This window comes from Canis lupus, chromosome 18, assembly GCF_011100685.1.
Source record: "Canis lupus familiaris isolate Mischka breed German Shepherd chromosome 18, alternate assembly UU_Cfam_GSD_1.0, whole genome shotgun sequence".
NCBI lineage: Eukaryota > Metazoa > Chordata > Mammalia > Carnivora > Canidae > Canis > Canis lupus.
Genome location: NC_049239.1, coordinates 49,360,257 through 49,498,733, shown reverse-complemented (window position 1 = coordinate 49,498,733; position 138,477 = coordinate 49,360,257). Strand labels below are relative to the sequence as shown.

At 56.6% G+C, this 138,477-nt stretch overlaps 3 protein-coding genes and 3 long non-coding RNA genes across 12 annotated transcripts in view; 3 read left to right on the top strand and 3 right to left on the bottom strand.

Moving 5' to 3' along the window:
• The window catches only part of LOC111090988, a 14,038-nt gene extending 2,521 nt beyond the window's left edge, over positions 1-11,517 (top strand). Inside the window, exons 2-5 of one of the 2 annotated variants that reach the window (XR_005373569.1) lie at positions 1,234-1,673; positions 3,002-3,080; positions 4,563-6,128; positions 7,245-11,517. This is a non-coding gene — a long non-coding RNA (uncharacterized LOC111090988). Of the gene's footprint in view, positions 1,674-3,001; positions 3,081-4,562; positions 6,129-7,244 lie in introns of both variants that reach the window. The other variant, XR_005373568.1, reaches the window with a different exon arrangement.
• A 4,388-nt stretch (positions 11,518-15,905) lies between these two features.
• Positions 15,906-16,955, bottom strand: MRGPRD (MAS related GPR family member D). Its single transcript, XM_038564493.1, has one exon. The coding sequence runs from the start codon at positions 16,953-16,955 to the stop codon at positions 15,906-15,908; it is 1,050 nt and encodes a 349-aa protein (XP_038420421.1).
• Positions 16,956-30,023: 13,068 nt separating this feature from the next.
• On the bottom strand, positions 30,024-38,214 carry MRGPRF (MAS related GPR family member F). The gene is made up of 3 exons (NM_001313829.1): positions 38,051-38,214; positions 34,867-34,979; positions 30,024-31,879 (listed from the first exon to the last, which is right to left on the bottom strand). The coding sequence occupies exons 2-3, from the start codon at positions 34,912-34,914 to the stop codon at positions 30,896-30,898; spliced, it is 1,032 nt and encodes a 343-aa protein (NP_001300758.1). The 5' UTR covers positions 34,915-34,979; positions 38,051-38,214; the 3' UTR covers positions 30,024-30,895.
• Positions 38,215-60,645: 22,431 nt separating this feature from the next.
• Positions 60,646-126,935, top strand: TPCN2 (two pore segment channel 2). Of its 6 annotated transcripts, XM_038563659.1 has the most exons (27): positions 60,646-60,775; positions 64,510-64,574; positions 65,320-65,396; positions 65,987-66,164; positions 67,539-67,655; positions 71,345-71,451; positions 72,006-72,078; positions 73,280-73,382; positions 74,377-74,442; positions 75,368-75,432; positions 75,873-75,970; positions 76,569-76,650; positions 76,869-76,955; positions 77,737-77,856; positions 78,005-78,064; positions 79,894-80,022; positions 80,732-80,781; positions 82,178-82,277; positions 84,221-84,292; positions 85,394-85,470; positions 85,914-85,995; positions 86,085-86,167; positions 86,570-86,651; positions 87,085-87,179; positions 125,628-125,646; positions 125,791-125,885; positions 126,578-126,935. In XM_038563659.1, the coding sequence occupies exons 1-27, from the start codon at positions 60,664-60,666 to the stop codon at positions 126,918-126,920; spliced, it is 2,637 nt and encodes an 878-aa protein (XP_038419587.1). In that variant the 5' UTR covers positions 60,646-60,663; the 3' UTR covers positions 126,921-126,935. The 6 variants fall into 6 exon arrangements, 4 of the variants coding, with proteins under 4 accessions (XP_038419587.1, XP_038419586.1, XP_038419585.1 ...); XM_038563658.1 differs by having other exon boundaries at positions 73,283-73,382; positions 125,628-125,885; XM_038563657.1 differs by having other exon boundaries at positions 125,628-125,885.
• On the bottom strand, positions 99,434-110,722 carry LOC102151204. Its single transcript, XR_005373567.1, has 4 exons — positions 110,309-110,722; positions 105,702-105,801; positions 102,955-103,148; positions 99,434-102,626 (listed from the first exon to the last, which is right to left on the bottom strand). It is a non-coding gene; the product is annotated as an uncharacterized LOC102151204 (long non-coding RNA).
• A 9,898-nt stretch (positions 126,936-136,833) lies between the features above and the next one.
• LOC119864250 lies at positions 136,834-138,063 on the top strand. The gene is made up of 3 exons (XR_005373563.1): positions 136,834-136,994; positions 137,083-137,223; positions 137,679-138,063. It is a non-coding gene; the product is annotated as an uncharacterized LOC119864250 (long non-coding RNA).
• The last annotated feature ends 414 nt before the right edge of the window (positions 138,064-138,477 follow it).

Genomic DNA, 138,477 nt, shown 5'->3' with positions numbered 1-138,477 from the left:
TGATATTTGAACAGTGACCTGTGCAAAGTAAGGGAGAGAGCTCTGTGCACAGCTAGGGAAGGGCATTCCGGGCAGAGGGCACAGCAACTGCAAAGGCCCTGAGGTGGATACTCAGTGGCCTGGAGTAAGTGGGTGAAGGTGGGGCAGGGACACCCTGCAGACTTCTGGCATGACTGCCAGGAATCTGTGCAGAAGGAGGTGGGAAAGGGCCCTCAGGAGAGTGTGAAGGGAGTCAGGATGCATGTGCATCCTGCAAGCAGGCAGTGTTACTCTCACTGGGCAGGCACGTGTTATATGCCTGCTACATGTGTGGTCTGTGGAGGGTTGGATTGCATCTCCTGGGGGGGCACTGACCCAGCAGGGTGGCAGTCACTTGGGGGGCTATGCCCACTCCAGCTCCCTGGTCTGGTATGTGGGCCTCTGTGTGAACAGGGTTGGTGCAGAGACTCATGGTCCTGAGGTGTCATGTGGCCCTGAAAGCTCCCTCCCCGCCAGTACCCTGGAACCCTGGCCAGGTGTCCTAGAAATGCTGCTCTGATCAGGTCTGTCTCCCTGGCTGCCTTCTGCCACCTGCCCGCCCTGCACCACTTAGCTGGTGACTCTGCCCCCACCCCCTCTCTTGCCCGCTGCCCACAGCCCCACACAGGCCTCTGCCGGCACCGTCTGTGCTGTTCACATGGCTGGGCACAGGCTGCCCACTCCAGCTCATCACCATGCTGGCATTCAGCAGCTGCACGTGGGTAAGGCACCGAGTCCCTGAGTACTGAACATCTCCTTACCAGTTGATAACTTGCTCCCGCCTTGCCCCCACTAGTTCACCCCCCACCATTTCCCTGGTTGCTCGTCTTCTTGCCCAGGACCTGCAGGACCTGTCTTTCAATGATTCAGCATCTGAAGGGTTGGCACCTGACAGCCGAAGTTCCAACACCTGCCCAAGGCTGTAGAATGTCTGTCTAATGGCTGAACACCCACACCTGACTGGTGCCAAGAGTTTTTATATGACCGTGCCTGGGTAGCTTGTCCCCCCTCTTCTGCGTCCCGCCCTCACTCTCGGGACTTGGCTCACACTAGCTCTTTGCCAGTTAAGTGGCCACTGGATGCTCAGAGTCCGGAAAGGGCAGTAGCTGAGCAGGGAGCTGTGGGGAAGAGCTGGGAAGGGTTGGTGACAATGGGCGGCCCCGGGGCAGAGGCGTCAGGAGGCCCTGCTCTCAGACTCGGACCTGGTTCCCGCAGGTGGAGGATGTCTTCCTCCCCTCCAGCATAGGCTCCTCCCGCAGCACCTGGTGGAGCACAGCCCCCAGGGGCACATGCAGGCTTGGGCTGCCCTGACTGCCCATCATGAGGCAGATGATGGGCTTGGCACCGCTGCTCACAGCCAAGGAGAGGCACGCCAATTGGTGAACAGAGCCTTTGTCTCCCCGGGCTGATGGAGGAACCAGTAGATGCTGAGGGGCAGGGTGCAGACGAACACCAGGATGGCCAGGATGACCATGTATAGTTGCATGGGCTGCCACTGTCAGGAGCTTCTTTGAGGCTGGATGAAGAAGACCACCCAGGACAGGACCACGAAAGTCATGAAGCTGCCCAGTGTGAAGATGTGGAAGACGGTGTCCACCGTGGAGCCCTGCCACAGGTGGGGGCTTCTGAGCCAGCAGAAGTACAGGGCCAGCATGGTGAGTGGGGGGGGACTGCAGCCAGAGCCTGGCCCACATCGGGGCCAACAGGTGTGGGAACGGGTGCCCATGCTTGGTACCAGGTTGGGACAAGGACTGAGAGGCTGGGCTGATTGCGGATGGCCACCAGTAGGCTCAGGTTTGTGACACATGCTGGTATCTGACATGCTTCACTGCCAGGCAGCCCAGATGGTTCCGAGGGGGGTCCGAGGAACAAACGTGTGTGGGCTGGTTTACGACCTGCCAAAGCAGGGCATCCCTCCTGGGAGTTTGCACCTTCTCGCCTCAGGCAATGACAAACAGCATTCTGTGCTCTTAGCAGCTCCTACACTGAAGATCCTTCTGGAATGTTGCTGGATTTCTGACCACTGCCCTCCTGTCCTAGGCTGGGAGGTAGGGTGTCCTCCTTGTGAGGGAGCCCACACCCAAAAAGAAGCCCCCACTCAGTAACAGACTCCCCTCTGCCTTCTGTCTCGATGGAGCCCCATGCTCAGGACATGGGCGTGGAGTCATGCAGCCGGTGCAGCAGAGCTACCAGCTGCTCGGCCACTGAGTCAGGACGCCATCCATCGGCTGAGGCTCACTGATAAAGTCAGGCATCCAGGCAGTCATGTATCCATGCTCAGAGGCTGCTGGCATCTTGCAGTGAGGCATGGAGAATGGCCCTTGGGCAGCCAGGGTGGCGGGGAGCCTGGCCCTGCTGGCTATCCCCCAGGCGGTGGGAGCAGGCCGGGGAGCAGGGTGCTGGGTGCTTAGAGGGAATGAGTGTTCATTCTGTTGGGTTGGGGGGATGATGGGGTAGTGCCTACAAAAAGAAGTCTTCAAATTAGGAGTGAAATGATCCTGGGATTTGCTTTAGAACATTCTAGAAGAAAGGAAAAGGAGCATGTGGGAGAGATGAGATGAGAACAGCAGAGTGGTGACAGCTGTGGCACCAGACAGGATAAGAAGGCTCGGCACACTCCTCTCTCTGCTAGTGTGTGTGGTTTTTAACGTCTGTCATAAAAATGTGACAGAGAGAGGGACAGAGCGGTGGAGTTCCAGAGGGCGGCCGGGGTGGGCAAGGTGTCCCCATCGCCTTGTGGGTCTGTGCAGGGAAGCCGGTAGAAATGCCTGTTCTCTCCTTTCAGTTTTCAGGGGGATCGGTGGGGGACCCCGTGGTCGGGCTTTCATCTCGGATTTACAAATTTCCCCGGCTCATGTGTTTCATTTGGCACTTGAATTGGTCAATGGGACCCCCTCAGACATTCCTGTCGCTCTCATGTGTGGCATAAACTTTATGTGCTGAATTAAGGGAACTTTTTTTTTTATATATATATACAAAATAGCCCCATCCTGCGAATCAAAAGCCTTGGTCTTTAAAAAATCACCTTTGCTGGAGAGCCGACTTCAAAACTCATCGAAGAAGTGAGTGCTGTTTTTGTGTTTTGGGCCCCTCCCTCAGGGACAGGGCTCCAAGCCAGGGTGCCCAGGGGAGCTCAGGGGGACATTTCCGGCCATCAGCTGGCACGGTGGCCTGACTGTCATCTTCCTGGGCCTGGGGGTGCCCTGTGACAGTGACAAGCCCTTGGAGGGCCCTGGCCCTGGTGGTCACAGATGAGAATGGGCCCTGCAGAGCCCCAGAATGACAGGCCCCGTGGGCCAGTGAACCTGGAAGGCCGGTGAGCACAATGAGGGTGGGCTTCCTGGTGCCCTCACGAACCACTGTGTCACCTGGCACTAAACATCGTTGCTTCCAGAGGGTGGGAGCGCAGGGTGGTGGGGACAAAGGCACCACAGGGCCAGGCCTCCTGGGTTTGCACCCTGGCCCTGCTCCTTAACCTCGTGTCCCTGCAGGAAGTCATACAACCCCTCCCACCTCAGTTCCCTCATCTGTGACTCAGGGCAGTAAGAGTCCCGAATTGGGGGCTGACAGAAGGATTGGGCTTGTTGGCCAGGCTCGAGTGTGGTGCTCGGCACACGGTATCAGGTGTTACTGTCACTGGATCTGTGGGGCAGACTACGTAAAGAGGATTACGTGGAGAACAGAGCCAAAGGCCCCGTGGCAGGTGGTGGGAGGGCAGGGGGAGACAGGACCCCTGGAGCTGCCGCCCCGAGTCCCCGGCGCCTGTCATGCTGTCCAATTGGACTTCACTTACAAACACAAATTCAGAGACGATATTGTTTCAAGAAGGCAGCTGCAGGCATGAGACCCCATGCCCAGGCCTGGCTGAGCGCAGGCCCGGATCCACCAGCCTGGTCGCATGCCTGTGATCCCCTCCCCCAGCCGGCGTCCAGGGCCCTGGGGGGCCCCCCTGCATCTCGGCTGCTGCTGCGATGTCACTGAGTTTCAGGCTGCGGCCCCTCAAGGCTCCATGCCCTCTGATCCTCAGGGAGATGAGTCACTAGGGGATGGGGGAGGACTGGGGGAGGAAGTTAGGGAAGGAATTTCCTTGGAAGAAGTGGCTCCTGCTGGTGCATTCCTGCCCCTTTGGGGCCAATGGGGGTGGGCAGGGAGGGGCAGGCTTTAGTGCTAAGCTGGTGAGGGGCTGGGGAGAACCATTGGAAGAGCTTTGGAATGTGATCCCAGAGGAGGCCTTAGTGTGACTCAAGCCAGGGGACCCATAGGGTGAGGAAAAGGCGGCCTGAGGCTTTGGCAGTGAGCCAGGGGTGGCATGTGTCTCCGTGGCCCAGATGTAGACCTCTGGGGGGCATCCCTTTCTCCTCTTCCCATTTCTGGGGGCTCCAGGCGTGCCTTGGTTTGTGGCCGCATCTCGGCAGCCTCTGCCCCTCCTCCCTGCGTCTCTCTCCTTATGTCTCTCATAAGGACACCTGTCTGGACTCAGGACAGTCTCATCTGAGATCCTTCACTTGACTCCATTGGCAAAGATCCTTGTTCTGTGTTCGCAGGGACCAGGGCTTAGGACTTGGACAGGCCTTTTGGGGGCACCATCCGATCCAGGTATCCCACCGCACTGAGCATCACCCCTGATAAAGGAGGGGCTGCTTTACCCTCTGATCCGTGAGATGCGCCAGTGAGCTACACTGAGGCCGGATCCCGCTGCCCTAGCCGACGGAGTCACAGTCCAGGCCTGGACCAGCCGGGCCAGGAGCACAGCCCTCACCCTGCACTTGTCACAGGGATGGTCCCGTATTTAAGCGGGAAATGCCTCATGTGGCAGCCGTGGCCCCCCGAGAGCACCGTCAGTGGTGCAGAGCCTCACACACGGGCTCACGGAGGGGGTTCAGTGGCGGAGTTAAGAGGGACACAGATTGTAGGTCACCTGCTGGGAGACCCCCCCCCTCCTGGCCCTGAGGCTGGCTGTGAAGGAATGTTCTGGGCCTCCCATCCATGCTGGGCCGGGAAGCTGGCTTCACGCCTCCCCACCCGCTTTCCAATGTAAACAGCCGCCTTGGGAGAGCCTGTGGGCTGGAAGGAGCTTGATCTCCTTGTCTGTTGTTTGCACTAGTGAAGCAGCAGAGGCGACAAGAACAAAAATGGCCTGAAATCAGCTTTTTTTTTTTCATTAATCAGTTTTTCCCACCTACTTTTTTTTCCCACTGAAGTAGATGAAGAAAAAGATTCACTCTCCATTTGCCTTCTTCCTTTGAACAAAGAGAAGCTTATCTCAAGCTGTGTCCTTGAGATAGAAATATTAGCCTGAGGACGGGCCACGCATGACAGTGGTCCACAATCTGCTTGGGTCCCTCCTGCATGCAGGCGGTGTAGGCTGGTGGGTCCACAGGGGTGCTGTGAGTGTTGTCCCCGTGGGCAGAAGGGAAGGGGACACTAGGGAGGGGCACCCGGGGATGAGCGAGTGGCTGAGTGCTGAGTTGAAGCTAGGCCTGCGGTGTGTTCTGAACCCTCGTGTGCCCCTGCCTCCTGCTCCGTGTCCTCTCCCTGTGCTGGCCGCAGTGTCCTGCCCTGGGGCGACAGTGCCCAGCCGCCCACGACCTGGAAGCTGGGGCCTCAGCTGCTGCCCATTGCTGCTCCCTGTGCAGGGCTGGCCTGGGGAGTGGTCTCCTGATGCTCCTGGAAGTCCTCTCCCTGGGATCAGGGTCCTTGTCCTCCCAGAAGCAGGAATTGGGGTGCAAGGTACAAATGTGCGTGTAGTTGGGAGGCCCAGGGAGGCGGGTCTGCCCCGAGCAGCAGCCCCATCAGCTCCGGTCAGTGGACAGTCCTTGGGGTGGGGTGGCGTAGGCACGATCATGGCCCCCAACAATGTCCAGGCCTGTTAGGGGCTGAATCCTGTCCCCCACAAAGAATATATGATGGAGTCCTAATGCTCAGAACCTCCGAATGTGACCCTATTTGGAAATAAAGTCTTTGCAGATGTGACCAAGTGAAGATGAGATCATGACGGGGGTCCCTGATAAGTGTGGCCGGTGTCCTTATACAAACGAGAGATTTGGACTCACACTCGCAGCAAAGGAAGACGACGGGCTGCGTCTACAAGCCGAGGAACATGGGAGCTTGTACGCAGACCCTGGAAGCTGGGGGGGAGGGGGGGGGGTCTGGGACGGCTCCCTTCTTGGTGCCGCGTGGGGAGCGTGGTCCTGCCGACACCCGCACTTCAGACTTCTGGCCTCCAGAACCGTGAGGCAGTACGTTTCAGCTTTTTAAGCCACAGTTTATTGTACTTTGTTATGCAGCCCTAGGAAGCTGACGTGGTGTCCTATGTCTCAGGACCCATGAACATCTTCCCTTACATGACAGAAGGGACTTTGCGGGGGTGAATAAATGAAGACCCATGGGAGGGGCGATGGTCCGGGTGGACCCTGACTGTAATCACAGGGATCCTTAGGAGAGGGAAGCAGGAGGGTCAGAGTCCGGGAGATGTGGGGACAGAGCAGAGGTTGGAGTGACGCAGGGCCACCAGCCAGGGAATGCAGGCACCTCTAGAAGCTGGAAAAGACAAGGCAGTGGATTCTCCTCTAGAGCCTCCCAAGGAACACAGCCTTTGGTGTCAGCCCTGAAGACCCATTTCTCACTTCTAAGAACCGTAAAATAATAGATTTGCATAGTTTTAAGCCACTGAATGTGTGGTCCTGTGTTACAGTAGCCACAGGAAACTAATAGTGTTCAAAATCCTGATATCACTGGCCCTGTCAATGATCGAGAACCTTGAAGGCTGTGGGTATGAATTCTCCTGATCTGGTCTGCAGCTGGAGAAGGGGCGGGAGCAGGGAGGGTGGGAAGCATGCCGACACCAGGAGGCGGTAAAGGCGGGGTGGCCAGCATCGAGGGGGACACAGTTGGAGAAGGAAGAGCTGGAACTTTAGGTAGTGCTCCAGGTAACCCCAGTCACTGTAGGGAAATCTGTTTCTTTTTCCTGCTCAGAACCAATTCCCTCTTCCTCTGAGAAGACCACCTGGCTTTCCCCTTATCTCTGTGTTTCAGGTGGGTTCGTGATTTCGCATTTGCCCCAGACAAGCCATAGTGTAGTCCACCTCCTAACCAAGTCACTGTTTCAGAAATGGGCATGTGGTGCAAATCAGTCCAGTCCAATCTTCCGTCTGGGGCACGGGGACAGGGTTTGGTTTTCTGCAGACTAGGAGGCTGGAGGTACTGGTGGCATTTTATCCTCGCAGGCATGAAGCCGGCCTGAAAAGGAGTTGACAAAGGAAGTCAAAGATGAGAGATGAGAACAGATTCCAGACCACCGCAAGATCCCGCTATGCCGGAAGTGAGACCTTGCCCTGCACGTCTTCATTGGGTGCTACTTAACCTCTGGAAAGCAGTGTGCCTCATCTCATGGACACGGTTTCTGTCACTTGCAAATGACAGAGTCCCAGCCACACCTGCCCCCTGAATATATGCGGTGGGTGCTACATGTGGCAAACCCAGCGTATGGGCTGAGCAGGCTCTGCGTCACCCCACTGCCCGGCCAGACATTGCAATCCTTGCTGCGAGGTGGCCTGTCATTGTGCAAACTCTGTTCTGTGTAAACTCTGAATATTATGCTCACATGATGTTTAACTGAGTTTGCTCAAGCCGCCATAACTAATGCTATAGGTGGGGCTCACATAACAGGACTCACGGTCCCCCCGTCCTGGAGGCTGGAAGCCTGAGGTCCAGGCGTGGGCAGGCAGGTCCTCCTGGGGCCTCTCTGCGTGTATGTGGACAGCCGTGCTCTCCCTAGGGCTTCACAGGGTCGTCCCTCTATGTGTGTCTGTGTTCTGATCCCCTCTCCTTACAAGGACCCCAGTCACATGGGATCAGGGCCTCCCTGGTGACCTCGTGTTATCTTGATCACCTCTTTGAAGGCCCTAGCTCAAAATACAGCCCCTTTACGAAGTACTGGGGTTAGGACTTCAACATAGGAATTTGGGGGACACAATGCAGCCCATATCAGAGCCTTGGAAAAATGGGTAGGAAAGGTCAGAATTTCAGAGGCTTCTGGGCATTCCCAGTAATGTCCTCTAAGACTCAAACCTGAATCCCAGAAGCTGAACTCTCTAAAAGTAGTAGGAATAATAAAGCCGTGTGGAGAGAGAGGTCCTTTTGCCTCTTTGGGGTCAGCAGTTCAAAGGGGCTGAGAGTCAGGTGACCTGAGCCTGCAGGGGGCAGTGAACCCCTGCTTCAAGTCCCCGCAGGGGCAGGGGTCCTACCATCCGATCCGATCTGGGGAGGCCCCCCAGTGCACAATTCCTGCCTGAGGAGCTGGACGTTATCTCAGCTGTAAGGGCCATGCGTGTCCTCAGCTGTGACCTGGGCTCCCCCCAACACTGCGCCCCAACCCAAAATAGCGAATGGGGAGCCTGATGCAGGCCGGGGAGCTGGGGAGCCGGGGAGGGGAGAGGAGGGGCTTCACTCTGCAGTGTCAGTCCCAGGGCCGAGACTTGGCTTTGCTTTGAATCCAAGGAGTTGATGGAATGTGCATCCTCCACGAGGCAACCCCACTTTTAAGGGAGTTGGCAGCACATCACATCCCAGGCCTGGGTGGCCAGGAGCGGCGTGCTGTCACCAAGACGAGAGCTGCAGGTGTTTCTTAGTGGGGAATTCCATTCCGGCCGCGCAGCTGGTGTAGCTCTCTCCGGACTGAGACAGTCAGCATATCCCATCTCTTCGGCTACGGGATTGGTTTGGGAGGAGGCGCATGACTCTATTTCAGGAAGGCCAGAATCTAATTTATCCAATGAGAGGCAGCCCTGGTAGTTTGATGGAAACACTTTCCATTGGGGGGAGGGCCTCTCCTCCTGGTACGAAACAGGCAGAATGGAAGTCTGAGAAGTGAGACCTGTTAGGCCAGCAGCGGGGAGAGCGGGAGGAGAGTCAGGTTCACAGTCGCTGTCAAGGTCCCGAGGACACCTGGATCCACCCGTGCCTGAAGCCATGTTTTTTTTCAAGTTTTTCCAAAAGCCACTAAATTCCTTTTCCCTTTATCTAGTTCAGCTTCGGTTTTGTTCACGCAGCCTTAAGTATCTTTACTTACACAGTTTCTTGGAAGACAAGTGGAAGAGCCTGTTGAGGTTCTGGGGTTGAGATAGTTCTAATCAACCCCATCTGACTTATGGAGAAAGAAAGAAACAGAAAGACACTGTTTAAAAGCCTGTCAGGGAACCGCTGAGTTACTGGCGCCTGGAGAGCAGGCTGGGAGAGCAGATGGAGGGTGGGGCTCTAGATTCCTTTTTTATGGGGTCTTCTGGGCCCTTCCACCTACATCAAGCTGAGGGCCGTCTGTCATCTGGGCCCCTGGCCTGGGTGAGTGTCAGGGTGGTGTTAGGAGGCGCCCCAGCCTCAGGACCACAGGCAGCCTCGGGTGCAGATGTGGGGGGCGGGGGTGTCCACTTCCTATAGACACAGGCCTAGGGACACATTCCACTGGGTCTTAAGTAACTTTGCACCCTCCTTTGTTAAGCGCTCCCCAAAACCCATCCCCATACAAATCATCCCGATGTTGACAAATAGAACTGAATTCCTGCTTTTCTCTCCACCCACCCTGGCTCAGGTGGGGAGCTGATTGATCCCAGGCAGAGGTGACTGTGTAGGTGGAGCAGGGGGATTACAGTTTCCTGTAACAGAGCTTCCTCGGAGCAGGGGCAGCTCGCCACAGCGTTGGCAGGAGAAGCCCGTGGGCACTGGTTTCACAAAGTTTGGCTTTTCAGGGTCAGGACCAGCCCTTTGGCTTTTGGAACCCTCTTGATACCTCGTTTCCTACGGTCAAATGAGCAGCCTCTTGTGAGCAATGCGTGGCTCATAGTAAGCGCCTGTTGGTGCTTGTTGAACGAGCAACAGACCTGTGAAGTTGTGAATTCAACAGATGTTCAATTTCTTTTTAAGGATTTTATTTACTTATTTGGCAGAAAGAGAGAGACAGAGAGTGCGAGCGAGCCCTAGCAGGGGGAGCGGCAGGAAGAGGGAGAGGGAGAAGCAGGCTCCCCGCTCAGCAGGGAGCCCCACATGGGACTCAGTCCCAGCACCCTGAGATCATGACCTGAGCTGAAGGCAGATGCATAACCGACTGAGCCACCCAGGCACCCCTCAACAGATGTTCTAATTCAGCAAATTGCAGAATGTACTGTGAGGTTCTCCCCCACCCCGCCCCCTGAAATCACTCTCAGCCTCCAGGCTACCAAAAAAAAAAAAAAAAAAAAAAAGGTTTCTTCCCACACTGCCATAGAGTCCTTGAATTTCAGTCCTTATCTCAGGACAAGAGATTAGGGATTTGAATTGTCATTCTGTTCATGGGAGGTATCCTGGGCTGTCCACAGCAGCCCCCTGCCCTCTGGTCCTCGTGGATGTCTGTGGCAGTAGCTCTGTGGTCACTCACATGAGTCATGAGTCCTGCTGACCATCCTGGAGTTTGGAAATTCTTCTGTCTTCCATCCAAGGACAAATTCTGTGGAGACCAAAGCTTATTAACAAGAGGGGGATGGATGCTTCTTAAGAAAAAGAATACAAAATCATACAAAGTTAGATACCATGATGAATATTTATCTAGAACGGGACCAGAAATTGCAGCAAATTGTAGATTTTTTTTTTAAAGTGACAATGCAAGCAATGCAAAATACAGGAAAATACCTGCAATATTTTTCTTCCATTTTCTACCATTTTTGCTGCACACTCTTTGATAGCTTTTTCATATGTCAACAGTTTTGAATATTTTCCATAAAGAGAACCAAGAAATAATTCAATCTTTTTAAAAGCATGGTTGGTCAAAAATTGTCTTGTATTGTTAATAAAGATATTTCTTAGCTTCACAACACATTCTTGGTAACGTCCTAGACATTTTTAGGATGGTTATCAACTCTGGGAAGATCTTTATCCTGTTTTTCATGCCTGGATAGTAAGGTTTCAGGGCAGGTCCAGTTTTCTTGTATATCGATTTATCTGAAATAGTCTTCAAATGGATGACGTTCGTTAACGATTTTGTCACTGTCCTTGCTGCAGTGGTGACTTATGATCTAAGCTGCCTTCACTGATGTCAAATCAGCACAAGATGTAAATATTTCCCAGTGTTATGGGATGCATCCCTCATTAACTGGATTATCAGAAACCCACAGGCTCTTGGTTTCTTCTCTTCCACAAAGACCTCTTCCTCTTGATGAATTTCTATTCCACAATGATCTCTTCCTCTTTTTTTTTCTTAAAGATTTTATTTATTAGAGAGAGAGAGGGGGAGCACCAGAAGGGGGAAGGGCAGATGGAGAGGGAGAAGCGGGCTCCCCAGCTGAGCAGGGAGCCCAATGTGGCTCCATCCCAGGACCCCAGGATCCTGATCTGAGCTGAAGGCAGGTGCTTCACCGACTGAGCCACCCAGTCGTCCCCACAATGATCTCTTCTTCTTGAATTACTTTCGGTTAAATTCAGTTCTCATTTTCGAACCAATGGCTGTTGACTTCAATATTTATCTTTATCCCTTCTGTCTCATAGTCCACTGATTTCAATCTGAACTTTCTCTTACTTGTTCACAAATAAACAAAATTAAAGATAAGCAAACGAGATCCCCTTCATTTAAGTCAGAAGTTTATAATTTCTCACTATTTGGGAGGAAATCTTCCAAAATACGTCTCCAAATTTGAAAAACCTTTCCTTTTTCATTTGCAATCCATGTTTTTCTTCCAATTCCAAAATGTATTTTGGAGTATTGGGAATGTCACCACTCCCAAAGTGCAGGACTTGAAAGGCTTTGTGAGGACAGCCTGCTGCCTTCTGCTCAGCTCTTTATTTTTATTTTTTAAAGATTTTATTTATTTATGAGAGACTCACAGAAAGAGGCAGAGACATAGGCAGAGGGAGAAGCACGCTTCCTGCGAGGAGCCTGATGGGGGACTCGATCCCAGGATCCCAGGATCATGCCCTGAACCCAAAGCAGATGCTCAACCACTGAGCCACCCAAGTGCCCCCCTGCTCAGATCTTTAAAAGGAGAAGCCGAGCTGGTGTGTGCCTTAAAATATTCCACTTACAGGATAAGCTCAAAGAGGGAACCCATATCCACTGAGAACCTTGAAGTCACTGGCGACCTTGCAGGCAGCTTCTGCTCTGATGACATCTATCTAGTTGGTTGCTGCGTGTGCACACCCCTGAGAAGGAGTTCCTCCACTTAACAGTGAATCCGTATCTGTTTGGAAGGATCTCCCACAGACTGGCTTCTGGCCAGTACATTTCTCCTCCACACCCATCTCCTTCGTGTCCTGGGTGCCACGGGGGCACCATCCTAGCTCCAGACAACCACGTGAACACATTGGGAGACCTCCTTCCTTGAGGGACAAAGGAAGAGCTGGGCGGCAGGGAGTTTTGGGACTTAAGTTTTATGAGCCTCACACTCTCGGCTGAGTTTCTGTTCTCAGTCCCATGTGTTTACTAACCTGAGGCTCCGCCACCAGCAATGCTCCTTCTGAGGGTTTCTGTGTAAGGTAACATCCATGACTGCAGGCCTCGCTGTGGCCAAGCTAAGTGAAAACAGAGCAGTAGCTGGAAAGACAGTGGAGAGCCTCCACAATCAACACACTGATCGGGGAACCTGGCATCAAAACAGAACAGGCGTCAGAACAAGATCTCCAGGAAACGTCAGGTTGCCCCGGTGGGAATGGGTGGCTTCCAAATACTTCTCCAGTCTTGTTGCACTCCTCAAGATTCAGAGTCCTGGGACAGAGAGAACGCCTGGTCCGTTGGGTTCTGGGCCAGCCCCTCATATGTTCTGGGGTGGTGAGGACCTGGGAGAAAGACTCCGAGAACCCCTTTGGTCTCTGGAAGTGAGGACTCCTTGATTAACATTTTCCTGCATAATAAAAACAAAACAAAACAAAAAAACATTTTCCTGCAATGAGGAGCAGGCGGGCCTCCAAGAGCAAGTTTGTGGGCTCCCTGGAAAGGCGGTTGGAGGCCTCCCCAATCCTCCAAAAGGTCCATGCACAAACATCGTAACCACTACTGGGTCCTTGCTTGGGCCAGACAGAGCCAAATACAACACGATCATCTCCTTGACTCCTTGAGATGGGCATGAATATTGTCCCTTCCAAGGTGCAAAAATGAAGACTTAGAGAGATTTAGTGAATTGACCAGATGGTACAGCTAGCGTGCGATGGAGGCAAGATTCACCTCCCTTACCCCAGCCTGGGGCCTAGAGTTCTTGTTCTTGCACATTCTGTAATCTCTATAGAGAAAATAGATAACTTGGTCTTTCCTCACTGATCAGATTTATTTAAAAGCACCCATAGCCAGGATGCATGAAACATGCAACTTTGCACGTTGACATTTTTGTAGCTTATGCTGCAGCTCTGAGATCCCGTAATTTGAATTTTGCACATTACCCATCAAAAAGAAGGTGTGGCATGTTTTATGATTACACACGCTGCATGACTAAGCATATTCTTAAGGGGTGAGAACTATTCAGTTTTCTGCGTCTGATGATCGGAGGGCTTTCTTGCAAATGAGCTTCTGGTTCTGCACATTCCCAATCTTGTTTATTCTCTGCTAGCTGCTACCCGCAAATGGCTGGTGATGCTCGTACCTCCGCACATGCCTGGCCCTGCATTTTCCCCATTATGCCAGCTGGGTTGGCACAGCAGGCAGTGGGAATGCTCCTGGAAGCCATTCCTACACTGGGATAGATAATGATGGCCTAATGATGCACTACGAACCACATAAATGTGCCCCAAGAGACCTAAGCTGCAGGTGTCACTAACTCAACTTTTCCTTAGCTGGACCCCCCAATACCTGTGGCCTTACCAGTGTCGCCTGGCCTGAGGCAGAGGGATGGAGGAAAAGTTGGGGTAGAAGGTGAGAATGTGGCCCTCATGGATGTACAATATTAGCAGTTGTATCAAAACATGACTGTCTGAGCAATTTCTCAGGTTCTTTCCCCTGCCATGTGAGGGAGGGTCTTATGAGGGGCACTTACCCTGAGAGACGAGGTTACCCTCATCATCGACCATCTGCTTCACGCCAGCCACTCTGTCACTGCCCAGGGCAGAGAAGGGCCATGGAGCATGGGGTCCTGTGCTCTAGCTGTGTGACGCTGGGCAGAGCTTGGCTTCTCTGAGCTCCACTGCTGTAAAGCACTGTAAAGATGTTGGTTATTCCTTTTTTAAATTAAATTTTATTTATTTATTCAAGAGAGACACAAACACACACAGAAAGAGGGAGAGAGAGAGAGAGAGAGAGGCAGAGACATAGGCAGAGGGAGAAGCAGGCTCCATGCAGGGAGCCCAACGTGGGACTCGATCCGGGACTCCAGGACCACACCCTGGGCTGAGGCAGGTGCTAAGCCACTGAGCCACCCAGGGATCCCCAATGTTGGTTATTCTTATTAGCCAAATGAGCACTTACTGGTTTTTAAAGATTGTATGTATGTATGTATGTATTTATTTATTTATTTATTTATTTGACAGAGAGAGCAAGTACACAGGAGGAGCAGCAGACAGAGAGAGAGGGAGAAGCAGGCTCTCTGCTGAGCAGGGAGCCCAATGTGGAACCATGACCCTAGCTGAAGACACTTAGCTGACTGAGCCACCCAGGCACCCCCAAATGAGCACTTATTAAGTGCTTATGGCATGCAAGACCAGTGCAGGTAGTGGGTGCTCATTAGATGCCTGGAGTGACTGATGAAGGACCCCCACCCCACAGGCCTCCTTGGGGCACATCAATCTGGGGTGCTGGCTCTAGGTGGGAAGGCAGGTGACGCAGGAAACAAAGAGTGCTCCACGCTCACCTGCGTGAGCACCTGCTCCTTCTGTCTCGGGTCGGTGAATGCCAAGGGGGAGCCAGGCCAGAGGGTCCTAGGCCTAGACACACAAGTACCTCACTCCGGGGATTCTGTTGCCTCCCGCAGCACAGATGCAGGAGATTTGCTGCCACAGGATAACCACAGGGCTGGATACTGCACGGCAGGAAAAGGAAAAGAAGCGTCCACTCCTTGTTCTGGGCCCAGGAGACTGTGGCAAGAAAAGAGGTGCGGGGAGCAAGGTGTGCTGACAAGTGTCCCAAATCTTCCCTTGTAAAGCATTGGCCCTAGCGGGGAGAAGTGTTTCCACCAGGTCTAGGAAGACCTCGACTTGTGCAGCCACACAGGCCTCTGGGACAGAGCTGCCTCCAGGCTGCCCCCGCCTCGAGGGCGCAGCTCCATCAAGGCCGGTTGTGCATCTCCAGTGAGGCCAGGCAGAGGCTTCTCCTGTCTCAGCGCGGCCTCCCGGAGGAAAGCAAGCAGACCGACTCTGGTCGCCAGGCGTGGTGGTGCAAGGCGACCCGAAGGCAAAGACCAGGGTGGAGTGATGGCCTGGGCCACGTGGAGGACGAGGCAGTCTCCGGGCTCATGGCCGGTGATGGACACAGTTGGCTAGCCAAAGACTGCAGTCACGAGGGGATCGGCAGGACACCTGGGGGAAGGCTGATGCCACCAGCACATGCCCAAGGACCAGCATCAGGCCATGAGGTCACAGGAACCATACCCCGCCTCCTGTACAAAGATGTTGTTGTAGGGAGAGAGAGAGGCTGGGAGAAGGTGCTGTCTCGGTCAGGTGGGTGCTGCTACCCACCTGCAGGGACTCTGAAGAGAATCAGCTTTCAGCAGGCCAGGCCTCAAAGCGAATGTGTGCCCTCTGTCCGTACGTGCGAACGGACAAACTGAATGTCATCTTCCCAGCTGAGTCCCATTCTGAGAACCAGGACACACCGTGCCGTGGGGGCTTTGGCATAGAGGAAGGGGGCCCCGGCAGGCAGGGCAAGAAGCAAGTCTTTGGGGCTGTCAACAGCAGGCCAGACAGGCCCTGAGCGGGGCAGGCATGCAGATGCACGGGCCCAGCGGCTCTCAGGCCCCCTCCTCGGTGCCGGTGCCGGTGCCGGTGCCAGTGCCCGTGGAGAGCGTCTCCCTCTCCTCCAGCTCCGGCTCCTCCCTCAGCGCCCTTTGCAGCACGGTCCCCAGGGGCTCCTGCAGGCCCCGGCGGCCCCGGCTGCCCACCACGAAGTAGATGATGGGGTTGGCACTGCTGCTCACGGCTGAGGAGAAGGTCGCCATGTGATGGAACAGAGACTTCAGCTCCAGGGGCAGGAGCAGCCAGTAGAAGAGGAACCAGCTGATGCCGAGGGGCAGGGCGCAGATGAGGAACACCAGGACGGAGGCCAGGGTGACCACGTACAGTCGCGTGGGCTGGCGCTGCCGCTGCCACTGCCGTGAGCTCCTCCGCACCAGCACGAAGAGGGTCACGCTGGATGCGGTCATCACTGGGGTGAAGACCCCCATAATGAGGGTGCTGAAGGTGGAGTCCACTATGAAGCACTGCTCATTCTTGAAATGCCAGAACTTGCTGCAGAAGAACGAGGCCAGCATGTTCATCAGCAGGAACACGGCCCAGAGCACGGCACACACCACGGCTGACAGGTGCTGGGGCTGGTGACACTTGTACCAGATGGGGAAGAGGACAGACAGGCAGCGCTGCGTGCTGATGGCCGTCAGCAGACCCAGGCTCACTGTGTAGGCAAAGTACTTCATTCTCTGCATCACCTCATAGGCCAGCAGGCTGTCTTCTAGACAGATGGTGATGGCCGTGCAGAGGAGGAAGAGGAGGTCAGCCACGGCCAGGTGGAGGATGTACGTGCAGAAGGGGGTCCTCTGCATCCGGCAGGTCAGCAGCCAGATCACCAGGCTGTTCCCCATAATGCCACACACGCAGGTGAACATGGCCAGGATGCTCAGCACCACTTGAGCCTTGGGGCTGTCTGAGGAGTCCAAAGTGGGGTGGTATTCTCTGCCCACCACAATGCCATGTAGGACTTCCCTCGTGGGGCTGTATGGGGCATCCAGCATGGGGCTATATGGGGTGGGCTTCAGGATCTGGCTGCCGTTCAGAGTCTGGCTCATCCTGTGGAAGGTAGATGGACCAGTGTGAGATTCTGTGTTGCTTGGGCCTCAGGGGACTTCTGGAAGCCGTGCACCCCAACTTTCCTGCTTCAGGGCTCTCACCAGGGTTCTGTTTGCAAGAAACCACAACCAGGAGGCTTGACCTGTTGCCCACTCCCCTGACTCCCACTGGCTCCCACTGGTTCCCTGCTGACTCTACCACCCCCACCACGACATACCCGAAATTGTTTTAGATGTGCTCTGTCAAGTTAAGGGGTTCTCTTGTGTTTTGAGTTTATTTGTTTTAATCATGAAGAAGTGTTGACTTTTAGCAAAGGCTTTCTGTACATCTATTCATTTCATCAACTTCCCCTATACAGCTCAAATCCTATGAAATTGGCACCGTGGGGGCAATTATGTTTGATTACACTCCTCACTTTGCAGCACACAATGAACATCAGGTCATTTAAAACCACATTAAACTGTTGTGTGTGTGTTTCCATCTTCATCCCCATCCCAACCCTGCGGCCCTCTTGTCCTAACCTGTCTAACATATGTCCTTGGACCTCCAGCCATCTTTCCAAAAAAGGTGGGTGCCCATAAGTTTTTTAATTTACAGAAATATCATTGTGATTTAGAATTTATGCTACTTTTCTTCACTCAACACTATGTTGTTGTTGTTGTTTTAAGGATATTTATAGGTGGCTGTATGGACAAGTTGTGTTTCATCTTACCTATCCGCTTCTTCAGTCCCAGGATGGTAGAAATGCTGTGTCCAACATCCTCATGCCTGTCCCCATTGGATTCAGCTCAGGATTTTTCTGGGATGTTCCGGGAGTGGATTGCTGGGCCAGAGGACACGTGCATGCTTAGCTTCACTATTGTCTGCTTCCCTCCCTGGATGGCTGCATCAGGGCTCACTTCCACCGTGGGACAGGAAGGGTCCTGTTTCCTCTTTCCCTCACCAATAATTGCTGCCACGTGCTATCCTAATTTTTGCTAACCTGATGGCCACAGAGTGGATTTTGCTGATGTGTGAACTTGCATTTCACTGATGACAGCGAGCTTGAGAATCAGTTCATTTACCTGCCATGTAACCTGAACCACGAGCTCAACAGCGGTTGCCCGTTTTTCAGTTGGGATACCTTTCCTTTCCCTCTTGATTTGCAGGCTTCTGAATCCTTGCTGGGTTTAGACCCTGCAGGTGTCATTCTCTGAGAGCTCTCTTCAGTATGGTAGCTTACTTTGTTGTGAGCTTGAGTGTGCTGACGTGCTTGATTTTGATATAATCAACTCCCATACGTGTTCACCCCAAAGTGTTGCAGCTTTTGGGTCATAAGTCATTTCATGTTCCTGGGTGAAAAGGAAATCCCCTTGTATTTTCCTCTGTTATTTTTATACTTTTTTCCTTCCAGAATTTGGTCTTGAATCCAGCTGGAACTATTTTTGTGTGGGATAAAGACAGCTTAATTTTTCCTCCATATTATGAGCTAGTTTTCCCAAAACTGTCTCCCAGACAGCCTGTCTTTTCCCTGTTGACTTATCAAGTTCCTGTTTACACACACAGGACTCTTTTATGACTTTCTGATCTGGGTTTCTCCATTCTTACACACTTTTTATGCGTGTGTGTTTAAAATATATATATGGGGGCAGCCCTGGTGGCCCAGCAGTTTAGCACCGCCTTCAGCCCGGGGTGTGATCCTGGAGACCCTGGATCGAGTCCCGCTTCGGGCTCCCTGCATGGAGCCTGCTTCTCCTCTGCCTGTATCTCTGCCTCTCTCTCTCTCTCTCTGTCATGAATAAATAAATAAACTCTTAAAAACAAAAAATATATATTATGGTTTTGTGTGAGCTCTGGGCATTGTGTGGCTGACAGCCACTCAGTACCTGTCCCTTGCCCTTTTCATGAAGTTTCATCCTTTAGGGAGACCACCGAGTTCCGCCTGGCTTTCCCCATTTTGGTGCCACTGTTCAGAGAGCACCTCCAGGCAGAAAGCCGGGGTGATCACAGGGCTCACCTCTTACATTTCTCCTCAGAGTTCACAGTCCCGGGGGCCTCTTGTCCGATATCTGAACACAGTTGTGTCTTATATTTTCTCCAGTGTTCTGGTTATTTACAACGGGAGGGCTGGTCCAGCACCAGTTCCTTCCTTGTGGCTAGAGACAGAAAAGCCTCTATTACATTTTCCTCTTCATCATTGCTGGTGTGGAGGAACACTGTTGATTTTTGTCACTTTTATTAATCAGGCGAGTGTCCTGATTTGTTGTACCATACCTATCAGTTTTTCTGTTGATTCTCTTGATTTCCTGTGCGGCTATGCTCATGCCTCTAATTTCTTTTTCATGTCTTATAGCATAGCCCAGAACATCTAGTACTCAGCTGAGCAATAGTCAGAATCAGGCATACTTATCTCCTCCCTAATCTTGAAGTTTCTCTATCAGATGTGTTCGTTACTCAGAGTTTGTGGTATTTTCTGGTATCAAGGTGAGAAAAGTTCCCTTCCTCATTGTCTGAGAGTGTTTATCATAAATGATAGAATTTGTCACAATTTTTTTTATGCACCCACCTAATCACTTTCTTTTTTTCCTCCCTTTGTCTATTTATGTGGTGGATATATAATGGTAAGTTTTCTGGTGTTTATCCGTCCTTACATTTTTAGGTTAGACTGTTTCTAGTTTGCTCTGGACACCCTTGGGTGTCCTGATTTTGTTCAGAAAATTTTCACCCATGTTCATAAGTGAAATTGGCCCATAATTTTCCTCTCTGTTACTCTCCTTGTCTGTTTTTTATTTCAAAGCTGTAAGGTTATATACTTGTTTCATAAAATGACTTGGAGAGCTTGCCTTTTTTCTCTACCCTCTAGAACAATTTGTATCATGTAAGGATTATCTTTCTTTGAAGATTTGGCAGAAGGTAAAGCCATCTGGTCTGGTAATTTTTATGTGAGCATTAGTGGACATGCATAGCTTTGTAAAAAGCAATTACAACTGTGATTTATTTACTGGTTTAGGTTTATTTAGATTTTGAATCTCTTCTTGAGTTAGAGTAGGGAATATTATTTTTTCTGGAAAATTATTCATGCTTTCTGGTTTTACATTTATTGATATAATACTCTAAATACACAGTATTTTCTTATTATTTTTAACCCCAATTTCATCTGTCATTTAAAATTTGTGCAGTCATTTTTAAAAAAATCAGTTTGCCAAAGGTTTGCTTTTTCAAGAACTGCTTTTTTTTTTTTTTTTAATCGTCTCTATTACCTCTTTGCTTCTGATTTTCTTAATTGATGCTTTTACTTCTTCCACTTTTTTGGATTTACTTTGTGATTGTGTTTTCAGCTTCTTGTGTTGAATGCTTAGGTAATTTTCAAATGTTCTTTCTCTAACGGGTATTTAGGACTATAGGTGTACTCCTAATTATTTCTTTAGATGTTTCATGAGCTTTGGTATGTAGTATCTTCATTGTTGTTCACCCCTAAATATTTAAAAATTGAAAGCCACTTAAATTTTTAAAATTTAAATTTTCATAACACTACATAACACTACAAATTCATACATTCATAACACTACATATTCATAACACTACAAATATTTTTATCTGCTACAAATAAGTTTTGTCATTTTTCTCTTCATCCTTTTTGAAACTTTGTTAAGTAGGTACAAACCCAAGATGATCCTATTATCCCGGTCAAATGTATCTTTTATGTTATGGCCCTCTTCTTTTTTAATACTTAGATTCACTATCAGACATTTGGCACTGGCTTCTGTCGGGGATTCACAGGATTTCACTGGTCCAGGAAAAGGTTTGTGATGGGGCTCATGGCTTGGAGATTTGGCATCATGAGAGTACTTGTAAATTCAGACTCTATACCTGTGAGTGCTGCAAATTTGGGGCTTTCGCTACTCAAGTCAATGCTGACTCTGCTCACACACTTCCCACAGTCTCAGGCAGAGGGGTTATGTTTTCTCCTGCATTTCTTTGTATCCACAATGGGAGCGTGGGTGGTACCATGACACACAGTTACCAACCTCCACAGGTGCCTTGTCATTATAGTCAGGGGTCCCTCCCTCAGGTTCCACAGAAATTTAAGTAATATCTATCAAATGTATACGTGTATAGTGCTATACGTATGTAACACATATGGATATAGAATAGCACATGTACATCTATATGCACACACATGTACATAATATGTATACACACAGCACAGATACATGTATAGATAGTACAGATACATACATAAACACAGCACATATGCACATACACACATGGCCCAGGTGCATACATACACAATATGCACATACATGTATATACGTGTACATGCACACAATACATGTACGGCAATGGCCACGACAGACAAAGCTGATTCTCACAGAACTCACAGTCCAGGGGAGGAAATATAACAATACATACAATTATCCTTTACCCCCCAGAGGGGTATATAGCAATGTGGGGACCCAAAGGGCAGGTGGGGCTTGAAGAGGCCCTGGTAGAGGCCAGGTGGAGGGGTTGCTGTGAGGGACCCACTGAGGTCCCTGCAGGGGGACCCCTGGCCCCTCCCCAGCAGCAGAATGCAAGCGATCCGTCCCTGCCCACTGCTGGGCTCAGCGAGGGAGAGGCCACACAACCCCATGCTAAGTAAGGAGTGTCCGGGCCGCACTCTCAGGGAGGGAAGACGTGGGCCTGTACCTGCTGCACATTGCCACCCCTGTCCCATGCCCGACCCTACCTCTGGGTGCATGCAGAGCTCCCCTCCCACCCCCTGCTCTGGTCAGGGATCCAGGGACCTGGACAGGGGCCCTCAGAGCACCTGGGCTTCTTCCCAGTGGTCTCTAGATAGCCCACCCACAGGGACGGAGGGCCGACCAGGCCAGTGCTGTTCTGGGGCCTGGGCTGCCAGGCATGGCTTGCCACTCCCCCCAAGGGATGCTGCTCTGAGGGGAGACCATCGACAAGCAAGAGTATGAAGCTTCAGGTGTGGCTAACTCACAGAGGTCGGTGTGCAGTGTGGGAGGGGATGGTGGTGTTGATGGGGCGGCTCCAGCTGCAGGGACCCCAGACACGTTGAGGAGGCGGCTGTGGACTCGGGGAGTGTGGGTGACCTTTTGAAGGGGTTTGTTGTAATGGGCAGGTGGGTGGGGAAGGCAGAGAAGTGGGACCAGGAGGCTGAGGTTTGAGCAGTAGTGTTGGGAAAGCTCTCACTGCCCCTGGCATGTGGTCTGGAGCCACTAAGCAGAGGGAGAACTGAGGGCGCAGGCGAGGCCATGGCTGCAGGGGGGTCCTGGGGACAGCGGCGGTAGGATGGGCAGGTGGCTGGGAGCTGGGCATCGCCCAGGGGAGAATTAGGGAACCCGCTGGGTGTGACCCCAGGCAGGAAGGCTCCTCCTTTCCTGCAAAGAAAGAAAGGGTCAGATATTGGGATTGAGGAAAGAGAGGAGGGATTTGGGGGGTCAAAGTGAGAGAGGACCTCATGCTGGCTTCTATTGACTAAATTGTGTCTCCCTCAAACCATCCGTTGAAGCCCCAAGCCCCGATGTCAGAGATAATTAAGGCTAAATGAAATCCAGAGGGTGGGGCTTGATCCAATAAGATTAGTGTCCTCCAGAGACCAGACACTGGAGCTCCAGGTCACTCTTCCTCCGCACTGCTGCCTTCCCTCTGATGGGCTTGTCCCCAAGCTCTTGGGTATGTCACTGGGCCTGTGAGCACCGGGGACAGCCCTGCATCTGGCTTATGCCTCTCTGTGTCCTCCCGGCTGCTGACCCGATCTCTGCACGTAGCAAAGCCTCAGTGACGACCTGCCGTTGGTGATAGTTTAAGATATAGTATCTGTTGAGTTAGCTTTAGTATTCCTGTCCTCTGAAGCTTTTTTGAATTTTTATCTACCCCACTGAAGACTTAGAGGAAGGGATCATTTCCCGCTAATAGTGTTTCTCCTTGTACTTTTTATTTTATTTTCTTTTTTTAAGATTTACGTATTTACTTATTCATTCATGAGAGAGAGAGAGAGAGAGAGAGAGAGACATAGGTAGAGAGAGAAGCAGGCTTTTTGCAGGGAGCCTGATGTGGGACTTGATCCCCAGACCTGGGATCACGCCCTGAGCCAAAGGCAGATGCTCAACCGCTGAGCCACCCAGGCGTCCCTCTCCTTGTACTTTAAACATGAACAAAGTTATCTGGACGAGGTGGTAAAATGGTCTTTTTTTTTTTTTAAGATTTATTTATTCATGATAGACACAGAGAAGGAGAGAGAGGCAGAGACACAGGCAGAGGGAGAAGCAGGCTCCATGCCGGGAGCCCGACGCGGTACTTGATCCCGGGCCTCCAGGATCGTGCCCTGGGCCAAAGGCAGGCGCTAATCCGCTGAGCCACCCAAGGATCCCAAAACGGTCTTATTTTAAAAGACCTGCACAGTGAAGAGGAACTAGGTTTTGCCTTCACCCTGCGTCTCACTGCGTGTGATTACACCCTTGAGGGTTCCTTTCCTGAACATTTCCATATAATGTTTTTATATTAATGAAAGTCTATTACCTCGTGGTCCTCATGAGCTGCTTTTCCCAAAATGACCTATGTGTCTTCTTAAATTGTGCTCACTTGACACTTGCCTGCCCCCCTCTGTCCTGGCCCTGGCTCTCACCACTGATGGGGGCTCTCCGTGGGGCTGGTTCCCTGGGAGTGATATGAACTTGTCCCACTTTAAATGGTGAGCTAGGCTTCATTAGTCCATTGTATTTGGAAGACGCCAGTTTGGAGAGGTCGATGCACTTGTTCCAGCCATCCAGGTGCCCCTGACAGAACCAGGACTCTTGTCCCTGGTTATTTGCAAGGCATTGCCCATTGCCACCATGTTCTCCACCCACAGAGTAAAAAGTTGAGGCTCTCACCTGCTCCCGATGTGGTGCTCAGTCCTTCAGGAAAGGGTGGCCAGCTTCCGGTGCTTGGTTCTGGCTCCCGGGAGCACCTGCACTTGGCCCAGGCCCTTGACCTGTTCCTGCCCCGGCCCTGCTTCTGGATCTGCGGGGCCGCTCAGAGTTATCCTTGGCTGCTCCCCAACCCCAGCCGAGTAGGAGTCCTGTTCCAGGGATGCCCCAAGAACCCTCACTCTGCTTTCTTTGAGATGCTGGAAGGGGAGCTTCAGACATAAGTGCAGGAAGGCGCCTGCCCCACCCACTGGAAGGCCTCCAGACCAGCTGGCTGGGGGCTAATGGGTCTGGGCAGGCGTGGACTCCCTGACTCCCAGTCCAGGGTGGGACATGCCTTCAGGGAAATGAGCACAAGGCTGGGGGGCCATGAGGAGCCGTGGGGGTGGGGTCCACCCCTCTCCTGTGCCATCCTGGCAATGCCTCCCTTCCTGAAGGCCACCTGGGAACAGCCAAGGAGACCTCAGAGCATTAGCAGGCCCCATCATCTCAGAGTTAATGCTGGGCCATGCAGGGAAGAGGGGCTCTTGTGGGCTGAGAGAGAGGCCATTATGTCTACCCACTCATCTGCATGGAGAGCCACTCTTGGCTAATGGACCTGCCCAAGCAGGAAGGAACATAGGCCTGGGGTCCAGGACCACATTTCAAGTCTGAGTTTTGTTGCTTATTAGCTGGGGAACTGTGTGGTTTAAATGACCCCTCTGAGTGTCCAAGTCCTCACTGAAATTCACAGAATCTCTTCGGGCCTCTCTTAACTCCTTGTATACACCACAGAAGACAAGAGGGAGGAGATCATTTCAGCCCTGAATGGGGATCTTTTCCCCACATTGGCTGAACCCAATTTCCTGCCTGATAAGTGAAGAATCCCCATAAAGCTGAGCCCTCTCTTGGGGCAGGATAGAGGCTGACCTCCCAGCTATGTAGCTTGGCATGCCAGGCAACCCCCGGGGACCTGACAGCTGCTTGGGGTCCTGCACACATTGGGTGACTGGTGGTTGAGGCCTGGAGCTGTCGTGCTAATACTCCCTGCCTGACCCTGGAGGCAAAGAAGAGGTAGGTGTGGGAGACCCTGGGCCTCAGCTTTGGAAAGAAATATGAGTGAAGAGAGGAGAGATGGGGAGCTCAGCTGCTGAAACTATCACCAATGCCCTATGTCAATAACAGGTGACTCAGGACAGAGAGGCTCCATTGTGCTCACAGATGTTCCCAGGGACATAGCCATCCCGATTTTAGAGGAATGGCTCAGACTATCCCAGGCTCTTATTCTGCGCTTGCTGAGCCAGGGCCATGGTGGACGTCTTACCTCCAGGAGGTAACACATAGCCTGAGAATGGGCTGGAAACACGAGGCCTCAGGCCCAGAGACAGACTAGCCACCCAAGAAGGCACGAGCTTCCAGAAGGCAGGAATTCTCATGTTCTTATACCTTCCGTGCCTAGAACAGTGCATGGCAGATGCAGATGCTCATACTTCTTGACTAGTCACAGTCTGACCAACAGAGTTCCTGGATCCGCATGTCCAGATCCAGCTGTTCTTGGACCCCTTCCACACCTGGACTTTCCAGTGGCACAAGCCAATCATGGTACTGTGAGCCTGAGTTCATCCGCGTGTATGCACCTCAGTGGAGATTTTGTCACTTGCAGCCAAGAATCCTAACCAGTGGGGAAACTCATACCTGGAAGAGGCATGTAGCAAACCCTGCCCTCATATGTGCACTTGACTGGGTCCTGGTGGGTGACAGGACTGTCAGGCCCCACCTGCCACCTTAGGCCGCGTGTGTCAGGAGGCAGATCAGCTCTGCTTCCGTTCCCCAGGCTCACGTGGGTGTTGACAGGATTAAGCTCCTCACAGTTCCTTGCTGGCTCTTGGCCAGAAGCTGCCCTCAGCTCCTCACCCTGGAGCATCTCTGGTTTGGCATCTCACAACATGCCAGCTGATTTCATTAAAGCCAGCGAGGGGGACAGTCTGCTAGCAAGGTGGAAGTCACAATCTCACGTAGCCTAATTATTTTTGTCCCATTCTATTGGTTAGAAGCAAGTGTCCTGGTCTGGCCCAACCTCACGATATGAGATCACATGTGAGGCTGTGAGGGCCGGGAGGTGGGTGACGGGGCACCATCTTGGATTCTGGCCACCATGCTGCACCTTGCACTGGTTCCTGCCCAGTATGGAATATGCAATGGGCTAAGCATGCATGGTTTCTGTTCTTTCCTTTCCTAAATGCAATTTTTAAAGAATCACGGTTATTCCACTGTGAATTGTGCGTCTTGACAGTGGCAATCCTTTCCTGTATTGGTCCTGGAGAACGTCTCTCTGGATCCCATGGACAGAGATGCTAAGAGCCCACAGGTCCTGGGCTCAGTGCTGGGGAGGCAGTCCCCGGAATTGACTTTGGATCCTCTCTCTTCCTGGGGGGAAGGAGAGTGCATAATACAACTATGCATTTGGGGTAGGAGCATTTAGAATCCTCTGTGGGAAAGAAGTGAGTGTGGCAGAAATCACTCATGGAGTTTCCCTGGTAGGTGAATCAGTAAACTTCCTAAAACACCCACATGCTCCCCACCCCAACCCCAAGCTAGATCAAACTCAGTTTCTGTTACTTATCCCCAAGAGTCCTGGCCGACAAGCTGTTAAAATCTGCCCAGGAAGCAGATCCGTCATCTCTAACCTATATATGGTGCAAAGCAGAGGCAGGTGGTCACCCCAGGCTGCAGGCAGGGTCGGGGTGGGGGGCTGGGTGCTCTGGGGCACTGGGACATTTTTGTTCTTTGGGCAAAGATGGGAACATTCCACAGACTGGTTTGGTGAGGACACGGGCCTATGTACATGTCAAAGGACATCGAGCTATATATTAAATGGGTTCATTTTATTGTACGTAAATTAGACCACTATTAAATCAATCACAAAGATTTTTTTTTCTTTTTATACAAAATCTGCCTAAGTAGGGGAGCCTTCTCCCGAATTGCCAGGAAACTTTGCGCTGGCATTCTGACTCATGGGAGCAGACTTTTCCATGAGTCTTCGTTCTGTGAACTGTGGCGTGTTGTTGTTCTCTCGAGCCCCCACTGGCTTCCGACGTGAGCTCACTGTGCTAGCATTCTGAGTTGCTCCGATTAGGGAAGATCTCTACAATGTGTTTTTGTAGCTTCCTGGTCTTGTGGCCAACATGTTTCAGGGTGCATTTCCTTGGGCTGGGCTTCTTTCTGTCTGTGGAGAGGCTGGACCGTATGTGGACCCATTCCTTGGTCCCACCTTCTAGAAGGACCCCGTGGCTGGCTCCTGGGAAAGACAGAGTATCTCGGCGGAGGATTCTGGACCAAGATGTGCATGCGCATAAAGATCTCGGGCTTCAACGTTCTGGCCCCACATACAAAACTCAATTATCTCAAAACCACAGCTGGCAGGGGACGGGAAACAGTGAGGTGGATGCCAGAGAGGCATTCCATTTCATCTTACAAAGACAGGACAGGAAGACGGGAAGAGGCCTCAGCTTTCAGGCCATGTGCCGTGCTGTCTGCTGAACACATGTCCCTTGCCAGTCCCTTGCCTGCTCCGGCCACCAGCAGCCTGAGCCTGAGCTGTCCCCTCCTTTGGTCTCCAGTGATGGATGGTGGCCTCTGATAGGGCCAATCTGGGTTCTCCTTGGGCTGTGATGGGCCTGTCCTGTCTACTCCACGCGGTGTTGCTGGGGACCCAGCTGCCGATGCTTTGCTGGTGGGAACACCAAAGCCAGAGGCCTGGATTCCAGGGCAAGCAGACAGCCACCAGGGCATTTGGACGGTGCCTGGGGCTCCACGCTGGGTGCTTGCAGGCTGTAGGTCGAAGCCCATCTGTGCAGATTAGATGAGCTCTGCAGCTGGAGCTCTGAAATGGGGGCCCACTGCACACAGTAGGTCCTCCGCAAACGGCAGTCCGTGCCTGAGTCATCGGGGCTCGGGATTAGCTCTTTCCCCTAATGTCCCTCCTTCTTGGCCACCCTGCTCCCTCCAGGCCAGCTAGCTCCCGCCCCCCGCCTGACCAGGCATTTAGGACAGCTCCCCCGGACTGTGCCTGGAATGTGAGAAAAGCCAGGCCCGCGGCTCGTGGGTGGCAGCCCCGTCTCCTTGGACTTTCCACATTTGGCACCTGTTTATCCCTTTCATCATCCGGGAGTGTGCTGGTGCACTCACTTGGTGCTGTGTGGACAGCTGTGGCTGGAAGGAGGGCCCCTTCACCCTCTGGCCCACGTATCCGGGGGTGGCAGCAAGTCCCACTAAGTAACAGCTGGAGCAGCGGGCTAGGGAGACAAGTGCTCCTTCCCTGTGCGCCACCTCTAGGCCCCTTGGCGGGTGGGTGGCGACACCTGCTCCCTGAATTCCGCTGACCCGGAGGTGTCAGAGGGCAGATGGCCAGAGCCCTTGCTGCAGACAGTTCCGGGTGGATATCTGTGATGCCCGGGGCCCTCTGCTTCCTGCCTTTACCAGATACCCAGAGAGAAGGATGCTGGGGTTGGGCCTGGCTGAGCTGCTGTTGGTGGGGTCAGCGGAGGCACATCTGCCCCATCCCTGCAGCCAGCTCCCTGGCCCCTTTGTTGATTCAGCACCAAAGTGGCCTCCCTTCCATTAACACAGATGAGAGGTAGCCCAGGGTGTGGGCGGGATGTGCAGGCAATCCTCCGGGGGGTTGGCAGGAGAGGTCTTGCTCCCTGGAGAAACTGTAGGGTCCGCACCTGAGAAAGGTTCAGAGGCTGGGAGGGGCCGATCCCTGGGGTTCACCCCCTACCCTCCCAGGCCAGCACCCACTAAGCATGGGCAAATAGGTGTTCCCTGGGGGGGCCAGCCCTTCCCTGACCTCCAAGCCCTGTGGCGAGTGAGGGCTGCCAGCCTGACCCTTGGGCCTGGGCTCTGAGCGGCTGCAGCTGGACCCAGGGAGGGTGCTCCCTTCAAGCTCTTTGGGGAAGGATGGGGGTAGCTCCCCCCTTGGCCCCTTTCAGGACTGGAAAGCATTTCCACCCCATGGAGGGAGGCCTGCTGGTAGAAGCTTTCCCTGTGAACGGGTCCTGCCCCTTGAATGTGTCCTCGGGACCCCACTTGGCTTCTTTGAGTCCCCAGAAGTGTCAGATATGAGGCCTCCAAGTCTGCTTTTCCGGGATTCCTGGACTGGCTTGTGGGGAGGCACGGGGAGTGTGGGAGGCTGGGGAGCATGCACACCAGGCTGGGGGGCGGGAGAGGCAGGCACACTGACTTCCACTTGCCTCCAGACACACAGGATCCTCTCTCTGCAGAACAGTGACCTCGACTGGAGGAGCAGCTGGGATTGTTGGGAAGGAGAGCAGTGGTCTGGAGAGGTTGGCAGGGATGAGGGCAGCCACCTGGGGGGCTGGTCACCAAGAAATGCTCTGGGATGACTAGGGTAATGCAGAACACATCCAAGGTCTTCAGCGGAATGCCAGCCCCCAGACAGGCCTGCAGGAGCCTGGTGGCACTGCTGCTCCCCAGGTGGGCAGGCAGTTGGTTCCGTTAGCCACCTGCCCTCTCCCTGCCCTCGCCCTACCCTCAGCAGACAGGGGCCTGCTCCCAACCTGGGCCACTGGTGCCTCTGCCCTGGTCTTTCCTTGGGCCCATGAGCAGGTTCCTCTCAGAGCTTCCCTGCAATGGGGCTGGGATCCTAGGCTGGACACCTGGAGCCCAAGATGGGCCTCTTTGGGGGCTGGCTGGAGGCAAGGGGGCAGTCGGGGAGCCTCTGGCCTGGCCCAGCCCCTGCCTCAGAGAGTATGGGATGCGGAGCAGCATTCTGGACAAGTAGCAGTAGGAGAAGCGGCAGCAGCCCAACCCAGGGAGCCTCTGTGTGGACACGCTCTGCTCCTTATAGGCAGGGACTGTATTAGCCAGCACAAGGCCTGGCACTGAGTAGACCCATGATGAAAACTTTGCAAGGGGAGCAGGGGCTGCTGAACGGGTGAGAAAGGACATAGGCTTCAGCCGACAGGACAGTGTGGCTGACCAAGGCTCCATCAGAGGGCTGGATACCCTGCCAGGAGAGAGAACACTCCAGAGGTGTCGACAGGTCAGCCCGGAGGCAGAGCACCGGAGCTGGGGTCCAGAGTGGGGGGGGGGGCAGAGCACAGAAAGGCGCCCAAGGGCCCTCACTGTGGGGCAAGAGCATAAACAGGAGACAGCAGGAAGCCTTGCTCAGTGCATGATATAAAACGTTTATTAATATGCATTTATTGTTTTTCGTAAGACTTGCGTTGGCTACGCAGGGCCACTGTGCTTGGAGGTGGGCTGGGTGGCCAGGTGGACCAGTGCCCACTTTCGGGGGGCGGGGTGGGGCTGGAGCCTAGAGGCCCCGGACAGTCGGCCGAGTCTCGAGGACCGACACACCGTGCCCTCCGGGAGGCTGCCCAGGGGCTGGCCCGCGGGGAGTCAGAGAGCAGTGGCCTGCCCGAGCTGGCCAGAGCTCCTTCCTGCCCAGCTGCTGGCCATGACCCGAGACTCCTCCACTGAAGTCAGCAAAGGATTCATCGAGACATCGTGTGCAGAAGGACGGAGCTGCAGGGCGGGTGAGCCAGAGCCCTCTCCCACATAGCACCATTTCGTTCCGGTCGGCTCGCCAGCACTGCTCGGAGGGCACAACGGAGAGACCGGTGCCCTGATGGGGCGAAGCTGCCGCCCTAAGGGGCGGTGGGGGCGGCTGTGTCATCTTCAAGGAGGGCTGATTTAAAGGGGCAGGAGGTGGATGGGGCCGGGTGACCCCCGCGTCTCCTTTCCTGACCAGCCTGGGGGGAGGAGGAGCCCCACCCTCCGGGGGCAACTTCCCAACCATGGGCCTCTGACCATAGAGAATTGCTGCGGGAGCCTGTCCGGGTCCCAGGGCCTGTTGGCAGGGGGCTGCTCAGTCCACCAGCCACCCCCAGAGCCTCTGGCCCACGGAGAAGGAGGCATGAGGGGCGGGAAGCAGACTCTCCTCCTTGTGCCTGGGCACCGGGGCACTTGCCAAGCTCCTGTCCTGTGGCAAAGGGTCTCTGGGGGCCACGGCCCCTGCCCCCTCTGGGTCCTGGCTCTCAGGAGGCGTTCCCGGAGGGGCACTGCATCTCCATGGTGACCGTGTTGGGGGTGCCACCCCCCGCCTCCCCCAGCTCGGCGCCGTCCCGCAGGGCCCGCTGGAAGACCACCCTGAGCGGCTCCCACAGCCGCTGAGACTTGTCCCTCCCGGCCAGGAAGTAGATGACCGGCTTGGCACTGCTGTTGATGCAGATGCATAGGTCGGTGACATACTCGGGGAAGGGGGCCGGGATCTGGAAGACCCAAAAGAGGAACCAGTCGATCCCCAAGTAGATGGAGGACACGAGGAAAACCGAGACCATGGCCAGGATGACGTGGTTGAGCTTCGCGGAGCGCTGGCGCCGCCGGGCCCGGCACTCGACGCGCAGGATGAGCAGCAGGCAGGGCAGCACCATCAGTGGGCAGAAGACCAGGAAAAGCAGGATTCCCAGAAAGATGTCCACGTGCCTGCAGGCCGCGCCCGAGCCCTGCCGGCCCAGGAACACGCACAAGTAGTTGTGGATGCTGGTGACCAGGAGCGACAGGGTCCAGAGCAGGGTGCACACCACGGCCGACAGGCGCTTGGGCCGCCGGCGCCAGTACCAGACCGGGAAGAGGACGGACAGGCAGCGCTCCGAGCTGATGGCCGGCAGGAGGCTTACACCGGCGACAAAGGTGCAGAGCCCCAGGACCCGGGACACGGCGCGGATGTAGTCGGCGAACGTGCCCAGGAAGCCCCCCGTGTTCAGGATGGAGAACACGGCCTTGCTGAAGAGGTAGCCGACGTCGGCGCCGGCCAGGTGCAGGAAGTAGACGGAGAAGGGGGTCCTCTTGATGGAGAAGCCGAAAAACCAGAGGACCAGCCCGTTGCCCACCAGGCCGCAGAGACAAAGGAGCAGGAAGATGTAGTTCATGACGGCCGGCGGTGGCAGCAAGGCGATCTGCTCGATGGTCAGGAAGCCGCGGCTGTAGAGCTCCGGGGCCTCACTCCCGCCGGGACACATCTGTGCAGGTGCAGAGGGGAGACACCTGTGATGCCGGCCGGGCCCCACTCCCCAGCCTGCACCTGCGTCCGGGTGCGCTGGTCCTGAGTCTGGGCTTGTAGGGTCCCTGGTCTCTGTAACCAGAGCCAAAGACAACCCTGCTCCCACGTAGTGCCACCACCCTGTGCCCCAGAGGCTGCTGCCAGCGGCCTAGAGGAGTGACAGTGAGAACCGTCAGTCCCCAGTAGAGGCACAGGACTGACCCCCAGTCAGAATAAACTCTGGTCAAAAAGTGTCCGTGTCAGGAAAGTTAAAGAACAGCTGAGGGACCTTTCTAGATTGAAGGAGAATGGAGAGCCATGACCAAGAAATGTGATGCTGTGTCCTAGATTTTAGAAGGGCCCTGGTGGTTGTTGTAAAGTATGTTAGCGGGGTGACGGGGAAATGTGGGTAGGGTCTGTATGTGTGTATCCTGGTCCTGCCCCAACGTTAGATGTTCTGAGCAGGAACATGCCCTGTGGCTCTGCACTGGAGGGTCCTTGTTCTCACAGGGCTACTTGGGCCCCAAGGGGCTTGGTGGCTGCAACTAATTTTCCAGCAGTTCTGGAAGAGTCTACCATGAGGTGCATAGAGGGGAAGCACAGGTGGCAAAGGCTAACGCTTGGTGAGGGGCATATGGGTCAGCCCGGGGCTGTCCTGGCACGTTTTCTGTACATTTGCCATGTTCCACACTAACACATGAAAATATTTATTCAAAAAAAAATTAAATAGGTGCACCTGGGTGGCTCAGTGGTTGAGCATCTGCCTTCCACTCAGGTCATGATCCCTGGAGTCCCGGGATCAAGTCCTGCATTGGGCTCCCTGCAGGGAGCCTGCTTCTCCCTGTGTCTCTGCCTCTCTCTTTCTGTCTCTCATGAATAAATAAATAAAATCTTTTAAAGAAAGTAAAACAATTAAGTAAAATAATTGACTAAAAAAATGGACGTTGGCCCTGACTGGAGCAGGAACCTAGGTGTCCCATAGCGGGATCAGAGAGACCTGGGGATGAAGAGGTGGTCCCTGCAGGGCCAGGGTGAATCTGGGTTTCTGGATCAAGAGGGATCTGGATGCACCTCGGGGCCTCCCTGGGGAGGTGGAGACCCCAGGCTCTGGGGAAGCACTTTGATACTTGAGCTGAGTATCCTGCCTGCAGGGTGTGGGCTGGGGACAAATGCGTGAAGGTGGGCCCTGTGCAAAGGACCATGGGGGGGCAGGCGGTGTTGCAAAGTGGAGAACACCCGTCCTGAGCACAGTGAGCAACTGCTCTGCTCCAGCCGGTGGGTGCTGGGGGGCAGGGGGGCAGCTTGGAACGGACCACAGGCTGAGCAGCCCGTCATCCTTCCTTCCCTCCCCAGAGAAGCCAGAACTCTAGATGGTACTATGAACTACCCTGATCTTTAAAGGGTCACATTTAGAAAAACATCGTGTAGGCCAAATATAACCCATCTACAAGCTGGATTCATTCTCGGGCTATCATTTTGACCTCCTGTTCCAAGCGACAGGGCTGCCCAAGCACTGTCACTCCCTCCCCTCAGCCTGGCGGGCGTCACTGGTCCCCCCAGCCCTCCTTCCCACAGAGCCTGAACCTGACGCCCCCACCCCCTCCGATACCCCCCGCCCCAGTCTAAGGCTAGGTATCATTCCCATCGCTCATGACTCTCCCCAGAAGAAAACAAATGGAAAGGTTCTTGAGGCTGGGACAGTCTGTCACCTTCCAGAAGTCTGCCAGCTTTGCCAGATACCCCATAACACGGGTGTGTGTGTGTGTGTGTGTGTGTGTGTGTGTGTGTGTGTGTGCTTCTATCAGGGGAGTCTGCGAGCAGAGAGTGGGGGTGTTGGCCAAACTTCTGTGAGGTCAGGGCAAGCACGCTAAGGGGGTCCTGTTAGCCCCCCATCTCCCTCTAGGCACACTTATTGGCTCGGCATCTCTGTCTGTCTATCTGTCTGTCAACCCCCCACTGGCTGAGGCTGCTTTTTACTCAGGCTTTCCTGTTGGTGGCTTTGACGACTCCGGCCACAGCCACGGAGCACCAGACAAGCCCACGCCGAGGGATCGCTCAGAGCTTCTCGCAGGCTGGAAAAAGTCTGCAATCCCCTCCTGGGAGTCGGAGCGGGAGGGCCGGGTGAGTCACTGGGCGTGTAGCTGCCATCCCCGGCCACATACTGCCTTGTAAAATGCGGGCTCTGGAGCCTGGCCCCCCTCCCGGGGCTCTGTCTTTCCTCCGGGGATTTCTGGAGACTTCTCCCCAGCCAGTCCCATCTCTGCCTCTTGTGGCTGCTGTTCCACAGTGGTCTCTGGGGAAGGAGGCCAAGGGCCACAGGCCCCGGGCAGGAGTCCAGGCTCTGTCCCCACCTCTGGGCTCATCCCAGTCAGGTTCCTATGCTGGCATGGGCCTCAGTTTCCTCAGATGTGAATAAGGCTGCACTAGACAGACTCCAAGGGTCCTTCCAACTGGGAGAGTGTTCTGCCCAGGATTTCGAAGGGAATCCCAGAATTTTCAAGGACCTCAGGGAAGGAGGGGGCTGGGAAGTCCAGAAGGGGCAGCGTGGCCTGATGTGATGTCAGGGTCTTGGCCACAGCTGGTGCCCGGATATATGCCCTGATCCAGACCCTGGCCTTGGGCGGGTGGTGCTCCGGAGGGCACATGACATCAGGGCCACTTTGGTGCCAGCTTCTCAGGCCTCCTGGCAAGGCCTGGCCATGGGACGTAGCTGACCACCCCACCTCTGCAGGGGGGAGACAGAACACGGGCCCTCGAGGTTGTAACAGCTCACAGGGTGGGCTCGGGAAGGGATCCGGTTGGGGGACCACATAGCCCTGAGGGTTGCTGCCCACCTCTTAGTCCTGAGACAGGGGATGGGCCCCGGTGGCAGAGTGCAGGGCGAGCAGATGCTGGGCTGAGCCTGCCCCTCCTGCCACACCCGGCCCCGCAGGGCTCCGAGCCCCCTCCGCTGCCTGGAGCACTTGCCTTGCCCCTGGCTCCAGGATGGGCCTCCCAGGAACAGTTCCCCACCATCTCCAGGCCTGGCCCGTCCAGACTCCTCACGGCTCTGCTCACCGTGCGCCGCCCGCACACCTGCCCTGGCAAAGGCAGAAAGGGTCTTGTCAGGGCAACAGGGTTCTCCACCTGCCCCAAAGCCCCCTCCACCTTCCAGACCCCTGTGCCCTCCGGCCCCCCAAGGGCTCTCACTTTGGAGGAAAAGCAGGCAAACCAGCACCCAGCTCACTCAGAGCCTCCGAGGCTGTGTGGAAGGCACGGGGACTGTCCTGTGGAGTCCAGGGCGGTAACATCTGCTGCACCACCCTTTCCTGCCTGGACTCCTTATGCACCCCTTCATCACACCCTAGATGCTCACTGATGCTTCCTTGGGCAGAAACCCCACTCCTCACCCCTTCTTGCTTGATCTGTGAGACTTCTGAAGCCACATGGCTTCTGGGGACATGCATTTATATACACACAGATTTGCCGTGTGCCTCCTTTGTGCCAGCCCTTGGTGGGATGGGGTTCCTGGCAGCCAGGCCCAGCAACCTGGTCGGGCCCTGTGTTTGTAACTCCTGAAGGTGTCTGGTCCTTCCACAACACGTGACTGCAAGGCAGGATAACCTGGTCATCCTCAGTATCACTGTCACCACCATTGACCCCTCAGATAGTGACTCCCCGCCAGGAGTGGAATGCCATGCCAGCCAGTCCATGGCCATCATCCCACTTGGTCTTCATTACCAGCCATGATGGGGGCGGGGGGGTTCCAAGGCCCAGGAAGGTGCAGTCACCTGCCCAGAGCTCACGTGGTAACAGTTGTACCCACCGTAGTTTGGGAGATTTGTGTATCATTGAGCCCAGAGAGGCTGTGGAGGAGGAGCAGCTGGAGGGAGCAGGCCAGGAGGGCACTGCAATGGCCCCGGCTCCAGGCGGGAGGAAGGGCAGCTGTACGCAGCTAGGACTGCAAGTCAGAAGGCCTGGGAGTGGTGACAGCCCCCAGGAGGGGCATCCCTGCCTGATGGAGACTGCTCCACCCTGGCCAGGCAGAGGTCACTGGCCCACGTGCTCCAGGTCCCCTTTGAATTGAGTCTGGTCCCTCAGTCTGAGCCCTGTCCCAGCAGGCAAGCCCCTAGTCCTCCCACTGTGCAGGTGGGGAAACTGAGGCTGAACCACAGTGTGCTGGGACTGCCCTCCACCCAGAGGGAATGCTGGGCTGCTCAGCCAGCCTCCCCTGGAGTTCCTTCCCAGACCACAGCGGCCCTGCGCTTCCCTCCACACCCCGGCTCAGGTGAGACCCAGGCAGGCATGCCTGTCATCAGCAGGGAAGGGTGGCCAATTGCACGCAGCTGGCACCCTCTTTAATGCTTGACCTTCTGGAGCCGAGGCAGGGGGTGTGCAGAGACCTGCACTTGCACCTGGACCTGCACCTGGACCCAGGCCCCCCACCCCCTGCAGCCTGGCTCCCCTCCTGGCCTTCCCCCCAGAGTGCTCTTTGCCCCTACTCTTGCACAGTGTGGCCATGAGCCTTGTGGGTGTGTGGCTTGTGGGTGTGGTGAGCGCACATGTATGCCCAGTGTGCGGGTCACAGCACCGCCTGCGGTGACAGTGTGGGCAGCACCAGTGGCCTAGGTGGCTGTCCACGGGGTGGGAGCCCTGGTGCCCCAGAGGAAGTGGGTGAGTCTGGTGCATGTGTAGTGTGTGCAGACAGATAGCATAGGCTACCAAATGTGTGTCTAGAGCCCCACGCCTCCTCCAAACATAATCTTGATTCCAGCCAGGCCACGGTCCCCACTGCCTGGGACAGGCCTTATGCTCACCTGCACACTGGGCTGCAAGCTACTGGCCTCCACCATCCCTCCTGGTCCCCGATGGATTCCCACTGTACTTGGTGGCCCTTCTGGTTGCCCACCACCCCTAGGCCTGGGCCCTCAGGGATGTCCTGACTGCCGGCCTTGCCCTCTCACCTCAGCCAAGCTAGACACCCTCCCGCCCACCCCCCCACCCCCCGGTACAGAGACGCCTCCCGGGGCAGCCAGCTTAGGGTCGGCCTGTGATGACCAGCTGAGCCCAGGCATGAAGTAAGGGCTCCTACCTCACCCCGCCGATTGCTTCCATGTGTGGATGCCCCTAGTGTGTCCCCGAACTCTCCTGCCACCTTGCCACGGGTAGTCTGGAGGGCGATTGCCCTCATACAGGGATCTAGAAGCCAAGTGGACCCTAGATGGGCCACAAAAAGACCCGTGTGTGATGCGTGTGACGTGTGTGAGCAGCGTGTGTGAGCACGGGGGAGTGTGTGTACTCCCTGGGTTGGGATCTGGCCTATGACAGAAGTAGCTCCTACTAAAGCAAACAGAAAAAGCAGTCAGCTCTGCGCACTCCTGACCCCCCCTGCAAAGCACAAGGCCTCAAAGGGTCCGGCCACCTATCCACCTTCTCTCCTTTCACCCCACCGTACCACAGCCCAGTGCCAGATCTACCGGGGACCCTGATGGTGACAGTGAACCTGACGGTGACGGCGGTGAGGCTGTCCTGCAGGAGGCCTAGGTGGGCACACTCAGGCTGCAATCCCCCAACCCGGCTTCCCGGCCCCTCCCTCCCAGGTGTCACAGCCGCCCTCCACCCCAGGGATGCTGCGGTTCCCATTCCAGGGCCAGGGTCCCCAGCTCAGCTCACAGCTCCGATGGAAGAGACTAATCTGGGGACTCAAGAGCCAACAGCGCACCAGGCGCCTGGGACAAGGTGGGATTGCAGCCGCTCCGCCTCCTGTAGACGCGGCCGGCCAGCGAGCTGCCTGCGCACAGTGGGAGCAGTCTCTCTGCACTTGGGATGCTGCCGGCTGGGTGTTCCCTTCCCGCCCTTCCAGAAAGCGGACTTGGATGGCGGGCGAGGGTGGGGGTAGGGACAGAGGGCGAGCCCCCACCCCTCCCACTGGGAGGACAGAGCAGGAGTGGGAGGTGGAGGCCAGGGTGGGGGACAGGCAATGCCAGGACGCCAGGGCCGGTCACCGGTCACCGAGGCTGGGGCTGTCAGAGCCTCAGAGCGTGCTGGAGTCTTCTCTGGGGCCTCAGGCTTCCTGCTCGGAGCCACGTGATTCCTGGGGGCTGAGCGCCCCGACAGCACCCACCTCCTTCTCCCTCCCTGCAGCCTTCCCTGGGCCCGGCCGTGCAGCTACCTGCGCTGTCCTGAGCGTCCCAGGTCTCCCCTTCACGGAGCGCGCACCCGCCTCTGGCCGGGGAGCTGCGGGGCGGCAGGGCAGCCCCGGAGCCTCAGAAAATGGGAGCTCGGGGCGGAGGACAGCCTTTGCCTGCCTGTCCGCCTGCCTGCCCGCCTGCGGAGGAGATGGCTTGGGGAGCAGAACCCGCCCCAAACCCAATTCCAGGCCAGGAGGGAGGGGGAAGGAGAGGAGGACAGGAGGAGGGGCTGAGCCAGGGCTGGGATGAAGCTTCGGGAAGGAATGCCGGGCTCGGGCTCGGGAGCAACCCCTCTTCCCCCAGCCTCACTGGGAACTCAACTCCCCGCCTGGTGACGTCATGTTGGCCCGAGCACTGCTGCCAGAGTCCAGCTGTTAATTTCAGTTGCATCCTGCAGCTCAGCTCCGCAGGGCTGCCCCCCAGAAAGCTCGGGGCTGTGCACTTGCTTGGTTCCTTCCTTCTGCTCCCACTGGGTCTTTCGGGGGCGTGCAGGCCACGAGGGACAGACCCCCACCCGCTTGTTTAAACGTCTTCAGGAGCTGTTACAGAGAAGCTGGGAGGTAGCAAGGTGAGGGCTCCATGGAGAGGGAGGTGTAGGCACTTTTGAGACGTAGACTGGCAGCAGGACAGCAGTGCCACCCAGGGGTCAGCCCATTCCCCTTCCCACCTGGAATCTGCCTAGGGCCCCCTGTCGGCTCATGGAACCAGGAACCCCCTTTCCCTAGCCCTAATAGCAATCAGATGGCGCAAGTGGAAAATCACAGCACTTTCCTTGGGGAGGGGGGGTGCGGTTGGCGGGCTGTGTGTGCCTGCTCCGCGGGAGGATGAGTCAGGCCTCCCCCCTACCCTGCGAGCCTTCTCAGGGTCCTGGGAGCAGCAAGCCAAAGTCTGAAAGGGGATTCAGGAGCCTCCAGGTGGAGGACGGAGGTGGTGAGGACTGGTGAGGACGGAGGTGGTGAGGACTGGCTTCCCATGATGCTACCTGGGAAGGACCCCCCCCCCCCCCAGCCCGGCACCAACTTTCTCATGGCCCCGGGGAGCGCAAGGGAATTCCCCTCTGCGCCATCCCTGTGGGAGCAAATAGTGCCCAGACTGGGGGTGGGGTGGGCATCTGGAAGAGAACCCAGAAACAGAGCTTCCCTTGCACCTGCCCGGGGAAATACAGCCTCCTGCCCCTGGAGGAACCTGGTGTCCCTGTCCAAGTGCAAACCTCAGAGTCGAGGGGGCAGTCTGGGACTGTTCTCTGCATGGTCCAGCTGGCCTTCTGGGGCCTTTGTTTTTAAGGAGAGCATGAGGGGAGGGCTCCAGGATGCTGAAGCTCTTGGCCCCGCCCAGGGCTGAGAGAGGGGCTGGGCCTGGAGCAGGCCGCGTGGTGACCCTCCCGCCTCTCCCCTCCTCTGGGGCAGGCCAGCTGGGGCCCAGCTGGATTGCTTGTTTACGTGGGGAGGCCAGGGCAGTGCGGGGGGGGGGGGGGGGGGGGGGCGGGGGAGGCCGGGGGAGGCCGAATCCAGGCAAGTTCCAAGCGTAATTGCATTTGGACACTTAAAAGGAATCGTGTGAAGTGGGCAACGGCTCCCAAGTCCGCGCCTTATTTGGTCTGGAAATGTGTTTCTTTCAAAACTAATGAGAGGTGCTTGTACATGGGAGTGCCATCCTCTGCCTGGTTGGCTGGGTCCCATTGCCACGCAGCGTCCCCAGCCGGTGTCCCCGCGTGGAACAGTATGTCGGGGCCGTGGGGGACAGGTCTGCAGGCCCGGCTCCTGCAGGGACAGAGGGCCCCGGCTGGGCTGGCCCGCGAAGCCACCACCTTGGGCTCCGTGTGTGGGCCTCGCGTCATTCACTCATTCGTGCCTGTCTTTCCTCTGCGAGCTTTGGGCCTCCGTGCTGAGGTGACATGGCCACAATCCCCACTCCCTCACATCCTGTCCTCCTGCTGGAGCCGCCACCTCCCTGCCACCCTCCCAGGGGAGAGGAATTACAATTCCTTTGTAATCATCCTGGCCTCCAGCCTCACCATGCCACACCACACCCCACCCCACGCGCCCTCCCCGGGGGGCAGGCGGGGACCCTCCTCTGCTTGGGTCCCCAGGGGCAGGAGGCAGATTGTGACAGGACTAGCTCCTGACCCGGCCCTTCTGTGCTGCACCCTTGGCCTCCTGCTCCTGGATGGGGGGCCAGGTGTGGAACAGACCTCCTGTGGCCCCTCCTGTGGCCCCTCCAGCTCCTCAGGTGTATTGCCCTGCAGGTGTTCCCTGACCATATGCTAAGTGCTGGGCACCAGCCCCAGGCTGATGAACAGGACAGTCTCTCCCCTCAGGGAGCAGTAGTCAAGCAGGTGCAGATCCAGATCAGATGACCCAAACACGCATAAAACCTCACCTGGACAGGAGATCAGGTAGACCAGGAGCCCATGGGAAGGCTGGGCAGGAGTGACTCTGGTGGGAAGGGGAAAGGGAAGGGAGGCAAGCCCAGCAGAGGAAATGGCACGAGCAAAGGCCCTGGGGCAGGGAGATGAGTTGGGGTGGATGAGATCCCAGCCACCAGGCAGCTCCAAATGGCCCCTGTGGGCTCAGGACCTCGCCCTCCTTGTGCTGTCTTCATGTTTCTTCGGCCATTTGTGCTGTGTGCTCAGAAGACAGGTACAGGGCTGACAGTGACAACTACAGCTGCCCACCCCCCTCGTGTCCTGTGAGCCAGGGCCTGCCTCAGTTCCATCATTCAGTCCTCACAACATCCCTTGTTCTATGGATTCATCCCACACATCCGTAGGGCACTGACCAGGCACTGATCTCGGCTCTGGGAACCCACTGACGAATGAGACAGATAGTGATCCCTGTCTGCAATGGGCCCAGGTCCTGGCATCAGAGGCCCAAGGAGCCACTCCGTGTTTCCCTAGGACACCCGCGCCCTCACCGCAGGACCTGAGCTGGGGGCAGGGTCCGAGTCACCTCTGCATCCCCAGCACTGGACATGGAGGCGTCGGGGTGTGAGGAGAGGTCCAGAGCCCTGGGGTCTCATCCTGGAGTTGTCTCTGATGAACCGAGGGAAACCAAGCCTCGGTTTCCCCAGTTGTAGCATTGAGGGGTGGCGGGGGGACCTCTGCTCCCTGCCCCATGCTCACCCTTCACTCAGCTCTGGTAGGGCTGGTTCTTTTTCCTCAGCAGGGCTGCTGAGACATATTCCCCGTACCTGACAATTCCCTTCTTTACAGTGTACCGTGGTTTTAGCTTTTTCTCAGGGCTGTGGGGCCATCACCATGATCCCATCAGGGAACATTCTGTTGCCACCGCCCCCCCCCAAAGAAACCCGGTACCTGTGAATAGTCACTCCACATCCTTCCCTGCCCTCAGCCCCTGGCGACTGCGAATCTACTGTCTCCATGGATTTGCCTGTTCTGGACATTTCAGTGAAGTGGAATCACACACCGAGTGGCCTTTTGTATCTTGTGTATTCCACTCGGTATAAAGTCTTCAAGGTTCATCCATGTGTGGCATATGCCAGTGTCCCTTTTTATGGTGAGAGGCTGGTTCCTGGGGCCCATGTGGTCTAGGACCTGTTTTCTTCCAATTGGCTAAGATCCTCCAGGAGACAAGGCAGGTGTAGGCTTGGTCTGGGTCTCCCAGTCTAGCCCCATCACCCTTTTGGTTTCAGCTCTGGAGATTAAAAAAAAGGTCTCCAGGTCTCGTTGGCTTTCCTGATGGGCAGAGGTGAGTGGGGCCCGCTCTCCTTCCATTCTCCCCCTTCTCCAGCCAGGCTGGACCATCAGTGATGGAAGTGCATCTCAGGAATCTATGTGGAAGCCTACATCTTCCTCTGTTCTACATGTGGGAGATTATTCTTTTGTTTGTTCATTCATTCATCCATCTACTCATCCATCCACCCACCCATCTATCCATCCACCCATCTATCTACCTACCCATCCGTCTATTCACTCATCCATCCATCCATCCATCCATCCATCCATCCGTCCATATTCATCCATCCATCCACCCATCCATCCATCCACCTACCCATCCATCATCCACACACCACCCATCATCCATCCATCATTCATCACCCATCCACCTATCGTCATCCAGCCAGCCAGTCTTATCTACATTTAGCACATATTTATTGAACAACAACAGTGGTGCTAGGAAGGAATAGTGGATAAACCAGAACAAGAGGAGGGGATTTGTTTCCTTGATAAAGGCCATTTTTCCTTGATAAAGGAAACAAATGAACACAAGAATTCCAACTGGGATCCAGGCAGTGAGGAGAATGAACAAGGGTGGTGATAGAGAATGATGTGGTGAGAGGGTGGAAAGGTGTGATGCAAGCCTAAAATGTTACACCCTAATACCTGGGTCTGACAATATGTGACCTTACAAAGCAAAAGAGAATTTGCAGAAATGATAAATCTAAGGATCTTGAGATGGGAGGAAATCCTAGATCATCCGCATGAACCTGCGTATTTACAAGGTCCTTATAAGTGGGAGGCAGGAGGCTCAGAGTGATGTGTGATCACCGGGGTCAGGGAGGACGAGGCAGGAGGTGTGATCACTGGGCAGGGTGGGGAGAGGCGGGAGGTCTGATGACTGGGGTCGGTGGGGAGACAAGGAGGGATCTTGAGCTAAGGTATGCTGGTGGCTCCTAGAGGTTGTAAAAATAAGGAAATGGGGTCTCCCTGAGGTGCTCCAGAAGGGACTGGCCCTGTCTCCTCCTTGGTGTTAAGACTTTCTGATCTCTAGGACAAGAGAATAAAGGTTTGTTGTTTAAAGCCCCAGAGTCTGGGGCCCTTTGTTGCAGCAGCCATTGGAAAGGAATACAGGTGGTATGTAGGTTCCAGGATGAGAACAGCAGATGCAAAGGCCCTGAGGTGGTAAGGATTTGGTGTGTTAGCAGAACAGAAAGGGTGGCTGGAGGGCAGGAGTGGGAAGGTGTGTGTGATGAGGCTGGGGAGGTGGGTGGCATCTCCAGCCCCCTGCAAGTCCAGGTGAAGAGCTGCCTCTTGGAGCCTGAGGTCACGATGCTTCCAGGCAGAGCATTTTGGCCAGCTTCCCATCTTTCTAGTTGGGTACTGTCTGCCCAATTTCCAAATCCTCACTTCTCCAGTGCCCAGAAATTTCCCACCTGTGTCCACTTCTCTCCCTCCTCATGGCCTGGACTTGGCACAGGCTTCTGGCAACTCTGGCCCAGGTTCCCTGCCGGTGGCCCAGCCTCCCCTGGGACCTCCCCTCCACTTTAACCATACTTAACATTTTGGGGCAGTGCAAGTAGTTGACTTGGGTGATGGTTCCAGGAGATACTGTGAGGAAGTGAGCTGGGAGGAAAGGGGTCATGAGAAGACCCCACCTAGTTGTCACTCACCATTGGCCTCAGCCTCTGTCATTGGGTTATTGTGACAATCGACACCTGCAAACACAGGCAGGAGCCCAGGACCAGTGGCTGGAGGGTGAAGAGAGAGGCTGAGACTAGCAAAGTGGCCGTCAGACCCTGGTCTGGGTAAACTGACCCCTGACTCGGAGGAATGGGAGGCAGGGAGGCTAGAGATGACGTCACCCTAAGTACCGAGGTCAGGGTCTGCGTTCCTGTCTGGGCGTGCCGTGGGTGCGTGTGTACAAACACAGTGACAGCACGTCCCGGTGTCCACATCAGACTGGCTACAGTTTCCCGGGGACTAGTGCAGAATCGCAGACTTGTTCTCAGGTCTGGGTGATCTGCTGTCTTCTGTGCATGGGAGGCCATGGTTCCTAAATTTTCTGGCACAAGTAGCTATTTTCCAGAGAAAACTCAAGATTGTTTTGCTCCTGGTACATCTGTTTGATTTGGAATTTCCCCTGAAGCCAGGTTCCATCTGCCAGCTGAACAGATCACACTGATAGGGGCGGGGGGGGGGGGGGGGGGGGGGGGGGAGGTTTGAGTCATTCTTTCTTTTTTTTTTAAAGGATTTATTTATTTATTTTAGAGAGAGAGAGAGAGCAGGAGAGAGAGAGAGCAGGAGGAGGGGCAGAGGGAGAGGGAGAGAGAAACCCAAGTGCACTCCAGGCTGAGCATGGAGCCCAATGAGGGGCTCGATCTCCCGACCCTGAGATCATGACCTGCGCCAAAACCCAGAGTGGGACCCCTAACCCTGGGCATCACCCAGGAGCCCCTCAAGTCATTTTTTAAAAAGATTTATTTATTTATGATAGAGAGAGAGAGAGAGAGAGAGAGGCAGAGACAGAGGGACACAGGAGGAGGGAGAAGCGGGCTCCATGCCGGGAGCCTGATGCGGGACTCGATCCCGGGACTCCAGGATCCCGCCCTGGGCCAAAGGCAGGTGCCGAACCGCTGAGCCACCTAGGGATCCCCCATTTTTTTTTTTCTTTTTAAGAAGTTTTCAATTCCAGGATATTCAAAACATTGTGGTGAAATGCACCTAATATAAAATTTGCCAGGGGCACCTGGGTGCCTCAGTGGGTGAAACTTCTGCCATCGGCTCAGATCATGATCCCAGGGTCCTGAGACCGAACCCCATGTTGGGCTCCCTGCTGAGTGGGGAGTCTGCTTCTCTCTCTCCCTCTGCCTCCCCCCCCCGCCTCTCCCCCCACACTCGTGACCGAGTGCTCTCTCTCAAATAAGTAAATAAAATCTCTTTAAAAATTTGCCATTTTAATTATTTTTAAGCGCACAATTCTGTGGCGTTAAGTACATCCACACTGTCGTGCCACCACCACCGTCCATCTCCAGAACTTTTTATCTTGCAAAACAGAAGCCCTGTCTCCATTAAACATTCATCCCCCAGTCCCACACCACCCTCCCGCTGGCACCTGTCATCCTACTTGCTGTGAACGTCACGACCCTAGGGACCTCCTAGAAGTGGAATCACACAGTATTTGGCCTTTCGTGACTGGCTGGTTTCACTCGGCCCAGCGTCCTCCAGGTCCATCGTGGGGTAGTAGGTGTCAGGATGTCCTGCCTTTTCAAGGCTGGATGATGTTCCAGGGCAGGGGTGGACCTCATCTTGCTCGTCCATTCATTCACAGGTGGACACTTTGTCTGCTTGCACGTTTTGGCTGTTGCCAATCGTGCTGCTGTGAACACACCAAGTATCTCTTTGCAAATGTCTCTTTGAGACTCTGCTCTCAATTCCTTTGGGGGTGGGGGGCACCAGAAGCAGAATTGCTGCGTCCTATGGTAATTCTAGTTTTACACCTCTGAGGACTCACTATGCTGTTTTCCATGGCAATTGCATCATTTTACAGTCCCCCCCAAGTCCCCTAAACAGTGCACGGTGGCTCCGGTTTCTGCACATCCTCACCAACACATGTTATTGCCTCCTTTTCCCTAGCGGCCTCCTGACGGGGGCGAGGGGGTATCTCACTGTGGTGACCTACACTTAACTTTTGAACAAAGAAACCAGTACTACCCTTCTACCTAATAGAACCCGACAGTCCCTTGACAACCAAGGACACTCCGAGCCTCCCTCCAGAAGAGGAGATGCAAAATCCTCTTGGCTCCTTACCCGTCTCTGGGTGGCGTCCATTCCTTCTAGCTGAGCCACACTCCCTTCTGGGCCCGGGACCTTGAATCCTAGACACTGGGCAGCCACTATGAACACATTTCCTATTAGCTAGAGCAGGAAGGGGAGGGGGGAGGAGCATACCCACACCTGCTCCAGCTCCTTCCTCCAGCTCTAACGAGGCGAGGCGGGGGGAGACTTCCTTCTCCTCTGCCCGTCCCAGACCACTCCCTTAGCTCTGTGCGCTCATCTCAGCTTGCCTTGGTTCTTTGCCTGGTGGGGTGAGGCAAACCTTCATCCCTGAATGTCCTGTGCCATCAGGGGGTCCACCTCTTTTGGGTTGCTGGAGTTTCCCCCACAGGCATACCAGGATATGAGAGTTCAGAGGGGAGCTGCAGGGGCTCTCCTGGGGTCCAGGTGCGGCTCCCTATGGCCTGGTAGGTTTCTGGTTTCTGCTTGGGACCAGGGCCAGTCATCCCAGACAGCAGAGTAAACCCCTTCTTTGCCTCTTGGTTCAGAGCCTAGGCTGCATGCTAGGGTCCTGCGAAGTATTGTCACTCAGCCATTAAAAGGCTGTCCCTTCACTCAGAAATACTTAGGATGATAGGCAACATGGATGAAGTTCAGTGGTACACATCACGGGATGCATGTTGCCTCCCAAATCTAAAGGGGCCCCTTAGGCATCGTGCTGCTTGCTCAGTAGAAGAAGCTGTATGGTCTAGCAACTGGTATGTCATCCTGGAGGGGACATAGCAATGTGCTCCAAACAACTGTAGTGCTAGAAATTTCACTGAGACCATAGGCCCCTGCGTTTTGTGGGGTTCGCCTCCCACCCTTTTTTTTTTCCCCACCCTTTGATATGTATGTATCTCACCAAGATTTCTAGAATATTTAGGCTTCTTGCTCATCAGCTCTGATCCACACAGAGTCATCAGTACAGGGAATAAGTGTGCTGTCCCATGGAATGGTGAGGTACCCAGGTCCCAGAGCACTAGATCCTGAGGCCGGGCTGGAGAGTTGACGGGCCTAAGGGAAGATGGTGCAGGTGTACTGCTGTCACTGCTGGGTGAGAACAAACTTCTCATTTGCATTTGTTTAATAAATAATGAATATGGGGAAGGAAGCATTTGACGGGTGTTGGGAGTGGTGTTGATTTGCTTTGGTAGATACCCGCACATCTGGAAGAACATGTGAACCTGGGCTCACCACCGGTTGAGTTTATGATATTCCTTTTGTTTCTTTAAAAAAAAAACATTTTGGACTTTATTTTTTAAAAGATTTTTATTTATTTATTTGAGAGAGAGAGAGTGAGAGCATGAGCAGGGTGAGGGGCAAGCAGACTCCCCACTGAGCAGGGAGCCCGATGTGGGACTCGACCCTGTCACTCCAGGATCATGACCTGAACCAAAGGCAGACGCTCAACCAACTGACCCACCCAGGTTCCCTCCTTTTGGTTTTCTATTTTGGGAGAGAGAGAGATTAGCAGTTCTGGGGCTCTACTCAGCTATCTCTGCCACAACAGCACACCTCTGCCAGCCAGGGAACTGCCACCTGCTGAGATTGTCTATTCCCCCCACCCCGGGTCTTCCAGAATAAGGGGGATGACTACAGGGTGGCTTGGGGGACCCACTGAGCTTGGTATGAGCTGGATCTGTATTGAAATCCTGTTAATTGCCTGACCTCCATAAGGAGGACCATGGGGGTGATGTAAACCTCCCAGAATTCACATCAGCTCAGACCCAGGGTCCCCCACATCTGGATCCTTCCTTTTCTCCACTACCCAGCCCAAGTAAATGGCCTCTTTTCGGGGAAGGCAAAGAGGAGATCTGTACATTATAAATTTTTGGTAGACTAGCAGGATCCTTCCTCAAGGGGTTCTGGATGAAATCTGGGGACTGGGAGATGAACCAGGTCTCTCTACTGTGGTAGTTCGGGCCACATCTGTCGATCAGATCTAGAGCATCTTTGCTTATTCCAGTCAAGGAAGTTCTTGGTAGGCTGCTCATCTGTTTGAGAACCGTGTTAAATTGTAGTTGTTCAGATAAAAAATGGTCGAATATCAGCAATTTTATGTGATTAAACCAAACATTTTGGTCTTGGGTACTTCACAATCAAGTAGCCAGTGCCAAAGATCGCCATGGGTCAAGCTATTCTGGTTATTCCTGTTTCTGTTAGGGTAACTACGCCCTCCTTGGCTCCCTGGCTCCAGCCACGTAGGGGCCATATCACCCCATTTGATTTCAGGAAGTCCAGGTTGACCACCATCTCCCGCTGTCATTCCCAGCAAGCCCCAACATCGCATTTCTCCCACCTTGGTCCAACATTCATGGGGTAGGGGCCATTGTTGTGCATATTCCCAAAGCTTCTGCCAATGGGGACTGAAAATACCTGTCACTTCCTCTGGATAGTACATCTTCCTGGGTCAGATTTTGTTCGCATGCTCCCGGAGCATGCTGGGATTTGCGTTTAGGTGCAGGTCTAGAAGCAGGAGGTCAAGGTGGGCTCCTGAGGACGTGTCTAGCTTGGGAGTGACCTTCATATAGTTCCTCCAAGCTAATGCCCTTTGAGAGGGGACAGGGGCTGCTTCGGCCAGCAGAGAGGTTCTATGTAATTTGGAGGTTCAACATCCTCAGCTGCCTTGGAGTCTTTTCAAATGGAATTCATTCCAGGGTTCAGGGTCCCCCCACTTCCCAACTGATGCCCTAATTTAATGGAGGACGGCGTGGCCATGAGTGGAAATGGTTGTGTTGCATGGTTCAGCTACCCCACAGGGTCAGCGTTTGGGTTCAGACTTTCAGAAATCTCAAATCTGTGCCTATAAGAGATGTGGGCTTTTTTTTTTTTTTTAATTTTTTTTAAGGGCAGCTATGGAAGTTTTCTGATACTTTAACTTGGCTGTGAGCTGAATATTTAAAGGTTTCAACTCATTTTCCCCCCTCCTAAATTTTCTATGCAAATGAAGAGGCCCACCAACTCCATAGCATGTACACTCTGCTGGGCGTCCTTGTCACTGTCAATAAAAAGCATGTGTCACCTGACCCTTTGTGGTACATGCTCGAAGGCCGGTTGGTTTAGGCAAGCACATCCTGAACGCCCCCGTTAATCCCTGTCTTGAGAAATCCCACCCTCCCTCTAAATTTCCATCAAGCAGGATGTGTAGGAGAATGTATTGTTCAGCCTTCAAGGTCAGGGACTCTGTGGGTGGCCAATCCGGAGCATCTCCCTTGTAACGAAGCATGTCCAGTGGCAGGCCTCGATCTCCTCGGAGCACTGGCCCTGGAAGGAGGAGCAGCCACAGAGAGTCACTCTGATATCAAAGCTTGGGTTTGCAGATCCCCGCAGAGGATCTCTCAGTGGATGCCGTCCCTGGACCCTTTATCCATAAGCTCCCCCAATAAACCTATGTCTCAATAGGTGTCTGCGGGTCTTATCTCAGTCTCACCGGATAATCACCCACCCTCGGCTGGGCCCCTGCTGGGTGAGGCTACACAGCCTTCAGGGGACTAATGGTGATTTTTCAGGTTAACTGTTTTGGCCCCATGCATTGCATAAACACCAGTGTCCCAGTGACTACTGGCAATAAGGTGCCTTCACATATAATCAGGCCAGAGACCACATTTCAGATGATCATCTCCAGACCTCACTTCTGTTACAGAAAACGGTATCCATCTGAGTTTGATCAAGAAAACAGAGCCTCGGGCACCTGGGTGGCTCAGCAGTTGAGCATCTGCCTTCAGCTCAGGGCGTGATCCTGGAGACCTGGGATCGAGTCCCACATCAGGTTCCCTGCATGGAGCCTGTTTCTCCCTCTGCCTGTGTCTCTGCCTCCTTCTCTCTCTGTGTCTCTCATGAATAAATAAATAAAATCTTTAAAAAAACAAAACAAAACAACACAGAGCCTCTCCATGTATTCCAGAAATAAACGTCTTAATATAGAAACCGGGGCTTCTCTGAATGTAAGAGAGGAGCATTGGGTAAAGGTCTGGAAATCCCAGAGGATTAGGGGAACCGCTATGGGCTGGAGCGCTGGAGCAGAGGGGAGGCACGGGCCAGGGGGACGTCCTGAGAGAACCACTTTGGCCACCACGGGCTGAGCTAGGAGCCAGGGAGGGGTGCGCAGAGCCACCGTTTCCCTCCTTCCCAGGGCCAAATGGAAGCTCCTGGACACATCCGTGAAGCTGCTGTATCTGGTTGCCACGACATCTAGAGAATTCTGCTTTACTTATACCTTACAAATCTTTGGAGAATTTGTCTCATTGGTAAACTTACCAGGCGCCGTTTGGAGAAGAGGATTCTGGGACACGTCATTCTCAGCCTTAGAGGGAGTGGCGGTGGCACACGGGGGTGTCAGACAACCCGCGGGCCAGCCTGGGCTGCGGGGACCCAAACCCCAGGCCGGGCAGCTCAAACACACAGCTCCGGAGGCTGGCGGGTCCAAGAGCCGGGTGCACAGTGCTTGGTTTCTGCTGAGAGCTTGTTTCCTGGCTTGTGGACGCTGCCTACCCCCTGCGCCCCACGCGGCCCACAGGGGGCCACCTCGGGTGCTGATCTCTCTTAGAAGGGCACCGATTCCTTCTGAGGGGTCCCATCCTCCTGACCTCAAGTAACCCTCACCCCCCCCAAAGGCCTGTCTCCAAATACTATCTGGCAGGGGGTTACGACTTCAACACAGGAATCTGGGACAGGTGCATAAACTTTCAGTCCACCACGCTAGCACACCCTCTGTGTTTCTTTTTTGTTTTTAGTGCATATTTTGGCATTTAGGACCATCGTTTTTGTGGTTGCCTCATAACCTTATGTAATATCTGCCGTCCCTCATATTTTTGGCCTTTGTCAATTGGTTTCCTAGCCTGGGTGGGGTGGTCTTTTATAATGTCCTCAAATTTTCTTTTTTAAATTTCTTGAACTATAATTTTTTAAAAGGTTTTATTTATTCATGAGAGACACACAGAGAGAGGCAGAGACACAGGCAGAGGGAGAAACAGGCTCCCTGCGGGGAGCCCGATGTGGGACTCGATCCCAGGACCCCGGGATCACAACCTGAGCTAAAGGCAGACGCTCAACCACTGAGCCACCCGGGGACCCCATGCTGCTCAGGTATCTCCCAGGGAGAGGAGTTCTTGTGACTATGCAGAAGGAGAGGTAGGCTGTAAACTGTCTGTCTTTTATCTGGACCTGCTTTTCTCTCCCTCTGTCCCTGCCCTGTCCCTGAGGGGCTTCCCCTAGCAGTTCCTTCTCAGTACGGGGCTTTGTCCTGGAAGGAGGTTTCGCTTTGTTGGCTCCAGAGTTCCCAGGGCCCGGGCTGCTCCAGCATGAGGACCTTGCTGCTCCCTGGGAAGGGAAGGCTGTGTGTCCCCTTCTAGATACTGACTCCTGCTCTCCTGCAATCCGATAGGGCCACTGAGCTCACCAGTGAGTACCCGTCAGGGTCTGGGAGGTCCTCTACTTCTCAGGCCCGGCAGGCCCAGCTGACTTCCCTCCCTGTCCTCTCCTGCCGTGGCTGATGACATGTGGGGTTGCGGCCCCTGGTGATCCACCCCCACCCACTTGCTCGCTCTGGGTGCCTAGCCGCCTAGTTTCACTGTGACTATTATCTGTGAGTTTTGGGTTTTGCCCTCCTAGGTGCTCTGTCCATTTTTAATGGGGAATTTTGGGAGATTAAAAAATTATGGCATCGCCATTCCTTCTTCCCCAAACTGCTTGTAAGCCCTACTTACTAAATAGCATCAGAAACATCTGCTCTGAAATCAAAGCGTTGATAACAGCCTGCAGCCCACCGTTTTTCAGCAGAAACAAGCAGTGCCAAAGACTGGAGCATGAAATGTTGGGGATCTGGGTCTTTCTAGGTCCCCGTTGCCAGACTGCAGAGGCTCTGTGAAGGGAGCTATAAGCAGGGCCACCATGTATTGTTGCTGGGTTGTGCACTGCTCAAGTACACCTGGGTGATAGGGTGGGGGTGAATTCCAGCTCATGCTGTTTGCTGAGCCCTGGTTTCCATCCTGGAGCTGCACCCCTCGCACCCTGAGAATGCACCATATGTGCTGGTGGCTTTGCCAACTGTGGGTGAGGGTGTGACTACATGTCTTCGAGGCCTCGTTCTATAGGGGATTCCCTGCAGGGGGGTCTGCAAAGCATTGGCTGTCACCCAGGTGAACGCACATCCTCCTGGCTGACGGGCACCAAAATCCCTTCCAGCAAAAATGTGGACTTCCTTCACTTCTGTCCTTACCTGTGGCGTCTGCAGCCTCATCTGGGAAGAGGCTTCACGAATTGGAAGCAGGTGGACTCAGCCAAGCCAGAAGCTGGGAGTCAAAGGAGTCCAGCTAGTTAGGGAGTGGCTGGACCAACCCAGCTTGGCTCAGCCTGAGGAGCAACTGGCAGAGGGACCCTAGAGCCACACACCTCCTGGAAGAGTCCCTCCACCTTCCATCCCCCTCTCCCCTCCCCCCCCCAGACAAGGACTGCTCAGTTCCCTGGTTGGTGCAGGCTCTTTCCAGCCTCTACGTCTGTGCTCATGTGGCTCTCTCTACCTGCTAGTCCTAGGAAAACTCCTATGCACCCTTCAGGCTCCAGCTCAAATGTCACCTCCTCCAGGAAGCCTTCCCATGAAGCCTTATTCCCCAGCCTCACTCAGTTTGTTATACTGCCACTGTGGCACTGCTCCCATTCAACGTGGATAGCTTCTGTCAGTCGTTCAACAAATGTTTGTTGAGCACCTACTGTGTGTTCCACCTCTGACATGAGCCCCCGGGGGCGAATGAGACAGTCCTGGCTCTTGGCCCTCAGGAGCATGCAGTCCTCTTGCAAGTGTTCGTGCTAGGCTGCCTCTTCCCTGGGGCGGCACCATGGCTGATCCTTGGCTGACCCCAATACCCTGTGAGGAGCCCGTTTGATGCAGGATGAGGGTCTCCGGTGTGGCATGCCCAGCCGCTCTGAGCACCTGCCCGGGTCCAGCTGCCAGGATGTTGTGGCTCTCTGAGGGGCTCCTATGGTAGCCACCTGAGATGGGCAGGGACTTCTCCTCCGCCCCACAGAGCAGATCTTGACCATGAACCTACAGGTCCCCTAACCCAGCTTAGACTCTTACAGGTCGAGGCAGGACCAGCTCTCCCCAGCCTGGATGACCACAAGTGCCCCTTTGGCCTTGAGTCCGGGAGGGGGGTTCTCCTTCCAGACCTCAGGCATTGGGTTTCCTGGTTCTGGTGTCTGCCCCTTAGGCCTGGGACTGGCCGAGGAGCCCTGGCCAGCTGGCCTGGCAGCAAGCTCAAAGGCCAGGCTGTTTCCTGGGTGGTTGTGGGGTCTGCCTCCCTCCCTGCCCCACTCCCTTGCTCATCCACTCTGGCCTTCCCTGCCGCCAAGACAGGCCTCCTGCAGAGCTCCCTTTCTGTGCTGTGGTGCCCCCAGACCTTTCTCTCTCTGCCTGGGATTCATCATCTGAGGGCAGGGGTGCTGCTAATACACTGCAAGATGCAAATGGCCACCACACCAGAGCAAGGTGTCCCACCCACAGCCCTCTAAGGCACAGGAGTGAGAACAGGTTTGTGCCAGGTAGCCCCCAGCACTAGTCCCCTGTGACTCCCTGGAACATCTGTCTCCTGGTGGCCGGGGTGGGGGTGGTGTCTGCCTCCTGCCCCCTCTAATCCACCACCCCAACCCCAGCCCATCGTGTCTCTCTCCCCTGCCTAGATCCTCCAGCAGCCTGCCCTGCTTTCAGAATGAGATCTGTACCCCTCAGTATGGATGCCAGGCCATGCGGGTCTGCTGCTACCCCCTCACTTTGCCTCGTTCTTCTCCCCTCAAGGTCACCGTCCTCAGCCTGTTGTCACTCCCCCTACATGCTACGCCTCCTCTTTCCCCCCTCTCTGGCCAACTCCTCCTTAACCCTCAGACCTCAACTAAAATGTCACCTCCTCCCAGAGGCCCTCCCTGACCATCTTATCTAAAGATGGCCCCACTAGGGGTGCCTGGGTGGCTCAGCTGGTGAAGCATCTGCATTTGGCTCAGGTCATGATCCCGGGGTCCTGGATTGAGTCCACATCGGGCTCTCCGCTCAGTGGGGAATCAGCTTCTCCCTCTGCCTCTGTGCGCTCTTACACACTCTCTCAAGTAAATAAAATCTTAAAAAAAAAAAAAATGAAGATGGCCCCACTACATGTGTGCTTTGTGGAATGGAGATATCATTCACCTACCATAAAATTTACCCTTTTATTTATGTATTTAATTTTTTTTGAGCAGGGGTGGGGCAGAGGGAGAGAGACAATCTCAAGCAGATTCCATGCCCAGTGAGGAGCCAGACGTGGAGCTTGATCTCATGACCCCGAGACCATGACCTGAGCCGAAACCAAGAGATCAACCACGTCAAGCCCCCCTTGGGACTGAGCCTGCTGCTACCAACTGGTGACATGCTTCTGTGGCTTCTTCCCTTTTCCTGATCTGCTTCTCAGCTCACCATCCAAAAAACTACTGCAACCCCATGTCCCGGTCTGTGCCTGGGACGCCCAGCCTCGGCAGATGCGCTGGTGCTTGGGCCTGATCCACCAGGGCCCCAGGTCCCAGCCCCCACCCGCGGCCTGCCTCTCCCAGGCCTTCTCTCCAGGCCGTCTCCCCAGGGCTTCACCCCAACCCTGCAGGCCTCGGCTCCGCCTTCAGCCCCCGCCCTGCTGACCCTCCTTGCCCTCAGCCTCTCCCTTGGCTGCCGCCCCAGGCATTTCGGTTCCCAACACGACAAAGGATCTGGGTCTCCCCGGATTCCTGTTGCTCGCGTCACGTGTGAGAGAAGTGGAAATAGCGAGAGCAGCCTGGCCTGGGAAGTATTTGGTATTTCCAGGGGGCTTGTCCCCAGGGCACAGGCAGTGGCGTTAGCTCGCCAGCGCCCCCGCAGGTGGCCCTGGACTTGGCGTCTGCCGTGTCCCCCACCCACTGTGTGACCCCCCCCATAAGGCACGTGGCCTCATGAGCCTCACTTTCCCCAAGCACAACGGGGAGATGATTGCTGCTCTGTTCTCAGCAGTAGTTTCAAGACTGAAGAGTGACACGGGATTTGGGAATTCACTTTGTTACCTTCAGTTGTTTGCTGCAGACGGGTGGCGTGAGGCAGTGGGGGAAAAGCCGGCGTGGGGACTGAGGCCCCCTCGTGTGTCCCTTCCCCCTGCACACCTGGGAGTCCGCATTGTCATTAACTCCACGTTTTGGGTGCAGAAGCTGAGGCCCAACGAGGTGTGGGGGTGGCCTGAGCTCATGAGGTTGGTGCTGCCCAGGGATGGGAATTCAGACTGGACCAAGCCAGAGAGCATCGCTGGATTACTGGGTAGCACCCAAGGCCGTCCTGCCTGCAGTAGGTGCTCCGTAGGAGGGATGAGCGAACGGATGGATGAAGCTACCTTTAGAAGGACCGACGGGGGGGCGCATGCTCACTGCTTGAGCAGTGAAGGAGGAATGGCCCAAGGTCCCCAGGAAAGCAAGGAGTATGACCCAGAAGCATCGAGAGCAGGCACAGGGTGCCTGACCTGTGGCGGTGGGGGGTCTGCAGGTGGCAGGGATGTTAGAGGTCCCCTTGGGATCTCCAATACACCCCTGCAGCCTCATGGGGAAGTTCCCATTATTCCCCCTGTAAAATTGGAACCGAACACAGAGGCGGTTGGCACCTGGCCCAAAGTCACATAGCTCTGGCCCGCATTTGGGAGCTGAGGGGGGCATTTGTGACATTCAAACCAGGTTTCAAGCAACCCCCCGGGGTGGATATCTTGGGAGAAAAGGCTCTCTGTTGAGGCGTGCCAGCCTCCGCAGTGGCCCTGGTGTCACATGCAGCGATCCTCAGGCTGAGCTTGAGTCAGTGTCCCCACCAAGAGGACACCTCTGTCCACTGCAGCCTCCGGGGGACACTGGCCACCAAGCAACATTGGAAACACAGCTGCACAGTGGTGGGTGGGCCCCTGGTTGCTGTGTGTGGAGGGGGAGGCCGGAGAGAGGAGGCAGCTGTGTCCTGGTGAATCTCAGGTTTGTTTTCTAGCCTGGGGGCAGGGCCGCGAGTGGGGCCAAGCACTCCCTTTCTCACCCACTCTGCACACTACCGGCTCTGACTTCGCTCCGTGCCTTCTCTGGGTTGGCCAAGTTTTGCAATCCAAGTCGTGCCAGGACCCAGCCCTGCCCTTCCCTGGGGCCTGATGTGCTAGGACCTGCCTGCCCGGGGCGCCTTCCTCTCCTGCCTGTGGGTCCCACGCCTGGGGACTGAGCGAATGGTGGGCCGGGGCTGTGTTCAGCCCACTGGGCGATGCAACCCCGAGTTGGCCGAGTGACAGCTGGTTGGGCTTCCAGGACGGATGTGAGGACAGACCATTGTGGTGTGGGAGATGACCTTATAGGCACAGGAATTAACATTAAACAAAGCCTTGTCACCTATTGTGGCAGGTATCCCTTTTTTTTTTTTTTTTTAAGATTTATTTATTTTTGGAGAGAGAGTGCGAGCGAGGGAAGGGGCAGAGGGAGAGGGAGAGGGTCCCAGAGCAGACTCCCTGCTGAGTGGAGCCCAATGCAGGGCCTGGTCCCAGCACCCCAAGATCACGACTGGAGCTGAAATCAGGAGTCCGTGGCTTAACCAAGTGAGCCACCCAGGCACCCTGGCCTGTCGTCTAAGATGACCCCCACAGAGCCCCTCCCTTGACAGGAGGCTGAGGCCAGTGACTTGTCTCTCTCTGATAGGACACAGCAAGAGTGACAGGACTGGGTGAGATAGGACCGTGACCTCTACCTTGTTAGTCTTCTCTCTCTGGCTGTTCTTTCTTAACCACTCTGCCGAAGTTGGCTGCCCTGTTGTGGGCTGCCCTAGGGAGACGCCAATGTGGCAGGAAACTGAAGTCCAAAGCTGCTGAGTGAGCCTTGAGCCTCGAGAAGGCTGCAGCCCTGATGGACCCCCCTGATGGCAGCCTGGGAGAGACTCAGAGCCAGAGGTGTCCAGCCAAGCTGCATTCAGATTCCAGTCTAAGAAAAACTGGGAGATAATTGATGTTTTTTTACCCCATGACGTTTTGGGGTTGTTATACAGCCGTTGATAACCAATACACATATTTATCTTAATGTGTCTAAGGAAGAAAACACAAGTGGCACAATGTTTGGGTTTGCAGGCATTTGTTGATGGATCACAATGAAACTAGGGAAAATGAGTCCATTTAAGTCAACTGGAAGAGAATCATAGGATGAATAAATAAAAGATAAAAATAAAAGAATGAATGGAGGGGAATGGATATGACCAAAGTTTGATAAGAATCAAGATATTGATGGGACAGTAATTTTGATGCCACAGCAGGTGTATTCAATATTAGAAGTAACTAGAGTCATGTCAGGGCAGCCGTTCACAAGGTGTGGTGCAGGCTTCTGGTTCCCTGGCTCCTCCTGGAACCACAGCCTAAATGTGTGCAGTGTCCCCATTGAGGGAGTGACAGATTTGTGGCCTGGTTACCGCAGCCCCGTGCCCAGTGAGGATCTGGGAGCCCTGGTTCTAGGGCAGCACCTGACTGTGGCGGTTACCTTCCTTCTCAGGGCAGGGGGCCAGCGGAAGTTGAGGTACAAGAGGAAGGGGAGGGGAAGACAGTGGGTGTCAGATGAGGTCAAGTCATGCCTCGGCTCTCCTGCAGAATTGCCTCCCAGTCTGGAGCACCAGAAAGACCCATGGACTGGGCAGGCAGGTAGACTGGTGACCTCATCTAACCTCAGCTGTAGACAGGGGGGAGCTCAACAGAGTCCTTCTTCCCTCTGGCTGGAGAAATGCTGTCACTGTGTCATCTTTCCCAGTCCTGTCTCCTCCACTGGACCAGATGGACAAGGAGCTCGCAGAATGGGCTGGTGGGGGTGGGGCGGGGCTGAGCACTCAGAGCTCAGACCATTTCTGCTAGAAGGGCACCCCACTCACCGAGCACCTCCTATCTGCCTTGCCCTTGACCGGTGTCACCTTGCTTAAACCCTCTCAATATCTGTGTGGGGCTGGTGTGATTTTCTTCCCACTTTACAGATGGAGAAATAAGGGCAGTGGGGGGTGATGTGCCCAGGGTCTCAGAGTTGGGTCAGTCTGAGAGCAGAAGCAGCAGGAATGCACATGTCCGGAAGTGACTGTTCCCCCCCCCCCCCCCCTTGTAGCCGCAGCACTTAGTGTCTGGCATGCAGGAAATGCTCAGGGAATACTGGCTGGGCTGGGCTGGCAGGGAGGTAGCTCCTGGGCAAACCCACAGAAGGCAACCGAGGCACAGAGAGGGGCTGTGACTGCCTGAGGTTGCACAGGAGCCTGGTTGGCATCTTTCTGGCTTTGCTTCCAGGCCAGCACTGCTCCCTTGGCCCTGTGCCCTTCAGCCAGGGTCCCCAGGAGACCCACACAGGGGACCACAAGGCTGGTTTGAGGACCCACTGCCCAGAGGACCTGCCAGCTGGTTCTCTCCCCGTTGGCGCCTCTAAGCACTTACTGAATGCTAGTGATGGACTCAGCCCAGATGCTGCCAGTGGGCACCCCAGGGACAGCTTGGCCCTACCAGGATGGTATAGCACACTGGCATCTGGGAAAGCTTATTTCTGTCTTCTCTTTCAAGAAACACGTTCTATTAGCCCCACCTGCATCCAAGCCAGCCTAGACACCACAGATTCCCTGTAAATTGTTAATCTTAAAAATAAAACTGTCACTTATTTTACCAGCGAAAGTAGGGTTTACCCGGAAGTGGCAGAGAATTGCAAACTGGACCAACACAGCCACAGCAAAGCCACAGGCATGTTCCCAGAGCAAAGGAGAGGACCCCTCTTTTATGGGGGTGGGGGAGGCAGGTTACTCTAAACAGAAAGTCCACTGGATCAGTTTCCAGGTATCCTGGTTTCTCATTGGTCGAGCTGTGACTGTCTCTCATTGGCCGGCCTATTGCTGGGTGAGGAGAAAATCTTCCTTTTTCCAGCAGGGGAGTAAGGTGGGCTCTTCCAGCAGGAAATGTAAGGTACCTGCTCTTCCCGTTTGGGTCTATAGTTGAATACCCTGAGTGGTGGTGCATGAGAGCCCCACCCCACCCCATACTGGCCTTCCCACTCCATTTTATTTTATTTTATTTTTTAAAATAATTTATTTTTAAGTAATCTTCTACATCAAGGTGGAGCTTGAACTTGCAACCCAAGAACAAGAGTTGCATGCTCTACCAACCGAGTCAGCTGGGTGCCCTTCCTCCCTCCATTTTACATGAGGTTTCCTATAATTAATTTTCACAAAAGGCTTTTACTGCCTTGCATTGCACTTGGGCCTCCTGGAGTTTGTGCCCAAACATAAATGGAATTCTTTAATTGCAATAAAAAGAGATCCTTGGGGGATGGGCTGTTTTTACAAAGTTCTGCATGTATCTATTATTTTCTTTTTCCGGAATAAAAGCATCATACTTCTTTCAGGTAGTAAAATGCATGCTTCTTGTTTTCTTTTCTTTTCTTTTCTTTTCTTCTCTTTTCTTTTCTTTTCTTTTTGTTGTTGTTGGTTTTGTCTTTTAAAATCAAACCCATAAACAAATTCTATGATTTCTCTCTACCCTCCTGGGATAGCCACGCTCTTGAGCTCCAGCACTTTTAAATATTTGCCAACTGATTCACTCAATGATTTTTATTGTTATTTTAGGTTGCATCTCTCTGTATTCTAATGAGGTGAAGCTTTGTTTTAAGCACTCTATATCAATATTTCCTCTCTTGAGAACTTCTGGTTCAAGTCTTTTGTTTCTTTCCCACCTGAGGAGAATTTGATCTTTTTCTTATTGACTTTTAAGAGCTCTCTGGGAGGCAGAATTTTGGTTCCTGGTACCTTCACCTCCCAGCACCGCTCCAGTGGTTAAAGTAGGATAGCTGGCAAAAGGGATGTGCACATATACTTAAAGTTACTAACATCAGCTGATCTTAAAATAAGGATATTATCCTGGGTTATCTGATGCACCCAATGTAATCACAGGAGTCCTTAAAAGGAAAGAGATGTGGCAGAGGGAGGAAGTCGGAGAGGTTGGAAGCATCTGGAGGCGTTTTGAAGCACCTCATTCCAAGCATAAGAGAGATTCAGTGCACTCTTGCGGCTTTGATGATGGAAGGGGCCGTGAGGGAAGATGTGGTGGTCTCTAGGAGCTGAGAAGGACCCCTGGTGACATCCAGCAAGAAACAAGGACCACAGTCCTGGTCCCACGGCAGTGAACCTGCCAGCCCTGGATGAGTGTGACCCAGGCCGGCCAACACCTTAACTTTGGCCTCGTGAGGCCCCGACATGAGAACCTAGTCCGGCCGCCGGACTTCTGATCTCCGGGACTGACCGATGATAAATGGCAGGTGTTTTCGGTAAATTTGCGGTAAGGCATCACCGCAGCAATGGAAAACAAGCTATTTATGTGTTACTTCATGTATGTTGTAAATATTTTTTCCAAGTGTGTCACTTGTCTTTTTAAGCCTTACTCTTTTTTTTTAAATTTTTTATTTATTTATGATAGTCACAGAGAGAGAGAGAGAGAGAGAGAGAGGCAGAGACACAGGCAGAGGGAGAAGCAGGCTCCAAGCACCGGGAGCCCGACGTGGGATTCGATCCCGGGTCTCCAGGATCGCGCCCTGGGCCAAAGGCAGGCGCCAAACCGCTGCGCCACCCAGGGATCCTTAAGCCTTACTCTTAATTATACTTAATCTTACTAGTTTTAAGTTCCATTCTGGGGCGATGTCCTTCAGTCCTCGCTCCTAGGTACCCACCACTCACAAGCAAAGCAGATGCCTGGGCCCTGCCGCGAGTTTCTGCCTCAGCAGGTCCGGGAGGGCCCAGGAATCTGCCTCCTGACCAGCGCCCCGGAGCTGCCCACCCCGCCCACCCGGCTCTTTAACAAGGCATCCTCCCAGCCGCGGAGGGTCCTTAGCGCCCTTCCCTGGAGCGTAGGGCGCCGAGTCCCGCCCCGGGGGCGGGGCCCGGTAAGCTCCGCCCCCACGCGAACCCTCCGTTCTTATTGGCTGGTAGCGAAGGGGATCCCTGACGTCACGGCGCTGTCCTCTCCTCCCCCCGACCTCCGGAGGCGGGGCCGCCGCGCCTGCGCAGTGGGGTCGCGCGCGGGGAGCTGCTCTCCGGGGAGGGTCCGGCGGCCGCTGCCCATGGCGGACCCGCGGGCCGAGTCGGAGCCCCTCCTGGGCCGGGCCCGGGGCGGCAGCGGCCACGACTGGCCGGCGGGCTCAGCGGCTTGCGGCAGCGTTCGCGGCGACCCTGGTGAGCGGCGGGGGCGGGGGCGGGGGCGGGGGCGGCGCACGGGGTCCTGCCGGCCTCGCGCCCTCCGCTCTGGCCGCGGCGGGGGCTGCAGCCTGCGGAGTCGCGGGCGCCCGGGTCCTGCCTCCCCCGGGCGTCCCAGAGGCGGCCACAGCCCCGCAGCCCCCTGCAGCCCCCTCGGTGGGCCTCGGGTGGATCGCCTCGGTGGCTCTTAGAAGGCAGAGCTTTCGTTTCCCTCCTGGTTATGATAGGGGAAACTGAGTCACAGAGAGGGGCATTCCCCACCCAAGGTCACACAGCGGAGAAGTGGCTGGGGGGGCGGTTAAGCTGTTTCAAGCCCAACTGGGAGTAGACGAAGGGGTCCTTTCAGTGTGCCCTCTCCTTCCAGGTGCTCAAGGCTCCCTGGAGGCTGGTCCCCCAGGCGTGGCGTGGGGGCAGGCGACCCCAGACCAGGGCAGCTTCCTCCCTTTGCCCTCTGCAGCTCCCGCCTGCCCTTCCTGTTTACCAGCAGAGAAATTGCTGAATCCCGAGGAGGGCAGGAGGGTGGAGTCCATCTGTCTCTGGCAGACACCAGGGTGGTTGGGTGCCGGGTTAGGCGTGGAAGGGCCTCAGCCTCATCTCACCGGGGAGAAAACCGGGGCCCAGAAAGTGTCTGGGACCTGTCCAGGCTCAGCCCTGGGATCTGCTGCGGCTGCTGCTAGTGCCACACTGGGTGTTCTCTCCAGGAGCACTTTCCCTTTCTGGGCTTGCTTTTATCCTCTGTCCGGGAGGGGCCCATAGTGTGTGCCCATCTGTGACTATGGGGGTGACGGTTTCCTTTTAGGAGACGGAAAACTAGAGGCCGAGGCAGCCACCTGCCTGCGCATCTCAGAGGCTGTCCTGAGAGAGTTCTCCATCCAGCCTGCGACAGGGCCCCACGCATCCCTGGGCAAGGGGCACAGAGCTTGCAGACTTTGTTTGCATCTGGAGGTCAGAGTGCCTTTCTCGTGCCCCCACTTCTGGCTGTGTGACCTTGGCTGGTTGCCTGACCTTTCTGAGTTTTACTAAAAGGGAAGTAGTCTGAGGGGCTGACTTGAGTGTTGTGAGCATTTGGAGAGAATGCTGAGGATGCCCTCAGTGTGGGGCCCAGCCAGGTGGCAGAGCTGGTACAGTCGGTGCTGAGGGCCACTCTGGGTGGAGCACCCTGATGGTCATAGGTCCCAGTCCTGGCAGAGCGGACAGCCAGCGGATGAGACCTGCATTGTAAGCTAGGAGCCAGGGCCAGACAGTGTAGACCATCAGAGAGGGCTCTTTGTCCTGGCGCCATGGCCTCCGTGAGGGCTCCCAAGAACGTGATGGGACGGTCTGTGTTCTGAGTCTCCCTGGCTAGGCTGCTTGGCCCTGGGGGCGGTGGGGACTGAGGATGGCTGGTCTGTGCTCCACTCCTGTGGAGGCTCCTAGGCAGGGCTCTGCACAGGTCTTGCATGTCCCACAGCCTGATCCTTCTGCCGACGGGTCGGGGAACTGTGCTGCTGGGTGCCCCGTGGACCCTGCAGCAGGTCCTTTTGACCCAGCCTCACCTCGCGGGCTGCAGGGCCAGGGTTGTACTTTCCTTTTCTTGTTCCTGGTCAGGGAGATCACCTTCTTTCTCGCTATGGAAGAGTCAGAGGGAGCGCTATGCTATGGAAGGGGCTTCTAGAATAAAAGCAGCAAATAGTTACAGCACCCCATTCTGTCTGCACATGTCCCATTGTGTGTGACCTGTGATGGGGAACTGAGGCACAGAGGTGGAAGGGCCTGTCCAGGGTCATCAGGGAGCTGGTTGGGGCCCCAGGCAGGTAGGGTAGGGTGGAGCCTGAAATAGGAAGGAGGGGGGCTTGGGGTGGAGAGACTGGTCCTGGGCTGATGTGGGACCCGGTGATGTCCTCTGCTTCCTATGGCAGATGCTGTACCCTGACACTCCGACCTGAGTGCCCACTTATTGCCACATGGGGTGGTGGTCCCTAGACCACCGTGTTGGGAAGCAGTGATCCTGGTAGGGCCGACAGCCTGGGCAACGGCTTGGAGTCTTGGGGAGAACTTGGCCTTGGCAGAGCCAAGTTCAGGATGAGTGGCGTAGAGGGCAGAGGATGGGGGAAGCAGCAGGATGGCTGGTGATGGGTAAGGTGGGTGCCCGTAGTGCCAGGTAGGGGCAATGTGGACCTTTTCCAGAAGCACTGGGCACACGTGGGAAGCTGTGACATGTTCATGACTGAGGGTTTGTGAGAAGATACCTCTGGCTGTTGGTGTCAGGGGCTGCAGAGCAGGTGGGGTGGCCTTGATGAGGTTTGGTGCCCTGAGACCCAGGCCAGAGGTCTGATGTGTGCTGGGCAATTCTCAGGGTGCCTGACACCCCTGGCCTGTGGTGGCTTGCCTGGGCGTGAGCCCCTTCAGCTGCACCCTGCATCTGGGCCTAGAGTGAGCCTAGAGGCTCTTGTCTGAGAAGCTTGTATCCTTAGATCTCTCTAGGCCGAGATCTGGTCTCTTACCTGAGGTTTGGGTAACCTGGGGCCCCTTGTGGGTCCTCAGACCACCCTGCCCTGCAGCCTCCCCTCAGGCTGATCGCTCCACAAAGAAGCTTTGAGGATACTATGTGCCGAGCCCTGTGCTATCCTAGGCTCTGTGGGTATAGCAGGGAGTAGAACAGAGTGCTGTCATCACAGTTCCCAGGACACCGTCAGGGGAAGTTGGCAGTCACCATCCTCACAGCCTCCTTGGGAGAACTTCAAGGCTCCTCAGGGTGAGCATGGAGGTTGTACATGGGGGGAAATAGGCCCACACAGAGGAGGGCACTTGCTTTGGGTGACAGCAATGTGGTGGCAGAGCCAGGCTGGAGCCTAGGCTCCTGCCTCTGTCGGGAGTCCCCCGTGTCCCCAGTTGACCCCCCGGGCCCTGCAGTGGGAGTCCTGAGGACAGGGATAGTCGCTTCCCTGGGGGTGATGGGCAGAGCAGACAGTGGCGCACCCCCCGCTCTGCCTCTGGCTTTGGGACCTCTGCTCTAGAGGCACGCACAAAGCTGCATTCTCTCCGTGCCAGGTACGGGCAGTTTAGGAGCTGCTGGCACAAAGGGGCCAGATGTGAAAGCAGAATCTTCCACAGAAGCAGCTGTCCTCTTCATTTCCAAGCCCCAATCTGGGAAGTGCTGGAGGCTGCATGCCGGCTCTGCGCTGCCTCCCCATGGCGCCCCCCCCCCCTCCCCCGCAGCCTGGGCTGCTCCCTCCCTCACGGACCTCAGGGGTGGGGTGAGCCATGGCTCCTCACACCTTTCTTCTCCTTTGAGTCAAGCAGTGGTTTCTGCAATGAAGCCACAGAGGTGGCACTTGGCCCTGAGCAGTGGACGGAACCCAAGGCGGCAGGGACTGACCTAGTGTGTAGCTTAGGGCTGCTCCCTGGGCAGGCGGCAGGGGTGCTGGGCTGACGCTTCAAGCCGCCTGACTTGTCTTGAAGGCTGCTCAGAGTCGGAGCCTGCTGGGGTCCACGGAGGCCCCGTCCAGCCTCCTGTGCTCTGCCTCCCAAGTTGCTGGCTGCTGAAGGTGGCAGAAGGGTAGTGCCGGGCCTGGGGCTGCCTCGTGTGCAGACCTGCTGCAGGGAGAAAGGCATCTCATTCCAGAGCCTTGGAAAAGAATGCCTCCAGATTCTTTCCTTGATCTCGATTGTCCTGTAGCAGGCGAGCGTCACGTCATCTGCCTTGTCGCCTGATGTGTTTTCTCTGCCTGCAGGTGCTGCGTCCCGGTGGGATCTCTGCTTTGACCAGGCTACTGTGTTCATCGAAGATGCAATCCAGGTGGGCGGCACCTGCTCCTAGTGGCTGGGCCTGGGCTCGTCTCCAGGTTTTGTGGGGCCTGGGTGATGGCTGCCCTGCTGGTCCCCTCCTTGCTGTCCTGGGGCCAGGCCTGGGTGGCTGATCCATGTCATCATATAACTGTGATGATGGGGCCTTTGGGCCCGACTTGCCTGGAGTCCTCCCTGAGGCAGGGGGTTGCTGGGGTGCTGGGTGTTCTTCTTTTGAGTCCTAGCATCAATTGCTTGTTTTGTTGAGTTACCTCCTGAGGGCCTGTCATGCACCTGCATTGTCCCAGGTCCTGTGAAAGATGCCCAGAGATGGTCAGACCATCCCCGGCTGGAAAACAGCACTCAGGCTCAATGAGAGAAATAGCGATGGAAGGAAGCAACGTGCCATGTGGGGAGTTAGGCTAGGGTGTCCTGGAGAGTGACAGGGTTGTAGGGGCCTAGCACAGCAGAGGGGAGAGCCTCACAGGCAGGCAGTGGATACAGCTATACATTTAGAAGCATGTGTCCATGCAGGACAGGTTCCTAGGGTGCTCTGCCTCTCTCAGCAAACATGCCCCTGCAGGGTCCCAAGAGAGCCTTTTGTCCAGGTATGTAGTGAAAGTGGACTCTGGTCCACAGCCCGTCTGCCTGCCGAGGGCCTGTCCTGGGGTCAGTGGGTGCCCTGCATGTGGCTGGCTGTGCTGTGCAGCTCTGAGGGGACCCTCACTCACGCTCCCCTGTGTGATGTTCACTTTCAGTATCGTTCCATTAACCACCGCATGGATGCCAGGTCGATGTGGCTTTACCGGTTGTATTACTCGAACACGTGCCAATGGTGAGAAGGCACATGCATGCAGCGTGGGGTTCCTGCGGTCTGGGTGGACGGGGGGAGGCTGGTCTCAGTGTCCTGGCGGGCTGTCCCCTCCCCATAGTGGAGAAGGAGCTGCTTTTCCCTCCTCCGGAAAGGAGCCCAGCCCAAGGAAAGAGGGGCTTTTCTGGTGATGAGGTTTAGCCTTGGAGATGGAGTGTTGGCTTGAGTTGCGCTGTCTGACCCCTTGAGAGTGGGCACACACCAGGAAGCATGGCCTTGCCTTTTTTTTCTTTTAAAGATTTTATTTATTTATTCATGAGAGACATACAAAGAGAGAGAGAGAGAGAGGGAGGGAGGCAGAGACACAGGCAGAGGGAGAAGCAGGCTCCATGCAGGGAGCCCGACGTGGGACTCCATCCCGGGTCTCCACGATCAGGCCCTGGGCCGAGGGCGGCACTAAACTGCTGAGCCACTGGGGCTGCCCCATGGCCTTGCCTTTTGAAACCGTGGAGTCTGTCCCGCTGTCCTCCCAGGGACCCTGCCTGCTGATCTAGTGTTTGGCCCAGAGCACGGCTGGTTCGTGAGTTTTAATTAGTTTTTGTTCCTTTTTTCAGGATATTGAGCTTCACCATTTTCTTGATCCTGTTTTTGGCTTTTATCGAAACCCCTTCCTCGCTCACGAGCACCGCGGATGTCCGCTACCGCTCGCCCCCCTGGGATCCACCATGTGGCCTGACTGAGAGCATCGAGGGGCTCTGCCTTCTGGTCTTTGTGGCCGACGTCTCTGTGAAGGTGAGGTGGGTGCCGTCAGGTGCCAGAGCGCAGGGACCAGGGCCCTCCCAGCCTGGTGCTGCTTTCCTGATTAGTTTTCATACTCCTGGAGTTAGCTGCCTTTGGCTCTGACTGTGCACTTTGACCATCTGAGCAGAGGCCTGGGTTGGTGGAGGGTTCTGGGCTTTGTCAGCTCTCGGCCCTCTCCAGATGAAACTGAGTCTTGGGTTCAGCCCTGCCAGGTGCATGGCCTCGCGAGGCCTCTGGGAGTGGCTGAAGGTCTGAGGCCCCCTTCCCCTGTAGGACGAGGGTAGACCAGTGGTCTTGGCCCAGCCTCCCACCCCCAGCAGAAAAGGAACACAGGAGGAGGTGGGCGTGGGGCCTGTAGCCACATGGTGTGCGTCTGACTCTAGATTCTCTCTGACTTGAGGCCTTCTGGAAGCTGGAGGTGTGCCCTGCCTTGCTCATTTGAGCTGAGCCGTGTCAGAGGCTCAGAGCCTTAATGGCTTCCCAGTGAGATGCAGGGGGGCTGAGAGGCCGGGTCCTACTGTGGGTCACACGTTGTTACTTTTGTCAGACGGTAGCAATTCCAGCGCTCCAGTGCTGGGCCCTCCGGACACAGCGGGCCGGGTGGCGCGGCAGGCTGTCCCCAGAGTCACTGGGCAGGGCCTTTGCCCAGCACCTGCTGGGCTGTCCTGCGGGGGGTGTGGCTTCAGGCCTCTGCTGCTGACTTTGAGGCCCGTGGGTGAGGGCCCTGGGTAGCTTCGAGGTGGTTCTTTTTTAGCTCTTGTGTTTAGGGGCTTTGGGGGTTTTTAAACTGGAACTGAAACTAGCGAGAAGGTCTCATTAGTATTTTTGAATGGTTGATACGTTTGGGGAGTCTCAAAAGTCAGAGTGAGTACACATTTTTATCTGCACGCTGTGACCTCTGGATGTCCCTGCCGCCCATGGGCCTCATGATGACTGGCCCCTGGCCGTAGAGGCAGACCTCAGGCCTGGTTTATGGATGGTTCTGGGTGTGGGCTAGCCCTAACCAGAAGTGGACCATGTTGGGTGGTACAGCCTCAATTGGCAAAGCCCCGTTTCTAGAATGGCTCTTTTCCAGTGGTTCCTGGGCATGAGCTAAACTAACGGGTGGGATGGGCAGGACGGCTCAGATCCTGTTGCCCCTGAGGAAGCAGGACAGAGTGGTTAAGTGCTGAGCACAAGGTCACTGGCTGCCCGAGGTCACCAGCAGGCTGGCCAGGGAGTTCAGCTTCATGTTCCCCAAGTCACGTGAGAGCACACTGCTGGCCGAAGCTCCCGGCTCTGGCTGCCCCTGCCTCACTTGGGGGCATTGACGGCCGCAGGCTGGTGACTACTGGGCTGCCCGCTCACTCACCGCCTCTCTTGCAGAGCTACCTGGTTGGCTGGGCCCAGTTCCAGAAGAACCTCTGGCTGCTGGCCTACATGGTGGTGCTGGTCGTGTCTCTCATGGACTGGATCGTGTCACTGGGTCTGGTTTGCCAGGAGGTAGGTGGTGCTGTGCTCTGAGATGGGAGCTAGAAGCTCTGGTGGCCTGCGCCCTGCCCAGCTCTGCCCACCCTCCTTCAGCCAGCCGTCGGCCACGGAGCCTCGTCCCAGCTTGTAGAAGAAGACACTGAGGCCTGGGGAGGGTGCGAGGACTCCCAATTCCTGCCTCGCCACCTTTCAGCTGAGCATCTCGACTGGTCAGGTCCCCCCGCATCCTGGGGCCTCACCGTGGCCATGTGGCCCACGCTCTGGGAGGGCTGCCATGGGAGAGCCCATGTGAACTGCAGCGTCCCCTTCACCCCCCTCCCGGATGCACTGCCCAGTGCCTGGAAAGAACAGAAGCAGGGAAGTAGGTGTGGGGACATCCGTGTCCATCAGGGCCAGGCAGGGACACAAGCCTATTGAGTGCTTTAGCTAAGAGAACTCACGTTGAGGTTTAAGCAGGTGTTGAGTAACTGATAAGGCAGAAGGACAGGGTGGGGGCGGGCCCAGCAGGCTCCAGAACTGCAGGAAACTCAGGGGAGGGGCCCCCAGAGCTGGCACCCTGCCCTCCAGGCCCTGGAGGGCTGCAGATCACCAGGACCCCACCGGAGACTGCTTGGTCTGGCAGGGCTGAAGGAAGGGGAGACTGGGAGCTCCTGGTGTGGGTACTGCCCAAGGGACAGCAAGGGGACAGGTGCGTGTCCCCCCACCCCCGCCCCACAGTGTCCTCACTGGCAAGAGTAAGGCTTGCTGAAGGGGAACCGATGACGGCTGGGGCCCACGGCCCGCCTCCTGCTTCCTTGCAGGAAAGAGCTTAGTTAACATATACGAACCCACATCTGCGCACTGAGCAAGGGAGGCTGCTCGGAGTGTCTCACGTCACGCTTTGCTGTTGGCTGCGGCCCTGACTCACCCTGAGAGCTTCCTCCTGCCCAGTGTCCCGGCGCCCTGTGGCTCCCCTGCTCCCCAGTTCCCCTGGGTCTTCGCCCTGAGCGGAGACCCAGATCTTTGTTCCTGGCAGTCCGTGTCCTTGGTGGTGCTGCCTTTTTTGATTCCCGGAGTTTCCTGATAATCTTTCTGCTGGCTGTGCCTCAGTGTCCCTGACTGAGGCCTCCCTGACCCTCTGGGCAGCAGCACCCCCTGCCTGTCCCCCACTCTTGCCTTCATAAGACTTACAGCGTGTCCCCGAGGGAACACCTGCCCCCCGGAGTGGACGTTCCCAGAGTAGCAGGGCACCGAATTGTGGGCTGTTTTATCCTGTGCTCAGAGCCTCTGGTGCCTCTTCTGGTCCCATAGAGGGCTGTCCTCCAGCACGGGTGTCACCCAGCCTGCCCAGGGCCACCGAGCCCCTGCCATGGGTTGACTGCTTCTGAGGCCTGGGTCGCGGTCCTGGGTGGTCCCAGGCAGAGCCCTAACCCGCGTGACTGTTCAGTGAGGACAGCCAGCGTCCTGCCTGGGGAAGGGGCCCAATGCAGTCACCCACCCATCAGGGGGCCACATCAGGGGGTGGGCTGAGTGCAGATGGGCTCTGCTTCTGGAGGGCAGGCCATCCGTGGTGGCCTTGGGGGAAAGTCTCTGATGTCACAGGACATGTCATCTGTCTCTCGAGTGTTCACTCTGCCCACCCACATGCATGCTTCTCAGACCTTGTCCCCAGTTGTGTGCTGTGTTCTTTCTGTGCCCTGCCCCCTGCAAAGCTTTCCCTTTGGCTCCGCCACTGGAGGGTTTTCCTGATGGAGGCTGTAATGCCACACGTGGTCCACTTGTGAGTAGGGTCAGCCTATCACCTAGAACCATCTACAGACCAGGCCTGAGATTCTTTCCTGTCCAGTTGGCCAATCACAAAGACCTCACATGGGTGCCGGGGAGGGAGGGCGAGGAGGACCAGGGGCCCCCACCTGCTCCAGCCCAGTCTCTCTGTCTGTTGTCCTCGTGGGCCAGAGGGTCAGGTCCCACGTGGTCTGCCGCTGGATAGACCATGGTCACAACTGTGCTGTGGCTCTCTCTGCTGGGAGGCGGGGTGTCTGCAGGTTAGTTGGTGGGCTGTGATTCTGTGCGGGCCTCACCAGGGGCTTCACTGGCACCGGGCCGGCTTCTCCTTGGCGTTGAGGCTTGTGTCTGCCTCCTTATCCTTCATAAAGGCCACACATCTCTGTGTCCATGACCCTGATGGGCCCCAGCGTTGGGAGGGCTCTTGGCAGGTTGAGTTACTACAGCTGGGAGAAGCTGCATGCTGGTCCGTGTCTGATGACAGGTGGGGGTCCCAGTCCCGGGGTGCGGGTGCCAGTAGGACCTTCAGGCCCTGCTTGACCTGGAGGGATGGCTAAGAGACTCGGGTTACAGGCACTGAGACGGGTTCCATCCAGGGCAGTGGAGATCGTGGGTGAGCTGGGGACGCTGGCCCCTCAGCCCACAGGGACGGGGTGGGGGCAGGGCCCTGAGCATACATTTATTGCTGTTTCCTTTGGCTTTCTTGGTCCTGTGTCGGGACCCGGGCCCCCTTTTGAGAACGTGTGCAGCCCAGGGAGGTTGAGTTAGGCCTGGGGATCACATGTCCTGTGGACCATCCAGAGGGACCAGCGCTGGTAGGACCTTGTTCTGTTGTAAGAGAGACCCACAGTATGAGGAAAGCCCAGATGCACCGTGGCGTTCCAGAATGCCATGGGTGTTGTGCTAGAGGAGGTTGGATGAGAGGGACAGGGACAGCCTGCCAGCTGAGCAGAGGGGTGGGCAGGAGGGCGAGCAGTGGCCCCTGGATGGGCCAGAGAGGGCCTCCAGGCAGTCCTTAGGACTTGGACAGGGAGGGGATGTGGTCCTTTTGGTTTCTAAGACAGTGGGACGGGAGTCGAGTTAGGAGCTGGGATGGGCTGCGGCATGTGAGAGTACAGAGCATAAGCATGGTGCTTAAAACTGCATGGGAGGCCTGACAAGTGCGCCAAGGCATGAGGTCGCAGAGGTGAGGAAGGGGATCTGGGTGTCAGCACTTGGGGGTCAGGTATGGGGGAGATAGCCTGAGGCGCTGGGCAGACTCAGGCCTGGTCGTCCCTGAGGCTGGGTCCAGCAGCCCAGACGGGAGGACTGGCTGGGTCAGGAGCAGGGACACATGGAGCAGGTGAAGGGCATTAGAACGTGTGTGGTATTGCTATGGAGGAGGGAGGAGGGGCTCCTGAGGGAAGCCCTTGAGACAAGCCCTTGAGACGGCTGGGTGGTCCTGAGGACGGGGTTGGGGGGTGAAGGTGGGGGGGGCCTCTCCTTGGTTCTGACAGGAAGGAAGAGGGGAAGGAGGAAATGGGGGCCTGTGTGTGGACCCATGTATGTATGCTTGTGTGTAGAGGGCGTGCATGTGTCGGGTAGGCGCACAGAGGCTGTGTGTGCAGGTGGACACACGTGTGTGAGGGATGGGGCCGCAGCTGGGAGGGATGGGGACAGGGGAGGAGCCAGGAGCTTGGAGTAGCCCCCTGGGTGTGTTTGTAGAGAGGAGTGGAGTCCCCATGGTGCTGAGGCCGCAGGGCTGATGGGAGTGGGGTGACCCGTTGGCAGGGGTTGGGGGAGGATGCGGAGCCTGCGTGAGACCGGGTAGGGAGGCCAAGGCTGTGAGCAGATGGCCGGGGCAGGGTGGGGGGTTCTGAGTGGGGCTCCAGGGCTCTTCTGCACCTCTGGTCTCGGGCCTGGGCGGAAGTGGAGGGCCCCTTTCTGCTGTCTTTCAGCCCCTGCGGATTCGTAGGCTCTTGCGCCCCTTCTTCTTGATGCAGAACTCGTCCATGATGAAGAAGACGCTCAAGTGTATCAGGTCATCACTGCCGGAAATGGCCAGGTGGGCTCTCGGTGCGGGGACTTGCAGGGCAGGTGGGGTTTCCTGCCATTGGGGGTGCCAGGACTGCACCTTGGGGTGTGGCCAGTGCCCACCTGGGGGGAGGCCAGTGTGGGGGTGTTTGGGGGCCTCTTAGCAGCCCCTTGGTGGTCTTGTGCCCTCTGATCAATAGCTGCGGAGCCCTGCAGATGCTCCCCTTCGGTCCCTCTGTGGCCGTGACCACCACCCCCCTCGTTTCTCTATCCCCTGGCCTCTCTCTGCCTCGCATCCCCTCCCCTCGTGGCTCACATAGTTGAGCCCTCAGTGTCCAGCCCAGATGGAGGGATGTGGCCTTACCCCTCAGAGAGTCCAGGGGCATCCTTAGGGTATGCCCCTGGGGTCCCGACTGTCCCTGCCAAGGAAAGAGCTCCCTCAGGACAGGACCAGTAGCTGAGTGCATGGCAGGTTCTGGGGCAGAGGGTTCCCCTGAGCAGTTGGGCCGGTTGCCCCTCAACCCCCATCCCCTTTGGCTCGTGGGGCATGTGCCCTGTGCTGAGCACCTGCATCCGTCCCTCCAGTGTCATGCTGCTGCTGGCGCTCCACCTGTGTGTCTTCACCATGTTTGGGATGCTGCTGTTCACAGGCGAGAAGGTACCACACTCCTTTCTGTCCCCAGCCTGGATCCCTTGGGGTGGATGGACAGCTTGGCCCTCCGGGTCACTCTTGGGCTGCAGAGGTGGAGGAGAGGTCAGGCTGCCGCCCTGACCTCGTGACCAGGGTCAGCGATGGCCTGCCTAGACTGCAGTGTCTCTTCAGATGACCCGTCGTCCCAGTGCCCCTGCCAAGCCACCCCTCGTCGGCCTGGCTCCTCCCCACGCCTCCCTCCATCCCTCCCTCCTCTCCCCTCCCTGCCCTGTCGCTGACCCAGCTCTCCTTGCACCTCATTAGGTAGAGGCCCCCTCAGACGGGCACTGGAGGCCGTCGGGGTGGACTGCACTGCTGTTCGCTCCCCTCACAGCACCTGCCTGTCTCCGCTTCCTCTTCTCCAGCTGGGCCTTCTGCCCTCCTCCTGGGTCCCCTTCTCTTCCAGCTCTTGTTGCTGCTTGGCCCCCGATGGCTTGTTGCTGTGTGGAGGTGTCTGGCACCTCTCACCCTGGTCTCCTCCCCATGCATCTGTGGTCCAGTGTGTCTGTCCTCACATCCTGACCTGGGTCCCTGTCCTCCTCAGGGCAGGAGCTGTCCTGCATCTCTGTCCTGGGAACATGGGGTAGTCAGTGAGGCCAGTGTCCCTTGAGTTTGTGGCAATACTGGGTTCAGGCTGTACTGTCCGTGAGGGAGGACTGGACTGTCCCTTCTGACTCTGGAAGACCTGGAGCTCCCTTTGTGTGTGTGTGTGTGTGTGCACTTCCCTGTGAAAGGAACCCATGTCTGTATCTCTTGAGTGTGTGTTTGTGTCATTGTGTGTGCTGGATGTGTGTCTCTGTACCTGGGTGTGTGCTCTGTGTGTGTCTTTGTACATCCGTGTATTTGTCCATGTGGTTGTGTGACTAATGGTGTATGCTGTGTCTGTGTCAGCCAGTGTGGCTGAGAGCTTTTCACCACAGTTCTGAGCAGACCTGCTTCGGGGTCCGGTGTCTCGGGGGCTGTACAGCTTTCCTGGCACTGGCTCTTGGGCTCAGAGGCCCCGAGTTAGGTCTTGTCTGGCCGTGAGGGCAGAGTCTGGTGGGAAATGATGGGGGGGGTGCAGGGCAGGGGATGCTGGCCCCGCAGTGGACGGAGCTCCAGTCGGCCTTGGGCCTCAGCTGGTGGAGCAGAGGCCTGGTGACCCCAGAGCTGCCACATTTGCTCTCAGCAGGACCATGGGCAGGACCGGGAAAGGCTGATCTACTTTCGCAACCTGCCGGAGGCTCTGACCTCCCTGCTGGTGCTGCTGACCACTGCCAATAACCCCGACGGTGTGTGAGGAGGGGGCACGGGGCCTGGGGGTGGGTGTGCTTCGTGCGGAGCCTCAGCGCTGGGCTCTGGGAGGCAGCAGTGTGGAGGGCTTTTTTTATCGCTGGGTGGAGGATGAAAAGGAGGACGTTGGGTTCTCTCCCTCGCTCCTTCCTTGTTTTTCTTTCTCTATTTGTCTCTTCTCTTTTCCTTCCTGTTTCCTCTTTTTTTGCATTATTTCTCATCTCCTTTGCTCCCTCCCCTCCTTCTTTTTTTCCTCTATTCCCTTCACCTTGTCTTTCCCGTCTCCTGACTCTACTGAGAAGCTAAGAATGAACAAGGTGACAAATGGTGGTGTGTTTGGCGTGTTCCCTGGTGGGTTCATCTTTGAGGCCCAGCCACTTTCCCTGTCGCCACCTGGGCCCAGCTGTGGGGTGTGGCTCGGCCCTGAAGGTGACCAGCCCTGGGTCTTAGGTGGCTGTGGTGCTCATGTTTGGGGTTGTGCTGGGGCCTCTCTGCTTGGGCCAGGCTGTGGCCAGGATGAGGTGCTGTGGGCCTTTAGGGCCTGGCTGTGGCCTCGCCACCCTGGCTCGAGACTTTGGTCTTGGGCTCAGGGATGATCCCCCCATCAGAGAGACCTTCCCGGGAGGGCAGGCCCAGCTTCCACACCCAGAGAGAGCTGTGCAGTGGGACACCCTGAGCACTGTCCTCACGTGTCCCGTGAGTCTAGCAAATCCCCCAAGGGAGAGCTGAGCTTTTGGGGTGCGGGGGGTTCACAGGGAAGCAGGTTTCAGCTTAGTGTAAGGAGGAGCAGCCTGGAAAAGCAGTGAGTTCCCACTCCAAGGGTGTGTGAGCAGAGGCGTGAGGGTCAGCATTGGGGCAAGAAGGCCTCCTAGGTCTCCCAGTCAGAGCCCTTCTTTTTGTTGAGAGGGCAGACTGTGTGGGGCCGTGTTGGGAATTAGATTGGAGGCTGAGGTTGTGAGCACGTTTTAATTTCTCCTAATTTCTTTCTCTCAGTTATGACTCCTGCGTATTCCAGGAACCGGGCCTATGCCATCTTTTTCATAGTCTTCACCCTGATAGGTAAGTTCCGGTGGATCTGTAGGCGTCACTTGGGACAAGATCCTGCCCCCAGTGGCAAGATCCTGAATGCTCAGGTGTGAGTGTGGCGTCCCGACCCCATGACTTCACCTCGGTGTGCCCTCCTTGCTGAATTCACCTCAGTGTGTCCTCCCTGACCCTGCGTCTTCACCTCAGTGCATCCTCCCTGACCCCACATCTTCACCTCAGTGCGTCCTTCCTGACCCCATGTCTTCACCTCAGTGCATCCTCCCCAACCCCGTGTCTTCACCTCAGTACATCCTCCCTGACCCCACGTCTTCACCTTAGCGCGTCCTCCCCAACCCCGCGTCTTCACCTCAGTTCGTCCTCCCCGACCCCGCGTCTTCACCTCATTGCGTCCTCCCCGACCCCGCATCTTCACCTCGTTGCATCCTCCCTGACTCCACATCTTCACCTAATTGCGTCCTCCCCAACCCCGTGTCTTCACCTCAGTGCGTCCTCCCTGACCCCATGATTTCACCTCAGCGTGCCCTCCCTGCTGACTTTGCGTCAGTGTGCCCTCTTGACCCTGTGACCTCATCTCAGTGTACCCTCTGACCTCGTGACTTCGCCTCACTGTGGCCCGCCTCGTGGTTTTCAGTCTGTGGCCACCGATAGCCTCTGTCGTCAGTGGCCGTGGCTGGGCAGGCCCGGTGGCACGCGTATTCAGTAGATGAGGACAGGGAGGCCTGCATGTGGACCAGGCCCCTGGCGGGACTGATGGGCTCCCCCTGCTCTGAGGTCGTCCAGGCCCTGCTCACCAGCCCCTGTGGGTCTGCTGTGCCTGTGTTGGCCCTCTGGCACCCCTGGGTGCTGCCCCTAGCCCTGGGCCCCTGATGCTGCTGCTCCTTGTGGACTCTGCCGTCTGCCTGTTGCTCCCCACTGACTGTGGCTTTTTCACGTGAAGGAAGCTTGTTTCTGATGAACCTGCTGACGGCCATCATCTACAATCAGTTCCGGGGCTACCTGATGGTGAGCCGGGCTGCCGTTTCTGCTCCTCTGTGAGGAGCCGCCCCTGGAGGCCCAGCGGGGCACGGCTACCGGGTGGGCCCAGGGGGGTGGTGGTCCCGGGGGTCTCTGCACTGCCCTCTGGCTCCCTCCTGCCACATCCTCCCCCGAGGGGCCATTCCCTGCTCCCTCTTCTCTAGAGGGAGGCCGTGAGGTCGCAGCTCCACCGTGAGTGGCCCCGAGCCCGCCACGCAGGAGAACTGGGCACCCCAGATAGGCACCTTAGTGAATCCATGGGCCATGAAGAGTCTGGCTGTTCCTCTGGTGACCGAGGGGGTGAGAGCTGCTCCCCAGCTGCAGGCAGACAGGGTGCCCCTGGAGGCCGCTGGGCACGAGCCAGGGGCGGGGGGGATGTGTGGCAGGGGGAGGCCCAACACCACCACTCAGAGCCATTTTCCTTGTAGAAGTCTTTCCAGACCTCCTTGTTCCGGAGGCGGCTGGGAGCCCGGGCTGCCTATGAGGTCCTCTCCAAGACCGCGGAGGGGGAAGCCCATCCTCAACGGTGAGTGCAGGGCTCCCGGGGCCCTTCTCCCTGGGGAGATGGGGGCCGCTGTGGGGAGGGAATCCTTAGGTGCTCCATGGAGCGTTTCCTAGCTCTCTGGGGTCTGTGCCTGATTTTAGCGCTGCCTCGGAATCACGAAACACCACATCCTTGGCACTGCAGGGCTGTCATTCTCTGGGTTGACTCATTTGTCCTCATGACCCCTGGAGCCCGTGGGTTGATGAGGGCTGGCTGGCTTTGGCCCTCCCCTCTGGCTCACGCCCTTCCTGCACCACTGTGCTTGGCTGCTGGAACCTGCGGGGCCTGGGACGTATGTCTTTGCCTCCGCCTGGTCTGGAGGTGGTGTCTGGAAGGTGATGATCCCGATGGCTCATGAGCTGCCCTGTCGTATCTCTTTTGTGCTGCGGACCACTTCTGAGCCCCGTGTGCTCCTCTTGAAGGCAGGACAGTAGTGTCTTTGGGGGTTTTTAGATGACGGAGGCCCTTGTCATTGCCCAGGGCCACTCAGTCACATGTGGCACAGCTCAGGTCAGAGGTGCGGGTGCCCTGGTGGGCTGTACCAGCTGGGCTCACTGGGACGTGGGTGTCTTCTTCGCAGAGTTGGGGTGAAGCCCCAGGACTTCCTGCAGGTGCTTCAGAAGGTCCAGCTGGACAGCGCCCACAAACAGGCCATTGTGGAGGTACCAGAGCCCCCTTGTCCTCTTGCCCTCCCCAGCCTGGGCTTTGGGCCCCTCCTGATGGTCACCTCAGCCAGCTGCCCCCTTTCAGCACAGGGCTGTCATTTCAGATCACCTGGGGCTGGCCCAGGCCGGGTGGGGCCGGGGATAGTGCACCTTCCTGTGGCGGCCCTTCCTCCCCTCCCAGCTGAGCCCGGCTGACTTGCTTCCCTCTTTTGCAGAAGGTGTGTTCCTATGGTGATGACCTGCTGTCAGCTGACGAGTTTCAGAAACTCTTCAATGAGTTTGACAAAAGAGTGATCAAAGAGGTAACTGGTGCCAGGCCACCTGGGGGGAGCTGGGAAGGTTACAGCACCTATTGGTATTGATCATCTGGGTGACCGTTAATGGTCAGTGCCAGGATCTGCCCTCCTGGGAATTTTGGCCCCTAGGATGACAGATGGGAACAGAGAGCACTTGGCTCTTAGAAGCTGGGATGGTTTTGTCAATCATGAAATTCACGGACCACAGAGAGTGGCCTGGGTCACGTCTGACCTAGAGGAACCTTCTAGAGGATTTTCCCTGTCTCCATGACAGACTTATACTACTTCCATGTGTCCTTCCCCAGGAGAGTCCTGAGTTTGTCCAAAGCCCTCATTTTTTTGTTGTTGACACCAATTTGTGAAGTCACCAGATGAGCCTCGGCCTCAGCTCAGCACTGCATCCGCAAGAGCCCTGTTCCGTGTTAAGCTTTCAGTTATTAGTGTGTAATTGTCATATTTTTTCCCAGAATAGTTTTTGTCGTGTAGCACTTGGTGTCCATTTAGATGGCTGCCTTATATTGTGGTTTCCCTGAGCTGTCTGTGGCCATTTAGGTTCTCTCTAGCTTTCTTTGGTGTTAAGAGACGACTGCGATGAACATTTTAGTGTGTGCAACTGTTTCCATTGTTTGAGATTATTTTATTAGGCTGGACACACTTGGATAAGACAGGAGGTAGGAAAAAAGTCGAATTCCAGAATAAGGTGGTATGGGCAGTGGCGGGCTCCCTGCAGCCACAGCCTCCTGCAGACTCGTGTTTCTGAGCCTGGGTGTGTTCCCTCCCTCCGTAGCACCCTCCGCGGCCCGAGTACGGGTCTCCCTTCCTGCAGAGTGCCCAGTTCCTCTTCAGCCACCGCTACTTTGACTACCTGGGGAACTTCATCGCCCTTGGGAACCTTGTGTCTGTTTCTGTGAGTGCGGGCTTGCCCTCGTGTGGACGTGGGAGGCGCCTCGCTGCCCACCCCCTTGGCCCCTGCCCCTCCTCCCAGCTCCCTGACTGGCCGTGGCACCCCGGCACCGGCCTGGGCTGGTGAGCTGCCTGCCGCTCTGGCTCTGCAGGTGTTCCTGGTGATGGATGCAGATGTGCTGCCCGAGGACCGTGACGACTTCGTCCTAGGGGTGAGCTCTGGGGCCGCGCTGCTCTCAGGCGTTCGCCAGGGTGATGGAAGAGTCAGCGGGAGCAGAGGGCACAGCCTCCCCCTCCCTGGGGCCCTTCTGGTGCAGAGCCACTCCTTCCATCATGGGGTGCTGCAACAGGAGTGGGTGCTGGGCCTGGGAGAGGCTGGTGCGGTGCAGGCCGCAAGTGTGCCAAGGCGTCTTCCGGGCCTCTCTGGCCCTGGGATTGGAGCCTCCCCCTCGGGGCTGCTTCTCAGCCAGTGCTCAGCCCTTTCTGGAATTGTGAGCTCTTTTCTTAACATTACTAGGTCTTGTCAATCTCCTTAGGAATTTGAAAACCATTTTTTTGTTTTGGATTTTTAAGCAAAATAGCAACACCCCTATGTTATTTAATGCCAGAACCCTAACAAAGCAGGTATTTTAAAGTTATTTTAATGAAAGATCTTGTGAACAGTGTTAAAATTGATTGAAGTGAGTGAATGGTCTTTAATTAGTTATGTAGGAAACAGCTTGATTTGTCTGATGTAAAACTGTCACAGAATGTCACGTGTATTAAACAGAGAGTAGACTTTATCTAGCATCAAAATGGAAAAAATGGTTTTCCTGACCTGATGCTTGAAATTCCTTTGTTTTATACTTTAAGAAAGTCTTATTTCCGTTGTACTTTATTTCTGGATGACACTGGAATGCTTCAGTCTCCTAGTGAGTAACTCACCGTTGGTTTTTACTCTTGACAAAATCAAGTTGGATGCAGTTGACCTATATTTTATCTTTTTTTTTCAAAGATTTTATTTGAGAGAGAGAGAGAGAGAGAGAGTGAGAGAGCGTATGAGCAGTGAGGAGAGGGAGAGGGAGAAGCAGGCCCCCCCGACTGAGCAGGGAGCCCTGTGTGGGGCTCAATCCCAGGACCCGGGATCATGACCTGAGCCGAAGGTAGTCGTTTTCACCGGTGGAACCCCCCCAGGCGCCCCTAGAGTCTGTCTTCTTTAGCAGTAGTTGTTAAGCATCATGGTCAGCATGACTGTCTGTGAGGGGCTTCTGGTCTCGGGAGTGCCGCAGGGGGTTCTGGGGTGCCTGCAGAGTTCCATCCTGCTCTGCCCTATGGTAATGGCTCAGGACGCAGGGTCAGAAATGTTCTTCCTGCCTTAACAGCGACCTCTTCATGGGTGTGGATGGGGCAGCACTAACAATGGGAAATTTAGGCTGGACCCCTATGCGAGGTGACCGCAGTGCTCATCTGACCCCTTGTGCCCCCACCCGATCCCCCCCCCCCCCACTGTGGCTCTGTGCACCCCGGGGGCGGTGCCGTGAGGCCTCCATCAAGGGAAGAGGTCCTCTGTATTTTACTCACTGGCTTCAAATAAGACAAGAGACCCAGTGGCCTGTGGTCACCTTAGATGCTAGACCTCCTCTGACACTCCCTTCCCCCGAGGGAGGCCCCTGCCCATGTGCGTTGTTAGAGGTCGCCCTGATGTTCCCGTGGAGATGGGGACTGGAGGAGTGAGGGCAGAGCACCGGGGGCGTGGGCTTGGGTGGCAGCCACGGGGAGGGAGCCACTGCCAGAACAGGAGCTGGTGGGGTGGGTTGGGGGTGACCCAGGCCTGCAGGCACAGAAAGGATGTGGGGTGGGAGATGTGGGGCCAGGTGAGCATGCGCTGGGGGTGCAGCTGTGTGGGTTACCACTGAGGCCAGTCCCCTGACGAGGGCATGGATCAGGAAGGGGGGCACTGGAGACGCCCCATGTGTGTGGGGGTGGGGACGCGGGCGGAGCAGCCCTGAGAGGCCCATGGTGCAGGTCGGGACTGAGCACTGGGTAGCTGTCCTCCTTTCAGATCCTCAACTGTGTCTTCATCCTGTACTACGTGCTGGAGCTGCTTCTGAAGGTGTTCGCCCTGGGCCTGCCGGGGTACCTGTCATACTCCAGCAACCTGTTTGATGGCCTCCTCACCGTCGTCCTGCTGGTAAAGTCTAGGATAGGCCAGTCTAGGATAGGCCTCTCCGGGTGGGCGGCGTGCTCTCTGCGTGCTCTGTGCTGTGTCCATCTCAGGCTGGCCCTCGGGAGCTGAGGGCCCCAGGACCTTGGGCTCCTGCCTCCAGTGGCAGAGGGCTGGCATTCCTGTGAGCGGCTGTAGGAACCGGGTTTCCACCGTGTCTGAACGTCGGGAGGCAGGCTGCCTCTCCCGCCCCTGAGAGGGGCCTCGCTGGCTCACCAGCCCCGGCCACAGAGCTCAGGACCGTGGGACCTTGTTGTGGGTGGCAGGAGAGGCAGGGGTCCAGGCACCCTTTCCCCAGAAGCTGTGGGAGTAGAGGGTCACGCGTGGTGTGTGTGTGTGTCAGCAGCCATGCTGGTGCTGCATTCATTCGTGTTTCTAGGAACTGCGGGCCCCTTGGGACGGGGGCCTTTGGTCTGTCCTCGACCTGGGCCCCCGCCAGCCTTTCCGGTATCCCGCCCTCCGTATGTGCGGGCTGCTGCTTCCTGATACCTGAGAGTCTCTCAGCTGCAGGAAGTCCCACGTTTGGAACCAACCCATGGGGTCGAGGATAGAGCTCTGACTTCTCCCCAAATCCCCCTTTGCGGGGAACATGTTACACACGAGCTTTATAATTCATTGGAAAGCCACCTAGATTAACGTTGCTGTAGCGATGCCTTCTCTTCTTTTGTAATTAAAGGTTTTGGAGATCTCAACTCTGGCTGTGTACCGATTCCCACACCCAGGCTGGTATGTGACTGCAGAGAACCGAGGGAGGCTACAGCAACCAGCGCCCTGCTAGGCCCCAAGGGGGGGTGCGCTCTCTGTGGGCCTGCCTGCTCGGGCCGCTTGACTCCCGGGCCAAGCGCCCTAGTGTTAGGAGAGCTGGCGGCTCAGAGCCTGGCCGCTGAGGACTGTGGGTGCAGACCCCTCTCGTCGCTCTTGGGGAACGTGTCCTAACTCGCTGTCAGAATGATAGCGTTCCTAGAGCCTTGACAAGTCTCTAGGGGACAGTGGCCTCGGCACCAGCACCGGGGTGGGGCGTGCGGCCCCCAGTGCCCTGGGGAGTGGAGATGCCCAGCTTAGGGCTGGCGGGATCCCTGAGCCCTGGAGTCGGGCTGGGAGCTGTGTCACCTTGGCCTGTCACCCCCCACTCTGGTCGTCGGGTTAGCCCCCTGTAAGATGATGGAGGCCGGGGCTGCTGTGAGTCCCACCACCCCTGTTATGGCCACATAGCAGTCTAGATGTCTGGGTGCCTTGAAGTGTGGTGGCTGTGAGGTCGCGGTGCCCAGGACATAGCTGCCCCTGCAGTGTGTGTGTGCTGGCCTCACTGGCCTTGGGCCTCTTGGCCGCTCTGGTATCTTGGTATCTCTTTGGGATAGAGATGTTTTAGTGGGGCAGCTAGAAGGTGCTGGAGATGGGGAGTGGGGCTGAAAGACTGGCTGTTTAGGGTCAGCTGCTGCAGAGCCAGCCAGGAAGGTTTTATGTCAGGCAGACAGTTGGGCTGGTGCTGTCCTTGGCGGGTCCCTCGTGGCCTGGCGGGAGCCCCGGCCTCAGGAGCAGTGGTCCCCTGTGCCGGGCAGCTAGCTGTAGGGCTGGCTTGTCGGTAAAGCTCACTGAAAGCCCACCGTGTACTTTTGTCTGAGAATCACAAGGGGAGTGTCCTTTGTGAGAGTGAGTTTCAATTTAAATAGGAATGAGAGCCCAGTAAGCCCCTGAGAAATACCAAGAGGGGCCGGGACATAGAATGGGACCACAGGACAGGGGATGGGGTCAGGAGCCAGGGTCAGCCAACAGGGATCTCAGATGAGGTCAGAAAAAGGGGTGAAATAGGGCTGGGGTCAGGGGACTGGCTTGGGGAGCAGGTCTCTTCTACTTCTGTTGGGACCTGAGCTGGGTGTTCCGGGATCTGGAACCTGAGTGGCCTCCTTTGTAAGGTGGGGGGTGTGATAGCCGAGGTGCCACCATGAGGGGTTGTGCCCTGGCCAGTGCTGTCCTGGGCTGCCAGGGATGTACCATCCAGACTTTGTCCTGTACCTGAGATGGAGCACCCCCCCCACCCGCCGCCTCGCTCTCTGCATCTCTGTGTCTTCCTGTTGCTGGCATGTTGAGGCTCTCCCAACCAGTCTCTTGTGTGTCTCTCCAGGAAGCCAGAGATGCTGGGCCTGCTGTCGCTGTGGGACATGGCCCGGCTGGTGAACATGCTCATCGTGTTCCGGTTCCTGCGCATCATCCCCAGCATGAAGGTCCGTGGACGTCTGACCCCTGCCTCACCTTCCCACTGTCCTGCTCCCACTGTGACATTGCTCTAGAGAGTGGCTGAGCCTGACCAGGGAGGAACTGAGACCAGGACTGTCCCTCTGGCTACCTTGGTCCCCTGGGGATGTGTCCCCTGCCCTGCTGCTGGGTGATCCAGCCCTACATTTATGGACGAGGAGAGAGAGGGCTGGGGCTGGAGCTCTTGGAACCACCTTGTTCCCAGGTGTCCTGAGGTTCCCAGAAGGCCATTGGCATAAGCTCTTCATAGCTTCTAGTAATGAGGGGCAGAGGTGGGCTTGGCCAGGGCCCTCTACCCCAGGCCCCCCAGTGGGAGTGGGGCATATGGTTGGCTGGGGTGTGCATCTTCAGGACACCCAGTGCAGGAACCCAGTGGCTTGTGACCATCTGCGAGCCTCAGTTTCTCTCCCTATACACGCAGGGAGTGACACTTGAGGAGAGGGCTTGAGGAGAGGGAGGCCAGGTGAGCAGGGTATTTAGGCCAAGTGCCCACTCAGCACAGAGGTAGAGTTATCTCCTCCTGTTTGTTTGCTTAAGAATTTTCCAGAAGAAAAGAAACCCAAGGACATGAGACCCCTTCCTATTTGTCCAAGTCCCTCCCCTGTGCTTATCTGTTCTTTCGTGTGCCTGTGCTGCCCGGGGCTACCTGTCACCTAGCAGAATTTCCCATGTGAAGGTGGCCTGGGGACCCTGGGTGCAGATGGGATGCTGCACCAGGGACTTTGTGCATGCCACATACATGCATGTGATCACACACATGCACACATATACCCACATGCATGCATATGCCCTTACATAGCCACACACACACGTGATCATGCATATGCACACACCCACACATATACATGTGATCATACATGTGCACACATATGTGATCAGTGTATAAGTCACATATATGTATATGATCACAATGTACTCTTACACACATGTGGTAAACACACATGAGCACATAAGCTACACACGTTCACATGCATGTGGTCACACATGCATACACATGGACACATATGCATGTGATCACACGTGTGATCATAACCGCACATAAACACACATGGTCATAAGTACATGTAACCCCAACACAGCCATGCATATCACACAGCCATGCGTGTAACCACACAATATAATCACCCACTGGTAACACATGTACACACTTAATCACATGCGTACATATGACAAACGTACATGATCCAGAAGTACAATCTCACATATACACACAGCACGTAACTATACTATATACGTGCTGTACCATGCGTGCACATGTGCTATATCCACACATAACTGTACCCACACACAGTTACATGTACACATGCAAGCGCGCCTGTATGCTTGCACATAGTAACGTGCATACACACGTGCATCGTGGTGTCTCTCTGTCGGCATCTAGCATTATGATCTAACATCGGGTGCGGTAAACAGGCTAATTAGAAAGCTCAGGTTTACGTGTCAGGGGAGCAGCCCTCTGGAGCTGGGGTGCCTGGGTGGGTCTCTCAGGTTCCCTTTCTCAGACCTGATCACTAGGGCTGACCTGGATACCTCAGGCCTGTGCTGCTTTGGAGCCTCCAGACCAGAGAGGAGCTAACGCAGCCTTAGTGGGTCACTGGGCAGTGTGATCTGAGCTCCTGCAAACTGTGGCTTCACCAAAGGGCCTTAGAATTGAGACACATCTAGTGTGTGGGGTGTGCATGAGTGTGTATGGGTATGTGTCTCTGCATGTGACTGGGTGGGTGGATGGGGATGTATGAATGTGTGCGTTCCATGTGCATATGATCATGTGTGGGTATTTATGGGTGGCTGTGGGGTGTGTGGGTTGGTAGTTCGCTGGTCCTGCCCTGGTCAGGGTCAGGGCAGTGGGCAGGGTTGGTGTCTCCTCGGTGGGACCAGGAAGAGTAGGGCCATGCTTTCCTTCTGTCCTCAGCTAATGGCTGTGGTGGCCAGTACCATCCTGGACCTGATCAAAAACATGCGGGCTTTTGGCGGGATCCTGGTGGTGAGTCTGGGTGGCAGGCTCTGGCTGTCGGGGTGGGGCGTGGAGCTGGCTTTCGATTCCGGGGAGTCTGGGCTCTGTGGGAGGCTGCAGCTCCCAATGGGTGATTATATAGTGAGCTCGCGGCTGGCGGGTTGCTCTGGAGGAAGGAGGGCACTGTGTTGGGGTGGCTCTCATGTTGTGTAGGCCCGGGAGGCCGGAGTGCCCCCTGCCGTTCCCGAGAGCCGACCTCTGGGCTGGTCTGTAGGAAGCACTGCCCAACCACGCTCCCTTTCTTTGCCAGACATCCTGTTGGTCACTTTTGAGTCCCTCCATTTTTTGGATCATGGGTCATAATGAGACACTGACTTTAAAAAGTGTGAGGGGTACTAGGGGGCCCTGAAGCCCACACAGACCCAGATGGGGCTTTGGTCAACCCGCCTTGCCCTGAGCCATTGCAAGACCTCCTGCCGTGTAGGCTGAGAGAGAGCCATGACGTCCCCTGTCTCCAGAGCCAGGCTTGACCTGAGGTGCTGTTGGCTCTGCTTATAGCCCAGCCCGGGTGAGCCCCTGGTGCTGCTCTAGGCTCGAAGCCCAGCAGAAGAAACAGATGCCCAGAAGGGACTGGCTTTGCCAGGACATGTGCCCCTTCCTCTTCCCCTGGCATGTTGGGGATAGGTGGGGACAGGTCGGAGGCCATTGGTAGCCTCTTCTCTCTGTGACGTGAGGCTGTTGGGTGGTGCTCCTTGGGCATCACCTCCTGAGGAAGCCTACCTGCCCCTCCCCTGGGACCTCTTACCCTAAGACTGCACAGGGGTCCTTCTCCCCCCTCTTCCTGCCACACCTGTCCTGGAGAAGGACAGATAGCCTCGCTTCCTTGGCTGCCTTGGTCTTTCCCCTTGGGTTCCAGTTTACCTCTGTGGCTCCCCTGGTGGTGGCAGCTCCTCCCTCCCTTCCCTCTGGGGGAGGTTGGTGGCCAAGAGGGGGTACTTGGGAGAAGCCCCAGTGTTCCCTGCGGGAGGCCAGCAGTGCCTGTAACTGGGAATAGTGTTGAGGGCTGGGAACCTGCTGGCTCTGTGGGTCCGTCTACCATGGCGCTGAGCAGCCCCGGTGCTGCCTCCCTAGGTAGTGTACTATGTCTTCGCCATCATGGGCATCAACCTGTTCCGTGGTGTTGTCGTGGCTCCTCCTGGAAATGGCAGGTGAGGTTGGGCCCGAACATGCCAACGGAGTGTCTCTAGGGGTGCAGAGGAGCATGAACCTAGGTGGGGCTCCTGGATGGGGCTCCTAGTCCCTCCTCTGCCTCCCCTCCCCACCCTGCCAGGTGCCTTCACCTAGAGTCTGTACCGAGAGTTTCTGAAGCCTACTTGGCACTGCAGCCCCCACCCCTCTGCCCCTTGGGGACCCTCAGGCCAGGCCCACACAGCCAGACCTGGATGGAGGCTCTATTTCCCAGGCGTGTCTGTGCCCCTGGCCCCTAGCATCCTTCACAGCACCCCCAGAGATTGGGGGCCCTGGCTTCTCCCTCTGACTTCTCAGGGCCCACACACAAGGGTTCTGGCTGTGCAGGGGCTGAGGCAGTGCTGGGGCGCCCGGGTGTATGTGTCCTGGTCCCTACCTCGACCCGGCTTGTCCTGTCCCACAGTCTGGCCCCTGACAACAGCTCAGCGCCCTGCGGAAGCTTCGAGCAGCTGGAGTATTGGGCCAACAACTTTGATGACTTTGCGGTGAGCCTGGTGCCCCCTGCTCCTTGAGACCCTTGCCTTCCCGTCGCCCTCCCCCTGCCCCCCTGGACCCTGCATCTGCCGCCCTTCAGGCCGCCTTGATCACCCTGTGGAACGTGATGGTGGTGAACAACTGGCAGGTGTTCCTGGATGCCTATCGGCGCTACTCGGGCCCGTGAGTGACCCCGGCTGGGAGGTCCTCCACCATCGCGGTGCAGGTTGCACGTCCTGTGTCCCCGCCGGTGACCTGGGGTTTGCCTCTTTTGGGGACTGCTGGGAGGTGGGTTCTAGAGAATTCCACTGCACTGGGAGCCCTGGAGGCAGGCTGGGGGAAGGAGAGCCTGGAGCTTGGGGAGCTCAGCCCCGGCCCAGCAGATGGTCCTGGGTTCAAATCCCAGCAGCACCTCTCAATGGCCATGCTACCTTGGCTACTCATTGACCACTTCTAAAAGCCTCTGTCTGGGCATCTTGAAAACGGGAGTGGGAGCATCACAGAGTTCCCGGCTGGACTTGCAGTCCATGGTGCTCCAGCTCACACTGCTCCCCGAAACCACAGGTGGCCTTCTTGCCTCCACAGGTGGTCGAAGCTCTACTTTGTGTTGTGGTGGCTGGTGTCATCTGTCATCTGGGTCAACCTGTTTTTGGCTCTGATTCTGGAGGTATCCCAGATCCCTGCCCAGGTGGCCTGAGGGGTGGTTTCTGAAGGGCTGATGGTGGCATGAGGCTGCTGGCTGGGCCCACCTGGACTGGGGTGGGATGGGCTGTGCTGGGTTCCATCAGGTGCTCAGTTTAGGCTGGGTCCTGCCCTGGGGCTTGGCGAGGCTCACCCTGGCTGCTGGGAGCCTCTTTGAATGCTTGTGACATTGGACCTGGGGGGGCGGTGGTTCTCAGCCTCTGGGGAGGGATTGGGGCAGGGCTGTGGGTGCTGGGGCAGGGCTATCAGGCATCTGGTTCCTGCAGGAGTGGGCCCTGGATCCCAGTGTCCGGGTTGGGCTCAGCTCTCCCTATGGTGGATGCCTGGCCGACCCTGGAGGGGAAAAGGCTGGTTCCTGTGGGATTCACACACTGGCCCCCTTTTCTCCTGTTTGCCAGCATTTTCTTCATAAGTGGGACCGCCGTACTCACCTGCAGTCTCTTGCCGGGGACCAGGAGACCAGCTATCAGATGAGCGTGGAGCTCCTATTTAGGTGCATGATTGAGGAGGGGGCTTCTGCTTGGCCTCTGCAGGGAGGGAGGGTGAGGCAGGGAGGGGTGGGTGGGCGAGCATCCTCTGTGACCCTGATGCTCTCTACGAGCTGCAGGCATCTTGCCGCCCTTCTGCAGCCCTGAGCTGGGGTCAGGGTCTGGGCTTCCTGTGCCCTGCTGCTGGGGGTGTGCACTCCGTCCTGCTCTCTGATGAGCACCTTGAAGGCAGTGTTCTCACGTGCCGTTAGTCTCCAAGGGATTCTGCTGGTGGGTGTAGGCGGGGGGCCCTCGCTTCCCCACGGTGACCTTGAAGTCCGATCTTTGCTAGTGAGGAAAGTGCTCCCTCTGCAAGCATGCACTGTGTTGTAGCGGCCCCTCTGCACTGCCCCACGGGCCAGCGTGCAGGGGCATCTTCCCGGGCTTTTAGGGAGGCCGTGCACACATTGCGGAGATGCTTCTAAGCCCCCGTGTTCACTAGTGCACATGCCTGGTGATTGCTTTGTGGGAAGCAAGACTGCATGCCATCCCAGAGGTCCCCAAGTGCCCCCCTGTCTGGAGCTCCCTGGACATCTCCCCAATCCCGCAGGGACGTCCTGGAGGAGCCAACGGAGGAGGAGCTGGTGGAGAAGCTGAGCCACCATCCGCACCTGCAGCTGTGCAGGTGACACCCAGGTGCGCCGTCCTGGCAAGGGCGGCAGATGGCGATGTGGCCTCAGGATGATGCCAGTTGTGGGAGGTGGCTGGCTATAGCCCAGGAGAGACTTACCCTCAAACAGACGGACAACGATGGGAGCTACTCCACCCGCCTGAGGCTGGGGTAGACGTGCAGGCCCTGGTTTGCTGCCACTGAGCAGAACCACTACTCACCACCAGTTTTTCTTTGCAGCCCCTCGGAATGGGGCGCCTGTGCTTTGGGTGGCCTCTGCGCCATGCTGCTCTCTTATAAGCTGCTTTGGTGGGACTTTGACTTTTCTAAATGCAGAAGAGAGTGACTCCGCAGGGACCTTTCAGACCGTCTGGGAAGCCGGAAGCAGCGGCCTTCCTTTCGGGCCCTGCCATTTCTGTGGTGCCTTCACTGTTGGTGGCCTTCAGGGACCAAAGCCGCCTGCCCCCCCCCCCCCCCCCCCCAGGGACCTACATAGGCCAACTGGCAGCTTTCCAGGGCATTAAGTTGGGGATCCTGGTGGTTTTACGTAAGGAGAATCTTAACTATTTTATTATTTTATGGCTCATATGAGTGTGATTGGGTGTATGTCTTCATGGGTCAGAATGCCAATAATTTTTATCCTGAAGTCTTGGAAAGAATGAGGTCGTTGTTCTTATTGGGACACAACTCCAATCCTGCTTCTTTCTGGAACAGGGTGGCCAGGTAAGGTTGTTTAGGTTGTGCACTGCAAACCTGGTTGCAAGGGTGTGTCCAGCCTTTGGGACATCTCCAGGGTGAAGGATACTTTTTTCTAATTTGCACAAAAGCACGTGTGAGTCAGTGGTGGCTCTCCCTATAGGTCCATAGGGTGTGTGGCAGAGGAGGCTAGTAGGTCAGGGAGGAGGGAAAGTGAATACTGTGTGAGAGGCCACATTGGTGCTCGAGCTACCATGGGTCCAGGTTAACAACAAATGGTTGTCTCTTTATAAGGGCTGACTTGAGTGATGGGTGGGAGCTCCTGGAGGTCCCTGTTGAGGATTGGGATCCTCATGGGAGTAACTCTGGGATTGATTAGTGATGTCTGCTCTGGGCCCTCGCTGGGGTGGGGGATGGTGGTCATGAAAGCACAGGCACTGACTCCAGTCGGGGGAGAAGTCATCTCTGTCTTCCAGCTTCTCAGGGAGTGGGATTGGAGGAAAGTGACTAGAAAAAGGCACCCCGGGGCTCGGTTGTGTCACGTACCTGCGTACATTGCACTTTCGGACTCTGGAGTTTGGATCCTGGGTGTTGATGTGCTACCCCTCGGGTTTGGGGGATCCTTGGGCGTAGTGAGGCCACTCTCAGACCTGTCCCCTCTGCAGGCTGCCTTCCGGGAAGGCTGGTTGGGTGGGGACGTAGCAGCCTGCAAGCCCTGGGGACAAGGGTGAGGGCCTGGCAGCTGTGTGCACTCTACTGCCAGCCCCTCATCCCCTACCCCCAAGGTCTGAGCGCCATCTGGTGGCAGGATCAGATTCACTTTTAGTGCAGGCTGGACCCCCTGACCCCCAGGGCTGGCTCATTGCTTTTCCCAGGCCAACTGGGGCCATGGAGCGTGGCCTCTCGGCCTGGGCTGCAGGCTTGTCCACCTGGAGCAAGCAGTTGCAGTGGGCGCTTGCCAGGTAGGATGTCACGCTCCCTGCCCTGCCTTGTGCAGGGCCCAGCTCTGACTGAAGGTTTTCTGCCTTCTGTTTCATGGCTTGTGTGCAGAGGAGCCCCCTCTGGTGATTACTGTCACGTGGCACAGAGTTCTGGAGGACCCACATTGCACTCTGGGAGACTGTGCTGTTCAGAGGCTGGCTCTGCCCTTGGGATGGGGTAACTGAAGCTGGTGGTGTTGCACTGGTGTCTTCTGACCACAAGCTGGTGTCTCTTGGATACTCGGGGTGGGGAGGGGGCACTGACTGTCCCCTTCCATCAGTTTCAAATGGTATCAGCTTCCAAGCCTTTGTCCCCTTGAGAACCAGGGCTGAATTCATGGTTGAGCTGGAGCTGAGCTTTTGGTTAAGGAGAGCGGGTCGGGTGGGGGGCGTCTGGCCTGCAGCTCCCAGCTGGGTGCTGCACTGAGAGAGAACATGCACTCACCTCTCAGACAAACCCTTGCAGCTCTGGTCGGGGCTCGTGTTTTCTGTGGCTGCGGTGGCTCCCTCAGCATTCTGGCTGGCTTGAGGTGCAGGGGGCTTAGCCCTGCTGGACTCTAGAGTCACCCAGGGCCAGGCAGGAGTCTGGGACACCTGGAGTGGCATCACTGCCCCAGGGGAGTGGGGAGGAGGTGGGAGCAGGAGGCTGCTGTGCCCGGAGGAGCCCTGTGGTTTGGGGCAGGCTCCAAGGAGGGGCCTGTTCGTCCACAGGCTGGGGAGCCCTGGCTTGCTGTCAGCAAGAAGCTGAATGGAGGCAGGTGGCCTGGTGGAGGGGGGAGGCCCAGGGAGTGAAGGGAAGGGGCTGGAGTGCCCATTGGGGCAGGCTCGGAGGAGGGCAGGGTGGTGTGGGTGCCTGTGGGTGCCGGTGGGCTCAGAGCTGCACACACCCAACAGCAGGGCCTTGGGTCCTAGTCATCGATGGCCCTGGGGTCGGGTTTGGGGGCAAGGCAGGTGCGTGGGTGGGCAGCAAAGCCCCAGCCTGCCTGGGAGGCCTGAATGCTGCCCAGCTGGCACTTGCAGCCTCCACATTGAAGGGTTCTCACCTCCCCTCCTGCCCAGCTCAGAGCCACCAGCTGCCCTGGGCCTCTGCAAGTGAGCTCCTCAGGGGTCTTGGTGCCACCTGCCTGCCTCCACTGACCAGGAAGGGCTGCAAAGAGGCCACTTCCTCTCCCCTTGAGGATCCCCATGGAGGCTTTTGCCCCCACCCCCTGCCCCTGGGGAGCCCCTGGAAGATGCAGTTGCCATTTCTGAGGCTGAGGAGCACAGGGGTCACGAGTTTGCTCATGTTTAACATGGAAGCAGCCTCAGACTTAGAGAAAAGTTGCAAGTAGAACTTTCTTCTGGAATCACTGGGGGGGGGGGGGGGTTGTGGTTCCAATCCCCTTCACACTCCGTGCTTAGGAAGGGCCTCCAGCAGACAGGCACACGGGAGAGGGGTCACCCCAGTTCCTGCTGGCTGGCACTCCCTCCACTCATGACCATTCTGAGCTTCCAGTTAGGTCCCTCAGGCCCCAGGGTTGCCTGTAATCTTCCCGGACAGGTGACCCCGGCACTTGAAGGTCAGCCAGTGATTGTGTAGGAAGGTCCCCAGGTTGGGTTCATGCGAGGTGTCCTTGTGAGCTTGTTTCTGTTGTTTCTGTAGGAATATCACAGAAGTGCCTCCTGGCAGGTGGCATGAGATTTCAGTTTGCTCCATGGCTGGTGCCCACCCTGTCACTTGGTGTCAGCAGTGGTGGCTGGGCTGCCTGGCATAAAGTTACTCCTCCTCCCTTTGTAATGAACAGGGTGCCCCGAAGCTATGTGAGCATCCACCTCACCAAATTTCCTTTAGTTTCTCCTCCCTCCTGTGCTCATCTGTGCACACTGTGCTTTCTTCCATTCAGTGGGCTCCATGCAGTCTGTTGCTGTATTTTATTTCACGCTCAAATTCTCCTTTGGCCAGTGGGAACTGCTTCATCTAGCTTTTGCGTCCATTTGCTAGGTACCTGTCATCTTTTGAATGCTTCTTTGCTTTCTGGCAGGAAAAGATGTTCTGGGCTCATGTTGTGCCTTCTCTGCCCCAGCCCTGGACGCTGTTCCTTTAAGCAAGAATAGCATCTAGGAACCAAGATGTAGGTGTGAGGTGTGCCTACTGCATGGGTTTTGCTGTGCCCAGGTTCTCTTGGTAGAACTAGGGTATATATACATGCATCTGCCTATGTGACTGTCCATCTGTCCATCCATTGGTCCTTCATCCGTCTATCCATTGATCTGTCATCCATCCGTCTGTCTGTTCATCCATCCATCCATCCATCCATCCATCCATCCATCCATCTGCTGGTCCATCTGTCCGTCCATCCATCTGTTGGTCCATCCATCCATCCGTCTGTCTCTCTCTGTTGGTCCATCTCTCCATATGTCCATCTATCCATCCATCTCTCCATTCATCCATCTGTCCATCTGCTGGTCCCTCCATCCAAATGTCCATCTGTCCATTGGTCATCCATCCATCCATTAGTCCGTCTGCCCATCTATCCATTCATTCACCCATCTGTTGGCCCATCCATCCATCTGTCCATTGGTCCATCCATCCATCCATCCATCCATCCCTCCATCCATCCAATCTATTGACAACTATGAGATCATGCTGATACTCCATTTTCAGACCAACGCCACAGGGCACATCTGGTTTTCTCTCTCTGTGGTTGCTAACCCTTTTTTTTCCTGAATGGTTTGCATTTTCCTTCATCTGTGAACTCACTTGCTTATTTCTCTTGTAAATTCTCGTCTGCCACTGCCACTGCCACCTCCTCCCCACAGAGATGCCCTCCTCACCCCATGTGGGCTCCCTTTGGATGCCCTCCAACCACAAACCTCCAGAAAAGAGCTTTCCAGATGGAGAGATGGTATTGTCAGGCCCTTTAAAATTAGGAGTAACAAAATTAGAACCTGGCCAGCTCATTAAAATCAAATAAATATGTAAAAAGTGTAAACATTAAAAGAAATATCTCTTTATTCATAAATAACATGATTGTCCATATAGAAAGGCTACAATCATTGAACAGTAAGAATTTGGCAAAATGGTTTGCTGTAAGATTGATACACTGAAATAAATTGTTTTTATAGAACATTAGCAACAAACTCTCATAAATCTCTTTTAAAAGATACTGAAAAAAGTATTATTTATGTGAGAGTAAAACCTTCAGGGTCCTTAAAGGTAACATTGAACAAGTGATGTTCAAGGTCTTTATACAGAAAACTATAAAATGTCATTAAAATCCAGGACTGTGGGCTTGAGGGGAGAATGCTGAATACCCAGTTACCACATGGCAGTCCCAGACACTCGGCGCTTACCTGCTCTTGGCTCTGCAGGCCGCACTTCGCTGGGTCCTCTTCACGGCTGGGCTCTGGCTGGGCTCCTGGGTTCTCCGGGAAGAGCCCATGCCTGCACTCATTCTGGTTGTCAGCCGAATTCGGTTTCCAAGGTGAAAAGGCTGGGGCTGTAGGTGATAGCACTTGACCTGATCCCATTTCCTTGTTGGCTGTCCGCAAAGGGCTGCTCGTAGGACCTGGAAGCTGCTGGAAGCTGCTACGTTCCCTGCCACACGGCCCCCAGCCCTCAGAGTTAGCGACAGAGAACCTGCTGTGAATCTAATCCCTCACCCTTTGTGCCTCTGCTGCAGGAAGAGCCCTGACCCTTTATGGGTTCACCTGATTAGGTCAGGCCCACCAGGATACCCTCCCTTTCTTGAAGTCAGCTGTGTCATAGTTCAGCACCCAACCCCAGGAGTGACTGTGGCATCATAGTCACGGGTCTGCCCAAGCCTGGTGGGAGGGCCATATACAATGGTGAGGGTCACTGGGGGGCAGCTCAGAATTCTACCACAGTTGTCCTGTTCGTGGCCAGAAAGTTGATATTATCAATAGGTCCATTGTCCCCTGACTAATCCATAGATTTGTTAAAGTTCTAAACATAATCCTATTTTTTTCATTAAGGTTTGATAAGCTGATTGAAAAATTTACATGAAACTTACGTGCAAAAATAGAGAAGCGTATGGTTGAGGATCTCGGTTTGCCAGTGTTCCGGACTCACTGTGAGGCTCTGGTGACCAGGACAGTCTGGTGCAGGGGCGAATGGAGGGATGGAGTGAAGAGCCCAGAACTGCCGGTGGAGAGGGGCTGGGGCAGCTGGGAGGCCCTGTGCACCACGGGGGGCCAGAGTGGCCTCGGTGTGCGTCTGTGTGGGCTCTCCCCCCGGACCAGCAGGTGCACAGCGCGGTGGCTGTGGCAGAGCCGGCAGGATGGGGCCCTGGACCTGGACCTAGGCCTGATCTGTTGCCGGGACCTGAGAGTGGGGTCTCAGCAAGCGGTTTGGGGCCTTTCATGTGGTCTCCTCCGCTCAGCACAGCAGGGAGGAATCTTGTCTTTCACCAAAACAGCCAGGTTTCGGTTTTCTGCCCTAGAGATAATTGGTGGTTCTTATTAAAAGGTTAGCACAATGCATTGGTTTTTTTTTTTTTTTTAAAGTGGAAGGTAGGCACACCGCACTGCTCTTAAAAATTTAAGAAGGGGGCGTGTGGCTCGACAATGGCCTTCACATCAAAGTGGCCAGCAGACGCCATGGGCAGTGTGCGGGCAGCCCACCCCAGCCCACTGATCGCACTGGGGGCCCTGGCCATTCTGGTAAGACAATCAGAGCCGCCCCAGGGTGGTGAGCCCACACCTGCAGGGACCTGGGCGGCCTGGCTGCTGCCCCGGGTTTGACAGCAGTTGGCTAATCCGCGTCTGGGCCCCGGCAACACCTGTCGCCAGGTGAGCCAGACCTGCCTGTCCCGCCTCCCTGGCCTCCACTTTTTCTTCTCAGCTAATGGGCAGGGCAGGTGGATGGGGGCCACTAACACGAGACTGTGGTAGAGGAGAGCATCCCGTGGCCGGAGGCGGTGGGCCAGCAGCTCTCAGAATCCCCGGAGGAGGCTTCCTCAGACAGATCCCTGGGCCGCCCCATGCCAGGCGGTCTGGTTGGGGTGACCTGGGGGTTGGGGGAAGCTAGGCACCTGCGTTTGTAATCCATTCCGAGGGGATGCAGCTGTGGATCCAGAGACCAGGGTTGGAGAACAGCTGGCTCAGTCAGTTATCTTTCCTCCCTCCTTGTTTGCTTTCTTCCCAATCGTCGTTGCTGTGGATGGATTGTAAAACAGTCCTTCGAGGGAGCAGTCACAGGTGGGACCCCTTTCTGAGTGGTCCCCTCTGGGCAGAGGAGTCAGGAAAGGTGCTGGCTTCTCAGCACTGCAGCTGCCACCCTGGTCTCTCCAGGCAGATGGAGTCTGAGCCTCTCGTCCTCCCGGCTGTCCCAATCCCTTTTCTGTTGCCTGGGTTCTGGGTCTGTGCACAAACCACACAACTGGACACGGAGAAGCTGGCTGGACCCTGAGCAAGATGAGAGCTCTGCCCCGGCTTGGTGGAGTGGGTGCCATGGGCAGGGACACCAACAAGGGCCCCTGGTCCTGCCCCCGGAGGTCCAGCCGCCCTCCCCCAGCTCCATAAGCCGATGCTCTCTGGGGAGATCCGGAGCTATCACGGCCATTGAGTGCTGGGAAGAACAAGGGTCTTACCTCAGACACTCGCGTCCCCTCTAGAAGCAGGCACTGCGGGCTGTGCTGTGCCAGGCAAGGAGGTAAAGTGGGATGAAGACAGAAGAAGCCGGGGCTGGGAGCAGGAGGAAGAGGCTGCGGGTACCCTCGGGAGGACCCACCACTGCTGCAGGCCAATGTGGAGCTCCCTGGCAGCCTTAGAGAAAAAGGGAACAGGTGCCTGCTGGAGGAGGCAGTGGGCTGCTGGTTGGTGGGAGGCCTGCTGAGTGGGGCTGGACCTGCTCCCTGGAAGTGAGCTGCCACCCACAGCCTCGGTTTTGTCATCGTGTTTCCAGGTCTCGTGGTGGGGGCCCCGGGAGGCAAAGGATGTGCCAGCAGCAGGCACGTGGAGGGATTCTTGAGAGTCCAGGGGAGCAGCAAGGATTGATAATTAGGAGCCACAATTTGAGGCCTTGCTCCCCATGTGCTTTTCTGAGCACTTGACAAAGTGGGATGTTGACTTGTTTAATCCTGTTTAATCGCGGGCTGGGGCAGCTCTGATAGATGGGGAAACTGAGGCGCAGAGGGGCTGAGGCCACTTGGCCGCTGACAGCATTGCCTCCTCCTGGCCCAGCATCTTCTCTGTGTCCCTCCTCATTCCCCGGCACATCAGCCTGGGGACGTGAGCGCCGCATGCCTGAGATAAATATTTGTAGAGCCAGCACCGCTGCGTCAGATGTCAGACGTAACTTGCGAGACTGTCCTTCCCTGCACATGGAAGGGTCCCCACAGTCCCCATGGGACGTGGGAGGTGACAGGAGTGACCAGAGGTGCTTCGGGGGCAGGCTGGGCTCCTCGTGACTTTGTCCCCTCTTGGCCACTACAAAAGAGGCTCCGGGCACCCAGGCTGGGCCCCACCGCTGCACGCCGTGACCTTGGCAGGCAGCCAGCCTTCCTGCACACCAGCTCCCTTGATCGGAAAGGAGGTGGGTGGCCGGAATAATGATGGGGCGGGGGGCTGATGTGCTGACACACATCACAAGTTTGTATTTTCAAACTTCAGACCTGGGGTTCAATCTCGGAGCACCACATAAGTGAGGAAACTGAGCCCTGGGATTTTTTTTTTTTCCTTTGGGAGCCTGTGCTGATGGGCGGCAAGGTGATGTGTGAGCCCAAGGCTGTCATGAAGGCGGGGTCCCTCAGCCCTGCGATGCTCAGCGCCAGGCTGGACGGAAACCCTGTTTTTTATAGGATGCGCGGACATGCAGCTTGCTCGGCGCACGGGCCTGCGGGTGGTTCGGGCTCCCCAGCTTCGGCGGGCGCCCCGGTTCACAACAGGAAAGCAAAATCTGTCCCGTTAGTCGGTCTGCAAGTCCTCACCTGTGTCCCACTCCTCGAGTGTGGGGAAGGAAGGAAGATGTGTGAGGGCAATCCAGGGCCTTCTGGGCAGGGTGGCCGATGGCTCAGGGCTCACCCGTGGCGGCCCCTGGTGACCTGCGGAGCAGAGCTGAGTGGGGAGGGAGGAGGTGGGCGGTCACCGCACAACGGGGTGGTGGGGACTGTGGCCCTCGTCCATAGACGCCCTGTGGGGCCCTGGCAGCCACCCAGAGGAGAGGAGATTTGGGCCGAAAGGTGTGGTTTCCTGGGAGGACAAAGATGGCACATGTTCAGAGCTGACTCGGGTTCTCTCTGGGTTTGTTGGCCGCTCCTCTGCTGTGTCTCCTCTGACAGGTGCTGGGCCTGTCCTCGGGTGTGATCCTTCCTGCTGGAGACCCTTCGGACAGGTCTCTGAACAGCTCCATCCAAGTGTCCCCCCCCCCCCCCCCACACACACACACCTTGCTCCATGTGACCTGCATCCGATCCCAAGGAGCTTCAGGTGTTCTTGCCCTATGACTGGAGGCTGGGGTTGCTGTCCTGCTACCCTGGCATTGGCCCACTGTCCCCGTCGTGGGGCACACCCATCAGCCCTCAAGGTGACCCTGAGCCTGGCACAGCATGTGGTGTTGGCAGTTGGGGGGTTGGGGGGAGGGTGGCATAGTGGTGAAAGCCCCCTCTTCCCCCCTCTGGGCACTTTTGGTCTCCTGGGAGTGAGAGGGCTTCAGGGTCAGGAAGCCGGTTTTTATCCATTTCCCTTGTCACTTCTGCTCCTGTTGGAAGGGCTCTACCTTGGGATGTCACGTCTCTTGCGTTCTGGTGGAGGGTCATTTAGAGCAGCCCGCTGCGGTGTGTTTGCAGAGAAGCAAACCCAGAAGTGCTTGAACCTGTTGTTGATCTTTCCTCCCAATGGCGCCAACATGGGTGGCTTGTCCCTTTGATTGTGTTGCAATATTTCAGACTATTTTGCGCTGAACTCTTACACTGGGGGAGATGTTTAAGGGAAGACCAGGACGCCTACCACGTGCCCCCATGCCCTGGCAGGAGGCGGATTGTGGGAACCATAGGCTTTAAAATAAGCTGGAAAGTTCTTGATTGGCCAGGTGGTTGATATCTGTAGCCCTGGTGGTGCCAGGGGCCCTTGGGCATTGGCCAGACCTGTGGCCCCTTCTTAAAAAAATGTCTGTAGGCTGTAACCCAAAATATGTGGAAGTGCAAGGAAAATCATTATATTGAAAACCTGCTCACAAAGTATGAACAAATCCAAATGTGGGACAGAGGAGGTCTGCCACCTGCCCCAGGTTCGAAACAGCACTCTGAGACGTCGGCGCTGGCGCTCACGTGATGGAAGGTACCTGTGGTTTCTGCTTGGGAAGGGCCGGAAGCCTCACTGACGCCTTGGTTCATGGCCTGGTCCAGGCTGTGGTTTGGTTTTCCCACCGAAGGCCCCAGGTCCCTGGAACCAGAACACTGGAGGTCCCTGTGATTCCCTGCTGGGACTCCCCCTACCTTCACCGAGTTGTGGTGACACCTGTAAGGTAACTGATTTTGGCCAAGGCTGGAGGTGCTAGTCCCCCCCCCCCCCCCCCCCCCCCCCCCGCTGCCAGGAGGCCTCACTGGTGCCCCCATCGGAATGAACCCCCTCCCCCTCCCACCACTTTTTCTGTGGCCCCACCCATGTCCCAAGTGGCTGTGGGGCTGTGAGCACTCAAAGTTCTGGAGAGTCTCAAGCCTCCTCGATCCCAATAAATGAAGTAGATCCCAACGGACATGACACCCGATCCAACCCAAACAGACTGTAGTATGAATGGATCTGTGAGTTGAGAAGGGCCGTTTTGTGGTTTCATTTCAGTGGCTCCCAAACGTGAGCGTGCATCAGATCCCCCGGAGGGCTCGTGGAACCCAGATCGCTGGGCCCCTCCTCGACGTTCCAACACGGCCAGCCTGGGGAGGCCAGCCTGGGGTATGCACTCGAAGCCTGTTCCCCGGTGATACTCAGGCTGCTGGCTAGGGCTGGGCTCTCTGAGAACCGCCGGGGGTGCCCCTCTCCCTGTACCACTGTAGGGGAATCAGCGGAAGCCCCCCAAAGGCCGAGTCCTAACCCGCCGTGTCCGTGAATGTGAGCTTACGTGGAAATAGGGGTAATAGGGGTTGGCAGGTGTCATGTTAAGGCTCTTGAGACGAGATCATGCTGTCTTTAGAGCGGGCTCTAAACCGAATGACGGATGTCCGTGTAAGAAGAGGAGAGAACAGATGTGGGAAGCAGCACATGACCATGGAGGCGGTGGTTGGAGGGATGCCGGGAGGCTCCAGATGCTGGGGCAGGAAGAGCCCCAGAGCCTCCGGGGAGGGCGCCCTGCCCACACCTTGATTTCTGACGTCTGACCAGAAGTGGGAGACCGACCATTTGTTGCTTAGAGCTGCCTGTTTGTGGTCATTTGTCCCGGCAGCCCCGGGACACTCTCACAGCCCCTGATGAGTGCTAGTGGTGGTGGCTCTTGTTTTTGGTGAGTTCAACGAGGCCTCAGGTGACGAGCTCCAGACGCGTCCAGTGGGACCAGTGCTCACAGGAAGGAGCAACCCAGACCATGCCACGTTCCTGTTTCCCGCTGTTCTCCGTGAGGTGACCCAGAGTGACTTTGGGAACCCCCGTGGGCTGCACTGCCTGGGTCTGGGGCTCCTGTTAGGGCTGCAGCCCAGGGACTGCCAGAGAGGGCATCTGTCTTGGGCTTGTGTGGAAGTGGTGTCTCCAAGGCTCGGCCTGGCCGGGCATGGAGGTGGGGGAGATGCCTGGCATTTTCCCACGGTGCTGCGGGGGCCGACGGGGAGCCAGCGCTACTGACCAGCGCCCCGCAGCTCTGTGGCCTGTGTGCTGCTGTTTTCAGGGGTGAGGTGGGCACCTTCTGAGGCAGCCCCTGGATGGTGCCGAGCAGCACCCCCTGGCCTCCTCTGGAGGCAGTGTGCAGAGAGGGGCAGCCTCTGTGTGCAGCCCGGCACCTGAGAGTGGGCTTCGAGGCCCTGGCTGCGGTGGGGCCCCCGTGGGCCTGGAGGGCCACCTGGTCAGTGCCCCAGACACTGTGAGCCAGCTTCGGTGACGGGAAATGCAGGCTCTTCATGCTGTCCCTGCTGCCAGTGGGCTGTGGGCCCCAGGGGTGATTTGCATACAGGTGAGGGCCCAAGACGAGGCCCTGTCCAGCGGCAGGGCCAGGTAGGACTCACACCTGGAGGGCCACTGCCTGGTGCACACGCAGTACTGGAGCCGGCCGGCGGGGGGCAGCAGAGCTCCAGCAGCAGGTGTCCCCTTGGGCCCGGGCCTCCCTCCGTCCCTCCCTCACTCGGCCCCAGGCCAGGTGGGGGACAGGGGCAGTCACCCTCGTCTGGAACTTCCTTCCTTCCCTTCTCTGCAAAGGAGCCTCCTCCTCCCACAGACTTGACCCCAAAGCCTGTGCCGGGGACGTCCCCCCCGCTGCCGCGGCCCTGGCTGCCTCCGCCAGGGGCTCTCATCACTGTTTTTTATGCGGCTCAAGTGACACCTGGGACCTGTGCGCCCGCACTGCCCTGGGCCTGCTGAGTCTGCACACATGTTTGCTGAACTGTAGGTTCTGGCGGGGGCGGCCTGGCCCGCGGTGGGCAAGTGGAGGTGGGCCGAGTCCCCACTCTGGCTGCGGGGACCCCTCCGGCTGGGTCTGGAGTGGTCTTGGTGCCGGCCCCACTTGCCAGCCACCACGGAGGCCACTTGGAGCTGCTTCTCCCCGGGTGGGGACACTCTTGTGACCTTTCTCGTGCCCATACCTGACATCTGCAGAGGAAATCTGGGTGCTGGGGGGTGGATGGGTGACATGGGTCTCTCCTGGGTGATCTGTTGTGGCTCAGCAGACCTTACACTTCTATGGATGCTCTGTTCATGCGGCCCTGATTCCCCAGAAGTCTGCCTCTCTGTGGGCGTCCCCCTCTCTGCCCCACATCTCTTCTGTGTGACCTTTCACCACAGCTCCTTGAGCATGTGCCCCAGGGCCTTTACACATCCAGCACCCCATCCTGACAGTGTCAGACCCCGCCCCGCCTTGCCCCACCTGCCTTGACTTCCTCCTTGTCCTGTCCCGTTGTCTGTCTGGTGTGGTGAACACTTTGTAGTATAGATTCTGTTCACAGCTTCCCCTTACTGGACTGTAAACTCCACCAGAGCAAGGACGTTATTTTATTCACTGCTGAGTCCCAAGTGCTCAGAATACTACCTGGCATGTGGTAGGTGCTCCGTAAATTCCCAGCGGCTAAGTGAACAAATGAATGAGTGGATGTCTGACCCTGTGCCCAGCCCTGAGCCTCCCTGCTCTGCCTCTGAGCAGCCAGGGGTGGGGGTGAGAGGGCAGAGTGCTCTGGCCATGCCTCGCTTTCCCAGGTTCCCCCTTGGGGTGTGTGTGTGTGTGTGTGTGTGTGTGTGTGTGTGTGGCCACCCGGCCCAGGCAGGGTCCAGCCAGGAAGGGCTGCGTGATCTGCACCCAGCTGTGGGGTGTGCTGAGCCTCATGCACAAGGGGTTGTTGTCAGCTGGGCCTGGGGCTCAGACCCCATAACACCTGGTTGGCGGAGGGACTGGAGGGAGCCTGGCTACTCTGATCCCCTGGGTGCCAGACAACAGGTGGCCCAGGAGGCCCTGGGGGTCCTGATGGCAGCCTGGCTGGCTCAGCTCCTGTCGCCTTCCCCTGCTGGGTGGGAGGGGGCGCTGTGGGGGTGCGCCCAGGCCCAGGAGGAGGGACTCGGGCACTTCGGGCATAGCTAGGATGACAGGCCTTGAGGGGACAAGGGCACAGATCCCATCTCTTCTGTGTGCAGAGCCAGCCCCTCCTGAGGACAGGTGCAGCGGAGACGTTGACAAGGAGGGCAGCGGAAGGTGCCTTAAGGCCATATCCTTGGGAAAAAGTGACCAGATACACCTTGGGGTGCAGGGCCAGCCCCAGAGCTGACCCTGAGGGACCCCTGGCGCCTGCTCCTTCTGTGGGGCAGTGCACCATGCACGCTCGTGCCTTCTCATTTCTGTCTCACAGAAGGTAACTGAGGCTCAGAACATTCTGGAATACCCCCGACCTGCTCTGGCCCCCATGCATGTCTGGGCTGCCTGCTTCCACAAGCCAACATGCTGGCCACTGTAGCGGACAAAAGGAATTAGTTATTTCAGGGCCTGCCTGGGGCTAAGAGCCACCCCAGTGAGGACAAGGAGAGCCATGTGGGCTCAGAACCAGGGGCGTCGTCAGCATCGGAGGGTCTGCAGGTGGCGTGTGGTGACGGAAAACAGGCGGGTTCTCCTTCCAGGGCCCTGGCAGGCTGGCCGCAGGCCGGAGACGGTGACTCCGGGCCGCTCGCAGGCTCCAGGAAGGCCTCGCAGGCCGCGCTCACTCGGGGAACAATCTCACTCTGATCAGATGCCTTTGGCATTTTTTTGAGATGCAAAGAATGTGTTTGGGGGCCCTGGGGACCCAATGGTCCTGCTTGTCCCCGGGCACATAGTTTGCCGCATAGCTAAAAGGCAGTGACTCTGCTCGACCACATGGCAGTGAAGGTATGCGGGAGGGGATCTCTGCTTCTCAGCTCCAGCCTGGTGGAGGTGGCCAGCGGTGGGGTGGGGGGGGGGGAGCTCCAGGCTGGACACTAGGGTGAGGCAGGGTCGGGGGTGGGGAGAGAAGGGCCGGCTGGCTGCGGGCTGGGAGCCCGCCCCGAGAGGTATCTCCAAGGCCCCGGGATCTGTGCTGCTTAAGTGGAGAGTTCTGGCACCTGCTTTTCTGTTTTTCCCCCCAGAACAAAATTTAGCCACATCCTCAGTTTCCAGATAACGTGGCCAGAACAGGAAGTTCACATGGCAGGGTGGGATGACCGACACGGCCCCTCCCCCAGACACGGGGGGGCTGGGGTGTCTTACTTCCCAGGGCGGCTGTGACAAAGTGCCACGAATGGGGTAACTTTAAACAACAGAAATTGGGTCTCTCCCAGCTTGGAGGCCAGAGGGAAGTCCAAGGTCCAGGTGTCAGTAGGGCCACCTCCCTCCAGAGGCCCCAGGGGAGGGGTGTCCCATTTGAGTTCCAATCCTGGTCTTGCCAGTTGCTAGCTGGTTGGCCTCAGGTGAGTTATTGCACCCACTTGGGCCTCGGTGTCTGCATCTGTGAAATGGGTTGTTGCTCTCCACCACACCGGTGTCAGTTGCTGATTCCCTGAAGCAAATAGAAAGGATGGAGAAGAGATGGTTGGAGTGAGACCAGGAGCAGAGTCTTTGGGAAGAGCCGAGGGTCCCAGTGCCGCTGCCCACTGGCTGCACAAACCCCTTTTCATCTTGGTTGCTTTATCTCGCAGAAGGGGATAGTCCCTACCTGGCCGACTTGCAGGGAGGACAGGGAAGAGGTGAGTGGGGAGATGAACGTGGGGCCAGCCCCCTCGGAGATGGCCAAGGAGAGTCTTGAGGATTTAGTCCCACCCCCCACCGACTTTGGTCCCACACAGGTTTTATTGGCAATATTCATGGCAGGTGCCTTAAAGATGAACCTGGGGGTCAAGCATAATGATCAGTCATGTCTGGAGACGAAATCTGTCGCAGGTGGGCAGCAGGTGAGTCAGGAGGGGCAGGTGCAGGGCTTCGTGGCACAAGCAACGTCTCAGCGTCTTTCTGTCAGATGCGGGGGCTGCCAGGATGCCGGGCCACCCAGCGTCCACGCCAACGGGGCCACCACCAGACTGGTCTGCGGTAGGAAGACAGACATGGGCAGTGTGACAGCCAGGCTTCCCTGTCTGCCCCGCACCTCGAAAAGTATGCGTTTATTCGGGACAGCGCTCCTTGTCCCAGAAAGCGGGTCCCAGGGTGGGGGATTAACTTTTTGCCTTTTAACTTTCAACTTCACTTTTCCATGGGAATCCCTCATCCCCGCGTTGGCCACCTTTCCTTCTAGATGCTGACGCCATGTCAGCTGGCAGGGCCTCCCGTCCCCCCGGCTTTACACAGCCTTGCTCTGGGCCTCTCCATCAAACAGCTAATGATCCCTGAACAAACATCAGTGTCCTGGGGGAGCTCCTGTTTAAAGGGACCCCCGCCATGGATCTTTTGTGATGTGGGCGATCGGCAGGGCACACCTGTGGTCAGCCCCCCACCGCCGTGCCGTCGTCTGGGTGAGCAGCCCCGGCCTCACCCAGCCGCGGGTGCCCACGCAGCGTGCTCACCTGGCACAGAGAAGCAAGGATAACCAGGAGAGGGACTTTTGATCTCAGGATGGCTGGCGCTTTTGCCAAGAGCCCCCAGATGTCTCTGCCTGGCTCAAGCCCAAGCCGGCTTCGCAAAGGGCAGTTCCTTCCAGAGAAGCTTTTGGGAAACACCTTTGACAAATGGCTTCATGCAGCGGCCCAGAGTGCTGCGGACCCAGCCCCAGGGCTCCTCCTTGGCTACCAGCCTGGGTCCCGGGACGCAGGGCCATATGGCAGGTTCAGAAAGTGAGCCAGGCCCCGACATTCCTGCGTGGCAGCCCGGGGGCCCCCTGCTGCCACAGCCCACTCCCCATCTCTGCCAGCCCGGGGTCCTCGGGGGCTTCCAGTGCGCTTGGGGTGGGAGGGGCCCTGGGCTCCCCCACCTGCCCCCTGCCCCTGGCCCACTTGGAGACGTGTGCAAGTGGTAGGGCCACGCAAAGTGCTGCAGAGCCCTCCGTGACCGCCGCTGCTGCGGTGACCCCACCCGCCACTGATGGGGCTCCCGGGGATGTGGCTGGGCCTGCAGTTATTTTCGTGCTGCTGAGCCAGGCCGCTGGTCTTTAATAAGGCCATCGTGAACATTTCCTTGTAAGCTCGTCTTAAGGAAATGTTTGCGTACCGAGCACTTTCCCACAGCTGTGGGACAATGCGCTGTCCCTTGCCAAGGATCACTTTTGCCATCCTCGTCTTTCCTGTAGCTGGAGGTGGGCCTGGAGGCCCGCCAGGCCCGCGCTGCCAAGCCGCCTCCATTGATCATTATCAGGATGCGTTTGATTAATATCTGACGGAGCAAGAGGCCTGCGCTCCGCTGGTGGGAGCCGCCCGCTGCCCCGCTGCCCCGCTCCGCGTGCCGGTCCGGGGGGGCTGCGGGGCGGGCGCCGGGCCCGGGGGTGGGCGGCGTGGGCGACTGTGCGGCCTTGGCCGTGGCCGTGTGAACCGGCAGCCCGGCCGCGCGCCCAGCTCTTTGAAGCGCTTCCAGTTTGCCCAGCTCGGTCGCCCAGTGAGGGCCTTTGCATTACCAGTTCATCCAGATCCAGGCGCAAAGCCGCTGCCCAGGCCCCCGAGGCCCGCTGGCCCTGCCTCCCAGGCCCGTCCCCCGGGGAGGCGTTCGTGGGAAGGTGCCTCCGGGCGGTTCTCTGGGCCTGTAACCGCCTCCCGCCCGCGGTGGCCACCGGCCTCCTGCTCACCACCGTCCCGCTCGGGCCAGCACCCTGCGGGGCTGTCAGGGTGGGGACGGCCGTGTGCGGCTGCGTGGGGTCTGGCCTAGGTAGACCGGCGGGGACGACGAGCGGCAGCCTTGGGGGCTGGGGGATCACAGCCCCTGGGTGGAAGGAAGGGGGTCCCGAGCAGGACGTCCAGGCGGAGAGGACGAAGGGCCTGGTGTGCGTGTGGCCGGGATGGTGACGCGGGGAGGCGGGAGTGGGCTGACGCGTAGGGAGGGGCGGGCAGGCCCCTGGCTCCTGCTGCCCAGCAAGTGGACGACCCGGTGGAAGGCGCCGGGCAGGCACGTTCTGGACGGGGCGTCCCTCATGTTTTTGGAAACTGAGAACTTTACACAGGAAGTGCCTGTGGAGGCCTCTGTGTTGAACCCCCTTGTCCTGGGGAAGCTAAGACCCATGGAGGCAAAGAGCAGCCTGGGCTGTACGGGGAGAGGACCCCTGGGCTCATTTGGGGGAGGGTCCTTGGATCTCTCACAGAGCATACTTCGGGGCCTGGGGTACTGTTTTCGTGCTGAGGAACACTGAGAAAGACCCTGCCACTTCTGCTGCTGTGTTTGCTGAGCACCAGGGTTTGCTGAGCACCACATCGGCCCAGGGATGTGTGGTGAGCATGGCCGGTGCAGGCCCTGCCTGAATGCTGCCCCTGGTCATCAGCCTCCTCCATCTCAGCTCATGTCTGTGAGGAGGGGTCTCTTCAGCCCCCACTCCTCAGTGCCATGGGATGGTCATCCCTGGTCACACCCACCTTCCTCGTCAGGGCTTTGCCCAGGACGTTTGTCGTGGCTCCAGAAAGATCTGTGCAAGTCCCAACCCCAGAACCTGTGGACATGACCTTACTCAGGAAAGAGGGTCTTTGCGGAAGTCATCAAGTCCAGGGATCATAAGATGTGACCGTCTTCGCCTATCCGTGTGGGTCCCACGTCCAATGCCCGGTGTCCTTATAAGAGACAGAGGAGGAGAGAACACAGAGAGGAGGGGCCACGTGACCACAGAGGTGAGGCTGGAGGGGCACAGCCAAGACGCCAGGGCCACTGGAGCCCCAGGAGCTGGAAGAGCAGGCGAGGCCATCCCCCAGCACCTCCAGAGGGAGCGTGGTCCTGCACACACCTGGGTTCCGGACTTCTGGCCCCCACGCTGGGAGAGAATACGTTTCTGTTGTTTTGAGTCGCCCAGCCTGCGGTCATCGGTTACCGCTGCCCCAGGACATTTGCACACATTTTTTCTGCCCGAGGCGCTCCCCACCTGTATGCATCTTTCAGGCGGCAGCTCAGCTTCCTGAGAATTGGTCCTTGGTGCTCATCAGAGTGCCTGCTCCTGCCCCTTTAGGAGTCCTACCATAACCCACAATCACATACTTATTGTTTATTGATCAATGTGTAGCCACTTATTGGTCACTATGATCACTGTTAATTATTATTATTACTAAGTGAATGGATATCTCCTCATCCATCCATCCACTCAGTCACCACTTACTGAGCACCTGCTGGGCGCCAAGAACAAGAGAACGGAGCCCGGGTGGGTAAGTGGTGAGAACCAGGGAGTGTCTGCTGGGCCGGATGGTGGTGGGGCTGTGGTGGGGGCTCAGGTTGGGCCAGCGGTGCTGCCGCATTTCCAGTGGGTCAGGGAAGGCCTCTTGGATGAAGGGCCCTCTCAGCAGAGACCTGTAGGAAGGAAGGGATGGGGAAGCCATGTGGCGATCTGGGGGAAAAGCTTTCCGGGCAGAAGGAGCAGCTTGTGCAAAGGCCCTGAGGAGAGCCTGGCCCAGGTGCCCAGGCTCGTGCAGGGGGCCGCATGAGGGGGCAGATAAGGTGCTGGTGGGGCGAGCACGTGGCCTTGTAGACCAGCACAGTGACTTCACTTGTGTGTGACTGAGCGGAACCCCTGCAAGCTTGAGCAGAGGCGGGATGAGAGAAGATGCCTGTTACTAAGGCTCGCCCTGACGGCTGTGGCATCCGTGGCCTTTGAGCTGGACAATCTGGAGATGAGCACTCACTGGAGCCACCCCTGACCTTGGGCTCTGGAATGGTTCTGAGTTTGCAGGAGCTTCTGGGAGACACCAGGGCAATCCCTTTGATGAGGCACCACCAGTTATTGAAAACAACCGAGAGGGGAGGCCGGTTTCATTCACTCAGTGGGGGGCTAAGGCTGAGCAGCAGCCACGAGTGGAGATGTGGTCATGGGACTCTGCTGAAACGGCCCTTCATCCCAGAGGGGTGACAGGAGTCTGCCTTGGCTCCCCCCCCCCCAAGAGTCGCTGCTCCCTTTGGAGGCTCTGCTGAATCGGTCGATGAACACGCCCGTTGACTGCATGTTGAGCATCTCATGTGCCAGGCGCTGCACACACTTTACCACACTCAATCCTTACCGCTTCCCCAAGGGATCCCCTTTTAACACTTACAGACGCTGAGGCTCAGAAAGGAAAGTTCTGCCCCTGGGTCCCTGTGCTGGGAGGCAGCAGAGCCTGGAAACTGCTTGGAACCTGGTGGCCAGAGCCCGCATGTGCCCTAGGGCAGGGCAGCTGCCCATTCAGTGCACCGAGCATGAAGTGAGGGGTGATAGGCCGGGGCACCCCAGCCTCTGCTCCGGGTGTGCGGGTGGAGATTAGGGTCCTTGGGCAAGAGGGCTTTGAGCTGGGGGTGGGGTTTGGATGTGGGAAATGGTGGTACAGGCACTCTAAGGGGGAGCTATGTGAGCGATGCCCAGCAATGAGAAATGAGGCCAAGAGGGTGCCTCCTGGGAGCCTCTGCTTCCCAAGACAAGGAGAAGGAGACAGGGCCTATTAGGGCCTGCTGAACTGAGGTACTTGCTTGGCTCTAGAAAATGCAAATTATTCTACCAAAATTAGTTATCTTTTTGGAGGGTGACCAATGTTATCCATCGATCTATCTACCCACCCATCCATCCAAGCTCTCATCCTTCCTCTGTCCCTCCCTTCATTTTCTTCTCTCTTCATCCAAACATCTATCCACTCACCCATCCATCATCTATTATCCCTCCCTCCTTCCATCCTTCCATCCATCCATCCATCCGTCCATCCATCCATTCATTTAGCCATTCATTATCCATTCATCTATCCACCCTTCCATCCATCCATTATCTATCATCCATTCTTCCATCCATCATCTATTCATTCATCTATCCATCCTTCCATCACCCATCCATCCATCCAACATCCTTCTACTCATCTTTCCTTCCTTCCATCCATCCATTCATCCAGACATCCCTTCCTCCCTCCTTCCCTTCATGTCTCCCCCACCCCTACATTCTATGGCAAGCATTCTTCTAAACTGAGGATATAGGATAGACTTGGTCTCTGCTCTCGCCATTGAATGTCAGCCACAGACCCTGAACAAATCATCATATAGCTAATTCCACTAGAATTGTGAGGAGCACCAGGAAGGAAAATGCAGTGCCATGGGGTGTTTAGCTGGGGCCTCACCACATCGGATGGTCATGGTGGGCTTCTCTAAGCTGAGATGAGTTGGAGTAATCTGGTCAAGGGAGTGAAGAAGAGCAATTCTGGCGGGGGGAACAGAATGTGTGCAGGCCTCTGAAGCAGAAAGGTCTTGGGGAGGTGGGAGGAACATCCAGAAAGCTGATGTGTTTGCAGGGACGGTGGGGGCCACGGGGAGGCTGTCCAGGATGCCGGGGGCTTAGGTCTTGGGTCAGGGGATGACACTGACATAGCCTGAGTCTGTCAATCACTCTGGAGGGGTGCGGACTCGGTGGGGACCCCTCCACCTTCTCCTGCAACGTTTGTTTTCTCAGAAGGTTACTCTGAAAGGGGACCTCAAGGTCAAGATGGGCACTTGGAGGCTTTAGATGCCGAAGCAGTTTTACTTTGACCAAGTCAGCTGAAGGAGCACGTGGACCTAAAATTAGGTGTGTGTGTGTGCTGGAAGTGAGTTCACACGCTCAGAACTCCTGTGGGCAGGATCCGCGCGGCTTTCCCCTGTCTGTTCATGGTACAATCTGTTCGGACCTTTGGAACATTCCTCAGCTTTTATTTAATGTAGGAAGAATCATTTCTGGAATTAGCATATAAATTGGCAAAAGTCAGCAGCTCTGGAGAAGGTGCTTTCCCCGGGTGTCAGGGCAGGGTGGAGAGGTTGTGGGGCTCGTGAGGATGAATCCACTGCCCGACCTGATGCGCCTCCAGCTCTCCTTCAAGGGGCAGAGACCTGCTCTGTGTCAAAACCTCTAGGCTCTCTCCCCAACCATATGCAGCTGGGGAAAGTATACGTGTCCCAATGGCCGCAGGGGGACGGGGGCCCGGCCGTGGGGCAGGAGGGTGATCAAGTGCGTGGGAATCTTCCCCAGATAGATGGCTTGCTGAGGGGAACTTTTCCCACAGGCCCACCTTGTAGAACAAGGTTAGGGAAAGGGGAAACCCAGAAACGTTCCCTCCCTGGTTGTCATGTCTGGTCTGGTCGGGGGCAGATATTTTACACATTTTATAGCGCTATTAGTTCTAGGGCTTTTGGATAGGGGTGACCGGTTGATCATTAACTGTTTGCTACGTGTGGCATTCCAAATTCTGGCCCAGGAGAGCTCCGTGCAGCGTGCCGATTCCGCCTACCCATTGGGCCATGGCTGGGGCGGCCGCTCCCCCGAGGCCAGGGGCCGGGCCCGGCGGGGACGCGCACTGACACTCTCGGGGGTCCCGGCGCCCCTCGAGCCCCCGTCCCCATGGTCCTCCCTCCCGGGGCTGGGCGCCTGGGTCCGGGCCATCCCCACCCCTGTGCGCTGTGTGTGCTGGGCAACCCCGGGAGGGGGTGCCCCTCCTCCGTGGCTCGGGGACACCACTCTGCCTTCCCTGCGGCCAGCGTCCTGACATCCTCTCCCTGTGGAACATTCCTGCCGGAGTCCCACCCCGGGTGGGGTGGAAAGTCTCCCAAATGGCTCCTCGCACTCCAGAGTCGGGCCCCTCGGCCGAGGCGAGAGTGAAGGGGCCGCCCTTGCAATCACATGCTCATTTTTTGCATTCACTGAATTTTCTGCCAAACTGCCAGAAATGTCCTTCTCTTGCAGAATCCAAAGGCAGTTGCAAGACATTAAAAAAATGTGCTCCCCAGACCGCTCCCCTCCTTTCGCCGACCCAACCTCCCCAAGACACGCGTCTCTCCAGCCCACAGCCCCTCACTCAGCTCACTGCTCTGCCTCCCTCCTCCCCGCCCCAGCCTCAGGCCCCTGCGCCCCCCACCTCTTCTCCTTCCGGGCACTGTGGTCTCCACGGGACACTTCCAGATGGCAAATCTGATAACTCACCAGGGGCTTAGAACTTTCTATGGCTCCTCAAGATAAAAATCTAAGAGAAAAGCTCCAAGTCCTGGTCGGATAAAAGGTCCCACACAGCCTGCCTCCTTCAGCCAGGTGGCTCCCAGGACCCCCCGGGGCATGGCCTTGCCGGTCCCTGCTCTGTCCCTGGGTACCTGCTGTCTCACCTGGCCGGTGCACCCGGACTCCTTGTCTTCAGGAAGCCTGCTCTGACGATGGGTCCACATGCATCACTGTCTTCCTAGGGACCTGTCTTCCCTGTCGAATGGGCGCTCCCAGGCGTCTTTCCACCTTTGAGTGCTTTGGGGCCGGAGTCAGCTCTGAGTGCTGCTGTTGAGGACGAATGGGTGGGTGCACACCTGGTGGTGTACAGAGACACACATGCCACCTCCCTCGGGAAGATGGGAGCCAGGTGTGCACGGCAGAGACAGGCGGGAGCAGCCGAGAGCAAGTTCAGGGAAGCAGCCAGACCTGGGCCTGGGCCTGCACCACCTGCTGTGTGGCCTCGAGCAAGTCACCTGACCTCCCTGAACCTGACTTTTTTACTCATGGAGACAGGAGATGCAGTAGCATTTGCAGAGGGACTGGGAAGCCGCTGGTTGGCGGGTGGGGCCCAGAACCACGATGGGGAGTAAAAAGACCAACCTGCTCCAAGACGGGTGTTGTGGGAAGATGCTGTTCCATTCCTCTTCAGCCCTCACTCCGGATGGGGTGGGGAGGACCTGTGTCAGGCACTGGGTTCCCGTTCTGCTCTGTCCCCCTCTTGCTGGGTGACTTGGGGCCAGAATCTGGCCTCTCTGGGCCTGTGTCCTCACTTTTCAAGCAGGGGGCTGCTTCCATGCCCTTGGGGGCTCCCTTGGAGCTGCCCAAGCTGATACACTGGGGTCCTCTGGGGTCCCCGGCCAGACAGTTCCTTGGTCACTTTGTGATGACAGCAGGACCTGTGGGTGTCACCGGTGACCTCCAGCTCCTCTGGAACAGAAACCCCTCTGCCTGGGAACCTGGGCTCCAGCAAGAAGCCACGGTGCTGAGATGGGCCCGAAATATGATTTCCTTTCACTGGCACCAGAATATAGGTAAGAGAGAAAGTGCCAGAAACAAAAGGGCTGTGTCACAAGGGTCCCAAAGCAGGATTGTTCCACAGTGAAATTTTTTTTTAAAGATTTTATTTATTTAATTAGAGAGTCAGAGATAGCCACAGAAAGCATGAGCAAGGAGAGGGAGAAGCAGCCTCCCTGCTGAGCAGGGAGCCTGACGTGGGACTCGATCCCAGGCAGATGCTTCATGACTGAGCTGCCCAGGGGCTCAGTCAGGTCTGCCCTCAGGCCTGCCCTTCCCTCCTTGGACCCCGACTCTGAAGACGCACCTCCACGTGGGGCTGCTGGGCACGCAGCTGCCGCTGGGAGAAAGCGGGAGCTCCGGCGCTGGTTTATCGAGGGTTTATCTCGGGAGACCTGAGCCAAGAACGTTCTTATCTGAGCGGAGCCTGCCCGAAAGTTCCAGCGACACCCGCCATCCTGGCGTCACAGTTAGCTGTCCCCCCGAAAAGTGCACAAACAGGGTGTCCCTATTTGGATGAGGAAAAACACGGTTTTCTGGGGTGCAAGCCCCGGCAGAGCCGTGCGGAATATTCCCATTCTGGGGATGAGGAGCCTGAGGCTCGGAGGAGGAGAACCTGCCCAAGGTCAGCAGCTGGCTTCTGGGATTCAGCATCTCCTGGGTGGGATCTGAGGCCGGCGGGGGCCGACTCTCCAGCCCGCCTGGGAGCCCGGCCCCACAGCTGCCCAAGCCAGGGGCGCCTAGTGGTTTCAGGGAACGTTGTGTGAAGGCCGAGGGGCCAGGGTCCCTGCAGAGGCCCTGTGGGCCCAGGATCCCTCACCGGCAGCCCACAGCCGGGGTCCCAGGAGGAATTCTGCCGAGAGAGAGCTTTTTCCCCTTGAAGGAATAAAAAGCACACACACACACACATTCCTCCGAATCAGAGGTGTGCCAAGGGGAGGCGGAGGGCAGGGCCCCTTGACCGGCCTGCCGCCAACTGCCCGGGCACATGACAGCCCTGAAAGCTGCTGGCACCAACTCAGGCCGGGCGTTTGCAGTGGGCGGCGGTGCCAGGGGCGGGAGGGTGGCCTTTCACCAGCTTGGCACCTTGGGCATGTGACAGCTGGTGCGGCCCGAGAGGTGCCCGTGTCTGCAGAACCTTCCGGGCCTGGGTCTGCGTCCACAGCCGTGCGTCCACAGCCGCCGTGTCTGGTCGAGGGAGCTGGGGGAGGCAGCGTGAGCAGGGAACGTGGGAACCTTGTCACATCCAAGACTCAGGACCCCAAGTGGCTTTTTGTGACTACCACCATTTAGTGGGCAGAGGCACTTCAGTTTTCTGCAGCTGGGTTACCTCGTGTGGCCTCTTGGCTGCCCCACGGAGGAGGCGCTGCCACTGTCTGACTCCACGTTAGCGAAGGGGCAGCGAGAGGCTTTAAGGGTTGAGTTACCCCCAGCGTCACACAGTTTCCTAGGCACCGTGGTCCGGAGTCCTGGCCCCACTGACCAGGGCTTTCAGGGCAAGGGGGCTGCCGATGTGCGCACTGACATTGGTTCCTTTAGGAGTCATACAAGGAACGAGCCAGCATCCTGCTAGGAGGTGTCAGTGTCCTGGGGGTGGCTGTAACAAAGGACCACCAGCGGGCCAGCTTAGCACCACAGAAATCCATCTCTCCCAGTTCTGGAGGCCGCAGGCCGGAGCTCGAGGAGTGCCAGGGCCTCGCTCTCCCTGGACGCTCTGCAGGGAGGGTCCTTCCTGCCTCTTCCAGCTGCCCACGGGTGCCCGCAGTCCCTGCCAGTGGCTGTCTCTCTTCTTTCTGCCTTCTGCCCTTCTAAGGACACTTGTCACTGGGTTTTGTGCCCTCTAGGATGACCTTGTCTCCAGACTCTTCTTTTAGTTCTCTACCTGCTGACACCTTTTTTCCAAATGAGGTCATATTCACAGGTTCTGGGGATTAGGAGTTGGACATGTCTTTTTGGGGGCCATCGTTCACTCCACTACTGGAGATTTCACAACTAAGTCTAGATTATATGCCCTGGCAACACTGGCTGGCACCTGTCTGGCGGTGAAGAGGTGCACGCCCTTTAGGTGGGGCAGGCCTTCACCAGAGTGCTCTGGTGCCCCTTCTTCCCCAGCCCGGCCCGGGGGGCCCTGAGCTGGTCTAACTATCCCATTTCACAGCCAGGCAAACTGAGGTAGAGGAGGGGATGTGGAGGGTGGGGGTGGTCCTGGCTCAGCAGGAGTTATTGCCAGGCCCCGGGATGCCCGGCACAGCTGGCTTCTCGCTCTCCCAGGGGGGCGGCTGGGCGGCTCAGGAGCGCAGCGAGCTTTCTGCTCTTGTCACACGCAGCCTCTGCACAGTTCCGGGGCCGTTCTCTCTGCTCCCGTCCCCAAGGCCAGCAGGTAACGGAGGTCCTGCTGAGTGGTCAGTACGGGGGTCACACAGCCGCTTCCCCTCATGCTGGAGTCAGTGCCGACCCCGAGAGCTGGTTGCCACTTGCTGCCCGGGACGCCTGGGCTGGAGGAGGAGGTGGGTGTGCAGGGCTGGTGGGGCAGCGGCCTGGGCCTTCAGGGAGGCTGTGCGTGGGAGCCGGGCAGGCTCTGAGTCCAGAATGGAGGGACGGGGTGCCTGTTGGCGCACTGCCGCTGCACTGGACACTCAGGGGGAGGTGGGTGGCGGGGCCTTGGTGGGCCAGCTCGGAGCCTCCATCCTAGCTGTTGCCTCAGCACCTGGGGGCACAGGGATTGAATCTCTCTGGCAATGAGCTGGGGGTGTGCACTGGGCCTGTCTTCTGGGCTCGGTGGGGGGGCGGGGGGCAGGCCAGAGCAGAACTGGCCTCTGTGAGCGGCGGGGGCTCCTATCCAGCCTGTCCTGACCTTCACTCTCCCCTTCCTTTTAGACACAGAAACCCTTGTGGGGGACTTTGTGACCCAGTTAACAGGTTCTATTGCCCAGCATCTCTCGGCTGGAGATATGAAACAGCTAGCTGTTGCCGTGTAACAAAGCACCCCCAACTGTGTGGCCTAACACGGCGCAGGATCTGTTATTTCCTGTGACTCTGTGAGCTGGCTGGGGGGACTCTTCTGAGCTGGCCTGGTTGGGGCTGGGTGGCCCAGGTGGGCCTTGCCCCTATTTCAGGGACTGGAATGCTGGGGGCAGCTGAGGCGGCTTGTTCCCATGCTGGCAGGGGGTGGGGGGTCCCAGGACCAGGAGAGTGAGCCTGAATGCATAAGCTCTTTGCAAACCTCTGCCTGTATCGCTCCTTCTGTCCAGAGATAAAGCACAAGGCAGGTCACAGGGCCGAGCCCAGATTCAGGGGTGGAGAAATGTCACTCCGAGAGCAGGCACACAGAGAAGCATGAACAATCAGGAGTCACTACCACCATGATCTACTGCTGAGTGTGTGCCTCAGTTATGGCCAAGGAGGTCTAAGCAGAGTGGGTCTTCCAGGATGTGTCCCTAAAAGGAACCCCTGTCCTCCCTTCCTTCAACCTGCTGCTGGGAATGTGCATGTGAGGGCTGGAGCTCCTGCAGCCACCTTAGACTGAGGATGAGAGCCACACCCTGGGGCTGGTGTATCAGCAAGTGCAAAAGAGGCTGGGATGTGGCTAACTCCTCGGAGCCTCGGGGTGACCAATCTCCGATCTGCCTTATGTGATAGCAAAGTCACATGTGATCACGCTTCATCCTAACTGATACAAATGGCAAAGGCTCTCGTCTCCCAGATCATGAGGGTTTGGGCCGACTCTCACCACTGCCTGCTCAGGTGCCTCTAAGGGGCCCAGGCTTCTTGGGGCAGGCAGTCGGGGTGCCTCTGGGCTGGTGCTGGGGGCAGGATTGAGGGAAGATGGGCTTTGAGGGCCCGAGAGCCAGGGGGAGAGCAGCACTGTGTCAGCTCTGCGGTAGCCCCGCCAGGTCCTTGCTCTGCGGCTAGCGGAGCTGACGCCTCTGCAAGGCAGGCCATCCAGCCGCGGAGCCACATTCAAATGTACAGACCTGGGCCTTGGACCAGCCTGGCACTGACACCTCTGGTCGTTCACTCCTTCATTCATTTACTCACCCGCACACTCATTCATTCGACACTCTCTGAATGCCTCCCCGGGGCCAGGCACCGCCCCTCGCACCCTGGACCGCGTGAGCAGAGCAGACCTTCTGCACTTGCTGCTCCGGACTCACGGGCTCGGAGCCTCGTCAGTCAGCCCCTCGCAAGCCAACTCGGCCCCCTGGGGGGCAGGTGTGGGTGAGCGGCTGCGACTTGTTGGTTGTGAGACGTCGAGCATGCATGCTGTGTACCTGAGGCCTTGGTCTCACCCGTAGAGTGGGGACACTGGTGCCTCAGCTGGGGGCTGGTGAGAGGCTACGGCTGTCCCACATTCGGAGCTTCATGCTGGGGCCGCTCCCCTGCGGCGACGCGCTCTCCGGCCAGCGCCTTTGGGCCACCGCATGGGGCCGTGGGCACGGGGCTGCCACCGGGAGTCCTCCTCTGGCTGCCTTAGCAGCTCTGAAGGGCGCAGGCAGGCGGGCTCCTCCTGAGGCTTCTGTGTGTGTGGACGGCTGTCCTCTCCCTGGGTCCTCAGGGGGTCGCCCCTCCGTGCGTGTCTGTGTCCTGATCTCTTGTCATAAAGATTAGCACCCTGCCCACCCCCTGGGACCTCACTGTCACTTAATTTCCGTTTTTTTTTAAGATTATTTATTTATTCATGAGAGAGAGAGGCAGAGGGAGAAGCAGGCTCCATGTGGGGAGCCAGATGGAGGACTCGATCCCGGGACCGTGGGATCACACCCTGAGCCAAAGGCAGAGACACAACTGCTGAGCCACTCAGGTGTCCCCTTAATTTCTGTTTTTAAGACTATCTCCTGAGAGGTGCTAGTGGTTCCAGCTTCAACATATGAATTTCTGGGGAGACACAATTCAGCCCATAGCAGGCGCCTGGTGGGGAAGGTGTCAGGACGTGGACAGGGAGACACTCGCTGTCCACACGCCGTCTGGAAGGCCCCCACCTGCCTGGGCCAGGACGGTAAGCGCTGAGCGTGAGCCTGAGCCCTCTCTGGGGATGCGGGTCCTGTTTAGGGAAAGGGAAGGATGGGAGCTGGTGACAAGACTCTCAAACTCTGTCGTCTGTTTCTTCTCCCCCTTGCTCACTGCCACCAGACATTCTCTGAGTCCCCGCTGTGTGCCAGATGAGCCTGGAGACCCCTGGGGGTCAGAGTGCTGAGCAGAGCAGGACGGGGGATGCACTGTGGTCCAGGCAGGACCCCAGACCCCATCCTGGCCAGCCGGGTGCCGGCTCTGTGTGAGTGACAAGGTATTTACTTCCCTTTGCCTCAGTTTCCTTGTCTGTCAGGCGAGCCGCCATGGAGCCTCCCAGGGTGGATGAGCTGGCGTACACAGGCTGGGAACGTGGCCTGTCCTCTCGTAGCTGACAGCAGAGAGTGACGAGGATGACTGAAGTCGCCAGACCCCACGTGACTGGGTGGCTTGACCCCACACACAGTTACACTACATTTGTCATCTCAACCCTCAGAAGGACACTCTGGGTGGGGAAGGGCCCCGCTATTCCCATGGCCTAGCAGGTGGAAAGACAGGGTCTGAACAGGTGAAGTGGCCTGCCCATGGTCCCCTCTGCCCCACCTGTCCGTCGGCGGCAGCCCCACCCAGTCTCCTGGTCCTGCCCTTCTTGCCTGGGCCCAGAGTGTCCCTAGGGGAGTGGCCACCCTGGGCTTCTCCCCAGCGGCTCAGTAGCCTCCTCCCTGACAGCGGCCCATCGTCCTTGAAGAGAAGAAGCAGAAAGGGCCCTTGGGCGAGTCATGAGGCCCTTGCCTGTCTCCCCAGATGGCACTGTGGCATGGCCTGGGTCCCCAGAGCCCTCCCTGCCCCAGACACCCCTCATCCGTCTCCTCCCTCACCAGCAAGCCCACCCTGGGTTTCTGCCCTCACCCACTCTGCAAATTGGTGGGGCTCCGATTATCTCTACTGGCCTGGACCTCACAGTCACATCTCTGTCCTCGGGGACATTTAGGGACAATAGGAACATCCTTGTCGTGGGTCCCCATGCCCTGGCCTTGCCCAACCCCCTGCTCCCCATAGCTTCTCTCTGTGTCCTTAGCTCCTGGTTCTGGGTGTCTTTGCCCTTGCTGTGGCTGGCCTTGGCTGAGGGAGCCTCTCTTTCCTTGGCCTACTCCCCATGCTGATCTGCACCCCAGTGTATCCCAAAGTCAAGGTTGGGCCTCAATGGGACCCCAGATTCTGCAAGCATTCCACCTGAGACATGAGGTTGGCTGGCACCTGTGCCCTCTGGCATGGGGTGAGGTGGGCCGAGGCGGGGGCATGGCAGGAGCCAAGAAGCAGCTGGTGGGAAGGGAACCCCCACGCATCCCCAGAGACCCTGGTTGGGGGGGGGGGCGCGGAGGTGATGGCTGGCAGTGCTCAGAGAGCAGCTGGGTCAGTCCTTGAATCCAAGGGAAGAGGGAATTAGGGAAGAGGATGATTCCAAGTGCCTGGAGAATTTGCAGTCAGGGGCAACAGGCCCAGCACACCAGAGGACACAGCCCCTGATTCCGTCTGGACTTGAGATGCTAGTGGGAGATGGGCGAGGCTCCCAGGAGGAGGAGGCTTTGAGGCTTTGAGGCTTTGAGAAGCAAGTAGGAGTTCACTAGCGGGACTAGAGGTGGGTTTAGGAAAGAGATAGAAAAATGATCCTGGGGCCCTTTGGAGCCCTGCAAAGGCAAAAGGATCTCCACCGTGGTGGGCCCTTGGCACGTCTGCTCCAGGACACGCAGCCAGTTTGAGGCAGAGCCAGGTCTTGAACCAGGTTTATCTGCCCCCGCATCTGTCGTGCATTGTTCCACGGCAGGACACTGCCTCTGAGCAGCCAGCTCAGCCCTCCCACGCAGTTAAAATGCTGTTTAATGGACAAAGTTCAGTTTACATACAAAGATGGCCATGCCTGGGCAGTGCTGGGCGGCTGAGAGAGAGCACTGTGTCAGGAGCCCAGGGTCCCACCCTGAGTCCCCAAGTGACCTTGGGCAAGTAAGTGCCTTCCCCTGCTGGCCGGTGTGCTTCCTCCCCCGGGCGCTGGCCAGGCCCTAGACGATGACGCCCGCCCGAGGGCTGGTTCCAGGCTGCTGTTTACCCTGGTTCTGCATGGAGGGTTTGACCTCACGCCGGCTCCCCACCCTCCAGGCCAGCTGAGCCCGCCTCCTCTCTGCTGCTTAGCTGACTCACAGCTCTGCTATGCGTCGGAACCCTCACCCTGCAGCAGGCAGGGCTCTGTGTGCTGGCCGGTGACAGGGCCGCGCTCAGGGCTCCAAGGGAGAGGCACTTGGGTCCCCCAGTCATCCTCTGTGTGCCTCTCTGTGGTGACAGCGTGCTCCCAGATCTGTGACCTCAGAACTGCAGTTGGATGCCCTTCTGGGCCTCCCGTGGAAGGTTCTCCTTTGCTCTTATGCAGACCTGCCGTGAGTGGGGCGGAAGGAGCCAGAACACCTGCATCCCATCCCTGACCCGCTCCTGCAGGCTTGGGACCTGGGGCAAATCAAGCCACCTCCCTGTGAGAGGAACCAATGGTTTACAGAAATGGTGGCTGCAGAGCCCTGCTGCTGACCTGACCTCTTCTGTGTGGCCCCAATCTAGGTGGGTGGAGGAGGGATGCTCTGGTTGAGTTTGGGGGCTGGAGAGCAGAATTGGCTTTTGACTTCCCATCCTGCTGGGGCCTTGGATCACCTGCAGCGAGAAGTCACCCTCAGAGTGCCCTGCCATCTTCAAACCCGCTCCCCATGCTGATCTGCACCCCAGTGTAGCCCAAAGTCAAGGTTGGGCCTCAGTGGGACTCCAGATTCTGCAAGCATTCCACCTGAGACATGAGGTTGGCTGGCACCTGTGCCCTCTGCTGGAGGCCAGCTCTGTGGGCTTGGGGACGAGGGTGCGCATGCAAACACAGAGCCTGGTGCATGCAAGGCGCTCGAGAATCCTTTGCCGAGTGAGGGAGGACATGTGGGGTCCTTGTTCGTCCTCCTGTCCTCGCTCCCATCTTTTCTGGAAGATCTTCCCATCTTGCTGTGTGACCCTGGGCAAGTTACTTAAACTCTCTGGGCTCTGAGAGGGGATCAATGTGACCTGTCTTGTCGGGGTGCTCGGGGCATTCAGGAGAGAGTCAGCTAGCGCTTTGCACTGAGCCTGGAGCCTGCTGAGGCTCTGCTCTCACTCAGTAGCATTACTTTATAGGCGTCCTCAGGGAGAGCAAACTAGCAAAGGTTAGGAAGCCTTCTGAGGCCGGGGGGCGGGGGGGACGAGGAGGGTGCTGCAGCTGCTTGTACCCTCGTGGGCCTGAGGGGAGCCCCTCTTTCCTCTCTAGACCAGCCCCACCCAACAGAAATAAATTACGAATGTGTGGAGGATAATACCTTTTTTTTAGTAGCCATGTTGACAAAGTAATGAGAAACAGGTAAAATGGATATTAATCACATTTTCTTTAACTCGAGCTATCCAAAATATTATTGTAGCATGTAATCAGATCAAAATTATTAACAAGATATTTTACATTCTTTTGCGCGGATTTAATTCTCCGAAATCCGGGGTGTTATTTTTGTACTGACAGCACATCTCAAATTCAGATGCTAAACCTTCCATGTCCTGCCAAAGCAATAAACTTATGTGAAGCAGAAAACCATTTTACATTGCTCCGGTTTTCAAATTTAAATTAATCAAAGTGAAATGAATTTAAAAAACAGGTTTTGGGGGGTCTCATCCCCAAGTGTTCCCCTGCTGTGTATGGCCAGGGGCTGCTGTGTCAGATGGAGCCCGTCTAGAAGCATCCATGTCCTCCTCCTCTGACCTGTCCCGTCCCCTCCCCTTGGGCTCAAGTAACCCCTGGCTCAGTTGAGATGCTTACCTGTTGGAGGATGGAGTTTTGGAGACATTCAAGGGGTGATAAGATGGGGTCTCCAGGCTTCATGGGAGGCTGGCAGGGGAGAAGGGATGCCCTTTGGTGCCCTATTCACTGGCTGTAGTGATGAGAAGGGCACAGGCCTGAACGGGATCTGTCCTCAAGCTGGTTGCATCCCCTCTGGGTATGTTTGCGGGGCTTGAAGCCCCTCCAATTTAGTCTCTATCTTGTACTATCGCCAATACTTGCAAGTCAGGGAACCACAGCTGGGAAGCTGGTGTCACTGACAGTGGCTTACATACAGATGGCACTTAATAGCGGGTTGGTGCATGAACAATCCAGGTGACGGCCTCACCAGGTAGAGCTGCCTGGCACTGCCTTGTCTTGTTCCTGCCACGGACCTTGTCTTGTTCCTTGCCACTCAGGTCCTCTGCCATTCCTGGGCTGTGCATCCCACATGCGGTGACGCTGACTTGTCGCTGGGGCTTGCTTGTTCCCATGCATGGATTAAATCCCGTCATCCTGATGGTGCCCTTGAGAAGGCTGCCACATTACCCCCATTTTGTGGGTGGGAAGACCGAGGCCCGGGGTTGTCCAGAGTTGCAGAGCCAGCAAGTGGTGGAGGTGGGCTGTGGCCCCAGCCAGGTCGGCTCCCACCCTCCTGACGACCGCCGAGTACCTGTCTCTTCTGACAGCCCGGGTCCCAGTTCCAGTCCTGGCTCTGTGGCCTCTTGGCCCAGGCCTCGGTTTCCCTGACCATGCCCCCCAGAGGGCTGGACCTTCTAATGGCGAAATTCCTTCCAGCTCTGGGTCTCTGTGTCTGTTCTTGGGTTTTATTTTCGAAGCGCTTTTACCTTGGTGATGGGGCCAGGGAGTGTGGGACCGTGGGGCGGGGGCGGGGGGGGGGCAGGAAGCCCATCACACGGCGCAGCCCCTGGCGGAGGGGAGGCCTGTGCACGGCTCCCAGAGCCCAGGCCAGGCAGCCTGCCCAGCCGGATCCCGCCGCTGGGAGAAGCCCGCTCTGCGTCTTGGCACTCAGGCCTCGCAGCTGCCGGGGGCTGGCCGCGCGCTCGCGGTCACTGGGCTGGCGCGGGTGGCCGGGTGGCCGGGGCGGGCGGGGCGGTGGCGGGGGCCCCGCATCCATCACTGCCAGCGGCTCCCGCGGGTCCTGCCAAGTCGTGGTGGAACTGGGCCCAGGTGCCAATGCGCTTGGTAACTGGATTGCTATTTGAAAAATTAAAGCAGCGCCCAGAAAATCCAACCTTCGCGTTTGTATCGGGAGCCTGAGCCGGGCGGGTGGCAGCCCGGGCGGAGGGTGGCAGCCCGGGCGGGGCCGTTTGTGCAGGGCGGCCGGGGGAAGGTGCCCGGGACGGAGCCGACTGCAGCAGGGAGTATCATCTGCCCAGGCTTGGGGCGGAGGGAAAGAATGGAAGCACCGGCGGGGCCTGTGCTTGGGGCTCACGGGAGTGGGGGGGTGAGCCGGGGGCTTGGGGGCAGCAGGGATGGGGGGGACGTCTGGGGGGGCACACTGCTTGAGCCCAGAGAAACATTTTAATATCTTTAAAAATCAGATTTAAAAAGATGAACTTTGGGGTTGAAGGAAACGTTTTCACATATGTACTGGGTTGAATAGCGCCCCCCTAAAATTCATGTCCACTGGGAACCTCAGAAGTGATGTTATTTGGGAACATGGCCCTTTGCAGAGGTGATTGGTTGACATGAGGTCACAGTGGGCCAGGGTGGGTCCTGATGCAGTGACTGGCGTCCTTCTAAGAAGGCCATGCAAAGACACGGAGGGAGGCCGCGTGACCACAGAAGCGGAGACTGAGGGGCACGGCCACCGCCCAGGAGCGCCCGGAGTCCCCGAAGCTAGAAGAGAAGAGTGGGTTCCCCCCTCCCAGAGCCTCCAGGGGGAGCGCAGCCCTGCCCACATCGCAGTTGCAGACTTCTGGTCTCCAGAACCGGGAGGGAATGAGCTTCTGCTCCGTGGTAATTTGTTATGGCAGCCGCAGGAAGTAATGCAATATATAATGTTAATTTGTTTTCATTGCGATGCCATTGTAAATATAAATGATTATTATTAGCAGTATTTTATGGAAGAAGGAACCTTTGAAAGCAAAGGTCCCAAAAGCCCATGGCAGTCCTAATTCAAGATGACAAGCCTTGCCTTTCTTCCAGGAATTCAGTTCCTGGTCTGGGGGGCCATGCGGGGCCACACGGTGGGAGGGGAGCGCTTCCTGAGCAAGTGGACCCCGACATCCAAGTGGGTGGAGGTTGAGAGGGGAGCTGGAGCTCTGGAGCAGGAATCTGGGGTTCCGTTTCCAGCTCTGCCATCCCCTCCTGCTGACCTCGAGAGAGGACGTGGCCTCCTGAGCCTCGTCGTCCTTATCCGTGAGCAACCTCCTGTGGGGGGCACGGCGCTACGTGGCCCGGTGTTGGGGTTTCAGAGCTCAGGGGTGGTGAGCACCCTGCGCTGTGTCTACCACCTGATGGGGCATCCCGGGAGCGGGAGGCCTGGTGCGTAAGGACGTGGAGGCCCCGGAGGCCAGCTCCCCGCTTCTCTCACCCAGACACCTCTTCCCTCTGGGGTGGCCGTGAGTCTAGGCCAGACCTTGGGCACAGCAGTGGGGGCAAAGCGCTGTCCCAGCTGCCAGCAGGGGCCACAGAGGTTCCCGGGCTGGGCTGTCTTGGCATCTCGGCACCGCTGCCTGGCCTGAGTGGGAGACCCCAGACTTCCAGGCAGTGGGGTCCGGGTGCAGGCAGGCTCCGGGTGTGCCAGGACTCCGTCACCGGGCGTCCGTCTATCATCACCGTGACACCACTTGCAGAGACTGGGATGTAGGCAGGATTTCAGTTCTCACGGTAAGGAGGAGGAAACCGAGGCACAGAGCAGCTGGCTGGCTTGCCTGTAGGTGGCACAGCCAGGATAGGAGCCCAGGAGGAGGCCATTCTGGGAGCTGGGGAGGAGCAGGTCCTGGCCCCCAGGGACAGGCCCTGCTGGGAAAGCTGCAAGGCTGGCAGCGGCCACGGGGACCCGGTGGCATTCCTGCCTCTAGGTGGGGTATTCCGCACGCACATTCCTGGAGCTTTGAACCCTGAGCTGGGCAGGCACAGAGCTTCCTGACTGCTCCACTGCTCCTGCTGGTCAGGACGCTGGGCCCTTCCCGCAGACCCCTGCGCCACGCTGCAGGGTGCAGTGTGGACACAGATTCTCCGGCTTGGAAGCACAACGCCCCTCTCCTCCCCCCTTCCTCCCTGGGGCCAGGATCCCTCCCAGACAGGCCTGAGATGTGGCCACAGCTCCCTCACTCTCTTAGCCGGTGGCCTCCCTCCCCCTGGGCCCCAGCAGGCAGCTCGAAGGAGGACCTGCCGGAGGATGTCTGGGCAGAGGTGTAGGGCGACGTTGGGCCAGAGGAAGCGGTGAGCTTCCTGAGGGCAGAGCCTGGCTCAGCGCACCTGTGCGCCCCTAGTCCTCAATCCTGCTCTATCTCCGGCCTTTTCCATCCTCAAGATTGTGTGAGGGATGAGTGTTTCTGGACCATGGTGACCTCCCCCTCATTCTATTTCTCTCCTTGTGAGCTTGGGCAGTCGGTTCCCCTGAGGCCTCACCCCTCCCTCTGGAAAGTGTGCGATGGTGGCAGCTGGCTTGGCGGTGCCCAAGGAGCGCCCCCAGGACAGCCTCAGGGGCTTGGGGTGTGGATTGCATAGAAAGCCTGACTCCATCACTTCCTTGCTGGTGATGCCAGCTGGCTTTACTTTTCCAGGCCTCAGTTTGCTCTTCTGTAAAATGGGAAGAAGACAGGACCCATTGGATAAGTGACCACTGGGGACGCAACATGTCCATCGTTCGGCACTGTACCTGCTACATGGGATGTGGTCATTCTCTGACTGCGACTTTATCACCCTCATTGATGAGGAAGATGAATTTCAAGGAGAGGTTAGGAGCTATACTTAGCATATGGGAAAAGTCACCATTTTGACGGTTTGATGCCTTTTGTTAAAGGTATATGGTTGTGCAACCAGCCCCAGAGTCAGGGCACAGAACAGCACCTTTGCCCCCAAAGGTCCAGGCAGTGTCTCTCCCCATCCCAGCCCCTGGAAAGCACACACCTATTCTCTGTGCCTACAGTTTTCCCTTTTCCAAAATGTCGTGCAAGTGGAGTCACTGAGTACGCAGCCTCAAGTGTCTGGTTCCTGTCAGCACAATGCATTTGAGTTCACGCACGTTGGTCTGTGTGTCTGTGGTTAGTTCCTTTCACTGCTGAATATTCCTGAATGTTGCCCAAATGCTGAATTGTATGAATACACAGTAATTGGTTTTCTATCCAACATTTGAGTTGTTTCTGGTTGTGGCTAATTTCAATGAATAAGGCTGCTATGAACATCTGGATTCAGGTCTTTGCGTGGACGTATTTTCCTTTCTCTTGGGACATGCTAGAAGGTGGGATTGCTGGATTTATGTGAAGTGAATATTTAACTTTACAAGAAACTGCAAATTCTTTTCCAGAGTGGCCTCCTCATTTCTCGTTCCCACCAGCAACATCTGAGAGTCCCAGTTGCTCCTCATTTTGTTAACATTTGGAGTCGTCAGCTTAAAACTTTAGCCATCGTCAGAAGTATCTAGTGCGATTTAACGATGTGGAACATTGCTTCACTTGCTTATTTGATGCCCTGTTTAATCTTCTGTGAAACATCTGCTCAAATTTTACTCACTTAAAACACTGGGTTCTTTTTGTCTTGTTATTGAGTCCTAAGAGCTCTTTGTATATTTTGGACATAAGACATTGATCAGATGTGTATTTGCAAATATTTCTCCAGGTCTCTAGCTCATCTGTTCATTTTATTAACAGTATCATTTGGGGAGTGGACGTCTTTCATTTTGACGAGATCTAATGTACGATGTGTTCTTTTAGGTCCGTGCATTTTCAGTCCCTTCTAGGAGTTCTTTGTCCGACTCAAAGTCACAGAGTTTCTCCTCTGCTTTCCTGTACACGTTCCATAATAGTAGATTTCACATTCAGGTCTATGGCCCATGTTGAGTTGACCTTTGCCTGAGTTGACCTTGTGGATGGTACCCTCACACCCGGCCTGCAGGGCGCCCCCGGTGGCTGGCCAGGCCTCTCCAGCAGTGGTGACCCTTGTCTTCTCGGGCAGTCTCAGTGGAGGCTGCCCGGCCCTCTGTGATCACCAGATGTGATCCTGAGCCGCCTCGGGGCTGGCAGTGCTGACACGGCCTTTGCCCAGGTTGTTTGGCGTCCAGGCAGGTGGGTGGACTCGTGCGGGGGACACAGGCTGGGCTCCTTCCCACTGCTTGGAAGACACTGCTAGAGGAGGCAACGCCACCTTCCTTTTCTGCTGGGGCACCTTCCCCATCAGTGCTGGGAGCTGGGCCACTTGGCCCCACGCAGACATTTCAATCATGCTCTACAGGTTCCATTTCTCAGGTGGGGAAACTGAGTTTTAGAGGGATATGTTATTTGTCTAAGACCAACGAGTGGCAGAGTTGAGAAAGGAACCAGGACTTCACAATCTCCCTTGACACCATGTTGCTTTTCTCCTTCCAGATCTCTCCATGTGGCTGAGGTACGTCTACACAGGGACCTGGGATTGATTTTTCCAGTGATCATTGGCACGTGGTTGTTTCTGAGTGAGGGGGTTGCCTCCCCCCCGGAGTGTAAACTTCTCCTGGTCAATGATTTCTCTCGTTTGGTGTCTTTTCCCACGAAGCATGGTCTTGTACACAAAGGGTCAGCTGCATGTGAGGATGAGCCCGTACTCGAGCCTTTTAAACACGGTCTCATCTCCCCACGATGTTCCTCAAGGTAATGGGTAGACCTGCCAGGCCCCTGATGGATTTGGGAATCATAGCATCCCTGTACACAATGTTTGGTATACAATAGGCACTCAATAAATGTTTGTAGTGTGAACGAATGAACTTGGAGTCATTCATCTAGTGGATATATAATCAATTCTAACAAAACCCAGTGGAACACAAAAATCAGGGTCAAGGCTGAGTGTCCAGGGCATTTGAAACTTCAATGACATGGTTTTGGTCACCCAGGTTCTGGGGTTGGGATCTTGAGGGGAGATGAAGAGAGGCTGTTGGGGCAGGGCCTGGAGTCTTGGGAATGTGCTGCTCCCCAAAACCCAGGTCAGCACCACCCAGGGCTGATGTGGGGTCTGGGATGAGCTGGGGCTGGAGGTCTCAGGACCCTCGCCCATGCTATCTGTCACTGAGCAGGTTTTGTTGCCAGTAAAGACAAGACTACCCTGGTGCAGGGTCTGGTGTGGCCCCGTACTCTGTCCATGGCAGGTTCTTGGTGGTGAGGAGGGGCCTCCAGCAGGAGCTAGCCCCAGTGCAGACTTCCATCCTAGGGACAGGGGCAGGGAGGCAGGCTCTCAGTCAGAGCAGGCTCTTGGCCTCAGGTCAAGGGTAGGACTCCTGCTGAGACCTGATGCTCACAGTGAACTCTTGGCAGCAAAAGCAAGTTTGTCACCCTGTTTTGTTTTCCAGGCTTAGAATCACACAAAGCACCAGAGTTGGACCTTCTGGATTTGAGCTGGAACACTCCTCACGTGTGCCCTCGTTGCTCCCCTCTTCAACCCAAACGTTTCAAAACCAGAGTCGTTCTGGTGGGACTGGCACCTGGAGACAGAGGACACATGCAAGGGGCCACCCAGCTCCTGAGGGAAGACCATACTCATCAGCTGGGGAGGCCAGGAAGGCTAGGGTGGCAGTGGCAGAGGAGGGTGGCCCAACCTGGCAGAGGAGAGGCCAGACTCCTATTGGTATCCCTATGAACTCTGGGCAGCAGGCTGGTAAGGAGGGGCCCAGTCGGTTTATTCCTGCTCTGTGACCTGGCATTGGGTCCAGGGGCAATGGGTCCCTTCCCCGGCTCCTGAGGGACAGGCAAGCTCTGCCTGCATCAGCTGGCCCAACTTCTGGGAGCCCAGAGGGCTTGAGGGTCCTAGATCCTGCGGGAGCCCCAGAAAGGAGAAGAGAAGGGGACCCTCCTGTCACAGGCTGTCCACATGGCAGGCTTAGTGCTGCAGCCTCTCCGTGGGCAGTCTCACCAAATTCTCAGTCAAGGTCCCTCCCCTGCAGCACTAGTTTTGGGTGAATCATGTCCTGTGTGTGGCATGTTGAGCAGCATCCCTATGGCCTCCACCCACTGGCTGTCAGCCACCAACCCTCAAGTCCATGTGTTCAGATGTCACCGAATGTCCCTTGATGGGCAAGGTCACCCCAGCTGACAGAGGAGGGATATGCGGGCCCAGAGAGACCAGCGACTCACTCTTGGTTTACGGAGCAGAGCCCAGGGGAGGGCACGATCCATGCCCTGAGCGCCAGGACAGGCTTCTTGGGAATGGGAAGGAAGGTGAGCTTGACCCTGGCTCGGAGGTAAGGCCTCCGGAAAGCAGAGGGCTCAGTTATCTCTCACTGCACAACAAATTTCCCTAAGAATTAAGGGCTTAAAGCAACCATAAACACTGTCTCTCAGTCTGTGGCCCAGGCATGGGAGGGGCTTAGCTGGGTGGCCGTGGCTCAGAATCTCTCCGCAGGCAGCAGTCGGTGTCTGTGGAGGATGTGTCCCCGGGGCAGCTCCTCGGGTTTGGAGAGCCTCACTCAGCACCTCGCCACCCCTGGGTGAGCGTCCTCGATGCAAGTGGCCGGGCTCACCACGGTGAGCCACCCCAAAGGAAGCCACGGTGTCTTTTAGGGCCCTGCATGGACCCCCACAGACACATTTCTGCAGTGCCCTGTGGGCTCCCACGTTGGTCCTGTGAGGAGTGGGAGAGGCGTGAGCTCGGGAGGTGAGGATCATGGTGGAGGGGTTGGGGGTGCATCTCGGGAACTGGCTACAACCAGCAGGAGAGGCATCCAGGTGGGAGGACTGTGAGTGAGGGCGGTGTGTCTGGGTAGGAAGGAGAACAGCCTGGTTCGTGTGAGTGATGTGCATGAAAGGGATGAGGTGGGGGGACCTCGACGGCCAGGCAGGGGTTTGGGCTGGATCCTGTGGGACAGTGCCCCAAAGACCTGCGTTCCCCATGTGGCACCTCTGGTCGTTGTGGGGTCTTTGAGGGGGCTGCCTCAGTTTCTCCCTCTGCAGAATGTCGGGGTTGCAAGGGTTGACTGCAGGAAGAAGAGCTGGACGTGCTTGGTGGTCATTTAAAGAGCAGAGGCAGTATGGGTTGCTCTGTGCCATGTGGGGCTTCCCAGACAAGCCCAGCGGAGGACCACAGCCTGGGGCCCAGCCGGATGAGCCAGCGGTTCTCAGTGTGGTGTGGGAGGGCCGAGGGTATGGGGAAGTGCTCCCCCTGGTCCCACCACTTGCTCTGCTGCAGTCACCCCTCAGATGGGCTCCGTCCAGCACATCCTTCCAAGAGGTGGCCAGGAACAGGGGCCTGCTGCTGCTCGACACTCTCCCCACCTGTAGCTGATGCCCCCTCTTCCCGCTGCCTTGGGGGGGAACAGCAGTGCCCAGTGGCCTGTGGCTTGTCACCTTCCTCAGTCCCAGCACCCAGATGGACACTGGACTTCAGGAGTTTTGGGGCTGACGTGTGTCCAAGGGGAGCCCTGTCAAACCCCAGACATTTGCTCAGCAGGAAATATTACAGGGGAGACAGGCTGCCCTTGTGAGGGTTATCTTAATCCCAGGCTTCCTTTGGGGCTCCTCCTACTGCCCCTCCTGCTCCAGAAACAAAGCTCAGAATAAAAAAAAACAAAAAACAAAAAACAAAAATCAAAAACCAAAGAAATTTCAGGAGCCAGAAGCACCCTGGGCTTCATAGACTTCCCATTGTGCCTGATGGAGGGGCGACCATGCTCTGGGCCTGACGTAATGCGGCCTGGCTGGGGCGCCCCCACAGCCCCGCACCTGTGGCCACAGAGAAGCACGTTGGCGGGCCGGGTCCCTGGAAACATTAGATGCATCATCCAGGCTTAGTGTCATTTCAGATCACCTGGTGAGAATGTCGGAAATGAGGTGGGGGCTCCTGGGGGGGTGGCAGGAGGGGTGAGGAAGCAAAATCCCTCTTGGCAGGGGTGCTTGTCAGTGATGGCCGGATTTCCCAACAACGGCGTGGACTCTTGTCTCAGAGGGGGTTCTGGGCACATCTGCACTCTTCTACACCGGCGGGCTTCAGGCCGCATCCCCCACAGTGCCACATGCATTCTGGGCAAGGGATGGGTATGTGATGGCAGGACTGGCCTCCGGGATCTGTGGGGTGTCCCCTGCACACGGGACTGAGATTAGCTGGTGTCCAAGCCCATGGGCCGGGCCAGAAGGTGAGGAAGGGCCCTTCCTCCAAGGGCAGCGGCTCAGCTCAGCTGATACGGCGGCCTCGGGTCAAGGAGCCAGGGACTTGGGTCAGGCTCCATCAAGGTCACACAGGGGCAGAACAGGCATTTGTGAAGATCGAATTAGGAGAAAACTTTAGGTAACATTAAAACCATCTTTGGACAAGCTGACAGAGCAGAAACCAGTGAAAGGGCTTGGAGACCCCGTAGTGGGGTCAGACTCACTTCCCTGTGCTGTGGTTTGTTAGAAAGACCTGCCTGCCCCCCTCCTCCCCACCGCCCCCCCACCCCACCTGCCCCCGGAATAAATGCAAGACCATCTGCAAAGCGCTGAGCTTTGTTTGCCCTGGGCTGGGAATGTGTGCATCGAATGCTCTGGCGCTGTGCAAGCGATCACGAAGGGGCGACAAGGACTGATTTGGGGAGTTTTAGCGAGAAGGCGAATTTGCAAATACGGCACCCATGCATAATGAGGGCAGACTATCCCTCAGCCTCAAAGAAGAAGGGGAGCTTGAGGACCAGTCCTGGACAGGGAGGTTGGCAGAGGCCTCTCTCAGAAGGTGGAATTAAAGCCAAAACCTGAAGGTCGAGGAGGAGACAGCCCATGAGAGCCGTGTAGGGGTCAGCACGGTGTCCTTCCTCAAGGTCAAGATCAGAGTCACTGTTCCTTTCTGCACAGTTGTGGGGCAGCAGGCTTTATCTCTGCCCTTTATTTCGAGTTTGCCACGCGACCTGTCTGTTCTTTTTGTAACTTCCTTTCAGATTGTGTATTTTCCTTCTCATTTGAATCTCTCCCCCTCTACCACCCTGGACCTCAGGTAATCTCTGTTCTTTCCATGGTGACTCCAGAGGCTTTTACCAGGCGTCATCAACTTTTACACGCCTAAGTTAATTCATATTTTATTCCCCTTCCAGTGATGGGAGGCTTTAGAATATGTCACCTCCCCTCTGACTGATGACTGATGGGCAACTGTGTCATGTATTTTATTTCTAATTTTAACCTCCCCAACTTAGACATGATTTTTCTTGTTTTATGCGGTCAGTGTTTGTTTATATTTACCCAAATGTTCCCCAATGGCTCCCATGGCTCATGATTTCTCTTGCATCTTGCCTTTTCCTTCTGGGGTTATTTCTCTTTGGCCTGAAATATATTTTTTGAGATGTCTTTACAGGCCGAATCTTCGTGGCAAACATCTTAATTTTTATTTGCCTAAAAGTGAACTGATCAATCTTTTCTTTCATAGTTGGTACTTTTGTGTGTTGTTAAGACGCCGGCGCTGCCCTGAGGCCATGTCGATGTCTGTCCTTTGAACGTTTTACGGTTTTGCCTTTTGCGTTGAATGGTTCAACGACCTGGAGTCGATTTCTGTGTGAGGTGTGAGGTAGGGGGTCTGTGGTGGGCATCAGTGTTCTCCACCAAATATTCTGGGGCCTAAGTACCTCAAGGCACGCGGTCAGATGGCAACTCTCCACCCAGATCTGTATCTGTTACCCACACTGAGTAACAAATCACCACTAACACAGCAGCTTAAAGCAATACCCGTTGATTAGGTCACAGTTCGTTAGGGCAGAAGTCCGGGTGGGCTTGACAGTTCTCTGCTCAGGATCTCACAAGAGCCCAGCGTGAAGGTCTTACTGGGAGGCTCTGGGGAGGAATCCACTTCCACGCTCATGGTTCTTGACAGGATTCACTTCTTTGCAACAGTAGGACTGAGTTTCCCCGTCTTCCCACTGGCTGTCGGGCCAAGGGGCCACTCTTGCTCTTGGCTTCTAGGGGCCACCCTCAGGCTCTAGCCATGTGGGCCCTCCTCTGACAACATGGCAGCTCACTTCTTCAAAGCCGACAGGAGAGTCTCGCTCCTCTCTGCTCCGACAGACACGTCCATGTATGACCCACCTGTGGGAGTGACCGCGCCATTGCATTTGTGGTGACCCCAAACATGCGACTTGTTTTTGGCCAGTGATACATGAGCAGCTGCAGGGATGTCACCTCTGAGAGAAGCTTTAACAGGTGTCTGTGTGATTTCCCTTGGCTTTCTGTCCTTGGTGGGGTCTTTGCTGTAGCTGATACATTTGATTGCATTTGTGTTTACAACTCATGTTTCTCAAAATGCCACAGAAGGCATGAAAAGACCACCTGCGGACTGAGGAGATATAACATGAAGAATGGACAAAGAATTAGTATGAAGAGGATGGATGTTTTGATACAAGTTTTACTATTATTAAGGTACAGCAAGGTCAATGGATCAGGAGGCAGGAGCCCACTGCACCATGGGGTCATGCAGGCAAGTACCAGAGTCGGTCAGGAGAGAAAGGGAGCTCGCAGAAAAACGTGGGCGAGGACTTTACTGCAGTTTCTGTGGAAACGAATAGGTGGGGCAGGGCAAGCAGGCTGAGGATCCGCTAGTTTGAGTAATTTCAGCAGGCTCTGGGGTACTGAGGCTGTCCCTGGTTGTGTGGCACCTGCCCTGGAGCGATCAGGCCCCAGGGGGACAGTAGCTCAGAGTGTGGAGGCCTGATAAAGCATAGAGTTGGGGTATGGGCTGGTGTGTATGAGAGGCGTGCTCCTGGGCGAGCCGTTTGCTGTCTCTAGGAATGGGCTGACCCTGGCAGTCCCTCTAGGGACAGCCAGGCCCCAGATGCCAGAGCTTCAGAACACAGGATATCGATGCATGGTTAATTCAGTGAAGAATGCCTATAAATCAGTAAGAAGCAGCTCACTGGCCAAAGCCTAAACTCTAACTTCATAGGAGAGGAAACCCAACATGGAAGATTAAAAATAAAACTCTAAGACACTGTTTCTCACCTGCCAGATTGACAAACATCAGAAAGCCAGCGTTGCTGAGGATGAGAGGAGCCAGAGCATCTGCACACCGCTGTCCCAAGTGTCACTTGGTGCCACCACTTTGGAAAATAAATCAGCATCTTTCTTGCAAAGTTAAAGATATGTGTTCTTTAGGACGCCTGGGTGGCTCAGTGGTTGAGTGGGTCGGCTCAGGGCATGATCCCAGAGTCCTGGGATTGAGTCTCACATCAGGTTCCCTGCGGGGATCTTGCTTCTCTGCCTGTCTCTGCCTCTCTCAGTGTCTCTCATGAATAAATAAATAAAATCTTAAAAAAAAAAAAAAAAAGATATGTGTTTCCTTTAACCAGGCACACACATCCATAGACAAACTCCCCAAACCTTAGCGTACGTCCTTATTCACGTGTTTGTGGTTGGACACATACAGTTTTAGGTGATTGTTTTACTCCTAACCCCTATGATACGCAAAGGCATGGTTTTCTGCCTCCCTGTTGCTGTGGGGAGGCCAGCGGAGGGTCCCACTGTCACCTGGACTTCAGCTCTGCCTTGCTTCTCCGGCCGTTTCCAAGATACTCTCTTGGGCCATAATCATTCCTGATGCTCCATAATTGCTGATTTGGATCCTTGAAACCATGACTGCTGCTGCTCCTGACCGGCCCCGGGCCTGTCCCTGTGGCTCTGCGAGGTGGCAGTTACAACTAACATGTTCTTCTTTCAAGGCAGTGCTCTCTGTGTCTGTCATCTTAACATACCTGATTAAACGCAAAATCTAGGTATATTTTAATAGACTTGTCTGACGGTGGACTCTGGGATGTCTGGATCTGTGCATGGATGGCTTTTATCAGCTCTGAAGAACGCTTCTCTCCCCTCATCTGCGAGCCTTTGCCCCACTCTGTCCTCTCCTCTGGGCTGCTGTGGCCATGAGTGCCACCGTCATGGGGTGGACCCGAGCACAGCAGGGGAAGCAGCGAGCAGGAGAAGCAGGGGGTGGAAGAGGACAGAGCGCTGTGCTTGCGGACAGGTGCCGCTGCGTTTTCCACAAGCGAGCCATCGCCTGGGGCAGGCCTGGGCCAGCCTGAGCTATCTATCCCGCCCCTGATCATTGAACACCATCTCCCACTGGTGACAGTGGGGACTCCAAGAGGCGTGCGGACACAAGCCCCTTTGGGGGGGGTTGTGGCATTTCCGAGGGGCAGGCAGTTCTTGTGTGACACACATTTGGTGGCAGCAGGGCCCTTTCTTGTGGCTCAATCCAGCTCTGAGAGCCCACAGCGTCTTCCTGCCTGTCGCTCTGCAGCCCGTTCCAAGGGCCTTGCCAGCATTTCCCCGATCCCCCTGCCTTCCTTTTTAAATTTAGAAATAAATAAGAGAAACAGAATCGAGGCCCAGTCACGCCTGGGAAACTGCTGAGATCTCCCCCCCACACCCCCGCCCCACTCACTACATTTCTTTTATCTTAAAAAAAAAAAAGTACCATTAGGTCATCTCCTTCCCCCCCCCCCCCCATTTCTGGGAAAATCTTTATTTTGTGTATTTCTCAAGCATCTTGACATTCCGTCTCAGACTAACGGAGGATCACTTCCTTCCAGTTCCCCTCAAAATTCCTGCCAGTTTTATCTTTTGCAAGGGCCTCAGTGCTGCAAAGCAAACCCCCTCCCTCTGCCCCCCCTCCCCCTCGCCTCCCTGTGAAGAAGAAAGGGCCCCTGGCTCTCTGAGGTCTTTAGGCAAAGCAGATACATCCCCACAGAGCCTTCAAAGGTGCCTCCTCCAAAGCCGCAAAACTTCTGCCGGTTAACTCTTTCAAAGAGCTTTAGTGGGCCTGTGAAAGCCGTCTGGGTTCATTGATAAAAAACGAAAGAAAAGGTATTGTTTTTAGCACTGTGGAAGATATTAATGAATCGTATCAGAGGACAGCGAGTATTTGCAAGGGGCTCTGGTTACCTTCACCTACTTGTTGCCCTTAAAACACGGAACGATGGCAGAGTAAAGCTGCCCCTGCCACGACGCCGGAGCAGACGCCTCTCCCTCCCACACCCCAAAGAGTTAAGCAGAAATGGTTAATATTCCTCCCTTTGGCCCCCACGTCCCGTATTCTAATGTATGAACTCTCTCATTCAGACGTGAGCGAGCCGCATATGCTTCCCGGGCTTGGCGACAGCTCGCCTCCTCTACATGGCACGTATGGACTCCGCCGCAACGTGCGTAAAACCACAATTTTATGAACACGCAATGCTCACCTACACCGTAGGCCCCCGCCGTGCATGCACACATGTGTAGCCCCACGTCCCGAGTGGGGCTCGCTTTGTCCCCCTGCCTCCGAGGGCTCAGCCCGAGGTGAGAAACAGGGAGCAAGGTTATTAAGAATTCTGACAAGGTAGGCTGAATAAATTGTGTTTTCTTTGTGTGCCTTAATCCGGTGTTGTATTGGCTTCTCGGACATGGCTAATTTATTTGGAATTTCATTCTGTTCCTGACAGCGTCCTTGACTAGCTGTTTGATCACCTCGAGCAAAGTTACATACCAGCTTTCAACTGTTGGAAGGGCAGCGGTATAATTTTTCTCAAGTGCATTCTCCGGGGTCCGGCTTTATGCTTGCAGCGCGACGTTTCAGATGGCTGGGGCCGGCCCTTGTCGGGGAGAAGCCGACCGCGCGGGGGTCTCCCTCAGGGAGGAAGCTCTCCACTTTTACCCACTCATCCCACTGTTTGGGATTTTAATCTGCTTTTGTGGGGAGGAAGAAAGAAAATTAATTTTCGCCCGTCTGTGAGCACGGAGCATTTTAGTAGAAACCGAGTTTGAAATGCTCGTTCCGTTGACTTCACGGGTCCCCACGCCGGCTGCATTTTTCACATGCAATCTTCTCAGGGGACGAGGTGATTCAGCCACAAACCTTCCTAGGGGGCCGACCGCCGGTCTACACGGCTCCTCGTTTTCTCCAGCAACTTGTGCCTTTCTAGGCAGAAATAGGAGTTGACATTCATTCTCCCTTAATTCATATGTTTTCTGTAATGTTTGCTTATTTTTTGGTATAGCGAGCATGTCTGCTTACAGAAAAAGAAAAAATAATGATGATTTTCAATAAGCCTCCGACGCCTTTGCATGCCTCACTTGTAGCACAGATGTGGCCGGTGGTCTTATAATTTGGCCAGAACAGGTCTAACGGAAACGGGTGCTTCTTTTACTTTGGGGTCTTGAGTCCCTTCCCACCAAGTGCCTTTTAGGTGCTGGGAGCTGAGCTAAGTTCCTGAGGATGTGGCCAGAGCTCACATGCTGGACAAAGATAGAGGATTTCAGAGACATCAGTGCCATGATGAAAGTAAAAAACAAAATCAACCAACCAAACAAAACCAGGGTGATATGTTGTATGGATCCTGGGTGAGAGGACCTATCTTCACTCACTGACTCCTGCCCTGGGGTCCCTGAAGTCCACCGGATCCTGTGGCCTTTGGCAGTGATTTATTTCCCTGGCCTTGCTGGCAGACATGCGAAGGGGCTATTGCGGAACACTGCATGACACCCAGCAACTCAAATGAGGCTCTCGGGGCTGGTTCTGGTGCTGTCACCCACAGTGACAGCTGGTCCTGGGTGGGTGCTGGGCAGTGCCTCCATCCCCAGCCCTCCTCCTCTGGCCTCCCCTGAGGAAGGGGTCACCTGGCATTCTCTTAAGGAACAGTGAGAGAGGACTTGCCCGATGTTGCTTCAATGGTAGACCACTGGGGTGTAGGAAGACCGTTAGGCTCTTTGCTATAGATTTGTCCTCACCTCACTGTCTTCGATGGTCCCGGGCTGGAGCCTCCCCCTGCACAGCTCTGTCCATTGTGGAAAACTCTGACTCGCTTTGATGGGGATACTCGTCATCTTTGTCAGGGGTTGCATTTGGGGCAGGTGCTTTAAGAGGTGGTGCACTGGGAGAAATATGAGTTTGGTGGGGAGGGCAGGAAAAAAGGGAGAAGCCGAGAAGAGGTATGACTTTGGGCATGGTCTCAAGTCCATGGTGATCCTGAGCAGAATTATGGGGCCTACTTTTGGCCTTTGAGTTTGCACTGACTGTCAGGGGAGCTGGGCATTCACCCCCACCCAGCCCAGTTGGTCCTGGGCATGAAGGTCCCCCTAAGTGCTCCCCAATTCAGAGCTGCGCAGCCCCCACAGCCAAGCATGTCCCCTGGAGGAGACTTATGTTGGGAGCAAATGGACATTGAAGTCTGGGATCGGGAGCACAGAGATGGGTAGAGGGTCCCAGGGGTCAGGATGCAGCCCTGGCCATGCTCCAAACCCATCATCGCTGCAAATTACAAAATGACTAGAACAGGGAGCACGCAGTGTCTGCTTCCCGGGGGACGGTGGGAACTGAGTGACACCCGCACTGCGTGGCCTGCCTGCTGTACTGTCTCATCACCGAATTATTTTCTCCTTGTGGGCAATGGCCACCTTACCCATCTAAGGTCTGCTGCACCTGCAAGTCAGGTAGACCCTTCTCAGGAGAAGTCAGTGCTGGGCACAGCCGTGACCCTGTCCAGGGGATGGGGCATCTGCTTCCTCTCCTGAAGGGCGTGCTGACTCCGGGGCCTGAGGACATCTGTGCTGGAACGAGGAGGCCTCTGTGATCCTAAGGAGTCTGGGTGTGTGGATGCCATGTGACCAGGGTGCTGTTGACTTTGTGTGTCCCATGGTGTGCTTGGCAAACAGAGAGATTTACCCAAGGCCACCTCGTTGCCATCTGCCAGGTTGGGAGCTTTGGAGCAGGAGGCAGAGGACGGGGCTCTGCCTGGCATGCACTTGCCCCTCTGGCTCTCCTGGGGTGCCCACCCAGAGATGCTGGCCACGCAGGTAAGCAAAGTGCCCCGCTCAGGATCCAGCCTCTTTTCTCTCCTTAAGTTCGTGGCAGCTTTCTCCTGGGACTTTGTTCCATGTGCAGATGGGTGCGTCCAGGAAGGCGACTCCGTATACCACTGAGGACTTCTCTGCAACACTCTGGAAGTCTTTATCAAGGGGTTGCCCGTTCTAGAATACTCTATGTGATTGCTGCCTCCACATCGGGCTCCCATTAAGTTTTCACGTAAGTTTGAAGATCACTTCATGATCTCATATACTCTGCATGAGGCATATAAGCCCAGAGCTTAGTGTCCCCCGAGAGAGTCCTGGTCAGCAAATGTGCTGGGTCACCTGGCCAGATCCACTGGCTGGTGGCTTGCTCCATGGACAGAGGCAGAAAAAGGCATCTGCCACCCAGACCGCAAAGAAGGGCACAGTGCACTGTCAGTCTGGGTGATGGCTGAGCTTGCAGGGGTCAGCACAGAGGGGGGGATGCCACTGGGGCTCATGGTGGGTGGGACTGGCCCACGGTGAGTGCCCGGTGCACGTTCACTGGGATTATCATGATGAGAACCACACTCGAGTGCTGCCATCCTACTCCACTGCCCATCTTGGGTTGTGCTCCTTGTCAAAGCCATTGCATTTGGTCCTTAGGTAGAACCTTCTGGAAAGGCTAAGGAGCACATTCTCATTTTGTAGGTAAAGAAAAAATTCAGGAACTGGCTTCAGGTGGCCCCTGAGCCATCTCTCTGAGGAGGAGGTACCTGCGGGTGGACCATTACCCAGGTGAGAATGTGCTTGGATCCCAGGACCGGGAGTTCAGGGACCTCGGCTCTTCCTGGTGGGGCCCCTTGAGCTCCGACTGGGGCTCGCTCGTCATTTTGTCGTGGGTTGCATTCGGGGCAGGTGCTCTGTGTCATGAGGCCGTAGAGTGGGAGTGGGGGGAGGTGACCCAAGTGTCTCTTCTCCTGGAAGGCTTGGCTGGGAGAGGCCGGAGGAGGGGCAGGAGCGGCCGCGGACGGGCCTGCGCGTGTGCGTGGGGGTGGGTGCGCGGGGCCCGCGGACAGGGGCGCAGGCTGTCCCTGCGGAGGCGGGGGGGGGGGGGGGCCCTTCCCGGGACGTCGTCTGCTCCCAGCGCAGGAGGCCGCTCCGCCACCGCCACCGCCACCGCCACCGCCACCGCCACCGGACCCCACGCCTGCGCCCGCGCCGCCGGCCTCGCCCTCCCGCCCGGGGGCTGAGCCCGGCCTGAGGCCCGGGGTCGCGGCGAGGGCAGGGGGCGCCGGTGGGGGGAGGGGCGCGGGGGGAGGGGCGCCGGTGGGGGGAGGGGCGCGGGGGGAGGGGCGCCGGGGGAGGGGGCGCGGGGGGGTGAAGGGGCGGCCCCGTCCCCCGCCGCCCCCGCCGCGCGGCAGCTAATTGGGCCGAGACAGGGCCCGATTGTGTGCGCGCCGGAAGCGCGGGCGTGGGCGGCTGGAAGCGCCGGGCAAGGGGCCGCCTC

Coding starts and splice junctions, on each gene's coding strand:
- MRGPRD (XM_038564493.1), bottom strand. CDS start 16,955: ATGAGCCAGACTCTGAACGGCAGCCAGATCCTGAAGCCCACCCCATAT.
- MRGPRF (NM_001313829.1), bottom strand. CDS start 34,914: ATGGTGGGGAACTGTTCCTGGGAGGCCCATCCTGGAGCCAGGGGCAAG. Junction 31,880..34,866: donor ATCCTGGAGCCAGGGGCAAG/GCAAGTGCTCCA, acceptor GCACCTGCACAG/ATGTGTCCCGGCGGGAGTGA.
- TPCN2 (XM_038563657.1), top strand. CDS start 60,664: ATGGCGGACCCGCGGGCCGAGTCGGAGCCCCTCCTGGGCCGGGCCCGG. Junction 64,575..65,319: donor TCATCGAAGATGCAATCCAG/GTGGGCGGCACC, acceptor GTTCACTTTCAG/TATCGTTCCATTAACCACCG. Junction 76,651..76,868: donor ACAAACAGGCCATTGTGGAG/GTACCAGAGCCC, acceptor CCTCTTTTGCAG/AAGGTGTGTTCCTATGGTGA.